Source organism: Elgaria multicarinata, chromosome 11 (assembly GCF_023053635.1).
Source record: "Elgaria multicarinata webbii isolate HBS135686 ecotype San Diego chromosome 11, rElgMul1.1.pri, whole genome shotgun sequence".
Taxonomy (NCBI): domain Eukaryota; kingdom Metazoa; phylum Chordata; class Lepidosauria; order Squamata; family Anguidae; genus Elgaria; species Elgaria multicarinata.
The window spans coordinates 24,285,603-24,428,908 of NC_086181.1; the positions used below are offsets into that span (position 1 = coordinate 24,285,603).

Below are 143,306 nucleotides of genomic sequence, written 5' to 3' on the forward strand. Positions count from 1 at the left end.
TAGATGTTAAACAGCATTGGGGATAGGATGGCACCTTGTGGTACACCATACAACAGCTCATTCCAGTTGTGGAAATGTGGAGTATGGGAAATAATGAGGCAGACACAAAGTTGGGATTTAAATAGGGCCACATTCAGTAGTTGACCTGCAGAAAGGGTAAACCTAAGTGGGCATTTTCTATTATCTGGCCTCATGCCAGTGTTTTATCGGGTGAGACGTTTATGGCCTGAGAGTGGCACCTCAACATTTGCCATCTCCCAGGCTTCCCCTTGTGGGGTAGGGAGGCCTTCTGTGTCACCTCCCTTTGTGCCGTGGTGCTCCGAGTGGGTGAGGAAGGTTGGCCTCAAAGCGAACCCTTATCACTGCCAGCTGGGCTGCGGGGCTCACAGCTGGCGAGCCTCAGGCATTACTGATCACTGCAACAGTGCCTCTGAATGCTCAGTGACCTTAACCCACACAAGATGCCCACATATACCTGCCTATCAGAAAATCTGACCAAATTGTTAACAACACCAAATCAGCCTAATTATTTCTTCCCACCTGTCTTACAGTGTGAAGCAGGCAAATAAATATATATATTTGTAACTAACGAAAGATTATGAGCAAAAAAAATCCTATTCGGCCCCCAAGGGATGACCAGCAAGCCCACACTGCCTACAGTGGAAGCCACACTTCAAAGAGGAAGAGGGGAGGGCGAGAGCCTATATATGGGCTCAGATTTCCCCCCTTCTCCAGTGGCACCATGGGGCGGCTGCTGTTGGCATGCCTCCCAGACTCACCTCCCACCCCCACCCACAATAGCTTTTCTAGGCCCAGGCTGCGCTCGGCGTGGTCATAAGGCATTTCTGGTTGCAGATGGATTAGATAGAGAGAGATATTATATTTCATTTATTTACAAATATGCCATTGGCACATACAGTAGACTTGACTCAGTTGAAGTTTGAAATGGAATTAGAAGTATTCAAGAAGCTTTGCAGATCCTCACATCCCTAATAATGATCTTCAAGCATTTTGTTCCTTCAATACCTGTTCTCATTTTTACTGGGTAAGCAAACAAATGCTACAGAAGAGAAAATGATAACTCCTTACATGACTTCCTTGTTCAACCGGGGAGCGGGACGTTGGTTGAATTCAGTGGCGATGCGCAGGAGGAAGAACATGGAAGTGATCTCCCCAATGACAAGATCTCCTGGCTGAGAAAATTCATGTAAAACAGGAAAGGAATCACTTCGCCTGCAATTGGTGGAATGTGTATCCATATTAGGAGAAGTTGAATGGGTTTCTGTGATGACATGAGGCAGAAGACCAAGCATCAAAAGCAGCAGCAACACCATTTTGAGGAGAAAACCTTCATTCCAGCCGCAATTTTTACTGTTTTCTTCAACTGCATTGAACCTCTTTGCATTATCCTGGTTACGGCTAGCTTTGAATGAGAGCTGGCCCCATTGCTTCGTAGCTCAGCTGGTATTCCTGCATGAGTGTCCTCCTCCTCTAATTTACATTTTCTTAAAATAAAATAATTAGAATTTTATTTTATGCATCTCAAAATTCCAATGAAAGTCTGTACATTTCCCATATACCTATATATCAGAAATGGAGACTTAATAGGAATGACACAAAGCTACTCACGATGTCAAGATATGATTTCTCTGGTCAAAATCACAGGTCATTCATCAAGTGCAGACATACCCTAGAATTATTTGATTCATAACAACTGAGCCTTCATTGCCCTTGCCCAACACTGAGAATTAGAGAAGGTTCTTATAATCAGTTCCTGACCATCTTGTTTCCATCCCATGAGGTTTAGTGAGCAGGAGAATTATAGGTTGATAATTACAGGGGAGGGAATTACTTCCCTGTCTGCTGACAGGCTTTGGCATGAAATTCAGCAAAACATCAGGGAAAGCACAGGTGCTGAAAGACCTGTTACAACCACCCTTCTTTTACACAGGAGTAGATCCCCTTATTTCCTGCTGTAATTGGTTCAATAGGATTTCCAGGGAGACTTATACAGCTGAGTTTGGTTCAGTAGAATGCATCTATAGAACTTTTCCAAATGTATGTAGGTTCAGGGTGGATTTGCCACTGAGATGCTATCTCCACTAGTCACATTAATTTAGTCCCCCAGTACTGTCTAATAATGACACAAAGATGTTAATGAGGTATTAAGAGATGAAGAAGAGACATGCAGGAAGCACCAGGCTCATTAAATGTCTTACAGTGTTTAGTTTTGTGTAGCAGAAAGTAGGGCTGTGCACGGACCCCCCCCCCCCAATCAATTTCAGAGCCTGATTCAGACCTTCCAAATTGGGCTCAATCCATCTTGGACTGGTCCAGACCCTTGACCCACCTCGGACCCAGACCCGAATTGTGATTCAGATTACACATTTTCCCTATAGCCATTCATTGGGAGAAATAAATGGCTATAACTTTTTATTTTTCAGGAAATAAACATGAAACTTATTGAGCTTACAGATGGTGTCATGGTTGTGATGTGTGTAAATTTTCAAAAAGTTCTGTCCAGCAGTTTGGTTGCAATAAATTTTTTAAAATGTGATTTTTCAAGGAAACAGCAGCCACTCACAAAGAGGAATTTCAGAAACTGTCTTATCTAATTAATGATCAGCACACACTGTTCCTTGTGTGTTTTGAATTGCTAATCTCCCCTACTTGAGTCTTTTGAAGTTAACTCAAGCGTTTCCCATTAAGTTAAGAACCAATTGTGAATTGACTGTAATACACATGACCAGGCTGGGAGCAATATGGGGAGAGTAATATTAAGGGGAAAATCTTTTTAAAAATTCCTACAAATCATGGGATGAACTGATATGCCTCACACTTGACATGCCTAAAGCCCTGTTTAGAAGCTGTCGTTATGCTAAGTGTCCTCTCTTTATATTTAAAAATGACAGAGACAAATTCATTTTTGTAAATGGGGAGAGTAATATTGAGAGGAAAATATTTTAAAAAATTCTAAAGATCAAGAGATGAACCAATGTGCTTCACACTTGGCATGCCTAAAGCCCTACTTAGGACCTATAATGTTGCCAAATTACATGTCTTTACCTTTAAAAATTACAGTGTATTTTAAAAATAATAATTTTAAAACCTCAAATATTAAAAAATTCCTAAAAATCAGGGGATGAACTGATACACTTCAAACTTGGCATGCCTAAAGCCCTACTTAGTACCTATCATGGTGCTGAGCTTCCTCTCTTTAGCTTTAAAAATCACAGCATATTTTGAAAAACTTAATTTTAAAACCTCAAATTTTAAAAAATTCCTAAAAATCAGGGAATAAACTGATATGCTTCAACCTTGGCAGAGATGAAGTCCTACTGATGCCCTATCATGGTGCCAATTTTCATTTCTCTGTATGTTTGGGAAAGGGTCCGAATCTTTAAATTGGTCTAAATCAATTATTCACATTGTGTTACATCCAGTAAAATTTATGGGACAAGCATTTATTGTAATCATACTGTTAAATGCTTGGAGATAAATGATGAAGTTCTTTGCCCAGTGTCTGTGTAAGGTCAGGCTGATATAATTATTAATTAGACCACATTAATGGGGATGGGGAAGTTCATACTTGTTCTATTGTTGTCATGCATCTTAAGTTGTTAATTTCAGTAAGTTCACAGAAGGAAACTTTCTCATATCCCCTCACAACCATCTGCACCCCTGGAAAGCAACTGTGCAGAGTTGGGAGGTCAAGAGCAATGTGGGATGAGACAATTGGGAGGGGCTTCTGGGGGAAGGCAGAATTACCCAAAGTTAGGTTTGGATGCTGAGAAAAGTTTGTGGAAGGAAAGTTTCCCCATTTCCCATCCTCTTGGCCAATAGCCCATCATCAGCCAAGTGAGACATCCTACCAATAATATGAACAATTGTGTCTGAAAACCTTTCAAACTGTGCCATGGACTCATTGGTACCCTTAGGCATAGTGTCATTATTCCTGCCACAGATACCTAAAGCAGGTTTCCCCATAACTTTAAAAACTGTTCCCAAAAAACTGGCCAGTTTCGATTATCAGCTCTTACAATGGGCAGGGTTGAAAATAAATCATAGCAACAAAAGAAAACAAAATGGGAGAGAATTTTCTGAGCAAAGTGGGGGTTGGGGAGTGGGCTTGAGTACTTACTGCATACAACTGTGGAGTACACAAGATGTGGAGTGTAAATGTGGCTCCAATAGATAAGTAGATCAGTAAAATAAAGGTTCCATAAGGTTAAATGGAAATCAGGGTGGGTGGGTGGATTGTTCAAACCTTACTAAAATTGAAAGGTTTTTACTAATCATCCTGAAAATATCATATGCCAGGAAAAAGTGTCTAATTTACATAACCTGAAACTTCCTGGAAGATTGGTTAAAGAGTGAAGGAGACAGAGCAGTTCACAGAATAAAGGAAAAAAAAAGTCATCATGCAAAAGTCTTCCAGAAAACATGTTGGCAAACTTTTATGACCATGATTTGAAAAAAGACAGTAGGTTCCATATTTTAAACATTGATTTTTTTTTAAGTCCCTTTCTATTGTAGTTGGTGGGATGTAAATTCTTACTTTTATTAAATCATGTTTTTAAATATGAAACACTAAGGGATTTCATAACTCAGCATTTAGAATGTTGAGGGAGGAGGAGAATAGCTGTCATGTGGAGTAAAAGCAGCAGCAGTGACTTTCTGGACCTCTGTGTGTGTGCGTGTGTGTGTGTGTGCGTGTGTGTGTATGTCCGATGAGGTGATGTTTGCCCTGTCCTGGATGGGGTTGCACTCTCCCTAAAGGATTGAGTCCGTAGTTTGGAGGTGCTCTTGGATCCAGAACTGTCACTTGATGCACAGGTGAACTCAGTGGCAAAGAGCACCTTTTATCAGCTTAGGTCAATATACCAACTACGCCCTTATCTGGACAGAGATAGCCTAGCTACAGTTATCCATGCTCTGATAACCTCTCGTTTGGATTACTGCAATGCGTTATACGTGGGGATGCTTTTGAAAATGGTCCGGAAACTTCAGCTGGTACAAAACAGGACAGCCCATTTACTAACAGGGACTGGCCGGCGAGACCACATTACATCAGTCCTTTTACAACTTCATTGGCTGCCAGTCCAGGTCTGGGCCTGATTCAAAGTGCTGGTAATAACATTCAAAGCCCTAAACGGTTTGGGGCCAGGTTATTTGAAGGAACGCCTCCTCTCCGTGAGCCTCTGCCAAAGGAAGTGAGGCTGGTGGTTACTAGGAGAAGGGCTTTCTCCGCTGTGGCACCCCAGTTGTGGAATGAGCTCCCCAGAGAGGTCCACCTGGCGCCTACACTGTACTCCTTTCATCGCCAGCTGAAGATCTTTTTATTGTCTCAGTATTTTAACACTTAATTTTAACTTAAATTTAAATTTTACTGTTTTAATTCTGTATTTCAATCTTACGTCAATTTGTGCTGCATTTTTTATCTAGGTTATGCTTTTTATACTGTATTTTGTATTTGTGTTTTTAGACTGTTGGTTGTTTTATTATGGTTTTAATTTTTGTGAATGGCGTTATAAAAATGTAATAAATAAATAAATAAATAAATAAATATGCAGACAAGCAGTGCCATTTTCCTTCTTCTGCTCCCCCCTCTACCAATTCTTCTAGCAACACAGTAAGGCTCAGATGCTTCATAATGCAATACAGGATCAGGACAATGTGGAGCATCTTTGCTGATCCCAGGCATTCCATCCTTCCAATCTGGATTTGGGACTGAAAGACCCAGGGAATGTGTGGTACATCGAGGATGCATAATTTGTTACATTGCACAACATCATGCCTGAACATGGGGCCCATCAAATAAGGCATCAGACTTAGCTTGCCGTTTCCTGGCTTCATGGAATTTGGACCAACATGAGATAGCCTTATCTTCTGGTCCTTGAAATCATTAAAGAAATGAGGTAGTTGAGGGGCCTTAGTGTTTATAATTTAAACTTTAAAATAATTCTGTGCGAATCTTCTGACCCTTTGCAGATTTTCCTCCAAACTCCACCCCAGCTTCCTGTACTTCCTGGAGTGCCCATTACCAAATGACATCCTCTGATGGACATTCCAGAAAGTGCAGAAAGCTGGGCAAAAGTTCCTTCAAAGCTCCTGAGTGTCAAGTAATATTGATTGAGTCAAAATATTTTCCTTTTAATTTAACAAAACAAAACAAAACCTGCTTCTCACTCACTCAAAAGGAGTCCCCCCCTTGTTGCCATGGGACTTATTATTATTATTATTTTTATTATTATTATTTAAAAAACTACCCTGCAGTGCCCATGGAAGGATATCATGATGTAACATTCTCCCATGTGCATTTCAGGGAGGGAAGGGGAACCTGTAAATGCCAGAGTCTGGCATGAATATGGTTGGTTTTAAGTTAAAGAAAGACCCTCCCCCCTCAAACATCTCATAATTTAAAAAAGAAAAGTGGTAAAACTCCGTACCTCTCCAAAAAACACCAAACACAAATATAAAATAAAAAAACAAAGAAATCCACCCACTCCAACCCCATGAAAGAGGCAGCATAGTGTTTGCCTCTTTTGCATTCAGGGGGCAGATAATTGCCCAAAAATTTTAAGTGGTTTTAGCATAACATTTTAAAACTCTAGCATTTCACTTGGGTAGTAAAGAAAATGAATACATTTATTTCTGGTATATCTCAGTTTCACATGTTTTCAACAAGAAGTCCACTACATGCTATTTTCTGTGATTGTTTTTGTAGAAGTTGAATACTTTGCATTGAAATTGTACATTTAAATATTCAACATTCCTTCTGTTTCATGCAGAGTAGTTGCATTTTGTTGGTGACTATGAAGAGACTATATAGTGCAGTGTAAACTATGGATGTTTACATGTAAGGAAACCCCACAGCATTCCAGTGGGTATGGAATCACTTGAATATATTTAGATTTTTTCTCAGGATTAGTTGCTCTTTGTTGTTCAAGTCAGGCCGGAACACAATGATATAGCATTTAGGGGAAAAGATGCAAAGCAGTAAGCCTGCACTAGAGGTTATGATAGAGAAGATCTCCACAGCCACCATGTATTTACCTTTTGTGCTCAGGTAGGTTGGGACAAAGGAAAGCCAAACACTGCAAAAGACCAACATGCTGAAGGTGATAAATTTGGTTTCATTGAAACCGTCAGGTAACTTCCTAGCAAAATATGCCACAGTGAAGCTGATAGCAGCAAGGAAGCCCATATAGCCCAAGACACAGTAAAACATGGAACCCTCATTACATTCCACTATAATTTTCCCATTCAGCGAGTGCATGTCTGTATCTGGGAATGGAGGAGATGTACTGAGCCAAAGAGCACAAATTCCAGCTTGAATGAAGGAGCAGGAAAGGACAATAGAATTTGCCAGCCTTATCCCCACCCATTTCCTCATCCTGGATCCTGGTTTGGTAGCCATAAATGCCACAATTACAGTTATTGTTTTTGACAGCAAACTGGAAAGAGCCACAGAAAAGATGATTCCAAAAGTGGTTTGTCGGAGAAGGCAGATCACCCTTTCAGGACATCCAATAAAAAGGAGGGAGCAGAGGAAGCAAAGAAGGAGAGAGCTGAGAAGGACATAAGTGAGGCTTCGGTTGTTGGCTTTCACTACGGGAGTGTCATGGTTCTTCATAAATGTTTTTATCACTGCAGCTGTGATCAGAGTAAAAGCAAGAGAAAATGAAGCTAAAATGATCCCCAAAGGTTCTTGATAAGATAGGTAGCTTATAACTTTGGGAATGCATTGATTCTTGCCCATGTTTGAATAGTGATCTTCTGAACATTCAGTGCAAGCATCCATATCTAAAATAAAATAAAAGAAGTTTTTTAGAGTTAGTGTGTTTGCTGTGAGTCAGGATGTCACTACACCAAGCATGATATTCCACTATGAAAGTGGTATGGAAGCGATATATAAAGGCAGGAGCCACACTACTGCTTTATAGCAGTATTGAAGTGCACTGACAACTGTTGGGGCCCATGACACCTACCATGTACTGCTTCATACCACTTACATACTGCTATATCCTGCTTGGTGTGGCTCCTGCCTTTTATATACCACTTTCATACCATTTTCATATTGCAATATCCTGTTTGGTGTAGATGCGGCCATAGACACTGCATTCCCCTCTCAATCCCACACCTCCACTTTCTTCTTATATTCAAGAATTGTCAGTTTTAATAGTGCTCTTCCTCAGTTTTCCACCCAGATGTGACTCACCTCCCTGGCAAATTCAAGGTGGATAATGTCATGTTGGCTACATGTTGCTTAGGTTATTGGAGGTTATATGCAACTTAAGTCATAAAAAGGGTTCTGATGCAACTTGATGTTTTGTTCTCTTTGTTGCCTAGTGAAACTCCATGGACCCCTTTTTGTGAAGACTCCTGATGTGGCATGCAGAAAGAGTCCACCTCTTGGGTAAGATATGTGAACTAAGTTAACCTGTTAAATGCAACACTTTATTTCTTTTTATGATGTTTCAATCAGTATTAAGGAAAGGTATTATTATTATTGACACTAAATAAGCCCTGCCTGGCATGCCATACTCTGAAATGCTTACACACATACACACACACACTGCCCTGCTCTCACAAAGTAGCTTTGAAATCCTTCTAGCCACAAAACTAGGAAAGTATCAAAGTGATGACCAGTTAGTTGGAAGTAAAATGTCAGAGCCTCCTTGCCTCCCCGTCCCCGAAAAGGAAAAGGATATGAGCACATGCTATCTTGTTACATAAACCTATTATCATTCAGATGCAGCCTCCATCTGCACATTTTATTTTATTTATTTATTACATTTATAGCACGTCTTTTTTCCTGCAAGGAACCCAAGGAGGTATAAATAATCCTCCTCCTCTTATCCAGTGGGTTTCCATGGCCTATTGGGGAGTAGAACCCGGATCTCCCGACTCCCAGTCCAACACTTTAGCCACTACGCCGCACTGGCTCTTGAAGTATCACCTAATGCTACATCAATCTACTAGCACAAAAAAGTCATTGGAGTTTACTCTTCACCAAACAAGGGAGATGCCTTTTTGATCATGGCAGCTGGAAGACCCTCTCAAATAAGAAGTACCTGTCACCAGTCCTGTTATGTTTTAGGTGCCAGATAAAACCGTTCAAGTATATGCCTCTTGTTTTATAGCCCACTGTTATTTTACTTTATTTTAATTTTTGTAAGCTTCCTTTAAATCATTGCAATGAAAGGCAATGATTGTGTTTGTTCTTTGTTATAAAATATTTGCTTTCCTTTTAGAGATTGGATCATTTGGAATATGGGAGCGATGCTTGCCAAGGGGTTCAGAAGTTCACAGAAAGTATGATGGATCAGCCCAGGATACTGAAATGCCAGTTAATAACTTGCACAGGGGTCCAGTGTCTCACTATCAGGCATGACAAACACTCTTTAGTGCAGTAAGTCAGTGACACAAATAGGAACCAGGTGGGCTGAGCAAAGGAGGGTTTCCCCTCCCAGTAATAGACTTATTGTACCCAGAAACCTTTGTGTCCTCTTATAAGCAGAGGTGGGGTAGATAGATCTCCTTGTCTGTCCACCTGTTCCTTCAAGAAAACTTCATCTGTAATCATTATTATTATTATTTATTTATTTATATAGCACCATCAGTGTACATGGTGCTGTACAGAGTAAAACAGTAAATAGCAAGACCCTGCCGCATAGGCTTACAATCTAATGAACTATGACTAATTTGGTGGCTCTCCTCTATTCTCTTTCGATGCCTTTGTTGCCAAGGAGACAGGCCCGAACCCTTGTTTCTCATCTCAGGCCAAATCTACACCAAGCAGGATAGTACACTATGAAAGTGGTATGAAAGCAGTACAAAAGGCTAGGAGCCAGAGTACTGCTTTATAGCAGTATGGTCCCATTGACACATACCATATACCGCTTTCAAACCGCTATATCCTGCTTAGTGTGGCTCCTGCCTTTTATATACTGCTTTCATACTGCTTTCATAGTGCAATATCCTTCATGGTGTAGATTAGACTATAGTCTCCCCTCACTGCTCAATTCCCACAGAAAGACTCTCAGCCCTCTGCACTTTAAATGCTTCTTCTAAGGATGATTCTTGGAGGGTCCCTCCTCTGGATTGTTCCCCACTAGGAAGAAAGTTAGAAAGGACTCCCCATGCTACTATCATCCCCTCCACTTCTGAGTTGGAATCTTCCTCCAGCACCAGAGATGGGGGCAGCCATGGCACTCACAAGAGTGTTTTGCAGTAACAAATTGAATAAATTATTGATGTACCACTGCCTCTATTAGTAATGGATTTTATCCCATTTTGTGTAAATCCTTGCTCTGGCAGTAATTTCTGATATCAAAACATAACAAGCTCAACATATGGATAAAGCATAGTGGCTTAGTTTGTTGCAGTTGTGGCATATCATTAATTTGGAAAGGGATGTGGTTGGTATGTTGGTTGAATGGTACCCAAGGTAATGGGTGTGGAGTTCTTGGAACATTTAATGTTAAGTCCTGGATATGATTTTAATTTCCCTCATGATCATAATCACTTCAGTCTTGCTGGATATGGTAAAATGCTTGATCAACTTGATAGACTATGAGAATGGTGTCTCCTACCCATTTTGCTTGAAATCTCTCCCTCTGGACATGGAACACAATCATAACAGCAAAATTGCTCCCCTTCTTTCTTTTTCTTTCTATAACCAGGATGGCAGTTGTCATTACATGTAGAAACAGGTAGGATCTATAGACATCAACATAATAGATTTAGACAGTATAAAAATGGTGATTTCATTTGTTGGCATAAAGAAGAACAGTGCTCTAAATGGAGTGGATTTTGATGTGCACATTTTGCTTTCCCTGTGTGGTTTTTGTTTGGCCCTGTTCTTGAGGAGGCCCTGTTATACAGCTAGGTGCTTTCGGGCTAGAGATGATGAGGGAAGGAAGTTCTAAGCATTCCATCACCCAATATGGAATATTTAGGTTAGGACCTTCTCTGCTATCCCAGGGGATGTAAGTGTGTTCATTTCTATATGTGAATTTCCATGAAATATGAAATGTGTTGATGGCAATGAAAGCTGTCGGATAACTCCGTGTGTGTGTGTGTGTGTGTGTGTGTGTGTGTGTGCTGTACTTCTCAGAAAGTTGCAGAATTCAAAATCAAACCCTGATATGTCAATATCCTATTTTCAATTGCTCCTTTAAGAGAACCAAGGGTAAAATACACAGTTTAATCATCTAATTAATATTAAAGTCATACACAGGTGATAAACACCATTTCAAGTGCTGTGGGATGAATGAGTTACAGTTCTTTTTGTCACACCTGGTTAAATGTTGAATGCCAAACTATGCGTTCATCCTGAATTGTTAACTCGTTTCCTGGAGGACCCCGAGGATCCATCCTTCCAACTTTTACTCGAAGAAAAGATTGATTTGGGAAGATTACCCAGTTTGTAACATCAAATCCTGCAATTAATTCTTGGTTTTCATCAAAATGTACTGTCTCTCCAGCACTATTGTTGAATGTGATACTCCTTAGAAAGGGATGGAGCTATGTTCAGAGAGAGAGAGAGAATGAGAGAGAGGGAGGAGAAAAGGATTGATAGTAGGGGTGTGCACGGACCCCCCGCTCCGCTTCACTTGCAGATCCGCCATTTTTCGGAGCGGGTCGCTCCGCCCCGCCCCCGCTCCGCCCACTTCCGCTCCGCTCCGCTCGGAGCTCCGGATCGGATCCGGAGCTCCGTTTTTGCCCCCCCATAGGCTTGCATTGAAAGCTAAAAAAGTAAACAACTTTTTTTCCGTTGAAGTTAGAAACCTCACGTTTGGCACCATGACACCTCATGGGCGTATACACACACACGCCAAGTTTCAAGGCAATCCCATCATCCCCTGATTTTTGGCGAATTTTTGAAAATCGGGCACCCCATTCACACCCCTTGGGATAGCTCCGTCAATTTGCATGTTACAAACCTCAAACTCGGCACCAGGGCAGCTTATCCATGTGTCCACATGCACGCCAAGTTGCAAGCAAATCCCATCATCCCCTGATTTTTGGCGCGGCTCTACCCTCTAACGCACCTCCCATAACCCTAATTCACACCCCTTTAGATAGCTCCGTCAATTTGCACGTTAGAAACCTCAAACTCAGCACCATGATAGCTTATCCACGTGTCCACATGCACGCCAAGTTTCAAGGCAATCCCATCATCCCCTGATTTTTGGGGAATTTATGAAAATCGGGCACCCCATTCACACCCCTTGGGATAGCTCCGTCAATTTGCATGTTAGAAACCTCAAACTCGGCACCAGGAGAGCTTATCCATGTGTCCACATGCACGCCAAGTTGCAAGCAAATCCCATCATCCCCTGATTTTTGGCATGGCTTAACTCACCCCAAATTGTCCCATTCTACAACTACGTCAATTTGCACGTTAGAAACCTCAAACTCAGCACCATGATAGCTTATCCACGTGTCCACATGCACGCCAAGTTTCAAGGCAATCCCATCATCCCCTGATTTTTGGGGAATTTATGAAAATCGGGCACCCCATTCACACCCCTTGGGATAGCTCCGTCAATTTGCATGTTAGAAACCTCAAACTCGGCACCATGAGAGCTTATCCATGTGTCCACATGCACGCCAAGTTGCAAGCAAATCCCATCATCCCCTGATTTTTGGCGCGGCTTAAACTTTTTAACTCACCCCAAATCAAGTCCCATTCTACAACTACGTCAATTTGCACGTTAGAAACCTATCCTTTGGTCCCATGACAGCTTACCCATGTGTCCCCATGGACACCAAGTTTCAAGGCAATCCCATCATCCCCTGATGTTAGGGGAACTTTTGAAATTTGAACACTCCAGTATGTCAGGGATTTAAAGTTGCAATTGCAGACAGCTCAATGGGGCCAGTTCCAAGGCAATCCCAACATGCCACGAGATAACCCTAAATCTTCTGGCACATTTGAAAAAGGGATTATTGAATTTGATAAAGTCTAAGTGAGCGCAGGAAGGACTTCTCCCCTTAGTCAAAGCAAGACACATACACCATCGCTGCAAGGCGGGAAGGGGAGAATTATTATTATTATTATTATTATTTATTTATATAGCACCATCAATGGAAAGCAGGCAGGCAGCATGCATTGTAGTGCCGCAAGGATGGCTTGAGCACTAACGCATAGCAAACCAACCCATAAGTGGGCGCAAAGTGAGGCAAAGATGGCTGGTTGTTTCTTTCTAAGCCAGCAGTTACGCCTTGAGGGGCACAGAGGAGGACGATTGGGAGCAAACCAGGCACCAGGCGGGCAGAGAGGCAGGCAGAGTAGGCGAGGAGTCAGTCCTGGCAGATGCCCCACCACAGCAGCACCCCGGGGGAGGCGGGCAGGCAGGCAGGCAGGCTGCGGGCATTTCTGGGGGCACAAGGAAGTGATGGCTGGTTTCTAAGCCAGCATTGCAGTTAGTCACGCATTGCAAACGCAAACCATCCCAGCGAGTCGGTCACCGAGGAGGACAGGCTAGCAGAGGGGCAGGCAGAGTGACATGTCATAGATCTAGTATTGGGGAGGAGTCAGTCCCGGCAGATGCCCCAACACAGTAGCACCCTGGGTGGGCATTGGAAAACGCCATCTTGTGGGTCAATACTTCCCCCACCCCATGTCCTGCAGGGTTGCCTGCCTAACCCTTGTGGGGATGGGAGATGGAGAGCTTAGAGTGGCAGTGCCAGCAGCAGCCTTCGGCTTTCCCCTGGAACCAGTCGCCTTGCCCGCCTCTTTCCCCAGCAAGATCGCCTGGTGCTGCCTATGAAGATGCATCTTCATGCTGCTGGTTCCATAATGCCCTGTCGATGAACCCCTGCTTAGGCTGAGTTTGCAGTGGCGACAGACAGCAAAGCGGGGATCCGCTCCCAACTCAAAGTGGTCCCACACGATGCTTGTCTTTCGTTTCTGTGGTGACACCACCAATTGCCCGCCTGAGCTCTCTGGTGTTGCCACAGAAACAGGGGTGTGGGATGAGACTGGGGAGAGAGCCTCGGCCTGCTGCTGCTCCTCCTCAGCCCCCACATCCTGGAGGCCCACCGCCTCCTCCTCCTCCCCCCCCTCCACTGTGCTGAGGACCTCGTCTAGGTCCATCAGCGGGCTCGTGGGCTGAAAGGAGAATGAAGGAGTTGGGGATACTCCTCCTCCTCTAATGGCACTGCTGCCACGTGCCTCTTGCAAACGGGCACTTTTCCCATTCCCACCCTCAAAAAGAGAACGCCGGGCACAAGTTGCAGAAGAGAGTGGCTCTGCCTGCTGCTTGTCCTGCTTCTGTTTTGGAGCAGTCAGCCAAGGAGTTGCCCGTTTGAGTTTCACAGGAGGAGAGGAAGCCCTGCTGGCAGACTGAGCCTTGCTGCTTTCAGCACGCCTGCTTTCTCTTTTCATGATGACTAACAAAATATTAATACTACTAATACTATGTATAAGGTACTACTAAGAATATGTATAAGAAGAATATAATATGTTTAAATGTAGGGAAATGGGACAAGAACAATAAAATATACTACTACTAATATGTATGAGAATATACTACTAAGAATATCTACAAGAATATAATAATATGTTTTAGAATATTACTAATAAATGTAGGGAAATGGGACAAGAAATGGGACAACCACTACTATAAGAAGAACAAAATATGAATACTACTACTAATATGTATGAGAATGTATACTAATAGACTACTAAGACTATGTCAAAGAATATAATAATAATATGTTTAAGAATAGGGAAATGGTGTGCGTATGCTTTCCCCAAAATGCTCAATCTGTGGCTGCCTGTTGAACTTGACAAAAGCAGCCCACTCCGTCGAAGTTACACAGAGAAGAAAAAGAGAATCCAATTTTTTTGGTATATTTGGTATATAGAAGATAGAAGGAAACACAATCAGGATTTAAGAGAGGGGAGGGGGAAAAAGAACCAACCACTACTATAAGAAGAACAAAATATGAATACTAATATAATATGTATGAGAATATATACTAATGGACTATGTGAAAGAATATAATAAAATATGTTTAAGAATATAAATGTAGGGAAATGGGACAAAAAGTGTGTGTATGCTTTCAAAAGAAAGCTTTCACAAAAGCAGAACAGTCAGGCTTTAATACAGGGAAGGGGGGGGCAACCAACCCAACCACACACTCCAAAATTCAAAAATAAAGTTTATATTAAATCAAAGTAAGGGGAAAACACAGGGCAAACTAAGCTACAAGTCAGAAAGAAGCAAACAAACACACACACGCGCCAAACTAAACCTATATTAAATTAATCTATCTCCAAAGCAGGAGCACTAGCTAAGTAAGTGTTCCCTCCACGAACGCCAACCCACAAAGAGACACAAAACAGAAAGTTCTCAGGGTGGGTCTGCCTTAGTCCCCCCTCCAACGCTGGGATTGGAGGAGGATGCTTTCTGAGGAGATGAATTCTCATCAGGATTGGGAGTTGAATGTGCCTGTCATCGCTTCCAAAAAAATAATAATAATAATAAAAAAAAACCCAAACCCCGATTTTTAAAAAAATATTGCACGTGAACCACAGCACGCAGAAAGTTGAGAGTGGTCTCAAAATGACCCCCATCCACGACTCTCTGTGCACAAGAATTTTCAGAACGATAGCTTAACCCCCCCCCAGTTATCCCCGATTCTTTCCCTCAATGCAATCCTATGGGCGAAAAGCCGAAACGCCGTTTGAGCCCTGCGGTTGACCCGATTTTTAAAAAAATATTGCACGTGAACCACAGCACGCAGAAAGTTGAGAGTGGTCTCAAAATGACCCCCATCCACGACTCTCTGTGCACAAGAATTTTCAGAACGATAGCTTAAACCCCCCCCCAGTTATCCCCGATTCTTTCCCTCAATGCAATCCTATGGGCGAAAAGCCGAAACGCAGTTTGAGCCCCGCGGTTGACCCGATTTTTAAAAAAATATTGCACGTGAACCACAGCACGCAGAGAGGTGAGAGTGGTCTCAAAATGACCCCCATCCACGACTCTCTGTGCACAAGAATTTCCAGAACGATAGCTTCAAAAACAACGTAGTTATGCGCGATTATTTGCCGCAATGCAATCCTATGGCGAAATGTTTTCAAGATGGCGACCGGAGCGCTCCGACTGAACTCGGAGCTCCGAAAAATGGTCGCTTCTCTTCGCCTTGCTTCTAGGGGGTCCGCGGTCCGCTCCTACTCCGCCTCTGGGTAAGGCGGAGCAGGCCAATCCGCTACTGCTTCTACGCTCCTAATCGGAGCGGAGCACATCCCTAATTGATAGTTAAAAGCTTCTGAATCCCTCTGGGTTCATATTATTTCAAGTATGATTTGATCCATCTTTATCTAGGAGGTTTGTGTGAGCATTTTCACCATGGAATTTTCTTCAAAAAATGAAGAGCTAAGCTGAAAGAGGGGGGGAGAAAAAGGAAATGCCTCTTTGGAGAGCGATCAAAAATGATATATCAAGAGCTTCCTTTTTTTCCTTTAACAAAATATGCTTTCAATGCTTGAAGCTATAATGGACCTTCAATCAGTAGTCTAGCAGCATTCAAATTTCACAGAAATTGGCCAAATGCATATATGGTAGGGTGACCATATGAAAAGGAGGACAGGGCTCCTGTATCTTTAAGAGTTGTGTTGAAATTGTGTCAGTTAAAGCTGCAGGAACTATACTAGAGTAACCAGGAACAAAAGAGTGCAGGGCTCCTTCAGCTTTAACTGTTGTGATGAAGAGGAAATTTCACCAGGTGCTATATCCCTACAAATGACACCCACTGAAATTCCCTTTTTAATACTACTGCTAAAGATAAAGGAGCCCTATCCTCCATTGAAAAGCTGTGTCAATGCCAAGTTTGGTTTATTCCAGTTGCTTGCAGGCTGTGGGCCTGCTGGGCTAAGAACAAGCTAGACTCTTGCACCATCACTTTCCCCTCTTGCAGGCCTCATCTACACCAAACAGAATATTGCACTATGAAAGTGGTATATAAAAGGCAGGGGCCACACTATTACTTTATAGCGGTACTGAAGTACACTGTCAACTGTTGGGGCCTATTGACATATACCATATACCGCTTTCATACCGGTATATCCTGCTTGTTGTGGCTCCTGCCTTTTATATACCGCTTTCATAGTGCAATATCCTGCATGGTGTAGATGAGGTCCATATGTTTAATAAATGTGGCCCATGTTTTCCCCACTCTTTTGCTTACCTTTACCCCCAATTTCTCTTGTAAATGTAGGTGTGAAAACATTCACACAATTAGAAGGCTCTCATATTCTAGCATACACCAAACAGAAAACTCTGCTTTGATTGAAATTACCTCCCATGAGCGCAAATTCCAGGGTGCCAGCTTCTCTCTAACCACCCGTAATCTGTGTTTGGATCTGGCTTCATACATGGCATGCAGAGCATGTGCCACAGCATGGGCAGCATTGTAGACAGCATAGCTGTGGCCAGTCATGCTCATTTCAAAGAAAATTCCTGGAAGACTCTCCAGATTCTCATCCCCAGTACAGGCTTCCTTGGTCTCCTCATGCTCAGTGATATTTTTCAAATAACAATTGAAAACCTTCTCCCAGAAATCCTGCATATACTGATTTTCTTTTGCCCATGATGAAGGTCTTACATTTTGAAGAAAGTTCTTGAATCCCAATGGTTCATTGGAGTGAACTGACAACGACATGGCACCATGAAAAGATTGTATGTGCCAGCCCCTTTGCTGGGTGTTTCCTTTGAAACCCCAGTGTATTGTCACAATCCACACCTTTCCTATAGGCGAATGCAAGAACGTCATGTTAAGATACCTGTACAAAGCTTCCATTGCTAAAGAACCTGCATAGACAAGAAAGACATTGGCTTTGCTTTCTAAGACATCTGAAATTTTATTCACTTCTGTATTGGATAATTGTAATATTCCATCAACGTATTTCCATTTTGGAATTTTTACTATAAAAGCAATACAGATGTGTTGTTGAAAAAGTAGGGGTGCAAATATTTGCAAAAATGTTTCTCCACTGATGGAATTCAGAGTAAATAGCCCAATCCATGTCCATCCAAAGTGCTTAAGTAGCTGGACAATCCCATTATACTCTTGGATTTTATGTGGGACCATCTGGTACAGGGAAGGGAACAGAGTTTTCTCAGTCACCATTACATCAAGGGGGCCTGTGGTGAACTAAAAGAAAATACAGAGATATGTTACGAATTAAGCAAAAAAATGTGCATGTCATGTGTGTACAATGCCTCACTTGTTAACATGCAATGCTTTTGCCCAGATATCTGTATGGCCATGGCTATACCAGGCCTATATCCTGGGATCATCCCTGGATCATCCCTGTGTATCCAAATGACACACAGGGGATCCTGGGAGGAGGCAGGGATGACCCCTCCATTTGCCTGGGATAATCCTTAGGTCTAGCTACGGCCTTTGTTACAATTATGGTGTTTTTAAGAAGACAAACATTGATTTCAGAGAAGTGATACATAGTAGGATATGCCTAGATTAATTCTTCTCAAAAAGAATCAAACGGTTGAATTTAAACTAAGCTGGTTTTGATTAGTTCCAGCTGAAATAATTTCCCCTGTCCCATCAGAATGAAGACACAAGAGAGTTACTCTGGTCAAGGGGTACAGCTTTATTAACTACCAATAATTATCTTCAGCAAATATAACCAAACCTACAGCAGTGATGTGCAAAACATCAAAACTCAAACCCATCAAAGTTCTCAAAGTTCCTCAAAGTATGTTCTGGCTCATTATTTATTTATTTATTTATTTATTTATTACATTTTTATACCGCCCAATAGCTGAAGTTCTCTGGGTGGCTCATGTCACTGTCTGCTTGAGAGGTTTCCTTTCCTTTTCACATTAAAATTAATGCATATATGCATGCACATTTTTCCAAATGTAGGCATCAATTGTGCATGTTTTTAAAATTTACTGATTTTGTCCCATTGATAAAAGCCTGTTTGTGAGCATTTTTTAGAACTACAGATTTTTCATTTGCATTTATTAAATTTATGCATTGTTGAATGTTTTTCTATAATTTGTGGTGAGTATTTAGAGGTGATCTCATTGAGCAGTATCCAACAGTATTGCTCTGCTTACACTGTTGAGATATTGCTACTATAAGAAATAGTATACCAATAGCATAAGCTGACATGATGGGTTTCCTATTGCTCCAGCTTCTGTCATTGGCATACAAATAGAGGTCACTTACTCTAGAAGTATTTCAATAGCATAAGTGGAGCAGCAGCATTGAATACTGCCTGTTGTCTCGTTTTGAGTGATACCATCCTGACTCAATATGCCAGATATTGCTGTGCCTTTCAGTGCCTGCCCACCATAAAGTTGAGCTATGGGAACCTTGATTATTACATCACCACTCCTCATTAGATAGTATTTGTTGGTATGAAGCCTTAAAATCCAAGGGCTGGTCTCTTCCAAAACCTTCTCAAGTCAAGGAAGCAATGAGATGTTAGTTGTGTAAGGCCATAGCTAGACCTAAGGTTTATCCCTGGATCATCCAGGGGTCAAACCTGTTCATCTAGGTGACATACAGGCGATCCAGTGCTCACGCAGGGGCGAACCCTGGATGATCCCAGGATAAACCTTAAGTCTAGCTGTGGCCTAAGGCTTTATCCTCTAGCTATCACTGGGATAGCTAGAGGATAAATTGGCAATTTTACTTACTTTTTTGGCTAGACAACCTGCCAATTTTGATGAGGGGTGATAAATTTAAACCATTTAATCAAAGACAAACTTATAAGGTGAACAGTATGAAGTAGGTAAGAAAAGTGTCCCCAATTGTCAATCAGAGAATACCCCCAAGTCTACTCACATCTACAAGAACAACAGGCTTATCCCATTCTGTCATTTTGGGGCATGCACATACATACACATACACACCACCACAACCATCCAAACACAAACTATTCTCCAAAGAAGAACTTAATTTTGTATGACAGTTGTAACATTTCATTGCTAGCCTCCAAATTATCTACCTGTGGAATTTTGTAGGTGTTCATAATTGTGGCTATGTTCTGGGAAATCCCAGAGATCATTCCCCCAATCACAGTTATCAAATTGTTCTGAATATCGCACTTGTAGTTTGGAACAAACCTAATCTGAGAAGAAAGCAGATCCAGTGACATCTTGTAAGTCATCTCAGTATTGTGGTAGCTGTCGTAGATGTGAAAGCCTAGAGTGACATTTGGTAAGATTCTGTGATTTTGGTTGATCTCCTTTACAGCAAATACCAAGGCCAAGATATCCTGGTAATCCTTTGGCACCATGCTGCAACAGAATTTACATTTTGCACAATAAAATGGCAAAAAGAACAGAAGCACCATTGAGAAATATTCTTTCTTGCACTCTTCTTTATATCCAATCAAATATTGTTGGACCTTCTTAATTATATTCCACACTGCATGAAATAACATTCTTATGCTTAAAGGTCAGAATAGCCTTGAAGTTCTTTGGCCCATAGTGCAATAGAAGATTTTTCTAAAGAAAGTACAATAAAAAAAGAAAAAGAAAAAAGTCCATAGACAAATATTCTTTCTCACATTATTTGTTCTGTAGAATTAAAGATTAACTGTTCTCCTCAATTATGTAAAACAATAATTCCAGCTCTACTCTTTTTCTAATAATTTCTGCAATACAGCAGTGTGGAAATATTGTTAGAAGGGGTTTTGAATGCACATTTTTTCAAAGGAGTGCTGTTACATGGTCGTCACTATCCTGAATGATGATAAGGTATTGGAACCCAGTTCTGGTTGTAGATGGATTAGACAGAGAGAGATATTATATTTCATTTACTTACAAATATGCCATTGGCACATACAGTAGATTTGACTCAAATAAGGTTTTAAATGGAATTAGAATTATTCAAGAAGCTTCTGAGTTGCTGATTGTCACATCCCTAGTAATACCCTTCAAGCATTTTGTTGCTGCAATACCTGTTTTCATGAATAAGCACTGAATAAGCAAATGAATGTTACAGAGGAGAAAAAGATAACTCCTTACATGACTTCCTTGTTCAAACGGGGAGCAGGAGGTTGGTTGAATTTAGTGGCGATGCGCAGGAGGAAGAACATGGAAGCGATCTCCCCAATGACAAGATCTCCTGGCTGAGCAAATTCATGTAAAACAGGAAAGGAATCACTTCGTCTGCAACTAGTGGAATGGGTATCCATACTAGGAGGAGTGGAATGGGTTTCATTTATGACATGAGGCAGAAGACCAAGCATCAAAAGCAGTAGCAACACCATTTTGAGGAGAAAAAATTCATTCCAGCCACATACTTCACTGTTTTCTTCAACTGCATTGAACTTCTTTGCATTAACCTGGTTACGGCTGGATTTGAATGAGAGCTGGCCCCATTGCTTCATTGTTCCAGTGAAAGTTTGTACATTTCTTCTGTACCTATATATCCAGGGATGGATTGTTTATTTTACAGAAGTAAAGATGTAGTAGGAATTATGTGAAGATTGCTTAAGCCACTCACAAAGTCAAGATATCTCTCTCTGATCAAGATCATTCATCTATTGCAGACATATCCTAAAACTGTTTGACTCAAGAGTCCTCATTGACCCTGCCCAATGCTGAGAATTACAGGAGGTTCTTATAATCAGTTCCTGACAATCTTGTTTCCATCCCATGAGGCTTGGATAGCAGGACAATTATAGGTTGATAATTACAGGGGAGAGAATTGCTTCAATGTCTGCTGACAGGCTTTGGCATGAAATTCAGCAAAACATCAGGGAAAGCACAGGTGCTGAAAGACCTGTTACAACCACCCTTCTTTTACACAGGAGTAGAGCCCTTTGTTTCCTGCTGTAATTGGTTCAATTTCCAATGAGACTTATACAGCTGAGTTTGGAGAGGTTCCATAGATACCTTCTACTGAACCTGTGTAGGTTCAGGATGGGTCCACCACCAAGATGCTATCTCCTCTAGACACATTAATTTAGTGTCTAATAATGATATGTAGAAGTTAATGAGGAGTTAAGAGATGCAGAAGAGACATATAGGAAGTACCAGGTTCATTAAAATCTCTTATGGTGTTTAGTTTTGTGTAGCAGAAAGTGCAGTATAACTAGAACCACTGGATTATTATCTCTGGTATGACATACTGCGAAGAGTGAATAATTGCTGGGAATGCATAATGTCTATCATTAACACTTAACCAGGCTGAACAAGTATTCAGAGAAACAAAAGCCATCCCACAGAAAAGACCCGTTCCATATTGAATACTGCAAAGCACTCACCTGCTGACCATATGAAAAGGAGGACAGGGCTCCTGTATCTTTAACAGTTGTATTGAAAAGGGAATTTCAGCGGGTGTCATTTGTATATATGGAGAACATGGTGAAATTTCCTCTTTATCACAACAGTTAAAGCTGCAGGTGCCCTGCCCTCTTTTAAATCTGGTCACTCTAGTATAGCTTCTGTAGCTTTAACTGCTGTGATGAAGAGAGAATTTCACCAGGTTCTCCATATATACAATCGATACCTTATGAAATTCCCTTTTCTATGCAATTGTTAAAGATACAGGAACCCTGTCCTCCTTTTCATATGGTCACCCTAGCTTACAAGGTGTTCATATGACCCTCCCCCCCATTTTGGATGGAATGGGGACACAAGCATAGCATCCTCACTTCCTGAGATGGCATCGCTTGGCTCTGATGTGATCCTACTTAAGGCAGCCCCACCTTGTCTTTCTATCCTGATTGTCTTTCCATCTAGAGTAGCTGAAGAATGAGTATCCTTCTAATGCAGTCCTCTCCATCTTGTAAAATACCTAAAGTAGTCCCTCCCTTATTGCAATTTTGAGGGAAAGTCCTGCTTGTATGAGTTGATGATTCATGAATATCCCTCCTTTCCACAACCATTCTTAGCCAAAAAACACAAAACAAAACAAACAAAACAAGTACTAACTAACTAACCAACCCATCTCTATGCATTTGCCTCATTATGTCATCTCAGGACTACTGATTTTGTGCCTGATACACATAAACAGTTAACCTAGAATACCTGGAGAATAGTTCTGGTCTTTCCCCAAAACGTTTGGGATTCTGCATACGAACAGTTCAGTTGTGATTTGAACATCTCATTCTATCTTAGGTTAGCATAGCCAGTCTACAATGTTTTGGAGAGGAGAACATAATAAATTACATTATTAACTTAGACCTTCATAAACTGAGGAAAATAAAAAGCAGTTGGTTGTGAAGAGAGAAATGAACATGGTGGAGGAGCATGCCCAAAGGAAAGTAATGTGTTCACCTAATTCATACCCAGGCTTTAGGTTTAATTTGTTAACAAAACCTTTCTTGGCCTTGCCAGAGAGAGAGAGAGAGGGAGAGGGAGAGGGAGAGGGGGGAGGGGCTGATTGGAATGGGGGACTTTGCATGATCACAGAGGAAAAATGAGCCATGATGGCTTATTTTCCCTCCCCATGCATGCTGGTTGTGAGCCACCTTATTAGAATAATTACCAAGTCAGCGAGGGTGGCTGGCTGGGGAGGGTTCCAAACCACCCTGAAACCCATGGCTTGTTTTAGTGCTTCTGGGTGAATTCTAAACCACCCCAACCAGCCACCTTTGTCAGGTTTGGACGTCACGATAACCCATGGCAGGTGAGCGCTTCAGCTCTTGAGCAGTATAGAAATGTAATAAATAAACAAAACCCCGTCAATATTTTCATCTTCCCTTATGTTTCTGTTAATTTTTCTTAATTATCTGGCCCTTGCTATTCATCTCAGGTCTAATGAGTATTATATAACCTTTTGGGAAGAAGATACAATCCAGTAATCCAGCACTAGATGCCAAAATGGAGAAGATCTCCACAGACACTGTATATTTTTCTTCGTTGCTCAGGTAAGTTGGAGCAAAGGACACCCAAATGCTGCAAAACACCAACATGCTGAAAGTGATAAATTTAGCTTCATTGAAAGTGCAAGCCACAATGTCGTCTACAAGCACCCAACAAAGGAGCGACCAGCTGCTCATCCCTCAGTGAACTGCCATTTCTCTGCAAAATGGCAGCTCATGTTTTTCCATAAATTTAATGTTGCATAAATGGCGGCCATAAAGGGGCCATTTATACAACATTTCAAGTCTTTACTCAACCCCCCTTTTGTATCCAACATGAACCTACCCATACACTACATTCAACATCTAAAGTCCTCCTCTGGGTGCCTACTCTGAGGGAAGCTCAGAGGACAGCAACAAGGGAGAGGGACTTTTCTGTGGGGGTCCCCCAATTATGGAATGATCTCCTCAATGAGGCCCACCTGGCATCAACATAGTTATCTTTTCTAGGGTGACCATATGAAAAGGAGGACAGGGCTCCTTTATCTTTAACAGTAATGTAGAAAAGGGAATTTCAGCAGGTGTCAATAGAAGAAGGTGAAATTCCCTCTTCATCACAACAGTTAAAGCTGCAGAAGCCCTGCCCTCTTTTGTATCTGGCCACTCTACCATAGCTAGTATAGCTTTAACTGTTGTGATGAAGAGGGAATTTTACCCACTTCATTTGACACCTGCTGAAATTCCCTTTCCTATATTACTGGTAAAGATACAGGAGCCCTGTCCTCCTTTTCATATGGTCACCCTATCTTTTCAGCACCAGGTTAAGACTTTCCTTTTCTCCCAGGCATTTAACAGTATATGTTGAGTTTTAACTGACTCCAAAGTGAGCTTTGACCTGGCTGAGTGTTTAAAAATTGTTTTAAATGTCAGCTGTTTTATGTTTTTGTTTTTAAATTTTGTATATTAATTTTTTAATGTTCTGTCATTTTAATCTAATCTTTTAAATCTTTGTAAACCACCCAGAGGGACAGAATATAAATATAATAAATAATAATAAAATAATAGTAATATCTGGTCAGGGCAGTGATAAAGAGGGAATTTCACCAGATGCTGCATGCATTCAAATGACATCTGCTGAAATTCCCTTTTCTATGCAACTGTCCTCCTTTTCATATGGTCACCCAAGATCTAGATTATCTAGTACATTCAGAAAAACCTGAATTTGAGAGGGCACCTTACACTTCAACACCTTGCTAAAAAATATAATGTTACAACCAGCTGGAATTTATCCAATATGGTGAGCTTTAGGGAAGGCTTTTTTTCAATTACAGCCTTAGAAGTTCTCTACATTGAACCAATGGGCTTCTTTTTCCAGAATCTTTGCAGGATTATGATCAGTATAATACAAACACTACCTCCCCCCCCCACTTTTTTGCAAATATGTTCCATTAATACAGCCAATATGTTCTATTGATACATTGATGGTGCTGTGATATAGTGAGATTCTGGAAATACACTACCATTTTGTGTGTATGTATGTGTGTGTGTGTGTGTGTGTGTGTGTATATATATATATATATTATCTTCATTTTTTGGAAATTTAAAAAAATGGCAGAATACAACTTAAAAAGGCACTGGAGGTTGATGATGTCATGAAAAGGTCCCACAAACTTCTGTGACTGACTATGAGTGCACAATAAAAGCCTCATGTGAAGAGGGCCTTTGTGACCAGGGAACTACAACTTGCTATAAGGAGGTCATTGCCACTGCAACTAACCAGTTTTTTTCTTGCTCCTTTCCTATCCTTTCCTTTTTTTTTTTTTTTGGCTTAGCATCCATCTTGAACAAGATCACTTGAGAGTTTTAATACTTTGTGTCCCTACTATTTTATTCAGTTTATAATTTACATCAATCTGGAAACATACTCAGTATATTTCAGCAAAACAGCAGTGACAGCAACAACAACAGAGAAATACATATGGACCATAATTAATTAAATGATATTACAATGTATGCACATTAATGCTTAAATCTAACTCTGAAAAATGTATGTTTATGTGTGTCTAGTAGTGGTAGACAGATGGAAAGGAACTTAGATTCAAATTTGAATTCAGTTGTCTAATGAAATGAAGAGATCAATCTATATCCCTAGACAGCACAGGATTGACCCTAAATGTGCAACAGTCTTGAAATGTGACATCCATTTATATAAATGTTTTCTTCACCATCTGAAACTGTAAACGCTCATCTTCCATGCTAACTGTACTAGATGCACTTATTTCTTGATGCATTATATAACATACATCGTGTTTTTACAAATGATGGGCAAAAAAGGTTGCCAACACGTTTTCTGGAGCAGTTTCGTATGACCAAGGACTTTTTTTCTGTTAACTGTCCTTTCTCCATCAATCTTTAATCAATATGTCTGAAATTTTAGGGTTATTTATTTATTACATTTATATACCGCCCCATAGCCAAAGCTCTCTGGGTGGTTTATTTATTTATTTACAATATTTACACACTGCTCCCCATTCAAAATTTCAGATACAGGATAAAATAAAATAAAAACAGAATAAAACACTTTAAAATAGATTTTAAAAGAAGAAAATGGACATTCTGAAAGGAATACAAAGTTGGTGCCTGCCTTACCACCAGAGGCAGGGAATTCCATAGGAGGGGGGCTACCAAGCTGAAGGCTTTTCTCCTGGTGGACTCCAGCAGTATATGGTATGTGTCATGGGCCCCAACAGCTGCCAGTGCACTTCAATAACACTATAAAGCAGTAGTGCAGCTCCTGCCTTTTATATACTACTTCCATATTGCTTTCATAGTGGAATATCCTGCTTGGTGTAGACTAGCCCTAAGTGTTTGTGGAATTATTGCAGTAGGTAAAATAAAATATCAATAAAATATCCTTCAAGATAAATGACTCCTTTCCCCCCAGCATATTGTTTGAAGTCTTTAAATATTTATCTTTTTTTCCCCAGATATGGATGCCTGTTTCAACTGTCCAGAAAATCAGTATCCCAACAAAAAAACAAATTCAATGCATTTCCCGAGCTCTGAGCTACTTGTCTTACAAAGAAACGTTAGGAATCATCTTTATTATGTTGGCTCTTTCTTTCTCTTTGATTACAACTGCAGTGCTTGGAATGTTTATCAAGCACAAGGATACCCCCATAGTCAAAGCTAATAATAGGAATCTCAGCTACATCCTCCTCATTTCCCTACTTCTTGGCTTCCTCTCGTCCCTGCTGTTCATTGGACGGCCTGAAAAGATTATCTGCCTTCTCCGACAAACAGCTTTTGGCACCGTCTTCTCTGTGGCCCTTTCCTCTGTGTTGGCAAAGACCATCACTGTGGTTCTGGCATTCATGGCAACCAAACCAGGATCCAGAATGAGGAAATGGGTGGGGAAAAGACTTGCAAGTTCTCTTGTCCTTTCTGGCACCTGTATCCAAGCAGGCATTTGTACAATTTGGCTAAGTACTTCTCCTCCATTCCCAGATATGGACATGCACTCACTGAAGGACAAAATCATAGTGGAATGTAATGAAGGCTCAGCTGTCATGTTTTCCTGCGTCTTGGGTTACATGGGCTTCCTGGCCATTGCCAGCTTCACTGTGGCTTTTCTGGCCAGGAAGTTGCCAGATACTTTCAGTGAAGTCAAATTTATCACTTTCAGCATGTTGATCTTTTGCAGTGTTTGGTTCTCCTTTGTTCCAACATACCTGAGCTCCATGGGAAAATATATGGTAGCTGTGGAGGTCTTCTCTATCTTAACCTCTAGTGCTGGCTTACTGTGTTTGATTTTTTGCCCTAAATGCTACATCATCATTCACAGGCCACAGCTAAATCATAGGCAACATTTGACAAGGAGAGAAAAGTACACGACATAGGCTTGTCTTGGTATTCTGCTCTAATACATACTTCATTCAATATAATTACAACCCTGAACAGCTTGGATTCCTAAAGTTCCCTTGCTGAAGCTAGTATGATTAAACTGTCTTAGAAATGGTTTAAATTTGTCAAGAGTATTCTCCTAACATACACTGTGTCAGAACTTTAATCATTTAAACTACGCTATAAAGAGTTCCCACAAATATATTTCAGTGTGTTTTGCCTTTGTTCTTGGATTAAGGGAAAGCCTCACTAAACCTGATGCAGCACCAATCATGGGCAACTGACTTTATCAACAACTCTGCTTGTTTCATTAATGAATATATAGAATGGGAAACTGGAATTGAATCAATTCCTTTGCCTAGTCTGATGGCTGTCTTCACCAGTGTCCCCTAGTGATTTATAGAAACATGCTATCCTCTTTCTTAAATGGTATCAATGGGTCTATACTTCAGCCATGAGGGGCTGCCTTTGAAAATGGCCCAGAAATTTCAGCTGGTCCAAAGGAAGGCAATGAGATTATTAATGGGGACTGGCCAATATGGATCATATTATGCCAGTAGTTTTCCATCTGCATTGGCTGTCATTCCCATGTCTGGGCCCAATTCAAAATGCTGGTATATACGTCCAAAGCCCCAAATAGCTTGGGGCCAGATTGCCTGAAGGATCATCTCCACCCATATTCACCTGCGTGGACCCTAAGAGGAACTTCAGCGATCCTTCTGTGGGACCCCTGATAAAGGAAGTGAGATGGGTGGCTACTAAGGAGAAGGCCTTTTCTTTTATGGTGGCCTAGGTGGAATAAGCTTCCCAGAGAAGTTTGCCTGCCACTTAGGTTCTAATCTTTCCAGTGCCTTATTTTGAAGGCCTTATTTTGCCTGTCCTTTCTGTTTCTGCCTTAAACACATTACTGTATTTTAAATCTTTGTATTGCTGCTATGTTATATTTCATCCTCTGGTTTTAAATGTTTACAGTGCATCTTATGTTGCATTTTTCAGTTTTAACCATTGTGAACATCCCAGACAGCTTTGGCTATTGAGCATTATAAAACAGTAATGTAATGTCATGAATAATAAATAAATAAATAAATAAATACACAAACCTGTCCACATGGGCTGCCTATGGGCTATTAAAAATACATGAGAGGAGGTGCTGCTGCTCCCTCTCAAAATTATAGACCAAGGGCATCCTATTACATGGAGATGTAGGCATGGTGGCTCAACATGGCTTGCTAACACGAACAGTTACAGCAAACAAGACATTTTGAATATCACTCTTTCTAGGTGGGTAAGTATACAGATTTTGCCCATGGGTATTATTGCCCTACCTACACACTATTTCAGGTCTAGGGGACCAGGGGGTGAAATTACCCCCCAAGGCCTCACCAGTGGCCCCACCCCCACCCCCACCCTTTGAAATTCATCATTCAGTGGCAAATTCAGTGGCACTGTACTGCTGATGATTGGAGGCCACAAAAATCCACGGGAGCTGCATTTCACTTGTGAGTGTTATCTTGCCTACTACTGCACTATATAAAGGCCCTTAAATGAATCCTAATTTTGTCCATACGGGAAAGCCAGTCAAATGCACTCTCTCACACGATGGATCAAGAAAAAGTATGTCTGTTGCTTAGAGACAGTGCCCTGCAGCACAGTGTAAAATGACCTCCATATGGTTAGATACATGAGCCATGGTAACAAACCAGTTCCCCAATAGCTTGGTGGAAAAACAGCAACAGAGCAACTAGGGACAGTATATATCTGGAGTAAGACTATGGAAAATGGCATAAGATTTGGTTGTAACAACATAATGTTTTTTCCACTTGCTTCTTGACAAAGCTCCAAATTAGTAAGAACAATATCACTGGTTATAAGCTTTATTTTACAGTGCCTCAAATACAACATCCTCCGTAGTTCCCAAGGGATTCTGGATCCTTGGTAAGGCCTTGTCAGTACAGTTCAGAGAGATCCTGGACTTTCAGAAAATGCTCCGTAGCATCCTTATAGCCGAATTACTGGGAATTTACTTAGGCCAGGTCTACACCAAGCAGGATATAGCACTATGAAAACGGTATGAAAGGGTATGAAAATAATATATGGTACGTGTCAATGGGCCCCAACAGTTGACAGTGCACTTCCATACTACTATAAAGCCGTAGTGTGGTTCCTGCCTCTTATATACTGCTTTCATACCGCTTTCATAGTGCTATATCTTGCTTGGTGTAGATCTGGCATAGTCAGGGTTTTTTTCCTAATGGGGTGGGGGGTGCTATAGAAGCATTTACTCTTAAGGAAAAACCCTCAGAGCCCTTGCCTCACACTTTGACCATAGCTAGACCAGGGGTCAAACCTGTTCATCTAGGTGACACACAGGGGATCGAGTACTCAGGCAGGGGCAAACCCTGGATGATCCCAGGATAAACCTTAGTCTAGCTGTGGCCTTTAACTCAGAGTGTGTAGGATCTTCACACCCTTCCAGTAGGGTTAAGAAGCCTGGCTTGTCAATGATACTTTCCTGCAGCAGTTTTTAGCAACTCAACACCTGGATATATCCCCCCCTGCACTTCAACTGTGCACCCATTTTAAAGGGATAGATACATGAGGACTCAGAAGCCCTGGGAACTACAATTCCCCATAACTCTAGGGCAGCTTTTCATGTTCCCGTTCCTCAGTAAACTTGAGATAAAGGGAAGGAGTAGAGGAAGGCTCAAAAGGGAATTACGGAGGCCTTGAAGTTCTATCATGCACTTCAGCTTTAGGGGGAAGGGGGGATCTTCAGGACTCCTATAATAAAACTCAAAACAGAAAATAAGCCTAATAATATATATTTCTAGCCATTTCCCATGTGTAATGCCATGAAAATACTGAGACATTGAGGGAATGTTTATCTCCCCGGACATTCTCAAGATTACTGTATACTTTCTTCATGGTACTGAATAAATTTAAATTTCACAGCGACACTAACAAGATCAACAATAATTACATGTTAATGCTGCTATATAAATATGTGGTTCAAATCATGTTCTAGTGATAGACAGGTATCTCTCCTTCATAGGGAAGGAGAGAGGCAGTTGTGGCTACTCTGATATTTTGGTGAAATATTTAAGAAAGCAATTCTTATTTGCAAAAGATCAAGAGGAAACACTGACTTTGAAATTGCAACAAAGGGAAACTTTTCTAAATGTATGTCAGAGACAGTGAAACTGCAATATCCTTATGGGACATGGTTTACATCAGTGTGTCAACAGCATCACAAGCCATTTGTGTAAGGATGCAACAAAACTGATGCTATCCAGATAATGTTGTAGAAAGAAGCATGAAGTCCTAAATCCTGATGGGAACTGTTGTCATTAAAATGGTCAGCATTAAGATGGTGATGTTAGAAGTTTTGCTTCTTCTTTTAGTGTTTGATACTGTATGCAAGGCACACTCTATTAACTGTACCATTGCTAATGATCCACTCCCTCTTCCTCATGAGTTTTATCAGCCAGGCAACTTAATCATAGGTGCAATTGCCTCTCAAGTCTTCTTCTTCCACAACAGCCCTTCTTTCATAGAACAGCCCACACAGACGTTGATCGATGAACCTGTGTAAGGATTCCTTTTCTTTTCTTTCTCTAACATATAAAAATCATATTAAATGGAAATGGATAATTAAACAAGAGATGACTTATGTATCATGAATTTCTTTCCAGAATGAGTAAAGTAGCATTTTAGAACATATGGTGGGTTGTCAGTTCTTATGTTTGCCTTTTGAATGATGCTCTCGACTATAATGCACTATGAGAATGTCCTGCATGAGAAACAGTGAAATGAGAATTGTATTGAAGAAGTATAAGGTGGAAGTGCTGAGAATTCATTTTCAACACTTAATTCACTTTCACCTTTTGTCTCATCTTGGTCTATGGATGGCAAGAATTTCATTTGGTCATCCTTTTTAATTGAACCAAACAAATTTGGACTTCCTGGACTAACAAAAGGATTGCAACAGCATTATCCTTGGGATTAAACATTTCTCTGAAATTTGTGCAGCAATTCTTTAGTAAAAAAATGCACAACAGATGCGTATATTAGGAGTAAATACATAATAATTTCAAATGTCAAATAACGTTGACATAACCTGTTCACACTTGCTTTAATGCATTTCATTTTATTGTATATTTATTGTTTGATTCAAGTTCTTAAGAGATTTTAAGTGGAAAGCAATAATCATATAAAATGTCAAATAACAAAAAAAAAGATATGGAAAAGAGAGACTCATGGTACATTTCTTGTTTCTTTATGGCTTATTATTTTTAAAAAGTTTGTTGTAGCACTTTTCATAAAAATAACCTGTTTTTATACTATGTAGTTTCTCTATGTAAACATATTTCTTCAAGTTGGTGGAGAATGCAGTTTATTAAGCACAACACCAATAACAACCACTTAATAATAATATTCAAGGTGCTGGTTTTAACCTATAAAGCCTTAGGCCTTAGCTAGACCTAAGTTTTATCCCAGGATCATCCCGGAGTCATCCCTGCCTGCTCCCGGGATCCCCTGTGTGTCATTTACATGATCAGGGATGACCCCAGGACAATCCTGGGATAAATCTTAGGTCTAGCTAAGGCCTCAGACAGCTTGGGACCACAATACCCAATTGGAATGCCTCTCCCGACATGAACCTACCCATACATTATGCTCAACATCTAAGGTTGTCCTCTGGGTGCCTACTCTGAGCGAAGCTTGGAGGATGGCAACAAAGGAGAGGGCCTTCTCAGTGGTGGCCCCCCAATTATGGAACGATCTCCCCAACAAGGCTCACCTGGCACCAACATTGTTATCTTTTCAGCACTAGGTCAAAACATTTCTGTTCTCTCAGGCATTTAGAGCGTATGCTAATTTTTATTTTAAAACTGACTCCAGAATAGTTGTTTTAAATGGATATTGTCTGTTTTTATGCCTTTTATGGTTTAAAATTTTGTATTTTTTTTAATGTTCACTGTTTTAATCTTTGTGAACTGCCCAGAGAGCTTCAGCTATAGGGGAGTATATTAATGTAATAAATAAATAAATAAATAAATAAAGTACTAACCCTTTCCTTCCTTCCCAATTCATGCACAAAAAACTGATAATTGTTTATACCCTGCAATAACTTCACTCTATGGTTTTTATGGTTTTTAATTTTGTATATCAATTTTAACGTTTAATGTTTTAATCTTTCTTTAACCCCCCAGAGAGTTTTGGCTAGGGGGCGGTATCGAAATAATCTTCTTCTTCTTCTTCTTCTTCTTCTTCTTCTTCTTCTTCTTCTTCTTCTTCTTCTTCTTCTTCTTCTTCTTCTTCTTCCTCTTCTTCTTCTTCTTCTTCTTCTTCTTCTTCTTCTTCTTCTTCTTCTTCTTCTTCTTCTTCTTCTTCTTCTTCGCTTTAATCTTTACCTCAGCCTTAAAAGCCTGTTGACATATGATGGTGAAAAGTTCATGTGCACATTCTGTTATTTAATTAATCTGGCAACTCTCATTACAGTTCCATGCCAAAGATGTACCAGCACATCCTTGCCTTGTCATTTGCTACAAAAGAGATCAATGAGAATCAAAAAATCTTACCAAACATCTCTCTGGGTTTCCATATTCTTAATGGCTACTACATTGCAAGGATGACCTATAAGGCCACCTTGAGTCTACTTTGCACACACCAGCGATTTGTTCCCAACTTCATGTGTGATGCCCAGAAAAAAATTACTGCTGTCATTGGAGGACTTGTGACTGAAGCCTCTTCCATTATGGCCAACATCATTGGCATCTACAAGATTCCACAGGTAGGTCATTTGCATGAGGTTCTGGAAATTCCATTGCATAAGCAGTAACATTTTCTTTTAATCCATGTGAAGATGACTTTTACATTTTATTTCAGATCAGTTATGGATCATTTTCTCCAGTACATGGTGACAAAACATTATTCCCGTTTTTGTACCAGATGGTCCCAAATGAATCACATCAGTACTTGGGGGTTGTCCGGTTACTTCAGCATTTTGGTTGGACATGGGTTGGGCTCTTGGCTGTGGATGATGATTATGGGGACAAGTTTTTACAGACAGTGGTACCACTATTTTCCCAGAATAATATCTGCTATGCATACATATTTCGATTACCAAAACGGACTTATGTGGATGAGTATACAGACTTGCTTTTAAACATTATAGAGAAATATTCAGTTCTCATGGAAAGAAAATCTAGTGCATGTTTTGTACACGGAGAACCTCCATCTTGGCAGAATTTGAGAATAATTATGTTCTTAGCACCACTTGTTTCATTGCCACCCCTAGGTAAAGTGTGGATTGCAACATCCCAATGGGATTTTGAATCCCTGTCTATTCAAAAGTTGTGGGATATGCAGAATTTCCATGGTGCCATATCCTTTACAATTCACTCAAACCAGCCACTTGGATTCCAGGAATTTGTTCACACTGTAAAGCCTAACTGGACAAAAGGAGACAATTTTATTCAGAATTTCTGGGAGCAGGCTTTTAGCTGTCCATTAAAAATTTCCAGTGTGAATGTGGAGGGCAAGGAATTCTGCTCCGGGGATGAAAAGTTGGAAAGCCTTCCTAGTACTTTCTTTGAGATGGACCTGACTGGCCACAGTTACAATGTCTACAATGCTGTCTATGCTGTGGCACATACTTTGCATGCCATCTATGAATCCAGAAGAAGATACGTAGGGGGAGGGAGAGTAACATTTCCAAATGTGCAGCCATGGCAGGTGATTATAGGTAAAAGACAAACATTTTTTGGCCGCTCAAATTAGGCATTTGCTGCAACAACCTCTCATTTCCAAGAATGCTTCGTTGAACAATGCTACTTAATAATCATCTGTAGTTCAGTATGGCTGCTCTGCTGATGGCTGCCTTGTTTCCCCTTGACATAGTGGTGAAGTTTTCTTCCTCGAAAAATGAGAAACCCTCAGCCACCTCTTCAATAACTGTGACAGCCACACATTTCAACATTCTGAGAATTGATTCACCACTATGATGAACCCAACTCTGAGGGCCATTTCTCTCCCATGCACCACCAAATCATTTGGCCAAATGCTTCAGACCAACATTACTCTACAATCCTTTTGGTGTAGCACATGATTTGAATATAATAACTCTTCATTTGTTTAAAGCAAGTTAGCATAAGATTTAGAAGTAGAGCAAACCACACCCTCTAAGGCCATTGCTAGATGAGGACTTAGTGTGGTGTGAGGCCCGGTCTCCCTCCTGTGCATCCAGATGACGCACAGGGGATCCCGGGGTCAGGCCGGGCTAAGTCCTTCTTAACCCGGGATAACTGGATTCGCTTATGGCCCAGCTTTTCCGCAGCCCCGGCTTGAGGCTGGGGCTGCAGAAAGTCTAGCAGGGTCCGTGGCTTTTCCTGGCTGCTCACTTATGCAAGTAGCCCAGAGAAGCCACGGACTGGGCACAGTGCTCATAGGAGCGCTGTGCCCATCGGGCCGGGGGGGATCATGGGGGGGAGATGGGGGCCGGGGGAAAGACCGGACCCGGCAGGAGAGGGGGGGAGAAGAATGGGGACGGGAGGGAAAGAAGGATGGGGGACAGGGCATCAGGGATGGGGGGCAAGAAGGACGGGGGACAGGGCATTGGGGATGGGAGGAAAGAAGGACGGGGGATAGGGCATGACGAGCGGTGACGGGGGACAGGGCCTGGCGAGCGGGGACAAGCCATGGTGAATGGGGAGGGGGGAGAAGAATGGGGACGGGGGACAAGGCATGGCGGACGGGGGGAGGATGGTTGAGCGAGCAGGTAGGGGGCATCAGGCATTGTGGGGGAGCAGGGGGCCCTTTATTTTTTTTAAAAAAACCCTACCTTTTCCGGCAGTGCGCTCCTGCACACATGGCTCTTTAAAATGCAAAAAAAATGGCGGACGTGACGGGGCTTTCCCCTGCCCCATCGCGTGTTACGTGTGGAAAAGGGCGATGGCGCATACTAACTGTAGCGTGCCGTCACCACGACTCCCGGCCGGATTATCTGGTAGGTCTAGCAAGGCCCTAAATCTGAATGTGAAAACATCCTTCAAAACGGACATCTCAAAACCCAGTGGATAGGAATTAGTTAAAGGAAGGAGGCTGGGATTTTAGGCTGTGCACCATGGCAGATGATTACATCTTCAAGATGAAGTTCTATTTTTCAAAGCAGTGTTATCATCCAGAGATGGAAATAATTGTGTGTGTTCCTCCCAGATATAAGTAATCTTCCTGCACCTTTGTGCATACTTATGGTTAAATAACTTAATGAATGGGATATTTGTTGTTGCTTGACCATACTTTGTCATAAATCTAGAATCAGAAGAAATTAGAAGGCAAAACAGCAAAATCAACAAGAATAATGAAGACCATCTCAGGACATCACACTACATGAGAGTGAACAAATGACTTCCTCCTCCTTCCCTGTTTCTGAATGTTTCATCACCTGTGGCAGCACAGGTGATCTCACCCATGAATGCTGCACTCTGAGGTAGTGCTGTGCAGACTCCTGTCCGCTATTTTTGGGAACTTTTTCTTTTCTTGCAAACAAGAGGGAGGGGGAGGGTTTTTTCCTTTGGGATGGGAACATAATTTCTACTAGGGGTGTGATCCGCTCCGATTAGGAGCGTAGAAGCAGTAGCGGATTGGCCTGCTCCGCCTTACCCAGAGGCGGAGTAGGAGCGGACCGTGGACCCCTAGAAGCAAAGTGAAGAGAAGCAGCCATTTTCGGAGTGCTTCTCTTTCTGCGGAGCGCTCCGATCGCCATCTTGAAAACATTTCGCCATAGGATTGCATTGCGGCAAATAATCGCGGATAACTACGTTCTTTTTGAAGCTATCGTTCTGGAAATTCTTGTGCTCAGAGAGTCGTGGATGGGGGTCATTTTGAGACCACTCTCACCTCTCTGCGTCGTGCGGGTCGCGTGTTATATTTTTTTGAAAATCGGGTCAACCGCGCGGCTCAAACGGCGTTTTCGGCTTTTCGCCCATAGGATTGCATGGCGGGAAAGACTCGGGCATAACTGGGTTGGTTTTTAAGCTATTGTTCTGAAAATTCTTGTGCACAGAGAGTCATGGATGGGGGTCATTTTGAGACTACTCTCACCTCTCTGCGTCGTGCGGGTCGCGTGCTAGAATTTTTGGAAAAAACGGCGGGAAAAATACCTTTTTCAAAGGGCTGAGGGGCAGAGTCAGCTCCCGGTCATGATCACATGATCCCAAAGTTAGAGGAGGGCATAGGCAAAATGGGTAACTTGGGATTCTGGGAAACTTCTCTTTCTTCATCTGAACGGACTTTTCCCAGTGTTTTTTAACACAGTAGCCCCACCAAATGCACAAACACAACCTGAAATCATATACTAAGCCAAGAATAAGAGATAGAAACACAGCACTGCTACCCACCCTAACTTTGGGGAACAACTGAAAAGATGTGGTGCAAGGGGATGAGCTCCCCTAGGGCATCTCATCGTGGACGTGCCCCCACTCTCACCTGCACTGGAAGGCCATTAGAGCCTTCCAAAGAGAGTAAAACGGTGGAGCAATGCCTATCGTGAGTCGAAGTGAGCGTTTACTTCTTAGTGGTGGAGCGATGCCTATTATGAGTTGAAGTGAGCGTTTACTTCTCAAGCTCAGAGCTGTTGGTGAAGCAATGGCTGTCTTGAGTTGAACTGACAGCTACTTCCCCCTCCCCCGGGCACGTCCCCCTATTGCTGGTAAAAGACAGATATAGCCTTTTTAAAAAAATTCTTCTTGCTGTTTATTGAGCAACACTGCTGTTTTTAATTCCACCCCTCCTTTGTTTATTTATTTATTTATTCCATTTTATATGCATTACTGGCTTATCCTTGGCTCACTTCCTTATGCCCCCAGAAATGCCAGCTGCATGCCTGCCTGCCTTCCCTCCCTCCTCCCCTGCCCACCTCGCAGGGATGTTGTGTGTGTGTGGCTTTGACTCAGGGGAGAAGTCCTTCCTGCGCTCACTTGGAGTTTTGGAAGTTCCAAATTTTGCAGGTTTAAGCCCCGCCAAAAAACAGGGGATGATGGGACTGCCTTAAGTCTCGGCGTGCGGTGTATGTATCCCTGGATAAGCTTTCATGGTGGTGAGTTTGAGGTTTTTTTTTAACGTGCAAAATTGACGGAGCTATGGAAAGGGGTGTTGGATTTTCATAAATTCCCCAAAAATCAGGGGATGATGGGACTGCCTTGAGTCTCGGCGTGCGTATGTATCCCTGGATAAGCTTTCATGGTGGCGTGTTTGAGGTTTCTAACGTGCAAATTGACGGAGCTATGGAAAGGGGTGTGAATGGGGTGCCTGATTTTCAAAAATTCCCCAAAAATCAGGGGATGATGGGATTGCTTTGAAACTTGGCGTGCGTGTGTATACCCCTATGAGGTGTCATGGTGCCAAATGTGAGGTTTCTAACTTGAACAGAAAAAAAGTTGTATAATTTTTTAGCTTTCAATGCAAGCCTATGGGGGGGAAAATGGAGCTCCGATCCGGATCCGGAGCTCCGAGCGGAGCGGAGCGGAAGTGGGCGGAGCGGGGGCGGAGCGGCCCGATCCAAAAAATGGCGGATCTGCAAGTGAAGCGGAGCGGGGGGTCCGTGCACACCCCTAATTTCTACTTACCTTTTTAAGTGAAGCTGGTTGTTGTGAGGCCTTCTTTCTGGGTTTTTTTTAAGCAAACAGAACTGGCACTTGGAGGAGCCCAGCAGTTCTTCCTGAATACCTATTTGAGACCATGTGACTTCACCCTTTCCAGTAGGCATTCAGGAAGAACTCCTGGTCTCTGCAAGTGTCAGGAAAGAATTAAAAAGAAAATACAAAGAATACCCCTCAAAAACTTGCTACAGTTAAAAAGGGTTGTGGAAACCCTGTCCCCCTCCCCAAGGAGAAAATTCTCCAAAATTCTCCCCTCTCCCAGCGTCTTTCAGCAGAGTTTTCATTTCCACCCCCATGAAATGCCAAATATAGAATAATCAATTTTTTTGGCACCGAACTACTCTGAGGGAAAGGGGTCTGAAGCACTGTAGGTGAGAATGCACATACTGGTTAAAATAATTATAAAAACTATTTTCCACTGTCATGGCAAAACTGCCACACAGGGAATCATCAGGGTAATCTCATTCACAATGCTTCATTATAAGGAACAAGGCTTTCCTCAGAGTGAGTCATGGGGTAGGTACTCCAGAAAACCCCAAAGAAGCAACATCAGCCCTTTCATGTTGTAGCAAGTGTTGCAGCCCTCCATAGCCAGTGCACAGGTAGGAAGACAACTGGCTGGCTAGCGAAATCGTGGTGGCAGCAAGGAGGGACATACAATTCTCCATCCTTCCCAACCCATCATTTAAGGCATGCCACTTACCATGTCATATAACAAGGCCAGACCAAAACTCAATATGGCCATAGATGAATCATTTCTCTGTAAAGCTCCTTGTAGATATTTCAACAAATTGTTATAACTTTATTTATTTTATTTAAAACATTTCTTGGCTTCCTTTTGGGGCAGAAGCCCTCACAAGGTGGCTTACAACAATAAACAATATCTTTGTTTCATTTTTATTCCTTTCTCAACCTAGTTCCATCATTTTCTAAGGACGATATTGTTCAACAACAGTGCTGGAGATATAGTGACTTTTGATGAAAATAGAGAATTAGTAGCTGGTTTTGATGTTACAAACTTGGTAACATTCCCAAATAACTCTTTTGTTAGAGTAAAAGTTGGAAGACTGGAACCACAGGGTCCACCAGGGGAGGAGTTGACCCTTGATGATGATCAAATTGTGTGGCACAGAAGTTTTAACCAGGTGAGACAAAGATACGGTTCCACAAATGAGGAAAGTTTCATTTTGGGCAGATCTGAGTTCTGGAGCCCTTCAGGTGCTGTCTTGTGATATAGTGTGTGTGTGTGTGTGTGTGTGTGTGTGTGTGTGTGTGTGTGTGTTACTTCTGTTTGGAAATATGTTGAGATTAAACCAGTGTAGTTCACTTGAACATTGCCATTATTCTGGGGAAGTTAACACTCTCTCTTTTTTTAACTTCAATATTTGGTATCAAGTTTAACTACCAATTTAATCCTTTCTTTGTTATGACCAGATTTATTTCTTTGTTTTTTTCAAGAAATACATTTAAATGCTATCTGCTCAGAAAGCAATATACAAAAGCAATGAGACAAGGTTGAATAGACTGTCAGCTATCTATCTATAACACAATACTTGAAAAGGAAGCTGTGCTCTGGAAATGCTAGATCTTCAGAGGCCTTAGCTAGACTTAAGGTTTATCCCGGGATCATCCTGGGGTCATCCCTATTCATGTAAATGACTCATAGGGGATCCCGGGAGCAGGCAGGGATGTCCCCGGGATAAACCTTAAGTCTAGCTAAGGCCATAGTCTTAATTAAAGGTATCGTTGAAAAGGCCAATCAGAATGCAAGGACTGAATAAGTTTGGCATAAGCCCATTGGAAGGCAGTTCCACAGTGTTGAGGCCACCTGTATCTAGTATGTGCCACCACAGCCTGTCATCAAGATGGATCCTGGAGAAGAACTCCTGGGTAGAAATAAATGGGTAAAGATTATTATTCAGATAACCTAGTCTTTAGTTCATTAACTCTGAACTGGCCGTGGAAACTCATGTTTACTCAATGCTGAATGTAAGACGTGCTTAGATATTCCACCCAACCCCATTAATATGGACAGCTGCAATTTACACCATCTATAGCTTTCAAATCAACTTCAGAGACAACCCTACATTTCAGTAATATCTTTTGGAAGTAATAGGACATTGGTTATTGATTCCAGTTTTTTGAATGAAATTGGTCTGCTCCTGGTGTATACCACCTGTGCAACTTCAGACATGGTCAATTCCAGGTGAGTCATCCTCAGAACACATTTTCGGAATGCTAATCTCTTCTTTATGTTTGTTTACAGGTGTTGCCCCTTTCTGTCTGCAATGACAACTGCTATCCTGGCTATAGCAGAAAAAAGAAAGAAGGAGAGAAATTTTGTTGCTATAATTGCATTCCCTGTCCAGAAGGGATGATCACAGACAAGAAGGGTAGGAGACATAATGTACATTACATTGGCCAGTTTGTTGTCACTTACCACACTGTCTGACCTATCCCCAATATTATTATCCTTCCTATACAGATCTTCTGTATATATTGCCACTTTTTCTTGATCTCTTCTGTTTCTGTTAGGTCCTTGCCATCTTTGTTTGCGAGTGAAGGAGGACACATGAAAGAAGACACAGACACCAGAGCATTGGGTATAACTAGGGCCTCTTTATTGAATAATTTGGTTAATCCACCCTCCCTGGATCTGAGCGTGACAGTGCGGGAATCACTATTCAACTCAGGCCTACTGCCTGTCAAAGGGCGAGCCACTCATCAAAGCAAGAAGCCGTTTTACCGGCTTCCTGCTTATGCGACACTCTGAGAGTGTGGGGAGACCATCCCACTGCACCCCCGCCCGCTGCCATAAGGGACAGCGGGTAGATGCAGCCAGGATGGTCTCCAACTGCACACCATAGCCTGACTCGCGAGCCGCACAACCCCGAGGAGCAGGTCCTCTGGATATGCAGCTCACCGCCAAGGGTGCCAGTGAGCTCACCGTCCCTGTCCTATTTTTACATTCCCGCACCTTCCTGCCAACGAATTAACCTACTTAAAACCCAGACCACCCTAACGTCCCTAGTATGAAGTAGGCGAAAACCACTGTGTGGGAAAATTCCTACTTAGCCCTCCTTCCAAAAGAAGCAGCTGGCTAATCCCACACTAGGAACGGGCGGGAGGGAGGGAGCCGAAAACGAAAGAGGCCGAGCCTCGGGCGGTGCGGCTTATAGCCGCAGCCCCGCCCCTGGCACACGAGGCTCAGCAACAGAGCCACGTGAGTCCATCTCTTTCTTGCTCCTCCCCACTCGCAACCGTTGCCTTCCCGCTCAAACTTAGGTTGGGCGGGGAAGCCTATTTTTGATCATACCCATTTTTGCCTGGAATTTACCTCCGATGTTTCAAATTTTCTGGAAGAGGTCTCTTGTCCTTCCTATTCTATTGTCTTCTTCCACCTCTTGGACAATGTTGCAAACTTCTGTCCATAGTTCTTCCGGGACCCTATCTACTAAACCTAGTCCCTTAAATCTATTCTTCACTTCCACTGCATTCTTCACTTCCACTTCCATTGCATTGGCCAGTAGGCCGAACATAAAAATAAAAATTAGCCTATCCTGCTTTTTATTCCTGTTTGGAATCTTATGGCCTGGAGAGCTAAAGCCAACACTTACCAACTGCTGTAGAACAAATTAGTTATACACAATGTAATGACCTTGCCCCGCATCCTGGTACATGGCTGCGGGGAGGCTATTGCGGGCGTGGGAGAGAAGAGATGTGCTTGCCCACCATTGGTGGGCGTTTGGTGCCAGTAGCTGTGGAAGGGCATAGTTTCCCCTTGCAGAACTTTAATAAATGTGGCCTGAATTTTATACCACATACAGTTGTCTCATCTCATTATTTCCTCCTTCTTTGCTCACAATAGGTCACTCTACAAAAGAGGGCAGGGCTCCTTCAGCTTTAACTGTTGTGATGAAGATGAAATTTCACTAGTTGCTGCATGCATACAAATAACACCTGCTGAAATTCCCTTTTCTATAGAACTGTTAAAGATACAGGAACCCTGTCCTCCTTTCATATGGTCACCCAATTATACAGTCACTATTACATGTGTTGATATAAAGAAAAACTTCAAATACTTCCCAAACTGTTCAATAACAAATATATATATATATATATATATATATATATATATATATATATATATTAGGGGTGTGCACAGACCCCCCGCTCCGCTTCACTTGCAGATCCGCCATTTTCCGGATCGGGAAGCTCCGCCCCGCCCCCGCTCCGCCCACTTCCGCTCCGCTCCGCCCGGAGCTCCGGATCCGGATCCGGAGCTCCGTTTCCCCCCCCCATAGGCTTGCATTGAAAGCTAAAAAATTATACAACTTTTTTTCTGTTCAAGTTAGAAACCTCATGTTTGGCACCATGACACCTCATGGGGATATACACACGCACGCCAAGTTTCAAAGCAATCCCATCATCCCCTGATTTTTGGCGAATTTTTGAAAATCGGGCACCCCACACACAACATCCCTGCGAGGTGGGCAGGGGAGGAGGGAGGGAAGGCAGGCAGGCATGCAGCTGGCATTTCTGGGGGCATAAGGAAGTGAGCCAAGGATAAGCCAGTAATGCATATAAAATGGAATAAATCAATCAATAAACAAAGGAGGGGTGGAATGAAAAGCAGCAGTGTTGCTCAATAAACAACAAGAAGAACTTTTTTTAAAAGGCTATATCTGTCTTTTACCAGCAATAGGGGGACGTGCCCGGGGGAGGGGGAAGTAGCTGCCAGTTCAAGACACTGACAGCCACAGCTCTGAGAAGAAGTAAAACGCTCACTTCGACTCAGAACAGGCATTGCTCCACCACTGAAAAGTGACCATTCACTTCAACTCATGATAGGCATTGCTCCACCGTTTTACTCTCTTTGGAAGGCTCTAATGGCCTTCCAGTGCAGGAGAGAGTGGGGGCACGTCCACGATGAGATGCCCTAGGGGAGCTCATCCCCTTGCACCACATCGATTCAGTTGTTCCCCAAGGTTAGGGTGGGGAGCAGTGCTGTGTTTCTATCTCTTATTCTTGGCTTAGTATATGATTTCAGGTTGTGTTTGTGCATTTGGTGGGGCTACTGTGTTAAAAAACACGGGGAAAAGCCCGTTCAGATGAAGAAAGAGAAGTTTCCCAGAATCCCAAGTTACCTGTTTTGCCTATGCCCTCCTCCAACTTTGGGATCATCATGACCGGGAGCTGACTCTGCCCCTCAGCCCTTTGAAAAAGGTATTTTTCCCGCCGATTTTTTAAAAACGTCTAGCCCGCGACCCGTACGATGCAGAAAGTTGAGAGTGGTCTCAAAATGACCCCCATCCACGACTCTCTGTGCACAAGAATTTTCAGAACGATAGCTTAAACCCCCCCCAGTTATCCCCGATTCTTTCCCTCAATGCAATCCTATGGGCGAAAAGCCGAAAACGCAGTTTGAGCCGCGCGGTTGACCCGATTTTCACAAAAATATAGCCCGCGACCCGTACGATGCAGAAAGTTGAGAGTGGTCTCAAAATGACCCCCATCCACGACTCTCTGTGCACAAGAATTTCCAGAACGATAGCTTAAACCCTCCCCCCAGTTATCCCCGATTCTTTCCCTCAATGCAATCCTATGGGCGAAAAGCCGAAAACGCCGTTTGAGCCGCGCGGTTGACCCGATTTTCACAAAAATATAGCACGCGACCCAGACAACGCAGAAAGTTGAGAGTGGTCTCAAAATGACCCCCATCCATGACTCTCTGTGCACAAGAATTTCCAGAATGATAGCTTCAAAAACAACATAGTTATGCGCGATTATTTGCCGCAATGCAATCCTATGGCGAAATGTTTTCAAGATGGCGACCGGAGCGCTCCGCCTGAACTCGGAGCTCCGAAAAATGGTCGCTTCTCTTCGCCTTGCTTCTAGGGGGTCTGCGGTCCGCTCCTACTCCGCCTCTGGGTAAGGCGGAGCAGGCCAATCCGCTACTGCTTCTACGCTCCTAATCGGAGTGGAGCACATCCCTAATATATATATATATATATATATATATATATATATATATATATATATATTGTTTGTGGAAACTGTGAGTTTCAGAGTTTGGATGGGAACACCCATTATTCTTTGGTACCTTAGCACAGCAAGATCAGTATCAGTGCCAATTTAAACCCCATTTGGATCATATTATCTTGATATAAATAGTAAAAAAGAAAACGTTATAACATGAGAGGTATCAGCTATAAGCATTTCCCTGCCTACAGAGATTAGCTACTAGAGACACTTAAATGGAAAGACTTTCCTTTAGGTCTAGCTTTACTTTCTTTTACGTTTTTTAGGGGCTGGTAGTTTTATCCAGGCAAGAACTGAAAGAAGTTTTTAGTGAGCTTTATTAAAGTTCTAAACCCATGTTTCACTGAGTGTTTATAGGCTTGTTGCCATAGGAGATCCTTCAGCAATATCTCCTTCAGGATATGTAACTTCTTTCCCCTAACACATTGCTTAAAATATTTAAACAAGACTTCTTATTTTTTCCAGATATGGATGCCTGTATCAAATGTCCAGAAGATCAATATCCCAACAAGAACCAAACTCAATGCATTTCCCGTGCTCTGAGCTACTTGTCTTACAAAGATCCTTTAGGAATCATCTTTATTATGTTGGCTCTTTCTTTCTCTTTGATTACAACTGCAGTGCTTGGAATGTTTAGGAAGCACAAGGATACCCCCATAGTCAAAGCCAACAATCGGAACCTCAGCTACATCCTACTCATCTCCCTCCTTCTTTGCTTCCTCTCGTCCCTGCTGTTCATTGGACGGCCTGAAAAGATTACCTGCCTTCTACGACAAACGGCTTTTGGCACCGTCTTCTCTGTGGCCCTTTCCTCTGTGTTGGCAAAGACCATCACTGTGGTCCTAGCATTCAAGGCAACCAAGCCAGGTTCTAGAATGAGGAAATGGATGGGGAAAAGACTGGCAAGTTCTATTGTCCTTTCGGGCACCTTTATCCAAGTAGGCATTTGTACAATTTGGTTAAGTATGTCACCTCCATTTCCAGATATGGACATGAACTCATTGAAGGACAAAATCATAGTGGAATGTAATGAGGGTTCAGCTGTCATGTTTTGCTGTGTCTTGGGCTACATGGGCTTCCTGGCTGTTGCCAGCTTCACTGTGGCTTTTCTAGCCAGGAAGTTGCCAGATACTTTCAATGAAGCCAAATTTATCACTTTCAGCATGCTGATCTTTTGCAGTGTTTGGTTCTCCTTTGTTCCAACATACCTGAGCTCCAAAGGAAAATACATGGTAGCTGTGGAGATCTTCTCTATCTTAACCTCCAGTGCTGGCTTACTGGGTTTGATTTTTTCCCCTAAATGCTTTGTCATCATTTTGAAGCCTCAGCTAAACTACAAGAAACATTTGACAAGGAGAGAAAAGTACACAACATAGACTTGTCTCTGTATTCTGCTCTAATACATAGTACATTGGACATGTCAACTGAGTGGAGATGTAATTCCTAAAGTTCCCTTGTTGAAGCTAGTATGATTAAACTCACTTAGAAATATTTTAATGTTGTCTCGTCTTCTGTAAAATTGAGCTTGTCATCATTTAAACTGTGCTACATAGCATTCCCACAAATATATTTCAGTGTTCTTTCCTTGTTCTGGAATTGTGGGTAAATCTGTCTAACACTGATACAGCTCCAGTCATGGGCCAGTGACTTTCTCAAAATCTCTTTGCTTGGTCCTTCTATTAATATATTGATTAACTTCTCTTAACTAGTCTGAGAATTGTTTTCACCCATGTGCTGTACAACTTCATAGAAACATGCTAACCTGTTTTTTATTGAGTGTCAAAGACACACTGACAGTGATACTTCTCTGCATGTAAGAACCATAAGCATGTCTTCTCACATGGGCTGCCTAATGGATGCAGACAAACAGCATTGTCTTGCCTGTCATGAGGCTGAGGATGCAGATATGCTAATTTGTCATGGCTTGCTAACTACCTGTTACAGCAAACTGTACTTTCTTCATATCATTTGTTCTAGGTTGGCAAGGAGCATGGCAGTACCTCTCTATATGATAGATTTGGCCATTTGGGTTTTCTTGCCCTACCTACACATGACAGGTCTGTTCAGGAAACACACTAAGCCATGGTAAGGCCACTAACCCTTTTACAGCAAATGGTTAGTGAGCATTTTGAAACTGCGGGTATGCCTAAGCCATAATGTTTAGCTCAAAATGCTTAATTACCATGGCTTAGCATGTTGTCTGAACAGGGTCTATATCAGGGAAGGTTCCTTCTCAGGAAAAGGGGTCACCGGGGGGGGGGGATCTACACTACTGCTTTTAAAGCGCTTTAAAGCACTTTGAAAACGTTTTGAAAACTGTATATGCAGTGTGTCCTGGGCCCCAACAGTTGTCAAAACTGTTATAAAGTGCTTTAAAGTGCTTTAAAGTGCTTTAAAGCAGTAGTGTAGATCCTGCCCAGGGCTACTCCCCTGCACCGCCACCTTCAAATTCATCAGCAAATTCAGTGACGCAGTACTGGTGATGGTTGGAGGCCATAAATATCCAGGGGGGTTGCATTCGGCCCCAGAGCTTTATCTTGCCTTCCTAGAAGTGTAGACTTGCACTGCCTAGAAGTCTCTTGCACTGCTTAGAAGTGTAGACTCATCACTGCTCTAATACATACTTCATTAGATTTGTCAATTGAATGGAGATGTAATTACAACCTTGGAAAATTTATATTCCTAAAGTATCCTGTTGAAGTTAGTATGTTTAAACTGACTTAGAAATTTTAAAATTCATCCTGTTCTTCTTTGAAATAAAGCATTGCTATGCAGAATTCCACCAAAAACATTTCAGCATGTTTTACATTTGTTCTAGAATTTTTAATTGTCTCTCTAACTGAGGCTTTTCCATACTCTGAGCTAACAGTGACTGACCAAGAAAGAGATCTGAGTTTGATAAAAATGCCAACCTAGTGTGTGGTGGCTGTAAAGATGGCAAACTCCACATTGAGAGCCAGTGTGGTGTAGTGGCTAGAGTGTTGGACTACTAGTTGGGAGATCCAGGATCTAGTACCCACTCGATAATAACTGGCAAATGACAGACAAACACAAGAAATGTAGTTTTATTCAATCTTTTGCTTCCTGCCCATCTCTTCCCCCCTGTGGTCAAGTGGATAAGACATGGGATCAGGACAACAGAGCTCAATTCATAAGAATTGGGCTCTATTGTCTAGAAAATGCACAGTGGCATTCTGGGTAGCAAGATTACTGGGAATCACCATTCTCATTTTTTCTCCCATGGCGGGGGGGGGGGGTTATAGAAGGTTTAACTCCCTCCCTCCCTCCCTCCCCCTCTCTCTCTCTCTGTGTGCATGCGTGTGTTGGTTCTTTTCGCCCATGCACCAGGGTTAAGAAGCCTGGCTGTTTAATAGGACTTCCCTACAGCAATTTTAAACCACTTTAAAACTTTGATACACCCCTTCCCTTTCAACTGCACAGTCATATTTAATGGATTCTATGTCTTACATGTGGATCTAGAAACTACAATTCCCAACAACCCTAAGGCTTGTACCCATTCCACTGTAAATGTGGGTTAAAAGCAAGGAATAGATGGGGGTTCAGGACTAGTTTTGGGAAGTCTTCAGGCTTTTTCCTGCAATCCTATGATGAAGGGGGGCACAGTAGATCTTTAGGTCTCATGTGCTATGTTTCTCAGCTCCCTTTTGGGGTTCAAGTGCTGGGAACTTTGCTTCACTAGAGGGGTTGTTTTTCCCTGAGGGCAGAATGTATTTGCTGCTTAGAGCCTAAGGCAGGATCTACACTACTGTCTTTAAAATGATTTCTAACAGTAGTTACAACTGTTGGTGGCACCGAGGAAACACTCCATGTACAATTCTCAAAAGATTTTCAAAGTTTTATATCTTGTTTGGTGCAGATCTGGCCTATGATGCAGACAGTCATGCTGAGAATGCTGAGGTCAAGTTATAGATCAATGGACCAGTATGAGAAGACGTTGCAATGTTCATTTCTCCTCATGGCTAGCCATTCCTTGAGTTCAAAATGTTCTCATATATGGCCTAAGGTAACATCAGCAGCCTAAAACTATGAAAATGACTGTTTTGGCAGGGATTTGCCCATCCAATATGTCTTTCACCAATCCAGAACAAAATTTCTTGTTGACAACTGGAGAGAAGGCAGAATAAAAGCCAGTCACATGGGAAGAAAGTTTACAGGAGTCAGTGAACCAAAAAGTGACTTAACTTTAGGAAGAAGACTTCAGTTCAGTTTTTTTCTGTTGTTCTGTTTTGCATAGCTCCATGATTTGTTAACAGAGTTTGGCTAGTTTGAGGGCCTTTTCAACCTTAGTTTGCATTAGGGCTGTGCTTCGCTTCTCTTCTGGTTGGAGAAGCAATAGCGAGGTGGCCTGATTCGCCTCTGGAAAAGGTGGAGGAGAAGCGAGTTGGGGGGGCTGCGGATCGAGGCGAAGAGGATCGCCTCAATCCTAAGCTCCAGATGCAGGTAAGTGGGGGGAGGGGGACTAATCTGGCGCTGCTGCCACCGCAGTCCCTGCGGCGATGGCGATGGAGCCAGGTAAGGGGGCAGGGCAGAGGGAGGCTTACCTGTGTCCATCGTGGTCCATCACGGGCTTCAATTGGGGCCCCAGCTTCAAGTGGAAGAGGCCGTGGCCTTCTCTTCTGCTTGAAGCTGGGGCCTCAATTGAAGCCTGCGATGGACTGTGACAGACGCAGGTAAGGAGGGGGGGTTGGTCTACCTGGCACTGCCGTTGTCACTGTCCATGCAGCGGTGGAGCCAGGTAAGGGGGCAGGGCGGAGGGAGGCTTACCTGTGTCCATCGTGGTCCATCGTGGGCTTCAGTTGAGGCCCCAGCTTCAAGTGGAAGAGGCAGTGGCCTTCTCTTCCGGCTTCAAGCTGGGGCCTTAATTGAATCCCGCGATGACGGACACAGGTAAGGGGGTGGGGTGTGTGTCTTACCTGGCACCGGTGCTGCTGCCATCCATGTGGCAACGGCGGTGGAGCTGGATCTCGCTCCACGGAGTGGAGCGGGGGACGGGCAGATCGGCCCGAAGAGGATGGGGCCCAATCCAGAAGTTCTGGATTGGGCCACGAAGCAGATCGGGGGTCTGTGCAAAGCCCTAGTTTGCATTCCTTTTAGTTTTCAACGTTTTCAAAGGCTGCAGCCAGCCTCTGTTTCTCAACCAACTTTTGGGGGCTAGATGCCTAGCCCCTAGGCTGCTTATATCTGTTCTTTTACTCACTGGTGAGGCTCAGACTTTACTGCCTTTTCTATTTTAAAACATTTCATTTTAAAACATTTCTACCCAGATTAATTTTCCTGTCTAGACTTCCCTGAGTTCGACAACTGAGGTCTCTCTCAACTTTCCTCAGAGTCTGCAAAAGCCTGTTTTTTGGATCTCTGCCTGGGACAGGCAGCTATACCTTTATTTTAATTCTCCCCTTTTTCCTTCCTTCCTTTCTTGAAAAGTTGGGACCATAGTTGCAAGCTACAAAAATTGCATTTAACCAATTTAGACTGGTGGACGTTTAAGTGGAGCAAATTAACAATTCAATTGCTGCTAGTTGGGCCTAGTATTCTCTTCCCATTGTTTTCTAACAGGCCCTAACAAGAGTTAAACTGACATTTATTTTTCATAGTGTACACATATACTTTTTGTAGTCGTCAAATGTTTTATTTATTTTATTCGTTTATTTATTGCATTTTTATACCGCGCAATAGCCGAAGCTCCCTGGGCAGTTCACAAATGTTTTACATTTTACTTCTGTAAGTGATATTCCTTTGCATTTAGTTCTTTTTATAAACTATTCATAATTTAGGATAGGGTGACCACATGACAAGGAGTACACAGGGCTTGTGTATGAAGAGGGAATTTCACCAGGTGCTACATGCATACAAATGACACCTGCTGAAATTCCCTTTTCTAGACAACTGTTAAAGATACAGGAGCCCGGTCCTCCTTTTCATATGGTCACCCTACTGAAGACTTCCTATGTGTCAAGTTTCATTTGTTTAACTGGTTGAAGAGTATTCACTGTTACCCATGTGTGATACCATAGCAAATAACAAGACCCTAGGGAGACATCTTTATCTGTCTTGTCATTGTCAAAATTACCGGTTTTATGTTTTTGTGCTACTGAATGAATTTGAATTCCAAAGGGTTACTTATGAGACCCCCAGTAATCATAAATTCTGTGCTGCATAAATACATGGTTCAATACATTATGTAGTGATAGGAAGGTCTAAGTCTTTCATAGGGAAGGGGAGAGACAGATATGTATAATCTAAACTTTTGAACAAATATTTAGAAAAGCAGTTCATATTTGTACATGCTGCAGAGGGAATACATTATTCAGAGACACTGATGGTGAAATTTCAACAAAGGGAAACTTTACGAGCTGTATGGCAGAAGCAATGATACTGAGATATCTTATGGAACAAGATTTACATCAGTGTGTCGACAGCATCACAAGCCTTGTTTGTAAGAATGCAAGAAAACTGATTCTCTTCAGATAATGCTGCAGGAAGAAGCAGGAAGTCCCAAATCTTGGTGGGAGATGTTGGCGTTGTGATGGTTGACTTCAAGATGGTGATGCTAGTGATTTTGCTGCTTCTTTTAGTGTTTCATATTGTATGCGAGACACATTCTATTAATTGCACCATATCTAATGATCCACTTCCTCTACCGCATGAATTTTATCAGCCAGGCAACTTTGTCATAGGTGCAATTGCCTCTCAAGTCTTCTTCTTTCACAACAACCCCTCTTTCATACTGCAGCCTGCGCAGATGTTCATTGATGAATCTGTGTAAGGATGTTTTTCCTTTTCTTTTGGTAATGTCATAATAAATGGCAACAGATAATTAAACATGTATCATGACTTACTTTTCAGAATGAGAAAAGTAGCATTGTAGAACACATGGGGGTTTGTCAGTTATTTTGTTTGCCCTGCCTGTGGAATGTGGCGGTAGTTCATTCTCAACACTTCATTCACTTTTACCTATTGTCTCAACTCTGTTTAGGGATGAGGAGAATTTCATTTGGTCATCCTGTTAAGGGAACCAAACAAATTTGGGTTTGCTGGAATAATATATGAATTGGAACACCATTATCCTTTCGATGGCTCACTTATTTTACATATTTTATGGAAATCTGCAGACAAAAGCTCTATTTTATGCCAGAAATTCATATAATTAAATTTGAATGATCAGAGATTTTTTTTTTAAAAAACTCAAATATAATGGACTAATCATTGTTACAGACAATACTAATATTATCTGGTATATCCCTCCTATCTCTGTCATCTATTCACATCCATTCTTCCAAGTTAAATTCAATTAATTCATATTATTACATTTTACAAGCATTACCATGTTTTATGTTGTTTTTATAGTTCACTTTTATAGTGTTCCGTGGTTGGCTCTGCGTCCTGATGCACACTATACCAATAACTTTTCTCTAAGCGCTGTATAGATTTAAGCAGCACTTTAACCTTAAAAACATGTTGCCATAAGATGATGTAAGGTTCAAATGCACTTCCTGTTACTTCACTGATCTGGCAACTCTCATTACAGTTCTGTTCCAAAGTTCTACCAGCACATCTTGGCCTTGTCATTTGCTGTAAAACAGATCAATGAGAATCCAAAATTTTTACCAAACATCACCCTGGGTTTCCACATTCTCAATGGCTACTTCATTGCAAGGATGACCTATAAGGTCACAATAAGTCTGCTTTGCACTCACCAGAGATTTGTTCCCAACTTCATCTGTGATGTGCAGAAAAAAATTACAGCTATCATTGGAGGACTTGTGACTGAAGCCTCTTCCATTATGGCCAACATCATTGGCATCTACAAGATTCCACAGGTAGGTCATTTGCATGAGGTTCTGGAAATTCCATTGCATAAGCTGTAACATTTTCTTTTAATCCATCTGAAGATGACTTTTGCATTTTTTCCAGCTCAGTTATGGGTCATTTTTCCCAGCACATGGTGACAAAACACTATTCCCATTTATGTACCAGATGGTCCCAAATGAATCACGTCAGTACTTGGGGGTTGTCCGGTTACTTCAGCACTTTGGGTGGACATGGGTTGGACTCTTGGCTGTGGATGATGATTATGGGGACAAGTTTTTGCAGACAGTGGTACCACTCCTTTCTCAGAATAGTATCTGCTATGCATACATACTTCGATTACCAAAACGGACTTATGTGGATGATTATACAGACTTGCTTTTAAACCTGCTACAACATTATTCAGTTCTCATGGGGAAAAAATCCAGTGCATGTTTTGTACATGGAGAACCTCCATCTTGGCAGAATTTGAGAATAATGCTCTTCTTAGCACCACTTTTTTCATTGCCGCCCCTGGGTAAAGTGTGGATTGCAACATCCCAATGGGAGTTTCAAGCCCTGTCTATTCAAAAATTGTGGGATATGCAGAATTTCCATGGTGCCATAGCCTTCATGGTTCACTCAAACCAGCCACATGGATTCCAGGAATTTCTTCACACTGTAAAGCCTAACTGGACAAAAGGAGACAATTTTATTCAGAATTTCTGGGAGCAGGCTTTTAGCTGTCCATTAAAAATCCCCAGTGTGAATGTAGAGGACAAGGAATTCTGCTCTGGGGATGAAAAGTTGGAGAGCCTTCCTAGTACTTTCTTTGAAATGAACATGACTGGCCATAGTTATAACATCTACAATGCTGTCTATGCTGTTGCACATGCTTTGCATGCCATCTATGAATCCAGAAGAAGACGGGTGGAGAGAAGGAGATGGGCAATTCAGAATGTACAACCATGGCAGGTGATTATGTCCTAAAGACACAGATCTATTTTTGGTCTTGAGTCCAGCCATCTACAGCACCACACCTCCAATAATGCTCCTCAGAGTGATGCTACATCATAATATTCTGAGCATTCTGTCTCTAAACCATATTAGGAGAGTCCACATGAAATAGTGGTGAAGTTTCTTCCTAAAAAAAAAAAAAAAAGAGGAGAAAAATGAGAAAACTTCAGCTATCTCATTAGTATTACTAAGAACACACACACACACACACACACACACACACACACACACACACACACCAACATTCAGAGAATTCTCCTGTAACAATTATTAACCCAACTTTGAGGGCTACTTCTCTCTCATTTGAATTGCATCAGTCCAACAGTAGCATTCTAAGTTTTTGCTTTGGCAGAAACTTTTCATGCCTTGCACATATCGATATCCAAACATAAGAGGTTGCTGGAAGGAGAGAGACTGGCAATTGAAAATAGGCAGCTATGTCTGATTATTACACCTCCATGATAGCATGTGATTTAGATGTAGGGCAAACTACGCCCTCTAAATTGGGGGGGACGGGACGAAATTCTTCATATCTGTGGTCTCAAACCCTACTGGATAAGCATTTGTTAAATGTGAAATACTGGAATTTTGGAACATGCAGCCATGGCAGATAACTACATCTTTAAGATCCCATTATATTTTTCAAAGCAGGGCAATATCATCCAGAGATGGAAAAACTTGTCAAGTTCTCCCAGCTATACATAATGGTTCACTCCACTTTTTGCATACATTTGGTCAACTAGCCCAATGAAGACAATAGTTAATGTTGTTGGGTGTTTCTGTTTTGTGTTTTATTTTTAACATACTTGGGCATGCCGTGGATGTATGTTGAGCCACAAAAAGCCTGGATTGCCCAACGATGGACATCACTACATAAGGAAGAAGGACCTCCTCTTCCATCACCACCACCTCTTCCTTCTCTTCTCCACTCCTGCTATTTCTCCATTTTTACATGTTTCTTTAGCAGGTGATCTCACCCATGAATGCTGCATTCCAAGCAAGTGATTTCTCTCAGAGTGAAGCACAGTGAATGAGGTGGCACATTCTGATTAAAAAATTACTATAAATGCTGTTTGCTAGCATCATGGCAATGCTATCACACAGATGATCTTCATAATGCCTCATTATGAAGAAGGAGCCTTTCCTTGGTGAGAGTCATGGGCAAGGTGCTGGAGCAACATTGACCCTTTCAGGCTGTGGCAAATGCTCCAGCAGCAAGTGGCAGAATTCCACAGTGGACAGATAGGAGCCATGTGGTGTACATGCCATCTTCCACTCCTTCCAATCCATCATCAGAGACATGTCACTCAGCATGTCATATGACAAGGCCAGTCCTAATCACAATACATTTTAGATGAATCCGATCTTTGTAAAGCTCCTTGTAGATATTTCAACACCTTGTTGTACCTTTTTTCTTTTTCTTTTTTTTCTGTCTCAACCTAGTTCCATCATTTTCTAAGGAGCAACTTGTTCAACAACAGTGCTGGAGATACTGTGACTTTTGATGAGAATGGGGAATTAGTAGCTGGTTTCGATGTTACGAACTTGGTTACATTCCCAAATAACTCTTTTGTTAGAGTAAAAGTTGGAAGACTTGAACCTTGGGGTCCTCCAGGGAAAGAGTTGAACCTTGATGACAATCAAATTCAGTGGCATAGAAACTTTAACCAGGTGAGACACAGATACAGTTCTACAAAGCGGTAGTACTGAAATATATGAAATAATTCAAGAATGCTTCATATTGGGCAGACTTAAATTCAGGAGCTGTATTGTGGTGGGTAGGAGATTTATATATATATATGTTCCCCCCAGAATTCCTGAGTAGAAAAGAGATAGTGCTGTATGTATTGTTGACATCAAAGCCCAATTCTCCAGGTGGCATCTCTCAGTGGCTTCATATAGATGTTAAAATGCCCATGGGACAAGATGCAACACTGAAACATCTGAGCAGCCAAAATGGGAGAGAATTCCACAAGAATTAGATTTTAAAACCAACCACCCAGGAATGGCGAAAACTACTGTAAAATCTAGGTGAGAAAGTTAAGATGGAGAATTCAATGGTACAAGGTGAATATGTAAATTTCATTTTCTTCTGCATTCAAATTTATATCAGGCTTTCTGATTTAAATATCAAGAAATCAACAAATTTAGGAACTTAGATAATTCTTATAAAAACAATCTGAACTGAAATTCTCATCTATGCTCAAAACTAATTCAGCATGGATGTGATTGTATACAGAGGGATTCAAATCCACTATTTAAGAGCTAAGCAAACAAAGTCCTGGGCCTGAATGGACAAATGTGTCCATTTAAGTTTTTTCCATATTCATTATTTGATATTCTCAGGTTTTCACACATCCCTAACCAATGGTGTCAAATGCATCTGAGAAACCTAGGAGAACCAACTGCTTTGCATTTCCAACATATAGTCCTTGGTGTATGTCATCCACCAGGGCCTCTGTCACATACTGGCAATACCCTGTTCCATAAGTGGAAGGGGAGAACAGGCAAAATATAGTGCCCCTCACATGTGGTAGTTGACTCATCAATTAAAGATCATGAACATTAAGTTACAGTTAAAAAAGTTTAAGCTTTTAGTGAAGAAAAATATTAACAAGAAAATGTTTTAAATTCCAACTGGATACATATCAGCATTGGCTGATATGGCAGCTGCACCCCTTCCTAGAGTTAGAAGACTGAAAGATAGTAGTGCACATGCTGGTAACTTTGAGGCTCGACTTCTGCAATGTTCTCTACATAGGGCTACCTTTGTGTCTAGTCTGGAAACATCAACTAGTTCAAAATATGGCAGCCAGGTTGGTCACTGGTACATCTAGGGGTGACCACATTACACCATTCTTAAAATTAGGGCTGTGCACGGACCCCTGAATCTGCTTCAAATCTGGATGTGGACCTTCCAAATCATGCCCGATCTGTCTCGGACCGATTCAGACATCCCCCAATCCACCTCGGAGCTGGATCCGAGGCAAGATTCAGACCTCAGAAACGCGATTCGGATGTGTTTCTGCATAGAGTTCCATTGGGAGAAATAAATGCCTATAACTTTTTCATTTTTCAAGATAGCAACATGACATTTTCTAAGCTTATAGATGGGTTTATGGTTGTCATCTGTGGAAATTTTGAGAATGATCTGTTCACAGGGTTTGTTGTAATTAATTTTTAAAAATTGAATTTTTCAAAGGAACAGTTCAAGCAGTCTCCCTTAGCAAAGAGAGAAGGTCTGTGTATTCAAGAGAAGATCAGACACTATCCATTGAAGTGCAAATCTCCCCTTCACAGTGTTCTCTTTGTTTTGTGTTGTAAAAGCTGGGCTAGCAGAGCCTGAGGGTGTTCCCATTCAGACTCTAATTAGCTGTGAAGGACTGTAAGTTAGGGACTAGGTAGGTACAGCACAAAGAATGTGGCAGAAGAACATAATACTGGACAGACTGCCTACTAGTGCTGCTGGGCACAGCAGTCACACCTAGCCCCCTGCCTTGCGCTGCCTGAATGTGTCTGCTGCTGCCTTTCATTGTACAATAAAGAGGTTTAAATTTATATAATATATGTGTGTGTGCTGCTTTGCCAAGACAAATTATGTGCTTGTGTACAACACAGCCTGCTTTACAGTAACATAGGCAGACTATTAACATCACACACACACACACACACACACACACACACACACACACACACATAGAATTATTTATATATATTTTTAACGTTTTTTTAACAAACAAAACTGACTGAACACACACACACACAAACACACACACAGAGACAGAGACAGGATAAGACAAACACAAAAGGCACTTGGATGGAACAAGGGGGAGGGGGGAAGGGAAGAAAACAAATACACACGGAACAGAACAAACAAACTAAAGTTTATATAATAAAGAGCAGAATAAAATTAAATTCTAAAGAGAGAGAGAGAGAGAACAGGGAAAGTTAAAGAAAGACCTAACCAAAAATTCAACAAACACCTCCTAAACGTGACAACAGCACACAGAGCTCCAAAAAACCCCACTCTTTCTCCTTCTAAGTCTCTACCCACAAAGACACAAGGATGAAAAATCTCTGCTGATCTCTCCCTCATTAAGCCCACCTTCACCACTGTGATTGGTGGCTGCTGGACACTTGAGCAGGATTGGGGGATATAGTGGTGGTGTGCTCACTAATCTGCACGATTGGGAGATGAAGCTTTCAACCACCACCACTACCCCGGCAATCTCCTTCTCTATCACTCCCTTTTTAAAGTTTTTTTTAAAAATAATTACAATAAAACCACTGAATATATTTGTCTGAAAATTTACACACATGACATACATGAAGAAATCTCTAAGTTCCCAAAGTTTCATGTTTTTATCTTTAAAAATAAAAAAGTTATACACGTTTATAAATCACAATGAAACCCTAAGGGAAAAAAGCGGTTTGACCTAAAAAGACGTCCGAATCTCCAAATTGATCCAAATAGATTCGGAAAGGTCCGCTCTGCTCTGGACTGATCCAGAGACCCTCCTGAACCACCTCAGATTGGTGATTTGGAAGTCTGAATCACCCCGATCCACTTTGGATTTGGGGTTCAGATCCGAGGCAGTGCACAGCCCTACTTAAAATCTCTTCTCTAGCTACCAATTAGTTTCTGGGTGAAGTATAAAGTGTTGGTTATCACCTTTAAAGCCCTACATGGTTTGGGTCCAGGCTACCTGTTGAATCGCCTTCTCCTCTACAATCCGCCCCACACACTCAGGTCCTCTGGGAAGAATTTACTTCAGTCAGCAAAGACTAGGCTGACAAACATTACCCAGAGGACCTTCTTTTCTGCTGCTCCCATACTGTGGAATAGCCATATACATATTTAGTGATGATGAATTTTCCCATTTTCAGCTGCATGCCAGAGGAGACTCATCAGCTTGACAGTCTGATCTCTTCCTGCAGGCCTATCCAGTGGAATTTTAGGATGCTTTTAGTATGTTTTTAGGATGGTTTTTAACAGTGTATACTATGTTTTTAATCAGTATTTTATGTATTTTATGCTTGCTGTTGTTCCCGCCTTGACCCAATCAGAGAGGCAGGTAAGAATTATTATTATTATTATTATTATTATTATTATTATTATTATTATTATTATTATACACATCATAGATGAAAAATAATATAGGAACAGGGGCATAAAACAAAGAAATTTTAAGAGATTTCACGGGAATTCCCTATTTGGACCATCATGCCTGAAATCTTGCATAAATGGATGTTTTGCAGCTGTCATTTGTGTAAAAAACCTTTTATGTAATGTGCCATCATTTTTGTGCAAAATGGTGGTTCACTGAGGAGTCAGGTGGCTGCATGCTACTCCCATGGAACCTGTGGGCCACCCAGCTGAAAATGGGAAAGTTCATCATCACTAAATATGGACAGTATATGCCTAAATGATGCCTTACCCCAGGGATCACCCAGGAGTCATCCCTGTGCATCCACATGATGCACAGGGGATCCCAGGGGCATGGAGGGATGATCCCTCCAGTTCCCTGGGATAACCAGCGCCAGTTGTATCCTGATTTTTCATCCCAAGACTGGTGGAGGTGTGGCTGTCCATTTCAGTTTTGTCCCGGCTCCTTGTGAGTAAACATGAGGAGCCAGGTGCCAGGCATTGGGCAAGGAGCTCTTCAAGCACTCCGTGCCCATGAAGGGTGGGGACAGGAGCAGAATCTTTTGTTTTTTATATATACCTTTTTATTTTCGCTGGAAATTTTAAAAATGGCCATTTTGATGGGCAAGATTCCCGGGATGTCGCACGGCCCATGTGGACTGACGGGGAGGATCTTGATATCAGAATACTGTGAGATTCTCCCCCCTCCCTCCTAGAATGCTGAGAAGTTTAGACATGCCCCAAGTTGAAGAAGAGGGGGTAGTAAAGACTCGATTTCCACAATTACGACAGAACATATGCAATCCACAAAGAATCTCGAAGACACTTGTAGCACTTTAAACCAAATGAGGAAACAACTAATAAATCTTGAGTTCCTTCGATTTGGTGCTTGGTTGAAAGCTGTATACCATCTGTGGGATGATGATGATGATGATGATGATGATGATGATGATGATGATGATGATGATACATGAGGAATATGATTTCTGTCAAATAAGCAGGCTTGGTGTTTTCCTCAGGATCTCCTCTGTCATCTGACTAATTACAAGTACTTGTAAGCAAAGCATTTGTTCTGGGCACTATTCAGGACCAGTGAATTTATCACAGTTGCAATGGTGGGTGTTTTTTTTTTTACAATATTTGTTCAAAGAAGTGCAAACTGCCTACTACAAAAAGGAGAACATGGTAAACCCAGCAAAGTCATCATTCCATATCAAAAGCCACTCCCTAGAGATGGGTCATTGTCAACATACATCTCCCTAATGCTAATCTCCCCCTTTACATTTCTGGGCAGGTGCTGCCCCTTTCTGTGTGCAATGATAACTGCTATCCAGGCTACAGCAGAAAAAAGAAGGAAGGAGAGACATTTTGCTGCTATGATTGCATTCCCTGTCCAGAAGGGATGATCTCAGACAAGAAAGGTACAGGACATAATGTGCAGTAAGTTGGCCAATGGGCCTAAAATAAAATCCAGAATAGCCTTTTTATTGTTCTTTGTTATAGAGAAATCAGCACTATAGGGTATTATTGCAGTAGGTGGACTTTCAATAATATTTATTTCATGAAGTATGACTTCTTTCCCCAACATATTGGTTGAAATCTTGAATTGCTGAAACTGCACTTCATTTTTCAGATATGGATGCCTGTATCAAATGTCCAGAAGATCAATATCCTAATAAGAACCAAAATCAATGCATTTCCCGTGCTCTGAGCTACTTATCTTACAACGAAACTTTAGGGATCATATTTAATATATTGGCTATTTCTTTCTCTTTGATTACAACTGCAGTGCTTGGAATGTTTATCAAGCACAAGGATACCCCCATAGTCAAAGCCAACAACCAGAACCTCAGCTACGTCCTCCTCATCTCCCTCCTTCTTTGTTTCCTCTCATCCCTGCTGTTCATTGGACGGCCTGAAAAGATTACCTGCCTTCTACGACAAACAGCTTTTGGCACCGTCTTCTCTGTGGCCCTTTCCTCTGTGTTGGCAAAGACCATCACTGTGGTTCTGGCATTCATGACAACCAAGCCAGGTTCTAGAATGAGGAAATGGATGGGGAAAAGACTGGCAAGTTCTCTTGTCCTTTCTGGCACCTTTATCCAAGCAGGCATTTGTACAATTTGGCTAAGTACTTCTCCTCCATTCCCAGATCTGGACATGCACTCACTGAAGGGCAAAATCATAGTGGAATGTAATGAAGGCTCAGCTGTCATGTTTTCCTGTGTCTTGGGTTACATGGGCTTCCTGGCCATTGCCAGCTTCACCGTGGCTTTTCTGGCCAGGAAGTTGCCAGATACTTTCAATGAAGCCAAGTTTATCACTTTCAGCATGTTGATCTTTTGCAGTGTTTGGTTCTCCTTTGTTCCAACATACCTGAGCTCGAAAGGAAAATACATGGTAGCTGTGGAAGTCTTCTCTATCTTAACCTCCAGTGCTGGCTTACTGGGTTCTATTTTTTCCCCTAAATGCTTTGTCATCATACTGTGGCCTCAGCTAAACCAGAAGGAACATTTGACAAGGAGACAAAAGTAAAAAATGTAGACTTGTCTCTAAACTAAGCTATCCAGAATTCCCTCCAAAAAACATTTCAGCATGTTTTACCTTTGTCCTAGGATTTTTGAACACTTTCTCTAACTGAGTATTTCCATACTTTGAGATAGCATTGACTGACCAAGAAAGAGATCTCATCTTGATAAAAACATCAACAGTGTGTGGCTGCTGTAAGAAGGCAAACTCCATGTTGAAAGCCAGTGTGTAGTAGTGGTTAGAGTATTGGACTGGGAGTCAGGAGATCTGGGTTCTTGTCCCCCACTCAGTAATGAAAACTCACTGGGTGACTTTGGGCAAATCACAGACTCTCAGCCCAACCTACTTCACAGGGTTATTGTTGTGAGGATAAAAATGGAGAGGGGGAGGATCATGTAGGCCGCCTTGGGTTCCTTGGAGGAAAAAAAACCAGGATAAAAATGTAATAAATAAATACATAAGTATGTTATTCTTTATTAGAAGAGGAATTGAGAATAAATATGCAGTATCATATTACCTTCATACAAATCTATGGTGCAACCACATTTAGAATACTGTGTATAGTTCTGGTTAACACACACACACACACACACTGGGGCCCTGTGCCTCAGATCACATATCTTATGCACATGACCATAGATGGGTGGAGATGGGCAGGAGGAGAATAACTGAATGAAGTTCTGTTTGTTTACATACCAGTACATTTCTTGCTTTTACCAGTCATTTGCCAGTTATTACAGGCTCCAGGCTAAAAGATCCCTTTTGTGCCCATAGAGATACAACTAGATATAACTGCAAAGTTGATATATCAATAAAAGTTTAATATTTGAAGATCCTCTATTCACATGCACATAACATAATGATGAAGAATTTATATACACCTTAGGTTTATCCATGTATTTCACTTTTGCCTGAAGTGCGATCAAATTAAAACATTCTGTTCCAGGCTAGTGACCTGGAGATTCTTCTGTCAGAAGAAAAGGACAGAAGTGTTGGCAGCATGATTGTCTCTTCTGAGTATTGGAATAAATATGGAAAAGCAGCCATCTTGTCTCCTGGCTCCTTTAGTGGACCTGGTAGAAGGATACAGTCAGGTCTAGAAGTTGGCACTGAAGCAATTGCAGAGCAAGATGGGCACTGGAATTTCCTAAATCTTGAAGTGATATGTCTTTTTCTTCCTGTGGCATTTTGATACCATGAAATCTCTCAGCTCCTCTCAGAAATCTCTCAGCTCAGAGCTTACTTATACACCTAAAAAGAATTTTATTTCTTTAAAATGGGATGTCACTTGAGAGAAAAACTATTGTGTTTGAAGAAATCTGACCCCTGATGACTGTTGAGTTTGGGCATCTGTCTGAGAGGGGATAGTATGTGGAAACGTGACTGCACAAATGAGTGGAAGCCATACGCCCAAGTATCTTACATTTCTTGTATTCCCCCCCCACTAGTAACAGTGAATATCTGGAGTAATATTATGGAAATCAGCACAATACTTTGTTGTACTTCCCAAGGGAAATGTAGTTCAGATGGAGCTTGACATTCCAGAAAATCCTGGGTAGCAGGTTTACTAGGAATTGCCATTCTCAAATTTTCTCCCGCTTGGGGGGTGGGGTTATAGAAGGTTTTACTTTTAAGGAAACCCCCTCTGAACCCATGTCCCACTCTTTAACTCTGTGTGTATGTGTGTATGTGTTGGTTCTTCTCACCGATCCACCATGGTTAAGAAGACAGGCAGTTTAATAGGACTGCTGTGCAGCAATTTTAACTCACTTTTAAACCTCGATATACCCCCTTCTCCTTCAACTGTACAGTCATGGATCCTATGTCTTACTTGTTGATCCATAGGCCCTGGGAAACTACAATTCACCCAGTGTGGTGTAGTGGCTAAAGTGTCAGACTGGGAGTCAGGAGATCTGGGTTCTAGTTCTCACTTAGCCATGGAAACCCACTGGGTGACTTTGGGCCAGTCGATTCATAGGAAGTAGGGAGGAGGCTGCAGAGACGGAGCTCCAAACATAGCCTCCCAAAGATAAGAGTGTTTAACTTTAATTTTTTTTTAATACTATTTTTATTGATTTTCAAGTAAGGACAAATACAATAAATACACAGACTAAAAGAAAACACTCAACAACAATATAGATGTTCCCATAGCACCACTATAAAAAAACCATGGGTGTTCATTCCTTCAATAAGCACTTGGTACAGAAAAAGATGCAGGTTAAGTTAGAACCTCTGACCAAAAGGATTCCTGAGTCATTGGGGGTCTAGGTTCGCCAGGATTCATATTAATAAATGTGAAAAAGTCCAACCAGTTTTCCACAAATGTGTCTGATGTTATTTCTCCTCTTGCTAACCTGCTATGTTGTGTCAATTTATCATTGAAAGCTAGTTTCCAAATCTTATCAAACCAGCGTTGATGGTCAAAAGGTCTGTCGCTTTTCCAGAATTGGGCAATTTCCCACCTGGCTGCAACCAGCAAATGGGTGACCAAGGCTTTGGGAATAATGTTTCTATTGGCATTCCTTTCTATCTCATTTACTATCAAACTGGGAATCTGTTTTGCACTTATGTGTGCGTGTTTTTTGGGAAGCAAACTGAAACGCTGCTCTCAAGGTTGGTGGTTTGTCAAGGCTTGAGAAGCCTTTCTCTTTTATTTTTTAGACTTTTTAAAGAAGCCTATCTACTCCCATTTTACTCTGGATATCATCAGTCATTTTTTTAAAACCTTTTTAACTTTTGACACTTATCTTTTAAATTTTAATTGCAATTTGTACCTGTGTGCTTCATGGGTCAGACAGCTGCACCATAGAGGACCACAGAGATACGGATAATTAATCATAAAAGAAAGAAAGGAAAGGAAAGAAAAAGAAAAGTTGCAGGGCAAGGAATGAACAATTGTGAGAAGGTCCGGATGATGTGAAGAAGCAAAGAACCAAAGACCATAAGATCTGAGGGGTGTCATTTTTGATTGCGTCAATAAAACAGGAGACAGCCCTTTAATCATTAGGTTGCTGGTCGGCTAGCTGCCAATAACCAGTAGGACAGACAAAATGGAGGACAATTAAGATAATCACAGTAAACAGCACTGACTGATGAGCGAATCATTGAACTACTGAAGGGAGTAACTTAGCAAGACAAAATAGCTGACTGCGTGAACAAAAATATAGCAGTTAATTACTGGAAAACCATGTTAAGAAAGAAACGAAGGGTCTCCTAACTGCCTCAACAGCCTCCCAGTGTTACACCCTACTTCTACAAAAGCTAGCACCAGCACGTGTCTGAACATTTGATAACCAAAAGGGGAGTGTGGAGGAGGAAGTTTGAACAAGGCAGCAGAGCCTGTAAAGTCACACAGTGTATAACAGAATGGTTTTAACTAGAGGAGAGTACAAAAAACAGGGTATCGTTCCAATGACAGGGGAATATGTCCCCCGTAGGAGGAAACATAAACACAATCAATCCAAGATAACCAGCTTTTTTTCCAGTTAACTCAGAGGGAATTAAAACAACAAATAAAGACAGTAGGCACTCCAACACCACCACAACAAATGAGATCTTGGATTGGTCATTGGGTCCAAACATGTTAATGATGCCACCAGAACCCAAATTCCCAAAAGAAAGCAGACGTAGTTTGGCATCCGAATTTTCTACAGTTGGGGAGGGTCTAATGGGTAATAGACAACCCCATTGTATATCTCAAGACAACACAGTAGAGATAACGACTATACTTCCTATGAACAAACAAATATCAGTGGGTAGTATATCCCCTTCGCAACCCAACTTATCTTTCCCCCAATTAAACAATACAAATTCTCCATCGAACAGGAATAGCGATCCCCAGGTGTGGTCCAGCCTGCTTAGATCCCAGCACGAGATGATTAAAGCTCTATTTGGATGCTGGGCAGAGGATATAACATTAATAAAGAACTACTTATCTGAAAGTAAGGACCTAATAATCACCCTCACTAACTTTGTATTGGCCAAAAACATAAAGGAAGTCAAGAGTGGTCAAGCAAAAGAGGACAAGCTGGAACATAAACGAATTAAACCAAATTATAAAGCCAGTGATTCGAACACAACCGTGACAGATATATCAGAGACAGCCTACCCCAGCGGAGAGGAGACCAGCCAAGCTAACAGGAGAAAGAAAGACAACATCCCACCTTCCAATCATAGGGGCCTGAAATCAAAAAAATTAAAGGCTATAAACCATAAAGGGAGAAAGAAAACAGAAAATATAAGACAACCATCCAAGTATAAAAACAAGCCTGAAATGAATTATAATAAACTATTCCAAATACTGGATGCCCAAGACAAGAACTGAGCAGCACAGCCATTGATCCCAAAGAAGGAAAGGACCACGCAGATAACCGATCCGGGAGAGAGGAAACTGATACTCGAAAACCAGGGTATCTACTCCAACATAGTAAATATAACTGAAATTCAGGACCCGTGGGCATAACTTGGCCATGAAGCCCAAACAAAAAAAAATCCTTCGGTTGAGAAGGAAAGAACATCAGCACCAACGCTCCTATCTGAGGGGAAATCCTCATGGAATTTGCATTTAATGAACTGTACCTTGGTATTTTCCAACTACCCCAAACCAGGGGCGTTCTAATGCAACAAGAGCGAAAATTGCATTTCCTACAGTTGATATCAATCTGGGATGCAAACCCACTTGGGCAAAATATGGAAACAATCCAAAAAATTGAATATCTCTACTATAACTACAAAACAGCATGAGCCCAGGTTACCTTCGCTTCTTCGGATTTGGCGGCTAAGATATATAGAAACAAAGAAGAATACCTAAGACGGGGATTGACAGTGAATAGATATTTCAAAGATATCTCCCCAATGTCTTCATTGGGATCCTCCAGCAACACGAATGTTCATATTCCTAACATGCCTCAATCGGATCCCAGGATTGGTGATTAGAGGATACTTAGAGGATACAGCCTCAACAATCGTTTCTGATTATTTGCCCAAGACTTCCATAACACTATGCAACCACGGCGAAGTCAGAGAAACAGGACCCATAAGGCTGGGGGACCTGGGGGATCTTTTTGACGCACTTCAACCAGAAATCAATCAGTCCAAAAGTCCTTTAACACTTCCCGGAAACAAAGAAGAGAGAGACATGAGACTTTTTGAGACGGAGGATAGTAGTGGCTTCTTGGAACAACTTTATCCAGAAGAGATAAAGCTCATAGAGAGTTTTGATGCCTTACCTAGCATATATCAACATAAAACCCTTTCTAGACTAAGAGCTCTGTTGGAAATACTTAAACCTCAAAAATCCCAACATATGGTGAAATCACAGGTTGAAACCCCGCGAATCAAAAAAGAAAGGGCTGCTGGCAAAGATAGGCTTAATAAACAAGACCTACAACCCCTAAAGAAGACAAGTGAGGCGGATGGCGGAGTGAATACTTCAGCCCCCGATATTCCCATACACCCCCCTAAGGAAAGTCGACCTAAAACGGGTCATATCCCCAATGGTCAGAGGTGTAATATAGCTCTAACCAGCCCTATTAGAGACCAGGTCATGCCTTTAAATCCAACAGACAATACAGGTCTACTATACCCGAACATTAGTGTGATCAAAAGGGCACTTGATGGCCACCCATTGATACACTCAGATAATCCAACTGTAGCACCTGGGGCCGAGATAAGACAATATGATATTACAGTCAATGATAATGGGGATCAAGAGGGGGAATGCACCAAGATGAACACTAACCCTGCAGTCTATACAGGGAAGCTATCATTGAGTCCAATAACAGAAACATCCATGGCGAAAGTTGCGGCGGCTAATCCATCTTGTCCTTTAAAGCCTAGGCCTCCCAGTGACTGACAAAGAACCACTAGAAGTAAAATGAATAAAGTGCTCCTCCTATCTCTTTGGAAAAGCCCACACAGATCCACCCTCAGCCCCACTGAGGTTTTTGTTGTGGAATATCTCAGGATGGGATAATAAACTGATGGACATAGGATTCAAACAATATCCATCCAAATTTCATATAATGGGGCTACAAGAAACATGGATACAAAAAACCCTAGAGCTTCCAGGCTATCAATTTTTCATTAAACCCGCCAGAAAGATTGCTAAGAAAGGAAGGAGTTGTGGTGGATTAGCCCTGAGTGTTTGTGTGTATTTACAATAATTGTTCAAAGAAGTGCAAACTGCCTACTCCATACAAGGAGCACAGAGTAAAAACAGTAAAGTCATCATTCCATATGAACAGCCACTCCCTAGCGATAATTCATCGTCAGTATACATTTTCTTAATGCTAATCTCCCGCTTTATCATAGATCATAGAATAGCAGAGCTGGAAGGCCTACAAGGCCATCAAGTCCAACCCCCTGCTCAATGCAGGAATCCACCCTAAAGCATCCCAGCCCTAGTGAAGCTGGGATGGGCCGCAACGGACACAGGTAAGACTCCCCTCCCCCTTACCAGGCTCTGCCACCGTCGCTGCATGGGTGGCGGCGGCGGCAGGGCCAGGTAAACCCCCCTCCCTTACCTGCGTCCATCCGCGGTCCTGCGGCTGCTTCAATTGAGCCCGAGGACTCAACCAGGAAGACTCCCTTGTGGATTCCCTTAATGGAATAATTGGTCCGTCCTCCTAGGGGAATGACCCCAGTTTTTGGGCAACACTTACGAGGTAGGCACATGCTTTGGAGCAATTAGCTCCTTGTGTCTCTTTATTCTGCAGAATAAACGTTGTTTGACCCATACTTAATCTCCTCTCCTCCTTGTGTGCTGTATTGGACTTGGTATACCAGGGAATGAGCTATTTTTACAACACCATCATGCCTGGAGCAGTCGTCTAAACTTCAAAAAAATAAATAAAAGATATGCAAACCTAAGAATATGTTTTCAAAATATACTCAGCATTGCCCAGATATCAGAATAACATACAGTAGGGAAGCAGATCTCAGTGACTTGGGCCTTTTATCTGACATACCTGTGCTCTGAAGACACACCATGGCACTATATATATATATATATATATATATATATATATATATATATATATGTTAAATGATCAACCCACCACCTTATGGTGCTGGTAGCATTATGCCAGTGCTATGGAGCCACATACAGAATAAAGCAATTTTCAATATCTCCTGCTGAAGAAATTTTGTGGAATGTCCTGAAGGAATAATAGCAATTTGTACTTGACATGACCATGAGTCATAGTTTGGTGGCAAGAGAAGACTCTTGGGAGTTCCACCCAAGGCATGCTGGGAGTTATAAGCACAACTCTCAGATTTTTATTAAATTCTTTAAAAAATATTTTAAACCCAAAATTTCATGTTTTTAGATTTTTCTGGTACATTGTACAGCCAGACCTATCAGTGTGACAAATTTCAATTTCTACCCAGCGTTGACTGGGCCCTCTAGGATATATGTCTGTGAGGTAATGATCTTAAAGTAGCAGGCCAGTGCTAGACCTGTGAGTTAACCTTTAAACAAATGAAATTCATTTCTTTCCCCCCCACTCTTACCCCCATGACAACCCTGCAAGGTAGGCCAGTACTAGGCTTGTGAGGTAACTTTAAAACAAATTAAATTAATTTCTTTTCTCTCTCCAGGCACTCTCCCTTCAGGCCCAGGATGGCCAGCCATTTCCAGGTGATGGCTGCCAAAGACTGATAAAACTTCTCTCCCACTCAAAGCATGCTGGGAGTTGTAGGCATAAGCCTAGGTCCCTGAATAATGTGTTAAACTTTCAACACCATCTGAAGTGTGGTGGAAGACAACTGGAGAACAGGCCATCTTAGTTGTGGCACTCTGCTTATGGATTTCTTTTCCCCAGGCTGTTTTGACTAGTGGCTGTATTAATGGCTTTTAAGTGCCAAGTTATTATTTTTTTTAAAAAAATAATAATTTCCAAGGCCTTTTCACTTGATGAGATTTTTTATGCTGAGTTTTTTCTGTGTTATAACTAAACCACAACATTCCAACACAGATGCAAGAATTACTGAATAAAGTTTATGATTTTTATGTAAAAAGCCTGACTGTTCTATTGAAACAGAAGAGTGAATGGAGGAATGACTGATAGCTAAGGCTAGAATGGAATGGTGGGTGGGGTGAGTGGCAGTTTGGAAAAGACAGAAGGAGAACCAAGACAGCTAGTGAGAGCTCAGGAAAGTGGGGGCTGAGTTAGGACTGAGAGATAGTGACATGCCAGTACTACACCTCCCAGCATGCCTTTGTCAGCCCTCAGCTGTCCATTTCCTCTGAGTAGCGCTTTCCTCCTCTTGTTGCCAATGCTGCTCCTTGACAGAGTGCAGAGGAGTAGCATCGCCGAGGAGGTAAGAGGCTATCAGTGGACACGCACAACTCTGACCAAGTCCTGCTGGGACTGCCTCAGCTCACACTTCTCACCCATGAAGTGCTCTATCAGGAGCCTGTACTGAAGAGCTGGGACTGGGCTGGGCACTCTCCCCTTTTAATCAAGCTTGTTTCTGGGCATGCACAGAGTGCTTCCCTTTCCTCCTCCCCTTCCTCCCTCTTAAGGGTGAAGGCTGCGCATGTGCTTCCCTCAGTTTCTGAGAAAACAGCGACATCAGGATGAGGTGCCTTTGAGCATGTCCAGAGTTCAGCCTCACAAAGACACACTGTTGTATCAAGTTATGATTTTAAAACCACACATTGCAGGTGGGAGGAGGAACATCAAATTGCTGCAGCCCATTTATGTGGGTTGTTTCCTTCTACGTCGAATTGGGTTGACTGACTATAGGAATCAAAATGGCCACCAAAAGCCAGTAAGTCTGGCCTCCCGCCAAAGACATGCTGGGAGTTCTGCTCAAAGCATGGTGGGAGTTGTAGGTGTAAACCTAGGTTTTTATTACATTATTTAAAAATACTTAAAACCCCAAAATTAATGGGGGGTTTTAGGGTTTTTTTTTTCTGATCCATGTACATGAAGACCTGTCTGGGTGAACAGCATTAAGGCAGTACCATATGTAGAAGTGGGTAAACATTTCACGACATACATGACACACACACATACTTTCCACTTTATAGGTAGAGATTCATATCTTAAAACTTCCTATGTGGCATGTTTCGTTTGTTTAACAGCTTGAAGAGTATTCACTTTTTCCTGCTTATGTGTTCAATATATTTTCAAACATATTGAATTTTTAAATACCCTTAAGTCAGCTCTGGTTACACTCTCTTGCCCATTGGGGCAAAGTTCAATCTCATTTTCATGTTACAACTCAAAGAAGAAAATAAGCATTATAATATATATTGCCAGCTATTTCCCATGTGTGATGCTATATCAAATAACAAGAGACTCGGGGGACATTTTTATCCCTGCTGTCATTGTCAGAATTACTGGTTTTATGTCTTTGTGCTACTGATTAAATTTTAATTCCAAAGGGATACTAATGAGATGGCCAATAATCATATATTAACTCTTCCCTATAAAGATATGGTTCGAAATATGATCTTGTGATAGGAAAGTCTATGTCTTTCATAGGGAAGGAGAGAGACAGATATGCCTAATCTAAACTTTTGAACAAATATTTAGAAAAGCAGTTCATATTTGTACATGCTGCAGAGGGAATACATTGTTCAGAGACACTGATGGTGAAATTGCAACAAAGGGAAACTTTACTAAATGAATGGCAGAGACATTGATCCTGAGATAGCCTTATGGGAAAAGTTTTACATCAGTGTGTCAACAACATCTCAATCAGTTTTTGTAAGAATGCAAGGAAACTGATGCTATTCAGATAATGCTGCAGAAAGAAGCATGAAGTCCTAAATCCTCATGGGAGATATTGGCATTATGATGGTTAACTTCAAGATTTTGATGCTAGTCATTATGCTACTTCTTTTAATGTTTCGTATTATATGCAAGACCCATTCTATTAATTGCAGCATATCTAATGATCCACTTCCTCTACCCCATGAATTTTATCAGCCAGGCAATTTTATCATAGGTGCAATTGCCGCTCAAGTCTTCTTCTTTCACGACAGCCCCTCTTTCATAGAGCAGCCCACACAGATGTTGATTGATGAAGCTGTGTAAGGATGTTTTCTTTCCTTCTTTAATATGTCAAGATCATTGTAAATGGAAACAGATAATTAAACATGTATCATGATTTATGTATTATGAGTTATTTTTCGGAATGAGAAAAGTAGGATTCTAGAATGCCTGGAGCTTATCAGTTATTTTGTTTGTGCTGCCTGTGGAATGCGGTGTTTGTTCATTCTCAACACTTCATTCACTTTCACCTATTGTCTCATCTTTGTTTAGAGATGGAGAGAATTTCATTTGGTCATCCTGTTAAGTGAACCAAACACAATTGGGTTTGCTGGAATAATATATGAATTGGAACACCATTATCCTTTTGATGATTCACTTATTTTACATATTTTATGGAAATCTGCAGACAAAAATCTCTATTTTATGCCAGAAATTCATATCTTTTAAAGGTGAATTATCACAGTTCTTTAAAAACAAACAAAACAAAACAAAACAAAAATCAGATAGAACAGACTAATCATTGATACAGACAATACTTAAACTGACATCAACTGGTCCATCACTCCTATCGCTGTCATCTATTCACATCCATTCTTTCAAATTAAATCCTGTTATTTCGTATTATTATACTTCTCAAGAATTACCATGTTCTATGCTGTTTTTACAATTCACTGTTATAGTGTTCTATTTATGGCTGAGTGCCCTTATACACATTATATAAAGTCAAATCTGACTGTTGTGTTGATTATGTACTTGACCAGGGAGCACTCGGATCCTGATTTCCTAATACACTTTGGTATACACTGAGGTTTGTTAATAGAAGTTTATCCCTACTTTTTCTCCAAGTTTATAAATTCAATATGATGTGTGAATTGGCAGTGAGGCACTGTGTCTTAGTCAAATATTTCTACTTTTCCATTTATGGAAGGCTTTTTTCCTCAACCAGCTTCATAGAGCTCTAGGAAAAGTAGACATACTTGCTTGAACATGCTTCAGTTTATCTTATATTTATTTTTTGATTTAAGTTTTTCATACAGAAATTTTAAGTGGAAAGCAATATTCATATAAAATATCAAATTGCAAGAAGAAAAAGATGTGGAAATAGAGTATCAGGGTAAATTTCTTGTCCCTTTAGATCCTATTTTTCCAAAGGCTTTTTATACAACATACAAATGAACTATTTGTTTTTGGCTGTGTAGTTTCTATATTAAAAGGTATTTATTCCAGTGGATATGGAAATCAGTTTATTAAGCACAATGACAGCAATTTATGAGGATTTAGAGTTTCCTTAATATATGATTTCATTCCTTTCTTCCTTTCCTTTCTTTTCTTTACCTTCCATGCTTTTCCTTTCCTTACTTTCTACTTCACCCACAAAAAAACTGAAAATAGCTGCTACCCTACTTTATCTTCTGTTAAAGTTTCTAAATGGCACTATGCTGTACCTCAAAAACATGTTGAGATATGATGATGAAAAGTTCAAATGAACTTCCTGTTATTTCATTAAACTGTCAACTCTCATTACAGTTCCGTTCCAAAGATGTACCAGCACATCCTGGCCTTGTCATTTGCTGTAAAAGAGATAAATGAGAATCACAAAATCTTACCAAACATCACTCTGGGTTTCCACATTCTCAATGGCTACTACAATGCAAGGTTGACCTATAAGGCCACAATGAGTCTACTTTGCACGCACCAGCAATTTGTTCCCAACTTCATGTGTGATGAACAGAAAAAAATTACAGCTGTCATTGGAGGACTTCTGAGTGAAGCATCTGCTGTTATGGCCCAAATCATTGGCATCTACAAGATTCCACAGGTAGGACATTTGCATGAGGTTCTTGAAATTCAATGGTACTGAATGTAACATTCTCTTTGTATCAACCTGAATATCACTTAGACATTTTATTTTATTTCAGCTCAGTTATGGGTCATTTTCCACAGCACACGGTGACAAAACACTATTCCCATTTTTGTACAAGATGGTGCCAAATGAATCACATCAGTACTTGGGGGTTGTCCGGTTACTTCAGCATTTTGGATGGACATGGGTTGGGCTCTTGGCTGTGGATGATGATTACGGGGACAAGTTCTTGCAGACAGTGGTACCACTGTTTTCCCAGAATAGTATCTGCTATGCATTCATACTTCGATTACCAAAAAGGACTTACCAGGACGAGTATACAGACTTGCTTTTAAACATGATAGAGAAATATTCAGTTCTCATGGGAAAGAAATCCAGTGCATGTTTTGTACATGGAGAACCTCCATCTTGGCAGAATTTGAGAACAATGCTGTTCTTAGCACCACTTTTTTCATTGCCACCCCTGGGTAAAGTGTGGATTGCAACATCTCAATGGGATTTTGAAGCTGTGTATGTACAAAAGTTGTGGGATATGCAGAATTTCCATGGAGCCATAGCCTTCACGGTTTACTCAAACCAGCCACTTGGATTCCAGGAATTTCTTCACACTGTAAAGCCTAACTGGACAAAAGCAGACAATTTTATTCAGAATTTCTGGGAACAGGCATTTAGCTGTCCATTAAAAATTCCCAATATGAATGCGGAGGGTGAGGAATTCTGCTCTGGGGATGAAGAGTTGGAGAGCCTTCCTAGTACTTTCTTTGAAATGAACATGACTGGTCACAGTTATAATGTCTACAATGCTGTCTATGTTGTGGCACATGCTTTGCATGCCATCTATGAATCCAGAAGAAGACGGGTAGAGAGAGGGCCACCAGCAGTTCAGAATGTACAACCATGGCAGGTGATCATATTCCAAAGACTCTTCTTCTTCTTCTTCTTCTTCTGCTGCTGCTTCTGCTTCTGCTTCTTCTTCTTCTGCTGCTGCTGCTGCTGGTGCTGCTGGTGCTGTTTCTGCTTCTGCTTTTTCTCCTCCTCCTCCTCCTCCTCCTCCCTTCGTTCACTCATGGTGTTTTTTCTAGACAGACAAGTCAGACTTTGCTGCATTTTACGGATTTTTGTTGTTGTTGTTATGGTATTGATGATGATGATGATGATGATTTCTTGCATTTCTATACCACCCAAAAGCCAAAGATTTCTGGGCAGTTTACAAAAGATTAAAACATTAAACATTAAAAATCAATCTACAAAGATTAAAACCACGAAAATGTAAAACAGAAAGGGTACAAAAACTACATTCATTTAAAAACAATTTGGAACACTCAGCAAAACTGAAAGATAGATCTGGGATTGATTAAAAACTCAATATATGCTGCTAATGCCTGTAAGAATAGAAAAGCTTTGACCCAGCTTTTTGCATACATTTGGTCAATTTTCTCTCTCTCTCTCTCTCTCTATAGAGAGAGAGAGAGGGGGGGCGTTAATGTTGTTAAGTGTTCTTGTATGTGTGTGTGTGTGTTTGTGTGTATGTGTGTGTGTGTGTTTGTGTGTATGTGTGTGTTTTAACATACAGTGTCACCCTATCTGGAAAAAAAGGAAGAAGTTGACAAATTAGCAAAATCAAAGCATAATATATGCAATTTGAAACATGAATAATCAATATCATGTCAAGACATAACACATTGCACAAATTACTGGTGTAAATTGTGTTATTTGCTTAAATTATTGCCATAAATAGCATAATTTGATCAAATTAGTGCAATAAATTCTATCGTTTTTGCAAATTAAAGCCACAATATGAGCAAGTTAAGCAATTTTCAGCCACAATTTTCAGCTGCAATTTGCAGAAAACTCTGTTTGTGGAAATTACAGCTGAGACCCATATAATATGTAAAAGGTCCCTGGAACTTGAGGAAACCACATAATGCAGCTCACAAAAGCAAGCTGAGGCCACAGCTAGACCTAAGGTTTATCCTGGGATCATCCAGGGTTCGCCTCTGCCTGAGCACTGGATCCCCTGTGTGTCACCTAGATGAACAGATTTGACCCCTGGACGATCCAGGGATAAACCTTAGGTCTAGCTATGGCCTCTGTCAGGCATGCCATGGAAGGATGTTGAACCCAAAATAGGCTGGATTGCACAACAATGGACATCCCTACATGAGGCAGGAATACCTGCTCCCCCCTGCTCATTTACCTCCTCCTCCTCCACTCTTCCTTTCCCCCACTTTTTAAATTTCCATTAGCTGTGGCAGCACAAGTTATCTCACCCATGAATACTGCACTTGAGGAAGGGATCTTTTCCCACAGTGAAGCACGGTGAGCGAGGTGGCACATATTGTTCAAATTGACTATATACACTGTTTTCCACCTTTGAGGTAAAGTTGCCACACAGAGGGTCTTTAAGGTCATCTCATTCACTATGTCTCATTATGAAGAAGGAGCCTTTCCTCAGTGTGAGTCATGGGATAGGTGCTGGAGCAACATCAGCCCTTTTGTCCAGTGGCATTTAGAAGCTCTCCACAGCCAGAGGACAGGAAGGAAGGAAACTGGCTGGTTGGGAAACAGTGGTGGCAGCAGGAGCCCTGAGGGGTACATGACATCCTCCAATCCTCCCAATTCATAATCAGAGGCATGTCATAAGACAAAACCAGTCCAAATCACAATATAGTTTTAAACGAATCCATTCTTTGTTAAGCTCCTTGGAGATATTTCAACAGCTTGTTGTACCTTGGTTTCTTTTTCCCTTTTTCTTTTTCAACCTAGTTCCATCACTTTCTAAAGAGCATCTTGTTCAACAACAGTGCTGGAGATACTGTGACTTTTGATGAAAATGAAGAATTTACAGCTGGTTTTGATGTCACAAACTTGATTACATTCCCAAATAACTCTTTTGTTAGAGTAAAAGTTGGAAAAGTTGAACCTCGGGCTCCTCCAGGGAAAGAGTTGAGCCTTGATGATAATCAAATTCAGTGGCACCGAAGTTTTAACCAGGTGAGACAAAGATACAGTTCTACTAGCCCATCTCCTTTCTTGAACTACACTAGTGTGCTTGGGGGAACCACACAATGTCACTCCCGCCCGGTGCTGCACAACTTCAAAGAGGTGAGACAGAGAGGTCCCTAAGGGCAAGACATCCCACACAGCCCATCAAGCCTCAGAAAGTGCCAAATACCATGAGATGCCAACGACTGGTCACCAAACCTCTTCTGATAAATTTGTAATTTTGCATTGCTGCTGTTTTTATCTGGTTGAGCTTTTATATTGTATTTTATATTATGGTTTTATACTGTTGTTTTATATGTTGAATGGTTTTAATTTTTGTGAACCGCCCAGAGAGCTCCGGCTATTGGGCAGTATAGAAATGTAATAAATAAAATAAATAAATAAAATAAAATAAAGATTCCTACACAAACCTGCCCATTCCAAGCAACCTATTTACCCACCCCCAACTACATTAAATACCAGTATGGAGTAGGCAAAAACCCTGTACACCAGAGCTGATTGGTGGCAAGCACAATTTGTCATTCACCAGGGCCACTGTCACAGAGGGGTAATACCCTTTTCCATTAGTGGAAGGGGAGAACAGGCAACATATAGTGCCCCTCACATTATTATTATTATTATTATTATTATTATTATTATTATTATTATTATTATTATTATTATTATTTTATATAGCACCATCAATGTACATGGTGCTGTACAGAGTAGAACAGTAAATAGCAAGACCCTGCCGCATAGGCTTACATTCTAATAAAATCATAATGAAACAATAAGGAGGGGAAGAGAATGCAAACAGGCACAGGGTAGGGTAAACAGGCACTGGGTAGGGTTGACTCCCCAAACAGAGATCACAAAAATAAGTTACTATTTTAAAAGTTTAAAGTTTTAGTGAAGACAAATGTTAACAGGATTTTTTAAAAAATTCAACTGGTTACAAAAACATGGCAGACAAAAATAATAATATGAGCAACATGGCCATAGAGGTTTAAGGGATGTCACAGGAGTTCCTTTTTTGGACCATCATGCCTGGAATCTTGCATAAATGGCCACTTTATAATGGATATTTGCGTAAATGGCCATTTAATGTTTTATTTATTTATTACATATGTATACTGCCCAACAGCCAAGGCTCTCTGGACAGTTTACGATTAAAACCATAATATACAAAAATCAAGATTTAAAACTTTAAAAATTTGAAAGTGTCATATAAATCCAGAATGAGTTATAGTCCAGGGAAACCTTGTCTAAAAAGATGTGTTTTCAGGAGGCATTTGAAGGATGTTATATTTTCTGCCTCCTAAACCACATGAGGGAGGGTTTTCCAGAGGGTGGGTTCACTACAGAGAAGGCCCACTGTCGAAGTTCTTCGTGATGATATTCTGTTCATCTTGAAATGACAAGCAGGACCCCCTCTGATGATTGTAAATGTTGTCTGGGTGTATATAAGGGAAGGCAGTCTGCTAAGTATCCTGTTCCCAAGTTGTTTAGGGCTTTACAAGATAATAACATAACCTTGTACATGGCTTGGTAGCTAACAGGCAGCAAGTGCAATTCTTTTAACATAGGTTTTATATATTAGCAGAGCTAGGTGTTCAGGGCTTTGCTAGACCAGGCCTTAGCGCGCCTTCCAACCCGGTTTCCCTGCTGTGTGTCCAGATGACGCACAGGGGAATCCGGCGGCAGGCCGCAGTGAGGCCTGGTCTAGCGCGCCATAAGCAAAATCGCTTATGGCGCGCTTTTTTCCTAGCTCCGGCCTCAGGCCGGGGCTGGGGGAAGTGTGGAGACTTCCGCGGCTTTTTGCGGCTCCTCGCTTACTCACGAGGAGCCGCGAAAAGCCGCAGACCGGCCTGGCACAGCGCTCGTATGAGCGCTGTGCCCATCGGCCCGGGGGCGGGGGGGGAAGGAGAGGGGATGGGGAAGGATGGCAGGGTGGGTGGCAAGGGGGGCGGCAGGTGACAGAGGGAGCGTGGCGGCGGCGGCGCTCGGCGCTCCCTCTGTCACCCGCCGCCCCCCCTTGCCACCCCCCGCCATCCTTCCCCCCCCCCGGTTTTTTTAAAAAACACCCTTACGTTCCAGGAGTCTTCGGGCCACCCGCGGCCCCTTTAAACAACAACAACAACAAAATGGCGGATGCCGCAGGGCTTGCATCCTCCCTGCGGCTCCGCCGTCTGGAAGCGTGGGGGAGGTGTGCTAACGTTAGCGCGCCTCGGCCCCGCCTCCCTGCCGGCGTAAGCCGGCAGGTCTAGGAAGGCCCCTAGTGAGCACTCTGCTGCGGTCTGCACAAGCTGCAGCTTCCGAAACACACATACTGGTAGCCCCACATATAGCACATTACAGTAATCTAATTGTGAGGTTGCCAGTGCATAATTGACCATGGCTAGGGTTTCCTATCCAGGAACAGGTATAGCTGCTGTACCAACCAAAGTTGATAATGGGCACTCCAGACCACTGAGGCCACCTGGGTCTCCAGTAACAAAGACAGATACAGGAGCACCCCCAAACTACCCATGTAAAATAGAGACATCATTTTTGTGCAAAAGGCAGTTCACTGAGGAGTTAGATGGTTGAATGCTGCTCCTCTGGTGCTTGTGGATCACCTAGCTGAAAATGGGAAAACTCATCACCAATACATGCCACCATTGGAGGACACCAAGTTGGAGAAGGGTGTTCTAGGTATCACTTTTCCAGAATTAGGACAGAACATATGCAATCCTCCAAGAAACTAAAAAGCACTTGTGACACTTTAAAGGGCAAACTGCCTATTCCATACAAGGAGCACAGAGTAAACCAAATAAAGTCATCATTCCATATAAACAGCCACTCCATAGAGATTATTCATCCTCAATATACACTTTCTTAATGCTATTCTCCCCTGTTTCTGGACAGGTGCTGCCCCTTTCTGCATGCAATGACAACTGCTATCCTGGTTATAGCAGAAAGAAGAAGGAAGGAGAGAAATTCTGCTGCTATGATTGCATTCCCTGTCCAGGAGGGATGATCTCAGATGAAAAAGGTAGGGGACATAATGGGCAGTAAGTTGGCCAATTGTCCCAAAAGTAAGTCTAAAATAGCCTATTATTTATTATTGTTGTTTGATATAGATAGTTCAGCAAGTAAAGCACTTTATGGCATAATTGCAGGAAGTGGACATTTAATAATATCTCTTTCAGGATGTGTGATTGTTGAAACTGTATTTTTCAGATATGGATGCCTGTATCAAATGTCCAGAAGATCAGTATCCCAACAAGAATCAAAATCAATGCATTTCCCGTGCTCTGAGCTACTTGTCTTACAAAGAAACATTAGGAATCATCTTTATTATGTTTGCTCTTTCTTTCTCTTTAATTACAACTGCAGTGCTTGCAATGTTTAGAAAGCACAAGGATACCCCCATAGTCAAAGCCAACAATCGGAACCTCAGCTACATCTTACTCATCTCCCTCCTTCTTTGCTTCCTCTCGTCCCTGCTGTTTATTGGACGGCCTGAAAAGATTACCTGCCTCCTCCGACAAATGGCTTTTGGCACCGTCTTCTCTGTGGCCCTTTCCTCTGTGTTGGCAAAGACCATCACTGTGGTTCTAGCATTCATGGCAACCAAACCAGGATCTAGAATGAGGAAATGGGTGGGGAAAAGACTGGCAAATTCTATTGTCCTTTCTGGCACCTGTATCCAAGCAGGCATTTGTATAATTTGGCTAAGTACTTCTCCTCCATTCCCAGATATGGACATGCACTCACTGAATGACAAAATCATAGTGGAATGTAATGAAGGCTCATCTGTCATGTTTTACTGTGTCTTGGGTTACATGGGCTTCCTGGCCATTGCCAGCTTCACCATGGCTTTTCTGGCCAGGAAGTTGCCAGATACTTTCAATGAAGCCAAGTTTATCACTTTCAGCATGTTGATCTTTTGCAGTGTTTGGTTCTCCTTTGTTCCAACATACCTGAGCTCGAAAGGAAAATACATGGTAGCTGTGGAGATTTTCTCTATCTTAACCTCCAGTGCTGGCTTACTGGGTTCGATTTTTCCCCCTAAATGCTTTGTCATTCTATTGAAGCCTCAGCTAAACCAAAAGGAATATTTGACAAGGAGAGAAAAGTACACAACATAGGTTTGTCTTGGTATTCTGCTCTGATACATAGTTCTTTGGACATGTCAACTGAGTGGAGATGTAATTCCTAAAGTTCCCTTGTTGAAGCTAGTATGATTAAACTGATTTAGAAATATTTAAAAAAAAATTAAATTTTTATTTTCTACAATACTTAAACATACAACATACAATTAAAAAGAAAACAACATACTACATAAATGTTGAATAAATGTTGAATACATAATATCATATCTAAATAACATAATCAAACTTAACATATAAGTGCACCCCCCACCTCGGGATCTCATTCCTGATTCCAAAATCTCATACTTTCTTCTGCTGGCGGTTTCCCACTTCCCTTAGAAAACACAAATATTAGGAACTGTTTCCAAATTCCTTCAAAATCATTTGTTTTAGCTATACCTGTTCTCCATTTAATATTGCAAGTCAATTTGTCATTTATAGCTATGTCCCATACTTCTTTATACCATTCTTCAATAGAATATTCCCCTTGAATCTTCCAGTTCCTAGCTACAATCAATCTTGCTGCCGTCAGCAAATTCGTTATCAATTCCTTACTTTCTTTTTTACATTTTAAATCTTCAAATAGTGACAGTAATGCAACTTTTGGTGTTCTTTCTATCTTCATTCCCACAATTTCTTCCATCTCCGAAAACACCATCTTCCACAATTTTTGTACATATTTGCATTCCCACCACATATGTAAATACGTTCCTTTCCCCCCACATCCTCTCCAACAATTTGCTGAATGCTGATTATTTATCTTGTTTAATCTAACCGGGGTTAGGTACCACCTCCATATAATTTTAAAATAATTCTCTTTTATTCTTACTGACATATTTCTCAACGCTCTTTGTCTCCATAGTCCCTCCCAACTCTGTTGTCCTATTTGTATGTTTAAATCTGTCTCCCAAACCATTTTACCTGAACTATCCATCAACCATTTCTCCACCAATATTCTATAAATTTCACTCATTAACCCTTTTGACACTATTCTTTTCCCCCTATCCTTTTCTTTCTTAACTATTAATTCCTCAAACTTCGTCAATTCTCTACAATCTCCATTTTCTGTTATCCACTTTTTAGTCCACTGTTCTAATTGCCAATAATTTAACCAAGTTAATTTTTTATCTTTTAAAACCTCTTCTATTTTCTCTCTTGTATTCATTCCTCTTAACCATTCCCTTAATTTCATTTTATTTTTTTCTATTAAAACTTTACTTAATCTACTCTTTAATTCCTCCAGGAAATTTTTTAACATTATTACCGGTAACAAAGGGGAGCTGTTCGGAAGCAGCTCCCCTTTATATTTACTCCAAATTTCCCAGTGAAACCTTAAAAGCGGGTTACCTATACTTTCCACCCATTTCTTTTTCCCTTCCCTAAAAAATACATTTTCCAAAATTCTTATCTTCTGTAAAATTGAGCTTGTAATCATTTCAACTAGGGCTGTGCTCTGCTCCACTTCACTTCGGAGAAGCAATAGCGGAGCGGCCTGATTCGCCTGCAACAAAGGCAGAGACGAATTGGGTTGGGGGCTGGGGATCGAGGCAAAATGGTTTCCCTTGATCTGGAGCTCTGGATGCATGTAAGTGGGAGGGAGGGGGACTCACCTGGCGCTGCCACTGCTGCCGCAGTCCATGCGGTGACAGCTAAGGGGCAGGGGGAGGGGAGCTTACCTGCCTCCATTATGGGCTTCAACTGAGGGCCAGGCCTCAAAGCGGAAGTGAGCTGCCTGCTTCCACTTTGAAACTTGGCCCTCAGTTGAATCCTGCGATGGAGGCAGGTAAGGGGGTGGGGGTTTGCTTACCTGGCTCTGCCGCCAGCACAGTCCATGCAGCAGCAGTGGCGGAGCCAGGTAAGGGGCAGGAGAAGGGGGCTTACCTGTGTCCATCATGGGCTTCAATTGAGGCCCTGTCTTGAAGCCAGAAGAGAAGGCCTCTTCTGGCTTCAAGCCAGGGCCTCAATTTAAGCCCGCAACAGACACAGGTAAGGGGATGGTGGTTTGGCTTACCTGGCACTGCTGCCGCCATCCATGCGGCGAAGGCAGCAGAGCCATGTAAGGGGGCAGGGGGGAGGGGTGCTTACCTTCCTCCATCGCCGTCTGTCGCGGGCTTTAACTGAGGCCCCTGCTTGAAGCTGGAAGAGGCCGTGGCCTTCTCTTCTGGCTTCAATCGGAGCCTCAATTTAAGCCTGCGATGGACCACAATGGACACAGGTAAGGGGGCGGGGGGGGTTGGCTTACCTCGCGCTGCTGCCGCCACTCATGCAGTGACGATGGCGGAGCCGGATCTTGCTCCGCAGAGCGGGGGATGGGTGGATTGGCCTGAAGTGGTTCGGGCCCAATCTGGAAGTTCCAGATCGGTCCATGTAGCGGTTCGGGGGGGGGGGGGTCCATGCACAGCCCTAATTTAAACTGTGCTACATAGCATTCCCACAAATATAGCATTCCCAGAGAGGTCCGCCTGGCGCCTACACTGTACTGCTTTCGTCGCCAGCTGAAGACCTTTTTATTCACTCAGTATTTTAACACTTAATTTTAACTTAAATTTAAATTTTACTGTTTTAACTCTGTATTTTAATCTTATATCAACTTTGCTGTGTGGTTTTATCCTGGTTGCGCTTTTTATACTGTATTTCGTAATTGTGTTTTTAACCTGTCGGGTGTGTTATTGTGGTTTTAATTTTTGTGAACCGCCCAGAGAGCTTCGGCTATTGGGCGGTATAAAAATGTAACAAATAAATAAATAAATAAATATGTTTCAGTGTTCTGTCCTTGTTCTAGAATTGTGGGTAAATCTGTTTAACACTGATGTAGCTGCAGTCATGGGGAAGTGACTTTCTCAACATCTCTCTGCTTGGTTCTTCAATTAACTTAAATTGATTAAAGAATTTTAAACTGATTAAATTCTCTTAACTAGTCTGAGAATTGTTTACACCCATGTGCCGTACAACTTCATAGAAACATGCTAACCTGGTTTTTATAGAGTGTCAAGGACACACTGACATTGATACTTCTCTGCATGTAAGAACCATAACCATATCTTCTCACATGGGCTGCCTAATGGATGCAGACAAACAGCATTGTCTTGCCTGTCATGAGGCTGAAGATGCAGACATGCTGGTTTGTCATGGCTTGCTATCAAGATCTCTTACCACAAACAACACTTTGTCCATATTACTCTTCCTAGGTTTGTAAGTAGAAGCATGGCAGTGCCTCTCAGAAAGATAGATTTGGCCAAACAGGTTTTATTGTCCTACCTATAGACTACATCACAGGCAGGCAACTTCTCGGAGAGCAGGGTGTGACACTGCCCCCAGACCTCATTAGGGGCCACACCCCTGCTCCCATAACCTTGAAATTTCTCAGTGAATTCCACAGTGTGGTACTGGCAATGATGGTACTGGTGTTGGTTTAATTATTTTATTAGATCAGGGAATAGGGATTCAGCTTGTGTTGGATGGGGTTACACTCCCCCTGAAGACGCAGGTCCGCAGCTTGGGTGTACTTCTGGATTCAGGCCTGAGCCTGGATGCCCAGGTTTCGGCGGTGGCCAGGAGTTCATTTGCACAGTTAAAGCTAGTGCGCCAGCTGCGCCCGTTCCTAGAAATGTTGGACCTGGCCACGGTGACACATGCCTTAGTTACATCCCGATTGGATTACTGTAACGCGCTCTATGTGGGGCTGCCTTTGGAGAGTGTTCGGAAACTCCAGCTGGTTCAAAGAGCTGCAGCCAGATTGGTTACAGGGAGCATACCACTCCCCTGTTAAAACAGTTACACTGGCTTCCAGTCTGTTTCCGGGCACAATTCAAAGTGCTGGTTATGACCTATAAAGCTCTATATGGTTCGGGTCCAGGTTATTTGAAAGAACGTATTCTCCCTTATGAGCCTGCCCATGCTTTGAGATCTTCTGGAGAAGCCCTTCTTTCAGTCTCACCATCTTCACGGGCACGCTTGGTGGGAACATGGGGGAGGGCCTTCTTGGTGGCTGCTCCGGTGCTCCGGAACTCTCTTCCTGGGGAAGCTAGGCTGGCTCCCTCCTTGATGGGCTTTCGGAAGCAGGCTAAAACTTTTTTGTTCAAGCAGGCCTTTGGAGAATAATCCAGCCCTCCATCTATGTTAATGTCTTATAATTTTGTTGTGTATTTTTTAATTGTTTATGGTTTTGTTTCCATCCCCCCCCATGTATATTTTAAACTTTGTAAGGCCGCCTTGAGGCCCAGCATTGGGCAAAAGGCGGGATACAAATAAATATAATAATAATAATAATAATAATAATAATAATAATAATAATAATAATATTTGCTTAGTGTGAGGGTTGGCTTCACCCGATACAAACATGCTAACCTTTTTTTTTTAAGAATGTAAAGGAAGCACTGAACCAGGGGTCTCTACTTCTTGATTTTTAATCCATCTTTTAAAACAACAACAACAACAATGGAATGTGTCACAATCTCCTGCTATGCACAGGAAAAGCGCCACAATAAAATCAGCCTCTGAATGGGCCACATGGTCTTTGTTTACTTTGGTTCCAACCTATGTGTATGTGAAGACTGCCTGTTCTTGGCATTTAACACTAACTCCCAGTGAAGCATCTCCCCATATTGGCTTTGTTTTATAATTTATGCTTGTCAGAAAATGCAGCTCTTCTTCAAACAGGATGATTGGAGTGCAATGTGGACTCTGAGGACCAGAAGAGACAATGACCTTATTTTCAAGGCCTGATCTGTACCATCAATAAAGCTGTTCAAGGCTGTTCTGTCAACAAAGCTGTTCAAGGTTTTGAAGGCTTTTTGAGTAGCATTAGCTGAAAACTGTGTTTACCTGGACATTGTCATTGTCACCAAGTGCCAATTCTTAAAAGGGCTTCCCTCAAAAGCACAAACCAAGCCAAGTCCCCCCAATTAGGTCTAATCATCATAGATCCGGCAATTAGAGCCTATATCCTGCAGCTGATTATCAGGTAGGGGTGTGTGCAAGCAGAAAGAGTAGCTCTCCATCCTTTGCTGCTGTGTCTCACACACTTCAGATTAATAATACAAACAAGTAAACAGGACTGAGGAAAAGAAATGTTCAGGCAGAGGTTGTCAATGCAACAACAACAACAATGTTTTTTTTTATTTACCTGCACAAACATCCTTCCCATACAAAGTATCACAATGAAAAACTGTTAGCACAAACACTCACACCTGTCTATTAATGTGGTGCTGCCTTTGGAAATTGTTCAGAAGCTTCAGTTGGTCTTAATATTTTTATTTACAAAGAAGAAGCTTCAATTGGTCCAGCTGTGTGTCCAAATGGTTGACCAAGGCCAGTTATGCGGAGTGTGTCACTCCACTCAACTTCCTCAACGGTTGGCACATTTCAATTTCAAACAGCTCAGGGCCATGTTGTGGAAGGACCACCTTATCTCAGATAGCCCTAGCTTGGTTTTAAGATATTCAAATTATACACTTTGGAAGAGACCTCTCAGCTGCTGCACCTATGCTTTGGAATTCCCTTCAGAGGAAGCCCAGCCTAGTTCCCTCTGTGCTAGCCTTTCATTCAATGGGTAGAAACCAATTTGCTTAGAAAGACCTTTGACCTGTTAAACCAGGAGGGGGTAACTTGTGGCCCTCCAGATTTTTGCCTATAATCTTCATCAGCCCTACTCTGTAGAGCCAAAAATGATGGATAATTGGAGATATTGGGCAATAGTCGATTTTCTACTGATGTTTCTCAATTGGCTGCTGTTTGATTCTGTTCTTCTCTGCTCATGTTTTTGATACATTATTCTTTCAATGAGGTTTCATTCACTTGTAATATTTCTTTTTAATGTTTTTATTCTATCTGCATATTGCTTTTGCTCTTGGTAGTTGCACTAGTATGGGTACTAATCATAATCATGCTGTTTATTTACTACCTCCAGGATGAGGGACACATGGGAGAGGGCTGGTGCCAATGCTGACTTTATTCTGGCGCAAAGTAAAAACGTGGCTTTTTAACAAAGCCTTTAATGGTTAAATTCATCGAGCTCACACATTGTTTTAACTGTTTAAATTGTTTTTTTTATTGCTTTTAAATTCTATACTGGTTTTAGCTTGATTAATGGTTTAATTTGTTTTTAGCTATGTGTATTTATTGTTTTATATTGTATGATTTTATCTGTACACTGCCCTGAGATCCTAGTGATATAGGGCAGGATACAAATGATTTAAATAAAATAAAATAAAATAAATGCTACTCAATACCTAGAACTCTGGGGCAACACCAGGAAAGTAATGCTGCCTTCATGTTCTACTGATGTCTTTCCCATATGCATCCGATTCATCACTGTGGGAAACAGGATACCTGACTATATAACCCTGTGGTCTGTTCCAGTACAGCTTCCTTTATCTTAGGGCCTTGCTAGACCCAGCCGGATAAGCCGGCAGGGAGGCGGGGCGACAGCACGCTAACTTTAGCGCGCGCCCCCGCCTCCTAGACGGCCGACGTGCAGGGACTATGGAAGCCCTGCAGCGTCGGCCATTTTTTTTGTTAAAGGGGCCACGTGCGCCCCAAAGACTCTGGACAAGGTAAGGTTTTTTTTTTTACTTAACCCCCCCATCCACCCCCGCCCCCTCGCTGTCCCGTGTGTCGCCCTCCGCCCCCTCGCTGTCCCGTGTGTCACCCTTCACCCCCCTCGCTGTCCCGTATGTCGCCCTCTGCCCCCTTGCTGTCCCGTGTGTCGCCCTCCCGTGTGTCGCCCTCCGCCCCCCCTCGCTGTCCCGTGTGTCGCCCTCCGCCCCCCCCTCACTGTCCCGTGTATCGCCCTCTGCCATCCCCCTCTCCTGCCAGTCCGGCCTTCCCCCCCATCTCCCCCCCGGGATCCCCCCAGCACGATGGGCACAGCGCTCACAGTGACCAGTCCGTGGCTTTTCCTGGCTACTCGCGAGTAAGCGAGTAGCCGCAAAAAGCCACGTACCTTGGTAGACCTTCTATTTAAAAAATAACTTTCAGTGTTATATCCTGCTTAGTGTAGATGTGTCATGGGCCCCAACAGTTGTAAGTGCACTGCATCACCACTATAAAGCAGTAGTGTAGATCCTGCAGTGTCTCCATATTTTTAAATGTCTCATATACACTGCTTTTTACCAACCTATAATAGATAGATAGATAGATAGATACAATGTCTAGAGCAGGGTTTTTGAAAGGGTTTTTTTTTTTTTTGACAAAACACCAGACATAAGAAATGAATCTATCCATTTAATTTGAAACAGGGTATCTGTCAGGATAAAAATGATGGCATGATTTTGGTGGTTACTATTTTGTGAATTTCATTTTTTTCAGATATTGATGATTGCTTCAAATGCTCAGAAGATCAATTTCCAAACAGCAACCAAGTCTTCTGCATTCCCAAGATCCTAAATTTCCTCTCTTTCTCAGAACCTTTGGGGGTGACCTTAGCTTTCTTGTCATTCTCTTTTTTTCTGGTCACAGCTTTGGTACTAGCGACTTTCATCAAGAACCAGAACACTCCCATTGTCAAAGCCAACAATCGGGACCTCACATACACCCTGCTCATCTCCCTATTGCTCTGCTTCCTCTGCCCTTTGCTATTCATTGGGCAGCCTCAGATAGTGACCTGCTATTTACGACAAACTGCTTTTGGTGTCGTCTTCTCAGTGGCTGTTTCTTGTGTGTTGGCAAAAACCATTACTGTGGTTCTAGCTTTCTTGGCTACCAAACCCGGATCCAGGATGAGGAAATGGGTGGGGAAAACTCTGGCTAACTCTATTGTGCTAGGGTGCTCCCTTGTTCAAGCCAACATTTGTGCTTTATGGCTATGTGCTACTCCTCCATTCCCATATTTGGATATGAAATCTCTGTCTAGAGAAATCATAGCAAAATGCAATGAAGGATCAATCACAATGTTTTATTGTGTCCTGGGCTACCTGGGATTTCTGGCTATTGTCAGTTTCACTGTGGCTTTCTTAGCCAGAAAATTGCCAGATAGTTTCAATGAAGCTAAGTTCATCACATTCAGCATGTTGGTGTTTTGCAGTGTTTGGATTTCCTTTGTTCCATCATACCTGAGCACGAAGGGAAAGTACATGGTGGCTGTGGAGATCTTCTCCATTTTAACTTCTAGTGCTGTGTTGCTGGGATGTATCTTTTCCCCCAAATGCTACATTATTGTGTTGAGGCCTGGTCTGAACAGCAAAGATCAGCTTATTAGGGGAAAAATAAGAATATAATTGTTTTCCCATTTTTATTTTGCATTATTCAAAAACAATGGAGCTCTTTCAACGTAAATCAAAGATCATACACAGGGCCTTGCTAGACCTATCTGCAAATCCATGCGGGAGGAGTTGCCAGCCTGTGCTAGAAGTAGCGCAGGCTGTCACTCCTTTCCACACATTAGACATGACGGGCTGCATGGAAGCCCCATCCTGCCTGCCATTTTAGTTTAGTTTTTAAAGGGATAGAGCACACCAGCAATTAAGGTAAGGTGTTTTTTTTAAAAGGGTTCCCTGCTCCCCTTGGCTCTGATTCCCCCCTTGGCTCTTATTTCTGTCCCCCCAGCTCTGATCCCTTCCCCCATCTCTCTCCCGGCTCTGATCTCTCCCCCCTGATCTCCCCACGCCAGCTCCAATCTACCCCCCCAATCTCTCCACCCTGGCTCTGATGTGCCCAGTGATCCTGAGGTGTGTTGCGCCCCGTGCACAGCTTCTCCCAGCTACGTGCAAGTAACCCACTTAGCCGAGTAAAGCCGTGGAACATGCTAGACCTTCCGTGGTCCCAGCCTCAACCCGGGACTGTGGAAATACAGGGCTACAAGCGGAGCCTGTTACTGCGGGGCAAGGGAAGGTTGACCTGTGCCTGACCCTGGGATCCCCTGTGCATCATCTGGATGCACAGGAGCGAGCCCAGCTGTCAGCCCGGCCTAACCCGTGGTCTAGCAACGACCTAAGAAACTCCTCTTTCCATTCCAATTATTGCTCTTTCACATTCAGTACTCTCTTAACTTTCCAGTTTATTGAAGCTTGTGAAATAGTATGCTTTATGATTCATTCATCTTAAGAATGACTGGTTGGGAAATTTCATAGGAAGTGATATTTTAGCTAATGGTGTTAAAGATGGATGACATTTTAGTGTTGAAATCCTTGCAAAATAAAATTCATAGTTTATAAACTAACATGGATACTAGTAGAAGAGTCTCTAAGAGATAATCTGGTAGAATTAAACAGATCCAAGATTGTTACTGAGAGTATAACTCTTACCCACCTTGGTTTATGCTGTAAGAACCACCACCACCACCACCACAATGTTTCAAATACGGACAATGTAGCATCACAACAGACAATTCCATAGCACCCATAGCAATCCACTGCCACACAACAACTACAGAACACAACCGCAATGGTACTCCAAGGAACAGATGAAAGCAATACATGGTGGCTGTGGAGATCTTCTCCATTTTAGCTTCTAGTGCTGGGTTGCTTGGATTTATCTTTCCCCCCAAATGCTACATTACTGTGTTGAGGCCTGGTCTGAACAGCAAAGATCAGGTTCTTGGAAAATGAATTTAAGAATATAATTGTTTTCCCTTTTTATTTTGCATTGGGAGAAAATCAAAGATCCTACTAAGGGACTCCTCTTTCCATTCCAATTATGAACTGGTAGAAGTAAACAGATTCAAGCTTGTTACTGAGAGTGTAACTCTTACCCATCTTGGTTATGCTATGAAAAAATCCTAAACATTTCAAATATATATAGTCAATGTGGCATTACAACTGACAGTTCCATAGCATCCATTGCAAACCACTGCCACACAACAACCTCAGCACTCCACCACAATGGTATTCCAAGGAACAGAGGAAAGCAATCCCAGATAGCAATGGCAGAACATCTCCATGATGCCACCTTGCTGATGCACATGGATATGAGTCGGAACAATCCTTGAGCTGGAATTCAGAGAAATTCAGAGGGCTAAAGTTTTGCTAGTTTGCATATTCCTAGTTTTAGTTTAAACTATTAGCATTAGAAATGCATGAGCTAAATAAGAACAATTACAGGGAAGTTCTGAAGCTTTTTACTTAGTTATAATGAACAACTTTTTAAATATGATCATTATCTAAAATGGTTTATAGATGGGTGAATACAGGTGATTTGGAAGTTGAGGGTAATGGAAAATTAATGAGAACACCAAGTTACTGATACACTTTTTGTATGTAGATTTTTTTAAAAAAATTAAGGTAGTTAAGACTATGCAATCACCTTTGGTGATCACTAGTCCAACTTTTAGCCAATACTCATTGTGAGTCTGTCAAGGTCCTTGTAACATCACCAGACCCTACACTAGGCCCATCACATAAACCCTTCTCTGGCCAAGCGCCACCACTTGAAAACCTGAGGGAGGGTTAAATAAAACCTTTCCCATAGCTTTGAGGGAAACAGGTTTAATATTGGATCACTCTGAATATACTGTGGGTATAATCTGCTATAGGTGTTTAATAACTGTAAGGCAGGTAAATAATGCCAAGCTGACAGGCGGTATTTGGTAGCTAAGAAAATAATCCTAAATTTATTGTTATTTAAAAGGTTTAAATAAAAATATAATACTTTCAATCCTGCCTAATCTAAACTCTACACACACCAAACACCTCACTGTCTTCACAACAATCCCAAGTCCCTAGAATTCAAACACCTCAATGAACAACTCTCACTCACTCACTCCTCAAATTTACCCCCCCACACAAACTCTGAACACTCTACTTGTATACTCCTTTCCCCACTCCTTTTACATAATAAACAACACCCACTCAGTTCTAACATTCCATACTTACCAGACATACTTATCTAGGCATATACAAGAAACTCAATTGGGGGGTAACGCCACAGTCCTAAGGGAGGAATATTGGTTGAAGAAACAAGGGCAAACCCATATTTCTGGGCTAAATTCTTTGACAGTTCTATAACAGAAAAAGATCTTCGGTATAAAACACCTACCTCGTATGGAGGCTATATATTTTTAAACTTACATCTAGCTTCTTTATATACGTGGACCAAAGAAAGAACTACAAATGATCTAATTTAGAAACAAATGGGTGGGTTGAGTATGTGTGAACAGAATAAACTTGTTTGATATAATGGAAGTTTGTGAAGAAGTAGAGTTTTGAATAGTCTAGAAAGTGCTCTTTCATTCAAATATTAGATGTGCTATCCTTGTGACTAGGGCTGTGCACCGCCTTGGATCCTTGAACCCTGAATCAGAAGCAGATTGGGTTGATTTGGACTTCCAAATCACTGATCTGAGGCGATTCAGGCAAAGGCCGAGGTCTCCTGAAGCTGAAGCCAATTGGTTCTGAAGCTTCAGGCCGCCTCAGTTCTTCGGAGCCAGCCCCACCCCCCACCAGTCTTCTTACCTGCTGCCTCCGTCATTGTCACCACCACCATCTTGGTTCTGGTGGCTTCTGGTGCCACCACCATAAATGAAAGGGCGTAGGCTGTGTGATTTTAAGAGATCGCGCGGCCTCTGCTGTGGTTAGTACCTCTATGACTACTGTAGTTTGTGGCCATAGTGGTACTAAACAGTTAGTACCTCTATGGTCACAAACTATGGTGGCCATAGAGGTACTAATCAGCAGAGGCCACGTGATAACTTAAAATCATGTGGCCTACTTCCAACCATTTCTGCCAGTGGCACCAGAAACCGCTAGAAGAAGATGGTGGCGGCGATGGAGGCAGCAGGTAAGGTGACTTGGTAGTGGTGGTGGGTGCTTTTTCTGGGCAGCCAGAAAAGTCTGAGTTGCCTCGGAGGGCCCAAATCTCACCTTGGCTTAGGCACCAGGTGGGTTGGGTAACTTTCGAGGCAGCCAAGAGGCAGATCGTGGCTGCTTCAGGGGCTCCAGATTGGCCTCCGAGGTGGATCGGGGGGTGGCTGCACAGGCCTACTTGTGACTAAGGTGCTGTTGTCACTTTCTCCTTTTATTTTCAAACAAATGAATGGCTGTTACTAATTTTGCAACAACTTTGCTCATTGTTTTACCATAACCCAAAATATATTTTCTTTCTGTTTGAGTGTCTGTGATGTGTTAGCATGTGAAGTGCAAAATCTCAATATTAAATTAGAAGCCTTTTACTTAATTATAACCTCTTTGATTTATAAAATTTTCTAAAATAAAAATAATAATGCATGCAGGCTTTTTGTAGGTCAATCAAAAATTAATGGAGAAAACTTTGAACAAATTTAGTTATATTTTGTTTCCTTGTTTGTTTCTTAATTCCATTAATATTTTGTGATTACCCTTGGAAGTCTCTACCCCCCACCCCAAGTTAGCTTCAGACCTCCCTGCCTGATGTTAGCTACTACTCAACTGTGACTTTTGCAGAAGGCTTAGAAAGTGAAACTGGTAGTACCTGCAATTCTATGTTTGCGAGGTAAAGTCCCCCTTACAGGAATGGGATCATCAGTGCAGAGCACATTATTTTTTAAAGGTTTCAAAATATTAAGAATATGAACCTTTGAATAAAATTTAAAACAAAAGCTTAGTGTTTATCATTCTTTCCAAAAGCCTTTACAGACTGCAGTAAAATGACCACCACCACTCCATTATATATATTTGTGGTGCATAATATATATTCTGTGGCACCCCGGTTGTGGAACGAGCTCCCCAGAGAGGTCCGCCTGGCGCCTACACTGTACTCCTTTCGTCGCCAGCTGAAGACCCTTTTATTCACTCAGCATTTTAACACTTAATTTTAACTTAAATTTAAATTTTACTGTTCTAACTCTGTATTTTAATCTTATATCAATTTTGCTGTGTGGTTTTATCCTGGTTGCGCTTTTTATACTGTATTTCGTAGTTGTGTTTTTAACCTGTTGGGTGTTTTATTGTGGTTTTAATTTTTGTGAACCGCTCAGAGAGCTTCGGCTATTGGGCGGTATAAAAATCTAATAAATAAATAAATAAATAAATAAAATAACGATATGAGACTAGAATAGCTGGGTTTAAACAGTGCCACATTATTAACTATCTGCAAATAGGTAGGAATCCTTTTGGGCATCCAGTATGGCCTGGTTACAGGCCCCTCAAGTTGGGCGAGCCATTCATGGCCCAAGGGGAGATGCTGCACCATTCATCTTCCCACGGGCCTGGCCCTTGTGGCGTAGGGAGACCTTCCTTTGTCATCCCCAAATCAGGCTGCAAGTCTCAGGCCGTTGCTAGATGAGGAGTTAGCCTGGTGTGAGGCTTGGGCTCCCTACTGTGCACCCAGATGATGCACAGGGGATCCCGGGGTCACGCTAGGCTAAATCCTCCCTTGACCTGGGATAAGCAGATCCGCTTATGGCCCGGCTTTTCCGCAGCCCTGGGCTTAGGCCGGGGCTGCAGAAGATCTAGCGACTTCCGTGGCTTTTCCCAGCTGCTAGCTTACTTGCGAGTAGCCGGGAGAAGCCACGCACTGGGCACAGCATTCCATAGGAGCGCTGTGCCCATCGGGCTGGGGGGGGAATCACAGGGGGGAGATGGGGGCCGGGGGAAAGAGCAGACCCGGCAGGAGAGATGGGGGGAGAAGAACGGGGACAGGCATGGCGGACGGGGACAGGGCATGGCAGACGGGGGACGGGCATGGCGAGTGGGGATGGGCATGGCAGACGGGGACAGGCATGGCGAACGGGGGGGAGAAGAACGGGGACAGGCATGGCGGACGGGGACAGGGCATGGCAAGCGGGGACGGGGATGGGCATGGCAGATGGGGGAGAACAACAGGGACAGGCATGGTGGACAGGGACAGGGCATGGCGAGTGGGGATGGGGGACGGGCATGGTGAGCGGGGACGGGGGATGGGCGAGGTGAGTGGGGACGGGCATGGTGGACGGGGACAGGGCATGGCGGACAGGGACAGGGCATGGTGGACGTGGGGGAGAAGAACAGGGATGGGCATGGTGGATGGGGACAAGGCATGGTAGACGGGGGGAAGAAGAATGGGGATGGGCATGGCGGACGGGGGAAGGGCATGGTGAGTGGGGATGGGGACAGGCATGGTGAGTGGGGGGAGGATGGGCAAGCGAGCGGGCAGGGGAGCATCAGGCATTGTGGGGGGGAATCAGGGGCAGGGGGAGTGGGGAACCCTTTATTTTTTTAAAAAAAACCTTACTGTTCCGTTGGTGCACTCCTGCACACATGGCCCTTTAAGGAAAAAAATGGAGGACGCAAGGGGCTTCCCTCGGCCCCATTGCATCTTACATGTGGATGGGGCCTGCAGGCCGTGCTACTTCTAGCGCGGCCTGGCCCCTCCTCCCACACAGATTATCAGGTAGGTCTAGCAAGGCCCTCAGAGTGGGTGAGTAGGGTTGGCTCCAAAAGGAAGTGTTATCTCCCCTCAGGCCTCATCTACACCAAGCAGGATATTGCAGTATGAAAGTAGTATTTAAAAGGCAGGAGCCACACTACAGCTTAATAGTGATATTGAAGTGCCCTGACAACTGTTGGAGCCCATCGACACATAACATATCCAGCTTTCATACCACGATATCCTGCTTGGTGTGGCTCCTGCCTTTTATATACTGCTTTCATAGTGCAATATCCTACTTGGTGTAGATGAGGACTCAGATCTTATCATGGCCGGTGCTACCATAGAGGCCACTCAGGTGGCCGCCTAGAGCGCCAAGCTAAGAGGGGCGCCGGGCACAGCACAACACTCATGCACGTTTGCTGTGAGCCAGCCCGGCCCGAGGATTCAGCTGGGCCTGGGTGGGCGAGATGGCGCCCCACACCCGCCCAGCTGAAGCGAAGCCAGAGACACTGGGGTGGGGGTGGGGTGGCTCCACGTTCGGACTTCCGGAATGTGCCCGGAAGAAAAGAGAGAGAGAGAGAGAGAGAGAGAGAGAGAGAGAGAGAGAGAATGTTAGGGTGAATGGGGTGCATGGGGTCTTTGAGTGAATGCATGTGTTCATGCATGTGTTTGTTTGGAGTGAGTGATGCTGAGTGTGTGTGTGCGCATGTGTGTGAGTTGGGGGGGGGATGATTTGGAGGTGATATTCCTATTAAATAATGCATTTTAGACCCATAGGCGTTCCTTTCCAATTTGTTTGCTATAATTGGCATGATGTATTTCTTGCACTTTAAAATAAATTTAGCAGTTTCAAGTGTTGTGCTTCTTATTTTTTCCAGGAAACATATGTTCTTAAAAATCAAAGTTAGGATTTTTTTTGGGTGGGGTGGGGTGAAAGTAGCTCACCTTGCCTAGGAAGCAAAATAGTCTGGCCCTGACCCTGGATCTTATCAGTCACACTGAACAGTGTCTGTGAGTGCTCACCAATTCCCAATCCCATTCTGGATGTCCGTACCTGGGACCAAAATGAAATGTGACCAAACTGAATAAACAAGTTAACCTATTTTAATACTCCCAAGCTGTCTTACAGTGTGAAGTAGGCGATAAAACCTCAAGCACAATTCAGTACAAGAGTGAACCGCCCAGAGAGCTTCGGCTATTGGGTGGTATAAAAATGTAATAAATAAATAAATAAATAATTCCTACTCGCCTCCCTAATAGCAACCAGCAAGCCCACACTGCATACAGGGAGGGAGGGAGTGCACAGCAGAGGTGACACTAGGAGGGGTGAGTCTTCATTTATGGACTCCACAGTCCCCTCCTAGCCCTGGGGCACCATGATGAGCCCAGCCAATAGTTGGCGGGCACATCTCGTCCTCTCCCCTGCCCACAAAAGCTTCACCATGCCCAGGCTAAGCCGGGCATGGCAGAATGGTGTGTGTGTGTGTGCACGCACACACACACACACACACACACACACATTCCTTTATTGGGTGTACATTTGCAGATATATTCGTTATGTTTGCTCACTGGCTCATTTAAGCAAGTCTCATTGAGCAAGCCTCTCAGAACTTCTGAGACTGAAATATCTCAGGTGGGATCCTTCTATGATGTGGAATGTCTGTTACTTCACACTCTGCCTGAGTCTGATGTTCTGATCATTTGGCACAGGGATAGTGTAATGAAGTTGACAGAGTGAGTAATTCTAGGGTAATCATATTTGGGAAACCAAAAGAAGGACACCCAGTGGGGCAGGGGTGGTGGAGCGGGGGTGGGAAAGCACGCTTTCCAGGGTCTCCATAAAGTGTGTCATTCCCCCCCCCCACCGCCATGCTAATTGTGGCTGCAGTTAGCAAAGGGGGGAATGACACATCTTCTGGAAGTCCCAGAAAGTGTGCTTTCCCCTCCTAAGCTCCAACTGGGACCTTAAAGGTCCTGATTGGAGAGGAGGAGGGGAAAGAATGACATTCCTACCACACTGCTCCTATCAGGTCCTTTTCTATAATGTCTGGGAATGACACACTTGCCCTTTTAAGGCCACTATTAGAGTAGTGGGGGTGGGGGGAATGACATCCTTCCAGAGTGTGTCATTCCCACTGCCATGCTAATGGAAGCCTTAAAGGGGGAAACATGTCATTTCTGGACATTATAGAAAAGTCCCAAAAATCCCACCTGACAACAGGACAGAACAAAAACCCAGACAAATCCAGGGAAATCCTGACAGTTGGTCACCTAATAATAATTATATATATATATATTATTTTCAGAAGTGCAGCAATTTTTATATGTGATTAATTCCATGATGTGACATGCAATTGTAAGACTTTGGAAAGAGTAATACATATTTTAAACTATAAACAAAACAAAGAATGTTGTTTTCCTTTACAATGTATGTTGTTTATTTCTTTATTCCCTCTTCCCCAATCCACACACACCAATTTTGGGTGCATGTGCACAATCCTATCTGGAAGATGCTAAGCTACCTTGTAGCACGTATAGTAAGGTGGGTATTGGTCTTAAAGACAAGCTGGCTTCCTCTCACTGGTCATAATAGAAAATGAAAGTGTGTAACCTAGTTGTTGCTATGCCCCTCTCATCTCTTTTTCACACAGATTCCTGAGAGGGAGAATTGCTGCACTTAGGCCTCATCTACAACACACAGGATATTGCACTATGAAAGAGGTATATAAAAGGCAGGAGCCACACCAAGCAGGATACAACACTATGAAAGTGGTATGAAAACAGTATATGGTATGTTCAAATGGGCTCCAACAGTTGTCAGTGCAGTTCAATACCACTGTAAAGCAGTAGTGTGGCTCCTGCCTTTTATATAACACTTTCGTACTACTTTCACAATGCAATATCCTGCTTGGTGTAGATGAGGCCAGAGTAACATACTATCCATCTTAAAGAATTGAATAGTGGACTTCCTGTTTTATATACTGCTATGTTCTCTATCACAATATACTAGCCCTTGGTTCATTTCCTTCCAATATGCTCACATAAAGAGACAAGCAAGCTTCTCTTATGTTAGCTGGAACTTTGGAACAAGGAACAAGACTAGATCCATGAGGAACCCATACGGTTCTCTGATCCTTTCCCATAAGGCAAAGATCATATTGAGCCAATATTATCTCCATTAAGACTGCAATCCTATGCACACTTATCTTGCTGTAACTTAGCCCCATGGAGCATAGTGGGACGTCTTCGCAAGTAAGCATTCATATGTTTCTGCTGTTACAATGTGTTATGACAAACATGTTTTCTTTTGCTCTTCTGCTGAAACAGTTGTCTTGCTAAACACAATGCTCTAGGGATATGACCATGAACTCTGTAATTTCTTCAAGTTGCTAGGATTTATCTTCCATCTCCCCCAAACCCCAAAGAGGGTATTCTAGGGCTGCAATCAGTAAGGCCGTCAGAAAGGTTATATAACAAAGCTGTATGTTATTAAAAACTGAGGAGATGTAGGAAAAGCTGTATCTTTGGTAGTTGTTTTGTTATCCAAAGATTCTTGATTAACCAAAGAAAGAGTGTTGCATCAAAGTTGGTGGTGGATGATGGGCAGAGACTGCATCTTCTGAATTGAAATTTGCCACAGATGGCAGGGCTATTTTTTTTGCTGCTGCTCTTTCTATGGCTGCAGATGCCACCAAGTCAGTGCAAGGCACACTCGCTTCTGTGCACCATGACTGATCCCTTCCAGCTCCCACACAAGTATTATCAAATGGAAGATCTACAAATTGGAGCAATTACAACTCAGTTTGGTTATATACTTCATATGGAATCTTTCGATACATTCCCAAGATCAATGATTGAGGGTCACATTACGTAAGGATACCATTTTTTATCATCAGAAGATGCAGAAAAGCAGGAAATACAAATATATCAAATATATATAGCACCTGCATATTCAGAAAACAGTGTGCATTTACTTTTTTCCTATTCTTATTCTTATTATATACATCTCTGAGTCTCTATTTTAGCCGTAGGGACTATTGCTTCCTCCCATATATAGTTCAAGATGCACATGATCCATCCTAAGCTAAGCATTCTTTAAAACTATTGATTTCAATGGGAAAGAGATACACAAATTGTAACCAGCAGGATTAGCATGTTTTTAACTTTGGCTGAAACAGAACTGGCATATATTTGACATTCCTTACCTATTAGGGTCTACTAAATAAACTTTGGAAGAACAATAGCCTAGATATCAATCATATCCATATGCACAAAACCTAGGAAAGATGGCAGTACCCTATATTATTTATCAGTAGTTTGCGCTTTTGTTTTCTATTGCATTCCAAATATATTTATTTATGTCTTGAAAATTGGTGTACCTATAATGTAGCTGACTGTAGCATACTCTCTCATGCAAGCTTTAGGAAGAGTTGCATATCTGTCTTATATGTAATGTAATTCTTTTAGTCAAACACCAAAGAACTACCAGCATGTCCTGACCTTGGAATTTGCTCTGAAGCAGATCAATGAGAACCCCAATATCTTACCAAATGTGAGCCTGGGGTTCCACATCTATGACAGTTATAGGAATGCAAGGATGACCCATCAGAACATTCTGCAACTTCTCTCTACCTGGGAAAAGATTGTTCCCAACTTCAAATGCGACACAAAAAAGAATATGATAGCCATCATTGGAGGACTTGACTCTGAAATCTCCTTTCACATGGCTACAATCTTAGCCACCTACAAGATTCCACAGGTAAAATGAATCTACAGGCTGGAAGAAAATAAACATGTTCTGAATTTCTGACACTTGGGCAGGGTCTCCACTACTGCTTTAAAATGGTTTATAATGGTAGTGACAACTGTTGGGGCACAGGACACACTCCATATTCAGTTTTCAAATCGTTTTAAAAGTGTCATATCCTGCTTGTTGTAGATCTGGCCTTGGTATGAAATTTACAGATATTATCCACCCCTGACAAAAAGCCAAGAAGTGTTCATTAGAGTAGCACTTTGACTCCATAAGAATACTAGAACAGAAGAAGTGCTGTGACTGATCAAATCAAAGGTTCATCTAGTCTGGCATCCTGTTCACACAGTGGACAACCAGCTGCCAGTGAGAAGCCCACAAATAAGACATGTGTGCAATAGCACCCTCCCATTCATGTTCCCCAGCAACTGGTGTGCATAGGCATACCACCCCTGATACTAAAGGAAGCAAAGAGCCATCTGAACTAGTAGCCGTTGGAACCTTCTCACCCATAAATTTGTCTAAACCTCTTTTAAAGCCATTCAGATTGGTGGTCATAACTTCATCTTGTGGTAATGCATCTAATTATTTAACTATGTGCTCATAAAGAAGTCAAAAAGAAATATGTCCCAAAATGTTCCACAGTGTCTAACAAATCCAACCATTGCTTTCTACACCACCATTTCATGCATGCATTGAGACACCTCCACTTTGCTTGTTGAGTTGACTCTGCCCTTGGAACAAATAGCATTTCAGAGAAAGCCATCTTTCTGATCCTCTATTACAATTTCCTACATTGCAACCTATGTAGGAGGTTGTAATACATTTACATTTTCTGAGCCTTCATTTTGGCTTCAGCTGATGATTAATGTGTTTTAAATGATTACCTGAGAGATTTTAATAAATAACTTAGTAAATAGCACTTACCTACTTTTTGAACGAGTGCTTAACTTGCTTTGTCCCAGAAACTGAGATGCTTCTTCACTGAGGCTCCTTGAACTCAGTGAGTTCCCCCCAAATGCACACCACGACAAAGTGTATGAAAGAACACTTTGTTTGAAAGAAGAGAAGCATGCAGAGTTCCATGCAATGAAACAATGCATCCAACATAGTCACCACCTAGAAAATTCTTTAAATTTTTCCAAAATGTATAATTGAATCATAGATCCCTCCCTGATCCTGGGATCTCCTGTGCGTCATGTGGATGCACAGGGACGATCCCAGGGTTTGCCCCATGATAAAGCCTGGTCTAGCTAAGGTTTAAGAAAGTCGTATGAAAGCGGTATATGGTATGTGTCAATGGGCCCCAACAGTTGGCAGCACACTTCAATACCACTATAAAGCAATAGTGTGGCTCTTGCCTATTATATACCATTTTCATACCACTTTCATACCAATATCCTGCTTGGTGTAGATGATCCCTGAGATGCTTCTTCACTGGGGCTCCTTGAACTCAGTGAGTTCCTCCCAAATGTACACCATGACAAAGTGTATGAAAGAAGAAAAGCATACATGCAATAAATCAATGCAACCAACACAATCACCACCTAGAAAATTGTTGAACCATACATCTATGTCAAGCTTTTCCATCTCAGCAGATATTTGAGATAAATCATTAAATTTGTTCTGAAAGAAATGTATTTATTTATTCTTAGATTGCCTACTGTATATTATCTTCAGCAAGAAATATTAGAACGCAACTCCCTTCTTTCTATCGGGTGGTTCCCAACGAAGACTACCAGTTCAAAGGCATTGTCCAACTACTTCAACATTTTCAGTGGACATGGGTCGGGATCATTGTCTCTGATGATGGCAATGGAGAAAGTTTTGTGGAGACCTTAACACCATTGCTTTCCCAGCATGGAATTTGTACTGCGCTCAGTGAAAGAACACCAGCCCTATCGCAAGTTGTAGAGATAGTGCAGATAATAGAAGCTATCAGAGCCAAGGCTATTTCTCTCACCAACTCCAAAATTAAAGTATTTGTTGTAAATGCAGAGCTTCAGACCACGGAATGGTTGAAGTGGCTTATGCACTTCCATTCAGTATTTGAAGATAATACAGAGGTCTCTTTTGGGAAAGTGTGGGTTATGACAGCCCAGTGGCAATTCTCTTCAGAAATGATACAACAATATTTTGATGTACAGCACCTGTATGGTACGTTGTCATTTGCCATTCACTCAAACGAAGTCCCGGAGTTTCCAAAATTCCTTCAGATGCTACATCCTAGTCCAGGAAAAGGCAGTGATTTTTTCAAGATCTTCTGGGAAGAGGCATTTGGCTGCTCATTTACCAATTCTAATGAGAGCATCGGGAACAATGATAAATGCAGTGGACAAGAGAAGCTAGAAAGTCTCCCTGGGGCTCTTTTTGAAATGAGCATGACAGGTCAAAGCTACAGCATCTACAATGCAGTTCAAGCAATAGCACATGCTTTGCACAAGTTGTTATCATCCAAGCCCAAGCTCAGAGCAACTGTGGGCAAACATGGATTTGAAGATCTGCAACCCTGGCAGGTAATGTTGCACAAAGCATGGCTAATTTCATATTTGTTAGTACTGACTTCACAGTGTATATCATCAGTTCCAAATCTGCACACAATCTCTACCTATAAAGTGGAAATTATGTGTTTGTCATGTATGCCCAGAAATGTTTATCCACTTCCATATGAGTTAGAAACTTGAAATTTAACAAGGTGATAGGTCTGGCTGTACAATGTACAGGTTAATAAAAACCTAGGTTTATGCCTACAACTCCCAGCATGCCTTGGGCAGTAGGCCAGACTTACTGGCATCTGGCAGCCATTGTGATTCATAAGATGAGTCTCAAATTGTCAACCTAACTCCACATAAAAGGAAACAACCCATGTAAATGGACTGCATCCATTTGTGGTGCCTTCTTCCTCCTGCCATGTTAGGTTTTTAAATTGTAACTAGATACAACAGTGTGACTTTTAGAGGCTGATCTCTGGACATGTCAAAGGCACCCCATCCTGATATCCCTTTTTTCTCAGAAACTGGGGAAGTGCACGTGCAGCCTTCACCCTTAAGAGGGAGGGACAAAGATGAAGCACTCTGTGCATGCCAAGAAATAGGCCCAACAAAGGGGGGCAAGTAGGTGGGCTGGCCCTGACCCTTCAGTACAGGCTCCTGATGGAGCACTTCATGGGCAAGAAGTGTAGGCTGAGGCAGCCCCAGCAGGGGCCTGTCTACACAGAGTCTTCGGGGCACCTGGAGTGCACATGCAGTGCGCCCAGAAATCGATGATGTTGACAGTACCTTAAGCGTTCCAAGAAGAGGAGGAGGAGGCGGCCCCGCATTGCCCCTCACGGGGACGGGGTGAAGAGTTGCTGGGCCCGGCGGCTTCGCTGGGGAATCAGCTGCGTCCTTGGCGCCGCCCACCTGCCCGCCGGCCTCCTGTTGCCGGCAAAAGAGCCACCCGGGTCATAGAGCTCGGTGGAAGAAGCCACCGCCGGCTTCTTCTGCCGAGCTCTCCGACCTGGGTGGGCCTGGGTGGCTCTTTCGCCGGCAACAGGAGGCCGGCGGGCAGGTGGGCAGCGCCAAGGACGCAGCTGATTCTTACCTAAGCAGGAGCATTCCTGAGTCTGGCCCTTTTTAAAAAATAAAAAAATGGCAGACGCAATGGGGCTTTGCTTTCCCCTGTCGCGTCCACGTCTAGCAAGGCGCGACAGCCTGTGCTACTTGTAGCATGGGCTCGCTGCTCCTCCTGCACCGATTAGGCAGTAGGTCCCTCTTGCACATTTATACCTCATAGGTCACACAGTCCCATTTGTTGCAGTGTTTTGGATAATGTGGAATAAAATGCAGGAAATAAAACTATGAAAGTGGTATATAGACTGCACAATGTAGCAGACACCAGCGCCGTTATAATACTGCTATAAAGCAGTAGTGTAGATCTAGTCCAAGTAAGCATTCCATATGATTTACAAAACAGCAACCTACTGTTGACTATTTTAATACTATTTAATACTAACATGCTAGCTTCTCCTCTTCAATCTAGCTTCACCCTTTCCTGATGAGCATCTCATTCAACAACACAGTGGGCGACTTGGTGACATTTGATGAGAATGGTGAACTAGCTGATGGATTTGATATTATAAACTGGGTTACTTTTGCGAACCAGTCCTTCTTGAGAATGAAAGTAGGCAGTATTTTTCCAGACCAAAAGTTCACCCTTAACGAGGAGGCCATATCATGGCACAGAACATTTAATCAGGTGGGACTGAATTATAGATTGCAATATGTGAAACTTAATGGGAAAGTGTTCTAGTATTAACCCTAGATTCTCCCACACATCCTATTAGAGGTATTCCTTAATGTAGCACTCACAATGAACTTAGGGCTTCTTTGTCAACATAAGTAAAAGGTAAGTTAAAGTTTTGCCTTCAACCAAGGCACCTTGTTGCATTGCATCGGCAATTGTGAAATAGCTTCACCATCTCATTAAACACCAAGAAAAGAAAATACAGAGCTGTATTATCCTGACTCTTCTTTAGTAGCAACATACCTTGCGTATAGCTGCTGGAGACCTCGTGGAATTTGCCCTGCAAATTCCTTGATGCCTGCTTGTCCAACCCTATTCTGAGGAACCAGGCTGGATGAGCGCTCAGTGAAGCACTGTTTCTGGGGCCTCTGGCTGGGGGAATTGTGCAGTTTCCAGAGGACCTGTAAATTACACTTTGCCTTTCCCCACATCCCATGCCAATATGGGCCTTAAAGGCCCTCTTAATGCAAGGTTTTAAGAGGACCTTTAAGGCCACGATTGCATGGTGATGGGGAATGTGATTTCCTGAAAGCTGAGTAAATTGCATACCCCTCCCTCCACGCTAATGGCGGTTTTTAAGGCTCCCATCGGTGCAGGGTGAGGGAGAGGCTGTGGAATTTGCACATTTTCTCCCTCTACTCTGGCATTAGAGTGAATGGAGAAAATACACATTTTCCCAGCCTTGGGGAAATTGTGTAGTTCCGTTCGCTGCGTTAATGGTGGCCACTCCTATACTGGAGGCCTCTGCTGCTGACTTAGTTGAGCATGACCTGGTAACATTGAGGGTTTTAGTCTCTTACACTTGGAGCTTTGCTAGACCTACCTGTGAATCTGGGCGTGTGGAGGGGCCAGCTTGCGCTGCAGCTAGTGCGTACTGTCACTCCTAGCTAGACGTCAGATGCGACGGGGTTAAGGAAGCCCCTCTGCATCCACCATTTTTTTTTTAATGTTTTAAAGGTACTGGAGCGCAGGAACGCTCAGGTAAGTGGTGTTGGGTTTTTTTTGGTTTTTTTTAAAGTTTTCCCCGCTCCCCGCCTGCCCTCAGTCTCCCCCCCAACCAGCCGTGATCTCCCTCCCCCCCGCCTGCAATCTCCCCACCCTGGCTCTGCTCTTTCCCCCATCTCTCCCGCTGGCTCCGCTCTTTCCCCCCTTACCCTGATCTCTCCCCCCGCCCGCCCATGGGAAATCTCTGATCCCCCCATCGCCCCTGGGCCGCGATTCCCCTCAATGTCCCCTGGCTCCACTCTTCCCCCATCTCTCCCACCGGGTTTGCTCTTCCCCGCCTGGCCCCCATATAACCCCCCACTATTCCCCACCTGGCCCCGATCGCCCTCCCCCTGTGATTCCCCCCCCCAGCCCAATGGGCACAGCGCTCCCTTTTGGATGGAGGTTGGTAGAGATCTTCTACACCAGGGTTGGAAAGTGTGTGGCTCTCCAGATACTATTGGACTCCCCTTAGCCCCAGCCAGCATTGTCAGTGATCAGGAACAATGGGAATTTGAGCCTAACAACATCTATAGGGCCACATGTTCCCCACCCTGTTCTATATGAAACCACAATGCAAGATGAACTAAATGAATGAACTAGGGTTTATTGATAAAAGTCTGAAAAAAGGGAAAAAGACAATGGCCCTTTTCAGAAGACAAGGTGTAAAGGGTCTTCTGAACAGAGCCAATATTAGGGTGACCATATGAAAAGGAGGACAGGGGTCTTGTATTTTTTACGGTTGCATAGAAAAGGTAATTTCAGCAGGTGTAATTTGTATTTATTTATTTATTTATTACATTTTTATACCATCCAATAGCCAAAGCTCTTTGGGTGGTTCACAAAAATTAAAACCATGAAAAGCATAAAAACAACCAACAATTTAAAAACATGAGTACAAAGTACAATATAAAAAGCATAACCAGGATTAAAACCACAGAGCAAAAATTGATATAGGTTAAAATATGGAATTAAAACAGCAAAGTTTAAATTTAAGTTAAATTAAGTGTTAAAATGCTGAGAAAATAAAAAGGTCTTCAGCTGGAGTACATTGTAGGTGAATCATTCTGGCGAGCTCATTGCAGCACCTTATGAGATTCACTCTTCATCCCAACAGTTAAAGTTGCAGGAGCTATACTAGATTGACCAGATACAAAAGAGGACAGGGCTCCTGCAGTCAATAACTGTTGTGATGAAGAGGGAATCTCACCAGATGCTGGATGCATACAAATAACACCTGCTGAAATCCCCTTTTCTACACAATTGACAAAGATACAGGAGCCCTATCTTTCTTTTCATACAGTCACCCTAGCCAATATAAGGTTTACCTGCGTAACAACATAATGCATTCATTCCTTTCTCCATCTCTTGTCACTCTCACACTGACAGGAGGGAGAGGGAAAATTGAGCTTTAAAACACAGTTGATGTACAGCTTCCTAAACTGTAACCCTGTGACTTCCTGCAATTAGAAGTTCCATGCAATTTCTTCTCTCTCTTTATGGACAGGTGGTGCCCATCGCATGGTGTAATGACAACTGCCATCCAGGTTACAGTAGAAAAAAGAAGGAAGGGGAGCCGTTTTGTTGCTATGATTGTGTTCCATGTCCAGAAGGAAAGATTTCAGATGAGAAGGGTAGGAAAGTTGCAAACAAATCTGTTTAATATATTACAGTCTTTTAGCACCAGTTGAGTATTCAAAAATGATGATGATGCCAAAAAGTAATGCGCCAGATCCCTGACACGTAAACATATAATACCATTATTTTTTTAAAAAAGAAGAATTTCAGATTCTTTCTTCATTACCATCATTTCCTGATGGTAAGAATTTACAAAGGTGTGCTAGTAAATATCCAAACCAACCCTCTTGACTATTCAATCCTGATATTAAGTGAAAAGAACAAGACCTATCAAGTCACTTTTAGGACTGACCAAATTTCAGAATTGTTTTCATTCCTTCCAGATAAAGGACAACATTGTCCAACTGTTAGATCATCATCATCTTCATCATCAATGACAACAACATCCTCATTGTGATTTATATACTACTGTCCATATTTTTCCACATGAGGCTTTTAACCCTTATGTTATTGAGGCTTCAGCTTCTGGTATATTTTTGGATTAAGAGCAATTTCTTCACGTGCTTTCCCCTGGGGGTTTTCTTTCTCAGCCTTTCTCTATGTTCCATTGTGATATAGTTTCATTCCAACATTCAAAGAAATACCAGATTTTCCTCATTATGGAAGAACACACACACACACACACATGGTTGCAAAGCACAGGAGAGGCCCTGAATGATGACAATGTCATATAAAATATCTGCAAAGTACATGAGTGAAGAATCACAAGCGCACAATAAATGTCTCATTTAAAAAGGCTCTACATCATGCATTAAAATACAATTAAAATACATGAGAGTTGCAAAACATGTATATAAAACATTAAGCATTAAAACCACTACAGTACATAATTACAAACAAACAGATTTACAAAGCATGACACTGGGCAGGCACACTCACTCAGGGAAGGCCTTGGTAACGAAATGGCTCTTCTGCTTAGCAGATACATCCTCTACTCAAAAAAGAAAAGCTATCCAGACATTGACTGTTTAGCAAACTGTGTATGTGGGCATACATATTTATGGCTCATGTACTTATATAGACATTTCCACACACCTTCCAACCATGGCGGTGGTAGGGAGATGTCCACCATTTATAGCTGAATAATGAAATATGGCAGCCACTACATCACCTTTCCAAAAGTTTGTGTTCTTCCATCACAATTTTCTGTATTTAGACTATAGCAACGTTTCAAATAAAAGTAGTCTAGGGCCCTTGCTAGACCTGCCGGCTTATGCCGGCAGGGAGGCGGGGCCGAGGCGCACTGACGTTGGCGCGCCTCCCCCAGGCTACCAGACGGCGGACGCGTAGCGACGTCGCGTCCCTGCCGGCGTCCGCCATTTTTTTTATTATTTTAAAGGGGCCGGGTGCGGCCCGAAGACGGCGGACAAGGTAAGTGGGTTTTTTTGGTTTTTTTTACGGGGGGGGGGGGGGGGGGCGAAGGATCACAGGGTGGGTGGCAGGGTGGGTGGCACGGGGGGAGGCCGGGTGCGATTGCGCTGTGCGCCGCCCGAGCCCGGGCAATGCCTGGCATGGGGCGGCATTGCCCAGGCGGCGCGCGGCGCGATCGCACCCGCCCTCCCCCTGTGCCACCCACCCTGCCACCCACTCTGTGATCCTTCGCCCCCCCGCCAATGTGCCCGGTCCACGCTGTGCCCGGTCCGCGGCTTTTCGCGGCTCCTAAGCGAGGAGCCGCGGAACTCTCCACACTTCCCCCAGCCCCGGCCTGAGGCCGGAGCTGGGGAAAAGGCGCGCCATAAGCGACTTCGCTTATGCCGCATAAGACCAGGCCTCAGCGCGGCCTGTCTCCGGATTCCCCTGTGCGTCATCTGGACGCACAGCAGGGAAGCCGGGTCAGAATGCGCACTAAGGCCTCGTCTAGGAAGGCCCTAGGAGTCTTACACCAGACTTTGGAGATGAACCATTGGAGAAAGATGGATTAATCTCAAAAGAACATTGGTGGCACAATTGAAGAATTAACGCATCACCTGTTCCATTCTTTTCAGATTTGGATGACTGTTTCAAATGCCAAGAAGGTCAGTATCCAAATAAGAACCGAGATCAATGCCTTCCCAAGCTTAAAAACTTTCTCTCTTTCTCAGAACCTCTAGGGATGATTTTATCATTTTTGCCTCTGTCTTTTTCTCTGATCACAGCTTCAGTTGTAGGAGTTTTCATCAAGCACAATAACACCCCCATCGTCAAAGCCAACAATCGGGACCTCGCATATTCTCTGCTCATTTCACTATTGCTCTGCTTCCTCTGCTCTTTGCTGTTCATTGGTTTGCCTCAAAGAGTCACCTGCTGTTTACGACAAACTGCTTTTGCCATCATCTTCTCAGTGGCTGTTTCATGCATCCTGGCAAAAACCATCACTGTGGTTCTGGCTTTCATGGCCACCAAGCCAGGGTCCAGGATGAGGAATTGGGTGGGCAAACAGCTGGCCAACTCTATCCTTCTTGCTTGTTCCTTTATTCAAGCCAGTATTTGTGCTCTCTGGCTATGTACTGCTCCTCCTTTTCCAGATCTTGACATGCACTCTCTGGCTGAAGAAATCATACTGGAATGCAATGAAGGGTCGTTTATGATGTTTTATTGTGTTCTGGGCTACCTGGGATTTCTGGCTATTGTTAGCTTCATTGTGGCTTTCTTTGCCAGAAAATTGCCCAGCACTTTTAATGAAGCCAAGTTCATCACTTTCAGCATGTTGGTGTTTTGCAGCGTTTGGTTGTCCTTTGTTCCTGCTTACTTAAGCACTAAGGGAAAATACATGGTAGCTGTGGAGATCTTCTCCATCTTGGCTTCTAGTGCTGGACTACTGGGTTGTATCTTTTCCCCCAAATGCTATATAATTATTCTGAGACCTGAGTTGAACATCAAGGGTCAACTAATTCGTAAAAACTACTAAGGCCCGGCGCTGAGATTTCATACACATTTACCTGGGAGCAAATCCAATGAAACATAGTCAGGCTAATTTCTGAGCAGACATATATAAATTTGCACTGTTAGAGTTTCATAATAATACCATTGAATTTATTAATCAATAATGACATGTATGTTGCACAAAAACCAAAGATATGTCTTAATGATTTCCTAGCCAATATTTTGGTTAGTAAGCCATTTTACCCTCCCTCTACATAACTGTTTCTCAGTTGTATTGTGTATGTTGATTATTTATTTCCTTACAAAGGTCTGATATTAATATAGCTGATTTAGACATACCCATGACTACTGCTTTCAAATGAACTACTCTTTTCTTACCCTATGCACATTTGAACTTTGCATGAAAATGTGATAGATGATCTATAGCTCTTTCATTTCATGGCTGTTCCTCTTCTTTATCTGACAAAGTGGAATCAAGTTAACAATTTTATATGTTAATAAATTTGTTGTTTGTCTAAGAATATGTTCTATTTCTTGTCTGTACTTTCTTTTGTTTGTTTGTTACCCATGAACCATAGAACCAAGAGGCAAGACAATATAATGGCCACAAAGTTATTAATAAAGGGTTTTCAGTGACTTAACTTTTATCTGTTTAATTCTTAACATCCGATGCCCAGAAACAGTATTGCTGTAGGTCTGGCAAGGTTGAAGCAAATTCAATACCTGTGCCCTGTTCTGAATTACAGAACATTGGATCCCAGCACTGGACCAGTGTAAGAAGAACTCCTCCCAGTAATGAAACACTGGTGTCTAGGGAAGGACCCTTTTCCCTCCCCTCCTAGTGTGGCCTTCCCAACCCTTTTCAATCACACATCCTAAGATGCATTGGAAAGGGCTACAACAGTCCACCAGTCACCATACCACAGCATTCACTGAGGTTTTGGAAGTGTCAAAAAGATTGAGGTTCTCTGCTCCTAAAAAGGCTGAAAAGCCCTGAAATACACCTTAACACTTCTAGTCCAACACAGGATCTACACTTCTGCTTTAAAATGGCTTGTAACAGTAGGGACAATTGTTGGGGCACAGAACACACTCCATATACAGTATTTAAAACTTTTTCAAAGTGTCATATCTTGCTTGTTGTAGATCTGGCCCAAGTGATGTCTCAGGGTATTTATCAGATCTCTGGCCTCTTAGTCCTTGTTTTTCACACACTGTTCCTGCCAGTTGTGACTTCCTGTATTCCCAAATCATCTACCTTGCTCAGGCCTATATGAGGTTGTTCATCAAGCATTGCAGAATGAAGAAAGTAAGAAAAGTGTGGGTAGGGCCATTGCTAGACCAGGGTTTAGCTCTTGGTGAACCCCAGGCTTGCCCCTGTGCATCCAGATGACTCACAGGGGGTCCTTGGCTCAGGTAGGGGTCAACCCTCCTTTGCCCCGGGGCAACGGGCACTACTTTTGGCCCAGTATTTCCCACGGCCTCAGGCTGAGCCTAAGACCATGAGCCTAAGACCATCCACCACTTTTTCAGGCTACTGCAATTACTCGTGAGTAGCTGGGAAAAGCAGTGGATGGTACGCAGTGCTCCGCAGGAGTGCTGCAGCCATCAGGGCAGGGTGGGGAGATTGGGGGCGGGGGAGACCGGAACCAGGGGGAGATCGGGGAAGGGGCGGAGATTGGGGAGGGGGGAGATGCGGGCAGGGGGAGTGGGGAGAACGATTTTTTAAAAACAACAACAACACTTACCTAAGTGCATGAGTGTTTGTGCGCATCCGTCCCTTTAATTGAAAAAAAAAGGCAGACGCAACGGGGCTTTCCTGTAGCCCGTCGCATCTGACGTGTGGATTAGAGAGATAGCCCACGCTACTTCTAGCGTGGGTTGGCCGCTCCTCACCACCGGATTATGAGGTAGGTCTAGCAATTGCCTGTGATGAAGTGGATACTACCTAGCCATTTCAACAAATACCTAATCTCATAGTGCAAACTTTGGCTGCCTTTCAAGTGGATCATCGAGACAGGGACTGCTGTAAGTTTGAGGGCTGGGCAAAGTTCTTTCTCGTGGGCTGATATTCACCGGTGGATGTCCTCCTCTGTCACTGAGTACTTGTCAGCATATCTTTTCTACCTCATGGCAGCAGGCAGCAACACTCAGGTCCACCAGCAGTTCTTACCATCTGACTCTGAGAGGGTATTGGTCCCACCCTCAACAGCTCACTGTGATAGCTTTGCACAACATTGAATACAAAATTGCTCATATTCAGCGTGACTTGGACTGCTGTATTCATATGGCTTTTCACACCATTGCCCACGGTATCCTTCCAACTGCTCCTAGCTGGGCCTAATATTCTCTTAACATAGTTTTCTAACAGGTCTTAACAAGAGTTTAACTGATGTTTATTTTGCATAGTGTATACATGTACTTTTGTAATCATCACATGTTTCACATTTTACTTCCGTAAGTGATACTCCTTTGCATTTTACTTCTTCTTATAAACTGTTAATACCTTATGACTTCATGTGTGGCATGTTTCTTTTGTTTAACTGGTTGAAGAGTATTCACTGTTTTCCTGCTTAAGTGTTAAACGTATTTTCAAACAGACTGAATTTTAAATAGCAATTCAGCTCTTTTTGCACTCACTTGCCCATTGGGGAAATTTTCCACCTTATTTTCATGTTACTACTCAAAGCAGAAAATAAGCATTATAATATATATTGTCAGCTGTTTCCCATGCGTGATGCCATAGCAAATAGCAAGACATGTTTATCTGTCTTGTCATTGTCAAAATTACTGGTTTTACGTGCTTCTTGTTTTATGAATTCCAAAGGGATACTAATGAGATCTCTAGTAACCATAAATTCTGTGCTATATAAATACATGGTTCAAAATATGATCTATTGATAGGCAGGTCTATGTCATTCATAAGAAAGGAGAGAGAGAGAGATGTCTAATTTAACTTTTGAAGAAATATTTAGAAAAGTAGTTCATATTTGCACATGATGCAGAGGGAAGACATTGTTTAGAGACACTGATGGTGAAACTGCAACAGAGGGAAGCTATACTAACTGTATGGCAAAGACAGTGATCCTGAGATATCTTGTGGAAGAAGTTTTACATCAGTGTGTCAACAGCATCACAAGCCATTAGTGTAAGGATGAAACAAAATTGATGCTACTCTGATAATGCTATGGAAAGAAGCATGAAGTCCTAAATCTTGATGGGAGATATTGGTGTTCAAAATGTTTGACCTTAAGATGGTGATGCTAGTGGTTTTGCTGCTTCTTTCAGTATTTCATGTTGTTTGCAAGACACATTCTATTAATTGCAGCATAACTAATGATCCACTTCCTCTACCCCATGAATTTTATCAGCCAGGCAACTTTATCATAGGTGCAATTGCCTCTCAACTCTTCTTCTTTCAGGACAGCCCTTCTTTCATACAGCAGCCCTCACAGACGTTGATTGATGAACCTGTGTAAGGATGTTTTCCTTCTTTCTCTAACATGTAAAGATTTTTTTTTGGATTTTTTTAAAATTTTACTTTTATTTAAAGTGATACAAAAATAATGATTGAATATAAACTATCCGCTAACAATTAATATCAACCCAACGGTTATGTGAATATGTATAATATACCAAAAGGAAATAAATAAATAAAAGTTGATTGATACAACTTCTAGGGGAAGGTAGCTTAAACAAAATAGAGAGAGAGAAAAATAAAGGAAGAAAGGAGGCAAAAAAAGGAAAAGAGAAAAAAGAAAGAAAGAAACCCCCAAATCATAAATATGCATTATTCCTTCATTTGTTGTTACAATGTCCATATATTCAGAGCTGAAGCAGGCATACATGGTTGTACATTCAGATGTGATGCATATTGACAAATCTCCCCCATATGACATTGAACGATGTTGATTCTGATTTCCCTTGAATTTGAAAGAAATCATAAGTTATTTTTTCTGATATTGACACAGACCATATATTTCAATACCATGCAGATAAATTCAAATTGTCCATTTTTTTCCACTGCTGCATGATTGTTTGACGGGCAGTTGTCAACAGGAATAATATTAAGTCTTTACATTTCAATCCAGTATTAAGTCCTTTATATATTGATAATAAAAATAATTCTAGATCATATACAATTGTTTCTCTAGTAATAACCATTTATGTACTGATCTCCAGAATCCCTGTATTTATGAGCAAGACCACCATGAATGAAAGTAAGTGCCTGTTATCTTGCAGACTCTCCAAAAGAGGGGACTTCAAGTTTTAATGATGTGTGCTAGTTGTACTGGTGTTCGATACCATCTATGCAATATTTTCAAAGCATTTTCTCGAATAGAAACTGATATTGATCTAAATGGTCTGTTGTTCCATACTTTGTTCCATCTAGCTTCTTCTATTTCTCTTTCAAAATCTCCTCCCCACACTTTTGTCAAGCTCTCAATTGTGCCCATCTGGGCATCTATTACTATAGCATACACTAAAGATACTATTCCATTCCCCTACCATTAACAATGCTCGTTCAAATGCTGTTAAAGTTCTGAGTGTGTGTATCTTTGTGATGGGGCCTTGCTAGACCTAACATTTATCCCTGGATCATCCAGGGGTCAAACCTGTTCATCTAGGTGACACACAGGGGATCCAGTGCTCAGGCAGGGGCGAACCCTGGATGATCCCAGGATAAACCTTAGGTCTAGCTGTGGCCTTAGCGTCCCTAAGGAGATGGGATAATTGAGCTTCTTGTAGCCATCCCAGGCCTAAATCTCCTATATCAACTCTAAATTGTTCTATTGCTTTGGGTTTATCCTGGGCATAGAAATCTTCCAGTTGAAAATATGCCTTCTTTTCCCATTCAGAAACTTTAGTAGCAACAGTTGCATTTAACTTACCTGGATAAGATTGTAATGGGGTAAGAGGAGACCACATTGGGGACACCTTAGACTGCCACTTTTTCCAAATTGTAAAAATAGTATTGGTGTATGGGTTTTGAATATTGTTTAATTCCTTCATTTTTGTAGATTGAAAAGGTAATGCCCATAAAGGGCCTTTACTCAACATTTTTTCTTCCAAGCATATCCAATTTTTATTTGCCTTCATAATAATAAAATGAAGCTGTCGTAACTGGAAGCCTTCATCATATAATGCAAGATTTTGGAAGTCTCCAGCCTCCATTACCTCATTTTTTATAATATAATTTTAAAGCCTTGTGGGGTGCTTTTGCTTGAAAAATGAATGTGTTAATTTGTTTTTGCCAAGACTTCAGTATTTTTGACTGAAGGAGAATGGGAAGAACCTGAAAAAAGAATAAAAACATGGGAATTAAAGTCATTTGTATCGCTGCAATTCTCCCTAGAATTGACAAATTCAATTCATTCTACTTCTTCAAATCAATGATCATATTTTTAATAAGGGGGCCATGGTTCATTTTAAATAATTTGTTAATTTTTCTAGGAATACGTATTCCCAGATATCTAAAAGAAGTTTAGTAATAGTAGTAGTAATAATGGGTTTTTACATGCTGGCCAAGAATTTTATATTATTCTTTAATTGATGATATTTCATTGTTTATTTGTAAACTCCAGGCATTTATTCCTGCTTGGATGAAATTGATCAACACCTTTGGTGATCTTTCCAGCTACTCAATTAATTGGTCAAAGTCAGAGTTGATGCCAATTGGAGATAATATATTTCCTAGTGTGTTGGCTAATGGTCAATTTTGGTGGTGCCTCAATTTTATTACCTATCTGGGAATACTCATTCCAAGAGATATATCTCAATTGATCAAAATAAATTTAAATAAACTGATTAGTGAGATTACACAAAATATAGATAGATGGGCAGGGCACTGCTACAGTTGAGCCTATGGGGTGAAGTCAACACACTTAAGATGACTCTTATACCTTGAATTCTTTATGTTATGCATGGGATTCCTTTACTTATACCTGGCAAATATTTTCAACAACTTAATGCATTATTTCATATTTTTTCTGGGGTATTTAATAGCAGCAAGTAAATATGATACCCTCAGTTTAAGACTAGATTGGAATAGAAAATTGGAGTGCCCTATCTTGCCTAACCAATCGATGGTTGCTCTAGCAACTGTATCTGAATCTGCTATGGATCTCAGGTTATGTCTTATTCAGCAAAAGAAAAAAAAACTGATAGTAATTGCAACCCTACCTTAAATTCAGTAGAAGCTTCTGAATAGCATTAAGCTGTATCACAAAGGGCTTTGCTAGACCTACCGGGTGTTCTGTCGTTGAGGAGCGGTGAAAGCAGATTTCCCCGTTCAGCCGTGACGCCTCATGATCCACACCTTCCTTAGATTTGTGGCGGAAGTTTGCGCCGGTTGTGCTGCTGCCGCCTTGAGCACGGTTGCGCAGCCACACCGGCCTGATTTCCACGGGTTTTTTCCACTCGCCGCACGGTTTGCGCATGTCCGAAAGACCGCAAACAGTGTAGATCGCTTGCACAGCCTTCAGCGATGCTGCCACGGCACTGGCGGCGGCGGCGGTGGTGGCACCGGCAGTGGCAGTGCCAGCTGTAGTGCTGTTGCTGCTGGTGGTGCTGCTGCTGCGTACCAGCCCCCTCAGGCACCAGCGAGTGCCGGTGTTGAGGGTCAACATTGATGCGGTCACTTCCTGATGGGGGTCGTGGCGGGTGTAATATGACCCGAGGTCAGTTGTAGGCACAGAGTGCCCATGCAGACATCTCCCATCATGCCTCTGAAGTGTCGGTGGCGATGACCGCCTCTGTGCCCTCCCCCCCATCCCATGGACCCAACCCACATCTGGGCGTAGGCATGGCAGCAGTCCAGAAACAGCTCTGCCCTCTTCCAGCCGCGTACCCACACCAACAGGCACACAGCCCTTCATGCCTGCACGTCCCCCTCAGTCCCTGCTAGCCTTTACATCTTCAGCGCAGCGTACAGCACCGCCATTATGCGGCCGCTGTGGCTGCCCACCGCGAGGAGTCACCAACTTCCCATGACTGTGGGATGCCCGTCTTTCTGAAAAGTGACACACGCAGAGCTTGAAGTAGAAAAAACAGGCACACATCCCCCACCCATCCCCCACCCATCCCCAGCAGCACACCAGCCACATTTCCAGTCCTCCGTTCCTGCGCAAACTGTCACTGTGGGAATAATAAAAAAAGCCGCTCAGCTGCGTTGCCCCAGCTGCGGACTGGGCGCAAATGGCGGAGGTGGCTTGACCGAAGCCGCCGGCCACTCCCCTTAGCACGCCTTTTCCTGACCAGTGCGGACCGCAGTGACCTCACATCCTCCCACACCTACTCCGAATTAGCATGGGCCGGCAGGAAAAGGCGCACTAGAACTCACTTTTTTAAAGACGGGATAAAGACGCTTCACCGCAGGATAATGACGGATCCTGGTGAACGTCATCTGGAAGCCTCAACATGACTGCGGAAGGTAATGCGCGCTACAGCCTCGTCTAGTAACGCCCAAAGACATGTCATATGATAATGAAAGGTTCAAATGCACTTCCTGTTATGTCATTAATCTGTCCACTCTCATTGCAGTTCTGCTCCAAAGTTGTACCAACACATTCTGGCCTTGTCATTTGCTGTAGAAGAGATAAATGAGAATCACAAAATCTTACCAAACATCACTCTGGGGTTCCACATTCTCGATGGCTACTACAATGCAAGGATCACCTATAAGGCCACAATGAGTCTACTATGCACACACCAGAGATTTGTTCCCAACTTCATCTGTGATGCACAAAAAAAAATTACTGCTATCATTGGAGGACTTGTAACTGAAGCCTCTTCCGTTATGGCCAACATCATTGCTATCTTCAAGATTCCACAGGTAGGCCATTTGTATGAGGCAGATAACATAACATTCCTTGGCAGATAACATAACATTCTCTTTTAATCAACCTGAATACTATTATACATTTTATTCCAGCTCAGTTATGGGTCATTTTCCCCAGCACATGGTGACAAAACACTATTCCCATTTCTGTACAAGATGGTGCCAAATGAACCACATCAGTACATGGGCGTAGTCCGGTTACTTCACCATTTTGGATGGACATGGGTTGGGCTCATGGCTGTGGATGATGATTATGGGGAAAAGTTTTTGCAGACAGTGCTACCACTGTTTTCCAAGAACAGTATCTGCTATGCATACATAGTTCGATTACCAAAACTGACTTTTGTGGATGATTATACAGAGTTGCTTTTAAACCTGCTAGAATATTATTCAGTTCTCATGGGAAAGAAATCCAGTGCATGTTTTGTACATGGAGAACCTCCATCTTGGCAGAATTTGAGAACAATGCTGTTCTTAGCACCACTTTTTTCATTGCCACCCCTGGGTAAAGTGTGGATTGCAACATCTCAATGGGATTTTGAAGCTGTGTCTGTTCAAAAGTTGTGGGATATGCAGAATTTCCATGGTGCCATAGCCTTCATGGTTCATTCAAACCAGCCATTTGGATTCCAGGCATTTGTTCACACTATAAAGCCTAACTGGAGAAAAGGAGACAATTTTATTCAGAATTTCTGGGAGCAGGCATTTAGCTGTTCATTAAAAATTCCCAGTGTGAATGTGGAGGGCAAGGAATTCTGCTCTGGGGATGAAAAGTTGGAGAGCCTTCCTAGTACTTTCTTTGAAATGAATATGACTGGCCACAGTTACAATGTCTACAATGCTGTCTATGCTATTGCACATGCTTTGCATGCCATCTATGAATCCAGAAGAAGTTGGGTAGAGCGACGGAGACCAGCTGTTCATCGTGTGCAACCATGGCAGGTGATTATTATTATTATTATTATTGTTGTTGTTGTTCACTTGTGGCTGATTTTCTAATTGGACATGACAAGCTTTGCCAAGTCCAGCTGTCTTTTACTGTATTATTATTATTATTATTATTATTATTATTATTATTATTATTATTATTATTATTATTATCCTTTCTATACCACACCATAGCTGCTTTACAAAAGATCAAACATTAAAAATTGATATACAAGATTTAAAACCATTAGGGCCTTCTCTGCTGTGGCACCCCGGCTGTGGAATGAGCTCCCTAAGGAGGTTCGCGTGGCACCTACATTATATGCTTTTAGATGCCAGGTGAAGACCTTTATATTCTTCCAGAATTTTAACAGTCAATAAATAAATTTTAACTTGGTGTTTTAAATTTGTAATTTTGCATTGCTGCTGTTTTTATCTGGTTGAGCTTTTATATTATTTTATATTATGGTATTTTATATTATGGTTGAATGAATGAATGAATGAATTTTATTTACGGTCACAAGACCAGCAAAATATTATGGTTTTATACTGTTGTTTTATACTTTGAATGTTTCTATTTTTTGTGAACCGCCCAGAGAGCTCCGGCTATTGGGCGGTATAGAAATGTAATAAATAAATAAATAAATAAATGAAAACATAAAACAGACAGCATACAGCATACATTTAAAAACAACTTTGAGCTCTCAGCCAAACGTAAAGATACATCTGGGATTGATTAAAACTAAACATATGCTGCTAAATAGGGCTGTGCACCCGCTACCCGAACAGCTTCAGGTTGATCTGAACCTCCCCTAATCTGCTTCAGAACCAGATCCGGAGCGAGATCCGGAGGTCTGGATCGATAATCAGCCCCATTTTGCACCCTTCCCCACTTACTTGCCTCTGTGGCGGGCAGCGGAGGCAGGTAAGTGGGGAAAGGGGGACAAAATGGGGGCCGAATAAGCCCCCCTCCCGCTTACATGGTCTGCCGTCCACCGCCACATGGATCATGGTGGTGGCGAACGGTGGAGCCAGATAAGCCCCCCCACTTACCTGGCTCCGTCTTCTGTTGTGGTCCAGGTGGCGGCTTCAACTGAGGCCTGAGCCTCAGTTGAAGCTACTGCCCAGACCACGACAGAGCCAAGTAAGCCCGCTCCCCCTCCCCTTACCTGACTCCACTGCTGTCACCACACGGACTGCACCACCATCACTGCAAATAAGCCCCCCTCCCTTCCTACTTACCTGGTTCCGTTGTGGTTTGGGTGGTGGCTTCAACTGCAGCCCAGGCTTCGGGCAGAAACAGCCTGTTTCCGCCCGAAGCCTGGGCTGCAGTTGAAGCCGCCGCCCAGACCACAACGGAGCCAGGTAAGCCTCCCTCCCCCTCCCCCTTATCTGTCTCCCCTGCTGTCGCTGCACGGACTGCAGCAGTGCCAGCAGTGCCAGGGAAGCCCACCTCCCCACTTACCTGGCTCTGCTGCCATTGCCACATGGACTGCAGTGGCAGCGGATGGTGGAGCCAGGTGAGCTCCCCTCCCCACTTAACTTGCTCTGAAGCATTAGAATGGTCCAAATAGCTTCAGACCATTCCGAACAGCTTCGAGCTGATCCGGACTTCCCCCAATTCGCTCTGGAACTGGGCTTCGGAGGTCTGGATTGGCCCACTCTGCTTTGGATCCTGGGATTCGTAAGGGAGCGGAGCACACCTGTACTGCTAAATGCCTGGGAGAAGAGAAAAGTCTTGGCCTGGTGGCCAAAAGATAATAGAATCATAGAATAGCAGAGTTGGAAGGGGCCTACAAGGCCATCGAGTCCAACCCCCTGCTCAATGCAGGAATCCACCCTAAAGCATCCCTGACAGATGCTTGTCCAGCTGCCTCTTGAATGCCTCTAGTGTGGGAGAGCCCACAACCTCCCTAGGTAACTGATTCCATTGTCGTACTGCTCTAACAGTCAGGAAGTTTTTCCTGATGTCCAGCTGGAATCTGGCTTCCTTTAACTTGAACCCGTTATTCCGTGTCCTGCACTCTGGGAGGATCGAGAAGAGATCCTGGCCCTCCTCTGTGTGACAACCTTTTAAGTATTTGAAGAGTGCTATCATGTCTCCCCTCAATCTTCTCTTCTCCAGGCTAAACATGCCCAGTTCTTTCAGTCTCTCTTCATAGGGCTTTGTTTCCAGATAACAACGTTGGCTCCAGCAAGACCTCATCAAGGAAGTAATTCCATAATTGGGGGGGGGGGGGGGCTACTTCTGTGAAGTACCTTCCCTTGTTGCTGTCCTCCAATTTTCCCTCAGAGTAGGTATCCAGAGTAGAAGGACCTTAGATTAGATGTTGGTTAGGAGGACCTTAGGTATCTATTTTTTTACATCTAGGCCAGCAATCTCCCTCATTTCACCTCCTCAGAATGATGCTACATTGTAACATATTATTTTTTTTATGAAGCATTCTGTGTCTGACCCAAATTAGAAGAGCACACATGAAGAAGTGGTGAAGTATTGCCTCTGAAAAAAGAGGAGAAAAATGAGAAATCCTCAGCTACTAAGTCATATCAGTAATACTAAGACTCCCCCCAAATATTATAAAATACGAAAATATTATTTTCGTATTTTATAATATTTTTGAATTTTATGTTGCTCCTCGCCTCGATCCAGAGGGAGAGGCAAGTAAGAAATAAATTATTATTATTATTATTATTATTATTATTATTATTATTATTATTATTATTATTATTATTTCTCCCTCATGCCTCCAAAATTCATTTTGCCAATTGCTTCAGTCCAACAGTACTCTTCCATGCTTCTGCTTTGGCAAAAACTTTGCATGTCTTGTACATATCCAGCTCCAAACATAGCTGTTGCTGGATGGAGAGAGACTGACATTTTAAAATGGGCAGCTATGTCTGATTATTACACTTCCACGATAATGTAGTAGAGCAAACTATGCCCTCTAAGACTGTTTGGGGGTGGGGTTTTTCCTCCATAACTGTGGTCTCAAACTCCACTGGATAAGCATTAGTTGAAGGATGGACACTGGAATTTTGGAACATGCAGCAATGGCAGATAACTACATCTTCAAGATACCATTATATTTTTCAATGCAGGGCAGTATATTATCCAGAGATGGAGAGACTTATGTCTAGTTCTCCGACATATATGTAATCTTCACTGTGCTTTTTGCATACATTTGGTCAACTAGCCCAATGAATACAATAGTTAATGTTGTTGGGTGTTTTTATTTAGTTTTTGTTTTTTCTAACATACTTTAGCCTCATCTACACCAAGCAGGATATTGCATTATGAAAGTGGTATGAAAGCGGTATATAAAAGACAGGAGCCACACTTCTGCTTTATAGCAGTATTGAAGTGCACTGACAACTGTCGGGCCCCGGTAACATATAACATACACCGCTTTCATACGGCTACATCCTGCTTGGTGTGGCTCCTGCCTTTTATATACCACTTTCATACAGCTTGCATAGTGCATAGTGCATTTCATAGTGCATAGTGCATAACGCATAGTGCATTTTTTGTGAACCGCCCAGAGAGCTCCGGCTATTGAGCGGTATAGAAATGTAATAAATAAATAAATAAATAAATAAATAGAGCAATATCGTTCTTGGTGTAAATGAGGCCTTTGCCACCCTATATGGAATACAAGGAAGAAGTGGACAAATTAGCAAAATCAAAATAATTACATATGCAATCTGAAACATGAATTATCAATACCATATCAAGACGTCACACTACATGATGCTAGGTATGTCAGAAGAATCTGGCTATGGAATGTTACTTGACACACTTTCATTGGCTCAGCCCTCATACTTCATTCCATTTTTCATCAGTTGGCCCAACAAGTCAGGCCAACTCACAAAATTCCCTTAAATAATAATAATAATAATAATAATAATAATAATAATAATAATAATAATAATAATAATAATAGTATTTTGTGTAAGATGACATTTTCAAAAACAAGGGCCATAAATTGTATGGTTTGTGCAAATGTCAGATGTAAATTATGTAAATTGCACAAATTACTGGTGCAAATTGTATTATTTGTTTAAATTATTGCCATAAATTTTGTAACTTGATAAAATTAGTACCATAAATCATAGGATTTTTTCCCCAAATTTGTATGTAACTTATACAAAGAGAGCTTCGGCTATTGGGCGGTATAAAAATGTAATAAATAAATAAATAAATAAATAAATAAATGTAAACTTTGCATATTACTGATGTAAATTGTGTAATTTGTGCAAATTACAGCCATAAGTTAGGCACACAGTTATGACCACACAGACGGTCTTAAGGATCATCTCATTCACACTGCCTCATTATGAGGCAGGAGCGTTCCTCAGTACAAGTCATGGGGTAGGTGCTGGAACAACACCAATCAACCCATTCAACCAGTGGCAATTGGCAGCTCTCCACAGCCAGGGGACAGGAAGTGAAGAAATTGGCTGGCTGGGAAACAGTGGTGGCAGTGGGAGCCCTGCTGGGTACATGCCACCCTCCACTCCTTCCAATACATCATCTGAGAAGGCCAGTGCTAATCACAATAGTTTTAGATGAATCCATTTTTTGTAAAGCTCCTTGTAGGTATTTCAACAGCTTGTTGTACCTTTATATCTTTGTTTCTTTTTCTTTCTAGTTCCATCATTTTCTAAGGAGAATCTTGTTCAACAACAGTGCTGGAGATACAGTGACTTTTGATGAAAATGGAGAATTAGTAGCTGGTTTTGATGTTACAAACTTGGTAACATTCCCCAATAACTCTTTTGTTCGAGTAAAAATTGGAAGACTGGAACCTTGGGCTCCTTCAGGGGAAGAGTTGAGCCTTGATGATGATCAAATTGTGTGGCACAGAAGTTTTAACCAGGCGAGACAAAGATATGGTTCTACAAAGTGGCCGTACTTAAATATATGAAATAATTCAAGAATGTTTCAGTTGGGCAGATTTGAGTTCAAAAGCTGTGTTGTGGTGGGTAGGAGTTTATTTTATTTTTTTATTCCCCCCACCCCCGGAATACCTAAGTAGAAAAGAGATAGTGCTGTATGTATTGTTGACAGCAAAGCCCAATTGTCCAGATGGCATCTCTCAGTGGCTTCATATATGTAGATGCTGAAATGCCCAAGGGAGGATGCAGTACTGAGGCATCTCAGCAGCCAAAAGCCAAAGCGTAAGTGAATTCTCCAAGCACTAGCTTTTGAGAGCAACTATCCAGGAATGGCCAAAACTACTGTAAAATCTTCCATCTAGATGTAGATGAGATAGTTAGGACAGGCTCCTTTATTGAGCTACACTTGTGTGCTTGTGGGGACTACCCCATGTCACGCCCACCCAGTGCCACACAACTTCAAATAGGTGAGACAGAGACGTCCCCAAATACAAGACATATATTCTGAGTCATAAGCTTCACAGCCCATCAATGACCATTACTTATAACTTGCCAATCACCCAAAGATGCCAATGACTGGTCACCAAACATCTTCTGATGGCCTCAGATTTCTGCAAAACCCACCATTGGAGGGTACCAAGCAGGAAAATATCCTGCAGGAAAATATCATTACCTGCATTGGAAAAGCAAGTCGATCTGCCCTAAAGGTTCCCATCTGGATAGCATTTTTTGGGGGGGTGGCAGTTCACAAGTCCTTGCCAATCCTCAGAGACAGGCAAATTCCTATTGACTTTCATCATTGCCCTATTTAAACCAAAGGCTTCCCCACCCTCAGGCTTCTGGCACTGAGGGCCTTGCTAGACCTACCTTAAAATCCGGGCGTGTGGAGGGGCCAGCCCATGCTAGAAGTAGCACGTGCTGTCACTCCTATCCACACATCGATGTGACAGGGTACAGGAAAGCCCCGTCATGTTGGCCATTTTATTTTATATCTTAAAGGGGCCATGTGTGCAGGAACACACCAATGATAAAAGTAGGGTTGTGGGTTTTTTTTTTTAAAAAAGGGTTCCCTGCTCCCCCCTGCACCCCTGATTTTCCCCCTGGCCGTAATCCCCCCGCCCGCCTGCAATCTCCGATCCCCCCATCCCCTCTGGCTCCGTTTCCCCCACACCCCCTAGCTCCATTCCCCCCATCTCCCCACCTTGCCCTGATGGCTGCAGCGCTCCTGCAGAGCACTGCACTCCATTTGCTGCTTTTTCCGGCTACTCGCGAGTAAATGCAGTAGCCGGGAAAAGTGGTGGAACAGGTTCAGCCCGAGACCGTGGGAAATACCGGGCCACAACTGGTGCCGGTTATCCAGGGCCAAGGGAGGGTTTCCCCTGCCTGAGCCCGAGATCCCCTCTGCGTCATCTGGATGCACAGGGACCAGCCCGGGGCTCACACCAGGCTACCTCATCATCTAGCAAGGCCCTGAGAGAGCAAGTTTGATCACACAGGACAAATATCTAGCCATTCAGATATCCTTGAGGTGTGCCCTAGCCTGTAAGGTTCGGGACTTCCACTCCAGGAACCCTGTTCCCCACCAGGTGGACACCACACCTGTGATGGGGCAAAACCAACCAAACTGGACTGTTTATGGAGGAGACGCCACCACAGCATGCCTTCCCTGCCACCCCACTGGATGGAGGCCAACTGAATGAGCCCAAACTGCATGCCAGCAGTTGCTTGTGTTGCTCTATGGCTGGCACAGAAGCTACTCCATGTGTGCATGTTAGCACCCTCACAGGCTGTGGTCTCCTCCACCCATTTGTCAAAGGAGCACAATAATTAACATTGAATGAAAAGTAACTACACCCATCTGCCTTTCAGAATATATGCTTATGCATGTGCAAGACTGCCATCTCTTTATAGCCTAGATTTTGGCATCTCCCAGCCCTACTGAAGCAGCAGTGGCCCAATTCTGATTCGGTGTCCAATTTGAACATTTCTATAGGCCCAATGACTGAAAGGTCTTCTCAGCTACCAACAAAATGTTACCAGATAATGGGTAGCCCCTTCCTTGATAAAATAGCAACCCATATTCTTGCTCCTGTAGGGTGAAGTAGGGTCAAAACTGCAAATGGGCATATACCCTCGCTTAAGACTGCCGTGAGCGATACCGTGGCACCTCTAGCTGGGTTCCATATGCCTGATGTCTGAAGGGGCTTCTTGGCTACTGTATAAATGGCAACTTCTCAACCCCCTTAAGTTGGTTCAAAATGCAAGGTTTCAGGCAGATTTCAGGCTCTCCAAGGTTTCAGGCAGATTCCTTTCCTCACTGTACCCACAGGAGCCAAGGAACAAACCTGGAACCTTCCACATGCAAAGCATGGGCTCTATCTTGCAAAGCCACCTTCTTCCCCTTTGACCCTAGGTTTGTGAGGCACAAAACGGCCCTCAAGTGGACCACTGCCCTACCCTGTGTAGGTCAGGGTGGACTTGGAGATGCCAGGAATCAAACCAGGGACCATCAGCACGCAAAGCAGATGCTCAACTCACTGAGCATAGGCTCTCAATGATTTAGCCCCCAAACCAGGCTGAGTCTAGAACAACTGCTCAAGACTGTCCAAATTGTGTAGACAGGGCTAACCGCAATAGGGTGGCACTTCCGAACACCAGTCTACTCCACATTGTGCCCCCCAAAAAACACTGGCCATGGGTGGGGAGGTGGGGAGATTAGGCTGTATGCTTTTGATGGCTCCAAGCAGATTCACTTCCCAGCCCTCTTGCTTGATAGGCCCACCAGCCATGCCCAAGGCTGATCAGGTGGCTGGGCTGCCACCCAACAACTGTATTGCCAATGGGGCACTGGCCAATTAAGCAACTCTCTATGAACTGACAGGTGGGGGCATGTCAATAATTGAGAGACCTAAAGGCCTAGATTGCAAAGGGGTGGGGCCCATCCAGGGAGCCAAGGCGCCACGGAAGCCCAGCACTGGAGCCTAGCCAGCCTTCCTGAGCCAAGGAAGGAGCCTGGAGGTGCGCACAAGAGGCAGCCATGTGAGCGGCGTGAGAAGGAGCCACCCTATGTGCTCGATCAGGGCAAGGCTGGAACCCTACCTGCCCAATTTTAAGACATATCTAAATCCTTTCCCCCAAACTTTGTGCCTTCCAGATGCTTTGGATCTCAATTCCCAGCAGCCCCAGCCAGCACGCTCAATAGCCAGAGTTTCTGAGAGCTGTTGACCAAAACATCTGGAGGGTGGGAAAGGACAACTTCGTTGTTATACTTCAGGAGCCATACATATTTCTCCCCATTTTTATTGATAGGTGCAGCCCTTTGCCATGTGCAATGACAACTGCCACCCAGGCTACAGCAAAAAGAAGAAGGAGGGGGAGCCATTTTGTTGTTATGATTGTGCTCCATGTCCAGATGGGATGATTTCAGACCGGAAGGGTAGGAAACTAAATGTCCAGTGCTGTGAATGATACCTCGCATAATACCTTACATCAATTTGAAATGATCATCTATTCAGTTCTCCAAAGACAACAGTTATGGTGACAGCTCAAGCATGAACAGGTCTGAATACATCATACAAATGCAATAACAAGTTCAGGTCTTAAATAGATCAATTCATTGCCATTAATTTCTAGTAAAGAATATACTAGAAAAATAGAAAAAAAGTAAGCATTGTGACACAACAGCTTCTGATATTTACTAGTAATTTGAAGGTGAGTGTGACCTCGCCCTGAGTTGGAAGCAGTGTGCAGCCTCTATCTTTCCCCTACCCTACATGGGGCCAGCTGCAACATTCCACTCACCTTAGTTCCATAGAAGACAAAATCCAACTTTACTCCTACACAAAGTAGACCCATTGAAATGAATGGAACTTAAGTATGTCATTATTACAAGTCTCAGCCCATTAAATCAAGCACATTGTACCTGCATTTAAGAAATTGCTTAGAAAAGAGCATTGTATACAGTATTTGCAGAAGAATGCGTATAAAAGCCCCCATATGAAAGAGCCAGTGAGGTATAGTGGCTTGAGAGTGTTGGACTGTGAGTCAGGAGATCCAGGTTCTAGTCCTCACTCAGCCATGGAAGCTCACTGGGCTACTTTGGGCCAGTCACAGACCCTCAGCCCAACCTACCCCACATGGTTGTTCTTGTGAGGATGAAATGGAGAGGAGGAGGATTATGTATGCCCCGTTTGGTTCTTTAGAAGAAATAAGGTGGGACATAAATGAAATAAATGATTTTTTTTCTGTAGTCCAGTGATATAAGAGAGATGATTCTGTCACTCTGGTTGAGGTAAATCACCTAAACTGGCTGCTTTGCCTCAGTATGCTTATTTTTTAATTAAGGACAGCAAGCATAACAGTCTGCTGCTTCTCTCCTCCATCCATGACTGGTTGTTTGATGTTCCTTACACTGTATGCATATCTTTAACTGTCTTGTATAATTTACTGCTTTTTACCTACCTATATAAAGTAATACTTTTTTAATGATGAAATGGCTGGAGTAGGTGTTTTTAAAGGCACTTTCTTGACAGAAGACCAGACATAAGGAATGAATCTTTCCATGTAATTTGAAAAAGGTATCTGTCAGGATAAAAATAATGGTATGATTGTGGTGACTGATATATTGCGAATTTCATTTTTTTTTTTTTTTTTAGATATAGATGATTGCTTCAGATGCTCAGAAGATCAATTTCCAAACAGGAACCAAGACATCTGCATTTCCAAGGTCCTAAATTTCCTCTCTTTCTCAGAACCTTTGGGGGTGACTTTAGCTTTTTTGTCATTCTCTTTTTTTCTGGTCACAGCTTTGGTACTAGCGACTTTCATCAAGAACCAGAACACTCCCATTGTCAAAGCCAACAATCGGGACCTCACATACACCCTGCTCATCTCCCTATTGCTCTGCTTCCTCTGCTCTTTGCTATTCATTGGGCAGCCTCAGATAGTGACTTGCTATTTACGACAAACTGCTTTTGGTGTCGTCTTCTCAGTGGCTGTTTCTTGTGTGTTGGCAAAAACCTTTACTGTGGTTCTAGCTTTCATGGCTACCAAACCCGGATCCAGGATGAGGAAATGGGTGGGGAAAACTCTGGCTAACTCTTTTGTGCTAGGGTGCTCCCTTGTTCAAGCCAACATTTGTGCTTTATGGCTATGTGCTACTCCTCCATTCCCATATTTGGATATGAAATCTCTGGCTACAGAAATCATAGCAGAATGCAATGAAGGATCAATCACAATGTTTTATTGTGTCCTGGGCTACCTGGGATTTCTGGCTTTTGTCAGCTTCACTGTGGCTTTCTTAGCCAGAAAATTGCCAGATAGTTTCAATGAAGCCAAGTTCATCACATTCAGCATGTTGGTGTTTTGCAGTGTTTGGTCGTCCTTTGTTCCATCATACCTGAGCACGAAGGGAAAGTACATGGTGGCTGTGGAGATCTTCTCCATTTTAGCTTCAAGTGCTGGGTTGCTGGGATGTATCTTTTTCCCCAAATGCTACATTATTGTGTTGAGGCCTGGTCTGAACAGCAAAGATCAGCTTATTAGGGGAAAAATAAGAATATAATTGTTTTCCTATTTTTATTTTGCATTATTCAAAAGTAACGGTTCTCATTGGAAGAAAATAAAGATCATACTTAGGGGCTTGCTAGACGATGGGTTAGACCGGTGCGAGGCCCGGGCTCCCCACTGTGCATCCAGATGACACACAGGGGATCCCGGGCCCAGGCAGGACTCAAACCGCCATGGTCCTGGGCTAACCTGCACCGCTTGTGGCCTGGTTTTTCCCACGGTCTCAGGCTGAGCCTGAGACCACGGGCGTGTAGCCCATTCTGCTGCTTTTCCCGGCTACCGCAATTACTTGTGAGTAGCCAGGATAAGCAGCGGATGGCACGCAGTGCTCCCCAGGAGTACTGCAGCCATCACGGCTGGGGGATGGAGATTGGGGGGGGGGGGAACGGATCCCAGGGGAGTGTTAGGGTACTTTTAGATTGAAACAGAGTGGTACAGTGGATTCACCCTTTAAACCTATGTGCCAGAACAAACTTCTTATGCTATGCTTAAGGATGAGTATCTTTACTTTTCAGATTAGCAGCATATGAAAAACTTGTATTCCTTGCATACATACAGTTCTAAGTTATGTTCTTTTCTTCTGCAAAGAGTCCTTTTTCCTTCTTTCCTTTGTAAAAGTATTTTTGAATACCTTCAGGCTGAACTTGCTTGAGGTCTTTGCTCTCGCAGCCACTGAACTAAGAGATAACAGCTTTGCAAACAAACTCCCGCAGCAGCATGTCCATTCCACCTCCTATTCACTTCCACCCACAACTCTGTTTGAGACACTCCCCTATTTATATGGTTAACAGGCTGACACTGAATGATCCAGCATGTCTTGTGCCTTAATTTTAAACACCTGCTTTTAGATTGCTACAATCTTTTGCCTATTTCATTCTTCTTCAATGAATTTATTCTTTTTTTTTGTATTAATACTTTATTAATTTTCCACACAAACAGAATACATAAGGAAAGGTAAAACAACAATACAAACTATACAAACTACATCACAACATAAACAACTACTAGTCACAAATACATAAGGCTATATTCCATTTAAAGCGATCTTCATGTCAGACGGCAAGTATCATATTTCTAGTTTACCAGATCCAGATTTCATAAGAGCAAGCAAGTATATTAATCAAATGCAAGGATACAAGTTATATATAAAATCCACATACAAATAAGTCATCCTTTTGCAGTTCTTTTATATATTCAATAAAAGGTTTCCAGTCCATTACATATGAAGCTATTGTTCTTTCTTTTACTAACGCCGTTAATTTCGCCATCTCCGCCAATTCCAACACCTTGAGGAGCCATTCTTCCGCTGATGGTACTTGTGTTTTTTTCCAATATTGCGCATATAACAATCTTGCCGCCGCTGTCATATATTGGAATAACAATCCTTTCTCTTTTAATTGATCATCCATCAGTCCAAGCAAAAACATTCCTGGTTTCATTTCTACATTTACTTTTTTTTTTTTTTTTTTTTGCATTAATGCATGTATTTTAACCCAGTATGCCTTTGCCCTTTTACAAGACCACCACATGTGGTAAAATGTTCCTTCTTACTCGTCACACTTCCAGCAGTCCCCCAAACAACCACTATACATTTTTGCTAACTTTGAGGGGGACGTATACCATCTATACATCATCTTATAAAAGTTCTCCTTTAATCTGGTACTTAGTGTATACTTTAAACCTTTTGTCCACATGTTTTTCCATAGTTCTATTGGGATTTTATGCCCCACATTGTTTTCCCATCTGACCATACAGTCCATCACTTGTTCTTTCGCTCCCTCCAACTTTAACAATAGTTTATATACTTTGGCAATAAGATGTTCTTCATTAGTACATAATACTAGGGATGTGCTCCGCTCCGATTAGGAGCGTAGAAGCAGTAGCGGATTGGCCTGCTCCGCCTTACCCAGAGGCGGAGTAGGAGCGGACCGCGGACCCCCTAGAAGCAAGGCAAAGAGAAGCGCCCATTTTTCAGAGCTCCGAGTTCAGGCGGAGCGCTCCGGTCGCCATCTTGAAAACATTTCGCCATAGGATTGCATTGCGGCAAATAATCGCGCATAACTACGTTGTTTTTGAAGCTATCGTTCTGGAAATTCTTGTGCACAGAGAGTCGTGGATGGGGGTCATTTTGAGACCACTCTCAACTTTCTGCGTTGTCTGGGTCGCGGGCTATATTTTTGTGAAAATCGGGTCAACCGCGCGGCTCAAACTGCGTTTTCGGCTTTTCGCCCATAGGATTGCATTGAGGGAAAGAATCGGGGATAACTGGGGGGGGGGGGTTAAGCTATCGTTCTGGAAATTCTTGTGCACAGAGAGTCGTGGATGGGGGTCATTTTGAGACCACTCTCAACTTTCTGCATCGTACGGGTCGCGGGCTATATTTTTGTGAAAATCGGGTCAACCGCGCGGCTCAAACTGCGTTTTCGGCTTTTCGCCCATAGGATTGCATTGAGGGAAAGAATCGGGGATAACTGGGGGGGGGTTAAGCTATCGTTCTGAAAATTCTTGTGCACAGAGAGTCGTGGATGGGGGTCATTTTGAGACCACTCTCAACTTTCTGCATCGTACGGGTCGCGGGCTAGACGTTTTTAAAAAATCGGCGGGAAAAATACCTTTTTCAAAGGGCTGAGGGGCAGAGTCAGCTCCCGGTCATGATGATCCCAAAGTTGGAGGAGGGCATAGGCAAAACAGGTAACTTGGGATTCTGGGAAACTTCTCTTTCTTCATCTGAACGGGCTTTTCCCCGTGTTTTTTAACACAGTAGCCCCACCAAATGCACAAACACAACCTGAAATCATATACTAAGCCAAGAATAAGAGATAGAAACACAGCACTGCTCCCCACCCTAACCTTGGGGAACAACTGAATCGATGTGGTGCAAGGGGATGAGCTCCCCTAGGGCATCTCATCGTGGACGTGCCCCCACTCTCTCCTGCACTGGAAGGCCATTAGAGCCTTCCAAAGAGAGTAAAACGGTGGAGCAATGCCTATCATGAGTTGAAGTGAATGGTCACTTTTCAGTGGTGGAGCAATGCCTGTTCTGAGTCGAAGTGAGCGTTTTACTTCTTCTCAGAGCTGTGGCTGTCAGTGTCTTGAACTGGCAGCTACTTCCCCCTCCCCCGGGCACGTCCCCCTATTGCTGGTAAAAGACAGATATAGCCTTTTAAAAAAAGTTCTTCTTGTTGTTTATTGAGCAACACTGCTGCTTTTAATTCCACCCCTCCTTTGTTTATTGATTGATTTATTCCATTTTATATGCATTACTGGCTTATCCTTGGCTCACTTCCTTATGCCCCCAGAAATGCCAGCTGCATGCCTGCCTGCCTTCCCTCCCTCCTCCCCTGCCCACCTCGCAGGGATGTTGTGTGTGGGGTGCCCGATTTTCAAAAATTCGCCAAAAATCAGGGGATGATGGGATTGCTTTGAAACTTGGCATGCGTGTGTATATCCCCATGAGGTGTCATGGTGCCAAACATGAGGTTTCTAACTTGAACAGAAAAAAAGTTGTATAATTTTTTAGCTTTCAATGCAAGCCTATGGGGGGGGGGAAACGGAGCTCCGGATCCGGATCCGGAGCTCCGGGCGGAGCGGAGCGGAAGTGGGCAGAGCGGGGGCGGGGCGGAGCGGCCCGATCCAGAAAATGGCGGATCTGCAAGTGAAGCGGAGCGGGGGGTCTGTGCACACCCCTACATAATACCTCTTCAAACAATGACATCAAGCCCTTGAATCCTCCCACTCTTATATCGCTCTTAAACTTCTCCTGAATCTGTAAATACGAGAACCATTGACACATGTGTCCCTCTTTTAGCAATTCTTCTCTCATTTTTAGCTTACACTCTCCTTCGGATGTCTCCAGTGAATTTATTCTTTGTAAAATTACACATTTTAATACATACAATACAAATACTAACAGGGAGATGCGGGGAAATGGAGATTGCGGTGGCGGGGGGACATGGAGTTTGCAGGGAGGGGGAATCGAGGAGTGCAGGGGGGCAATCGGAGCCAGGAGCAAGATTGGGCAGGGGGGGGGAAGCTCAGAGCTTGGGGGGAACTGGGGGTGGGGAGTGGGGGAACACTTATTTTTTAAAAACAACACACTTACCTGATCACACGAGCTTCCGTGCGCATCCTTCCCCTTTAAAATTACAACTAAAATGGTGGACGCGATAGGGCTTTCCTTTCCCCATCGCCTCTGACGTATGGAAATGAATGACGGCCTCTGCTACTTGTAGAGCAGCATCGCCCCTCCTTCTGCACGGATTCCAAGGTAGGCCTAGCAAAGCCCTAAAAAACTTCTCTTTCCATTCCAATTATAGCTCTTTCACATTCAGTACTACCTTACTTTCCCAGTTTATTGAAGCTTGTGAAATAATATGCTTTATGATTCAGTCATCTTAAGAATGACTGATGGGGAAATTGCATAAGAAGTGATATTTTAGGTAATGGTGTTAAAGATGGATGACAATTTCATGTTGAAATCCTTGCAAAATAAAATTCATAGTTTATAAACTAACATTATTATTATTATTATTATTATTATTATTATTTATTTATTTATTTATATAGCACCATCAATGTACATGGATACTAGTAGAAGAGTCTCTAAGAGATAATCTGGTAGAAGTAAACAGATTCAAGTTTGTTACTGAAAACTGTAAAAACAACAACCACAGCAGTAGCTGCAACAACAACAACAACAACAACGTTTCAAATACGGGCAATGTAGCATCACAACAGACAATTCCATAGCACCCGTAGCAATCCACTGCCACACAACAACTACAGCACACCACTGCAATGGTATTCCAAGGAACAGATGAAAGTAAGACATGGTGGCTGTGGAGAACTTCTCCATTTTAGCTTCTAGTGCTGGGTTGCTTGGATTTATCTTTCCCTCAACACAATAATGCTACATAATTGTGTTGAGGCCTGGTCTGAACAGCAAAGATCAGGTTTTTGGAAAATAAAATTAAGAATATAATTGTTTTCCGTTTTTTATTTTGCATTATTAAAAAAATAACAGAGTCCATTGGAAGAAAATCAAAGATCATATTAAGAGACTCCTCTTTCCATTCCAATTATGAACTGGTAGAAGTAAACAGATTCAAGATTGTTACTCAGAGTATAACTCTTACCCATCTTGGTTATGCTGTAAAAAAACCCACCTAAACATTTCAAATATAGTCAATGTGGCATTACAACAGACAGTTCCATAGCACCCATTGCAAACTACTGCCACACAACAACCTCAGCACTCCACCACAATGGTATTCCAAGGAACAGAAGAAAGCAATCCCAGATAGCAATGGCAGAACATCTCCATGATGCCACCTTGCTGATGCACATGGATATGAGTCAGAACAATCCTTGAGCTGGAATTCAGAGAAGTTCAGATGGCTAAAGTTTTGCTAGTTTGCATATCCCTAGTTTTAGTGTCTGTAAACTATTAGCATTAGAAATGCATGAGCTAAATAAGAACAATTACAGGGAAGTTCAGAGGCTTTTTACTTAGTTATAATGAACAACTTATTTAAATATGATAATTATCTAAAAATGGTTTATAGATGGGTGAATATAAGTGATTTGGAAGTTGAGGGTAAAGGAAAATTAATTACAACACGAAGTTACTGATATACTTTTTGTAAGTAGATTTTTTTAAAAAAAAATTAAGGAAGTTAAGACTATGCAATCAGCTTTGGTGATCACTAGTCCAACTTTTAGCCAATACTCATTGTGAATCTGTCAATGTCCTTGCGATGTCACCAGACCTTACAATAGGCCCGTCACATAAACCCTTTTCAGGCCAAGCACCACCACTTGAAAATCTGAGGGAGGGTTAAATAAAACCTTTCCCCTAGCTTTGAGGGAAACAGTTTTAATATTGGATATCTCTGAATATATTGTGGGTATAATCTGGTATAGGTGTTTAATAACTGTAAGGCAGGTAAATAATGCCAAGCTGACATGGGGTATTTGGTATCTAACATAATAATAGCAAGTTTATTGTTATTTAAAAGTTTTAAATAAAAATATAACACTTTCAATCCTGCCTAATCTAAACTCACCAAACACCTCACTGTATTCACACCAATCCTGAATCCCTAGAATCCAAACATCTCAATAAACAACTCTCTCTCGCTTACTCCTCAAACTTACCCCTCCCAACAAACTCCCAACACTCTCCTTATATACTCCTTCCCCCCACCCATTACATCATAAACCACACCCACCCAGTTTTAACATTCCATACTTGCCAGACATACTCATCTAGACATATACAAGAAACTCAATTGTGGGGTAACCACAGACCTAAGAGAGGAATATTGGTTGAATTTATTTATTTGTTTTATTTATTTATTTATTACATTTTTATACCGCCCAATAGCCGAAGCTCTCTGGGCGGTTCACAGAAATTAAAACCACAATAAAACAACCAACAGGTTAAAAGCACAATTACAAAATACAGTATAAAAAGTAGGGGTGTGCACGGACCCCCCGCTCCGCTTCACTTGCAGATCTGCCATTTTCTGGAGCGGGTCGCTCCGCTCTGCCCCCGCTCCGCCCACTTCCGCTCCGCTCCGCTCGGAGCTCCGGATCCGGATCCGGAGCTCCGTTTTTCCCCCCCATAGGGTTGCATTGAAAGCTAAAAAAGTAAACAACTTTTTTTCCGTTGAAGTTAGAAACCTCATGTTTGGCACCATGACACGTCATGGGCGTATACACACACACGCCAAGTTTCAAGGCAATCCCATCATCCCCTGATTTTTGGCGAATTTTTGAAAATCGGGCACCCCATTCACACCCCTTGGGATAGCTCCGTCAATTTGCATGTTAGAAACCTCAAACTCGGCACCATGATAGCTTATCCATGTGTCCACATGCACGCCAAGTTGCAAGCAAATCCCATCATCCCCTGATTTTTGGCATGGCTTAACTCACCCCAAATTGTCCCATTCTACAACTACGTCAATTTGCATGTTTGAAACCTCAAAGTCGGCACCATGATAGCTTATCCACGTGTCCACATGGATGCCAAGTTTCAAGGCAATCCCATCATCCCCTGATTTTTGGGGAATTTATGAAAATCGGGCACCCCATTCACACCCCTTGGGATAGCTCCGTCAATTTGCATGTTAGAAACCTCAAACTCGGCACCATGATAGCTTATCCATGTGTCCACATGGACGCCCAGACTCAAGGCAATCCCATCATCCCCTGATTTTTGGCGCGGCTTAAACTTTTTAACTCACCCCAAATCAAGTCCCATTCTACAACTACGTCAATTTGCACGTTAGAAACCTATCCTTTGGTCCCATGACAGCTTACCCATGTGTCCCCATGGACACCAAGTTTCAAGGTAATCCCATCATCCCCTGATGTTAGGGGAACTTTTGAAATTTGGACACTCCAGTATGTCAGGGATTTAAAGTTGCAATTGCAGACAGCTCAATGGGGCCAGTTCCAAGGCAATCCCAACATGCCACGAGATAACCCTAAATCTTCTGGCACATTTGAAAAAGGGATTATTGAACTTGATAAAGTCTAAGTGAGCGCAGGAAGGACTTCTCCCCTGAGTCAAAGCAAGACACATCCACCATCCCTGCAAGGTGGGAAGGGGAGAAGGGAGGGAAAGCAGGCAGGCAGGCAGGCAGGCAGCATGCATTGTAGTGCCGCAAGGATGGCTTGAGCACTAACGCATAGCAAACCAACCCGTAAGCGGGCGCAAGGAGCAAGTGAGGCAAAGATGGCTGGTTGTTTCTTTCTAAGCCAGCAGTTACGCCTTGAGGGGCACAGAGGAGGACGATTGGGAGCAAACCAGGCACCAGGCGGGCAGAGAGGCAGGCAGAGTAGGCGAGGAGTCAGTCCTGGCAGATGCCCCACCACAGCAGCACCCCGGGGGAGGCGGGCAGGCGGGCAGGCGGGCAGGCAGGCAGGCAGGCTGCGGGCATTTCTGGGGGCACAAGGAAGTGATGGCTGGTTTCTAAGCCAGCATTGCAGTTAGTCACGCATTGCAAACGCAAACCATCCCAGCGAGTCGGTCACCGAGGAGGACAGGCTAGCAGAGGGGCAGGCAGAGTGACATGTCATAGATCTAGTATTGGGGAGGAGTCAGTCCCGGCAGATGCCCCACCACAATAGCACCCTGGGTGGGCATTGGAAAACGCCATCTTGTGGGTCAATACTTCCCCCACCCCATGTCCTGCAGGGTTGCCTGCCTAACCCTTGTGGGGATGGGAGATGGAGAGCTTAGAGTGGCAGTGCCAGCAGCAGCCTTCGGCTTTCCCCTGGAACCAGTCACCTTGCCCGCCTCTTTCCCCAGCAAGATCGCCTGGTGCTGCCTATGAAGATGCATCTTCATGCTGCTGGTTCCATAATGCCCTGTCGATGAACCCCTGCTTAGGCTGAGTTTGCAGTGGCGACAGACAGCAAAGCGGGGATCCGCTCCCAACTCAAAGTGGTCCCACACGATGCTTGTCTTTCGTTTCCGTGGTGACACCACCAATTGCCCACCTGAGCTCTCTGGTGTTGCCACAGAAACAGGGGTGTGGGATGAGACTGGGGAGAGAGCCTCGGCCTGCTGCTGCTCCTCCTCAGCCCCCACATCCTGGAGGCCCACCGCCTCCTCCTCTTCCCCCCCCTCCACTGTGCTGAGGACCTCGTCTAGGTCCATCAGCGGGCTCGTGGGCTGAAAGGAGAATGAAGGAGTTGGGGATACTCCTCCTCCTCTAATGGCACTGCTGCCACGTGCCTCTTGCAAACGGGCACTTTTCCCATTCCCACCCTCAAAAAGAGAACGCCGGGCACAAGTTGCAGAAGAGAGTGGCTCTGCCTGCTGCTTGTCCTGCTTCTGTTTTGGAGCAGTCAGCCAAGGAGTTGCCCGTTTGAGTTTCACAGGAGGAGAGGCAGCCTGCTGGCAGCCTGAGCCTTGCTGCTTTCAGCACGCCTGCTTCCTCTTTTCATGATGACTAATAAAATATTAATACTACTAATACTATGTATAAGGTACTACTAAGAATATGTATAAGAAGAATATAATATGTTTAAATGTAGGGAAATGGGACAAGAAGAATAAAATATTATACTACTACTAATATGTATGAGAATATACAAATATATATATACTACTAAGAATATCTAAAAGAATATAATAATATGTTTAAGAATATTACTAATAAATGTAGGGAAATGGGACAAGAAATGGGACAACCACTACTATAAGAAGAACAAAATATGAATACTACTAATAATATGTATGAGAATATATACTAATAGACTACTAAGACTATGTAAAAGAATATAATAATAATATGTTTAAGAATAGGGAAATGGTGTGTGTATGCTTTCCCCAAAATGCTCAATCTGTGGCTGCACAAAAGCAGCCCACTCCGTCCAAGTTACACAGAGAAGAAAAAGAGAATCAATTTTTTTTGGTATATTTTGGTATATAGAAGATAGAAGGAAACACAATCAGGATTTAAGAGAGGGGAGGGGGGAAAAGAACCAACCACTACTATAAGAAGAACAAAATATGAATACTACTAATAATATGTATGAGAATGTATACTAATAGACTACTAAGACTATGTAAAAGAATATAATAATAATATGTTTAAGAATAGGGAAATGGTGTGTGTATGCTTTCCCCAAAATGCTCAATCTGTGGCTGCACAAAAGCAGCCCACTCCGTCCAAGTTACACAGAGAAGAAAAAGAGAATCAATTTTTTTTGGTATATTTTGGTATATAGAAGATAGAAGGAAACACAATCAGGATTTAAGAGAGGGGAGGGGGGAAAAGAACCAACCACTACTATAAGAAGAACAAAATATGAATACTACTAATATAATATGTATGAGAATATATACTAATAGACTATGTAAAAGAATATAATAAAATATGTTTAAGAATATAAATGTAGGGAAATGGGACAAAAAGTGTGTGTATGCTTTCAAAAGAAAGCTTTCACAAAAGCAGAACAGTCAGGCTTTAATACAGGGAAGGGGGGGGGCAACCAACCCAACCAACCCAAACACACACTCCAAAATTCAAAAATAAAGTTTATATTAAATCAAAGTAAGGGGAAAACACAGGGCAAACTAAGCTATAAGTCAGAAAGAAGCAAACAAACACACACACGCGCCAAACTAAACCTATCCTAATCTATCTCCAAAGCAGGAGCACTAACTAAGTAAGTGTTCCCTCCACGAACGCCAACCCACAAAGAGACACAAAACAGAAAGTTCTCAGGGTGGGTCTGCCTTAGTCCCCCCTCCAACGCTGGGATTGGAGGAGGATGCTTTCTGAGGAGATCAATTCTCATCAGGATTGGGAGTTGAATGTGCCTGTCATCGCTTCCAAAAAAATAAAAAAATAAATAAAAAAAAACCCAAACCCCGATTTTTAACAAAATATTGCACGTGAACCACAGCACGCAGAAAGTTGAGAGTAGTCTCAAAATGACCCCCATCCATGACTCTCTGTGCACAAGAATTTTCAGAACGATAGCTTAAACCCCCCCCCAGTTATCCCCGATTCTTTTCTGCAATGCAATCCTATGGGCGAAAAGCCGAAACGCCGTTTGAGCCGCGCGGTTGACCCGATTTTCAAAAAAATATAGCACGCGACACGGACAACGCAGAGAGGTGAGAGTGGTCTCAAAATGACCCCCATCCACGACTCTCTGAGCACAAGAATTTCCAGAACGATAGCTTCAAAAACAACCTAGTTATGCGCGATTATTTGCCGCAATGCAATCCTATGGCGAAATGTTTTCAAGATGGCGACCGGAGCGCTCCGCCTGAACTCGGAGCTCCGAAAAATGGTCGCTTCTCTTCGCCTTGCTTCTAGGGGGTCCACGGTCCGCTCCTACTCCGCCTCTGGGTAAGGCGGAGCAGGCCAATCCGCTACTGCTTCTACGCTCCTAATCGGAGCGGAGCACATCCCTAGTAAAAAGCACAACCAGGATAAAACCACGCAGCAGAAATTGATATAAGATTAAAATACAGAGTTAGAACAATAAAATTTAAATTTAAGTTAAAAATAAGTGTTAAAATACTGAGAGAATAAAAAGGTCTTCAGCTGGCGACGAAAGCAGTACAATGTAGGCGCCAGGCGGACCTCTCTGGGCAATCCCCTGTTTCTGGGCTAAATTCTTTGACATTTCTATCACAGAAAAAGTTGTTCAGTATAAAACACCTACCTCATATGGAGGCTATATATTTTTAAACTTACATCTAGCTTCTTTATATACTTGGACCAAAGAAAGAACTACAAAGGATCTAGTTTAGAAACAAATGGGTGGGTTGAGTATGTGTGAACAGAATAAACTTGTTTGATATAATGGAAGTTTGTGAAGAAGTAGAGTTTTGAATAGTCTAGAAAGTGCTCTTTCATTCAAATATTAGATGTGCTATCCTTGTGACTAACTGAATGTCTCTGTCACTTTCTCATTGCATTTTCAAACAAATGAATGACTGTTGCTAATTTTGTAATTGTTTTACCATAACCCAAAATATCGTTTTGTCATTGTTTTACCATAACCCAAAATATCTTTTTTCCCCTATTTGAGTGTCTGTGATGTGTTAGCATATGAAGTGCACAATCTCAATATTAAATTAGAAGCCTTTTACTTATTATACCCACTTTGAATTATAATCTTCTCTAAAATGAAAAAAAATGCATGCAGACTTTTTGTAAGTTAATCAAAAATTAATGGAAAAAACCCTGAACAAAGTTAGTTATATTTTGTTTCCTTGTTTGTTTCCTAATTTTATTAATATTTTGTGATGACCCTTGGAAGTCTCTACCCCCCTCAAGTTAGCCTGAGACCTCCCTGCCTGATGTTAGCTACTACTCAACTGTGACTTTTGCTTAGAAAGTGAAACTGGTAGTACCTGCAATTCTAACATCACCTCATGTTTGCAAGGTAAAGTCCTTACAGGAAGGGACCATCACTGCAGAGCACATTATTTTTAAATGTTTCAAAATATTAAGAATATGAACCTTTCAATAAAATTAAAAACAAAAGCTTAGTGTTTATCAGTCTTCCCAAAAGCCTTTACAGACTGTAGTAAAATGGCCACCACCACTCATTCATATATATATATATATATATATATATATATATATATATATATATATATATATATACACACACACACCTTTATGGGGTGTACAGTTGCAGATATATTTGTTATGTATGCTCTCTGGCTCACTTAAGCAAGTCCCATTGACCAAGTCTCTCAGAAATTCTGAGACTGAAATATCTCAAGTGGGATGCTTCTATGAAATGGAATGCCTGTTTCTTCACACACTGACTAACGGCTTGCTAGAGCTACCGGATAATCTGTCTGGAAGGAGGGTTGACGGTGTGCTACAGCTAGCGTGCGCTGTTTCCCTTTTCCAGACGTCAACACGCGACAGGGCAAGGGAAAGCCCCGTTGCGTGCTCCGCGTTTCCCCCCTTTAAAGGGCCATGTGCGCAGGAGCGCACTGCTGAAACAAGTAAGTCTTTGTAAAAAATAATAAAGGGTTCCCCGCTCCCCCTGATTCCCCCCATGATGTCTGATGCCCCCCCTGCCCACTTCCTCACCCGTCCTCCCCCGGCCACCATGGGTGTCCCCATCCCCGTTCTTCTCCCCCCTGTCCCCGATGCCCGTCCCCATTCTTCTTCCGTCCCCGTTCACCAGGCCCGTCCCCGATGCCCGTGCCCACTCACCAGGCCCGTCCCCTGTCCCCTATGCCCGTGCCCGCTCGCCAGGCTCGTCCCCTGTCCCTGATGCCTGTGCCCGTCCTTCTCCCCCCTCTCTCCTGCCGGGTCCGGTCTTTCCCCAACCCCCATCTCCTCCCCCGCCCCGTGATTCCCCCCCGGCCTGATGGGCACAGCACTCCTATGGAGTGTTGTGCCCAGTCCGTGGCTTCTCCCGGATACTCGCGAGTAAGAAAAAGCCGGGCCATAAGCGAATCCGCTTATCCTGGTTCAAGGGAGAACTTAGCCCGGCCTGACCTCAAGATCCCCTGTGCGTCATCTGGATGCACAGGAGGGAGACTGGGCCTCACACCACGCTAACTCCTTGTCTAGCAATGGCCTGAGTCTGATGAACAGATCATTCAGCACAGGGATAATGTAATTAAGTTGACAGAGAGAGTAATTCTAGGGTGATCATATTTGAGAAACCAAACAAAGGACACCCAGTGGGTGACACCCAGCATGCTTTCCAGGGCCTCCATAAAATGTGTCATCCCTCCCACCGCCATGCTAATTGTGGCTGCAATCAGCAAAGGAGGCAATGACACATGTTTTTGTGGTCCTGAAAAGTGCACTTTCACTTCCTCTGCTCCAACTGGGACCTTAAAGGTCCTGATTGGAGAGCAGGAGGGGAAAGAATGACATTCCTACCACACTGCTCCTATCAGGTCCTTTTCTATAATGTCTGGGAATGACACACTTGACCTTTTAAGGCCCCTATTACAGTAGTGGGGTTGGGGGGAATGACATCCTTCCAGAGTGTGTCATTCCCACTGCCATGCTAATGGCAGCCTTAAAGGGGGAAACATGTCATTGCTGGACATTATAGAAAAGTACAAAAAATCCCCCCTGACAACCAAGACAGAACAAAAACCCAAGCAAATCTAGGGAAATCATGACAGTTGGTCACCTAATAAAAATAAAATCTTTTCAGAAAGTGCAACAATTTTTATGTGTGTTTAGTATCATGATGTGACATTCAATTGGAAGACTTTGGAAAGAGTAATACTTATTTTAAACAATAAATAAAACAAAGAATGTTGTTTTCCTTTACAATGTATGTTGTTTATTTCTTTATTCTCTCTTCACATCAATTTTGGGTGCATGTTCACAATCCTACCTGGATGATGATAAACTACCTTGTAGCAGGTACAGTAAGGTGGGTACCAATCTTAAAGACAACCTGGCATCCACCCATTGGACATAATACAAAATGAAAGTATGTGACCTAGTTGTTGCTATGCTCCTCTCATCTCTTCTTCGCACAGATTCCTGAGAGACAGAATTGCTGCATAGAGTAACACACTATCCATCTTAAGAATTGCATAGCGGACTTCCTGTTTTATACACTGCTATGTCCTCTATCACAATATACTAGCCCTTGATTCATTTACTTCCAATATGGTCACATGAACAGGCTTCTCTCATGTTAGCTGGAACTTTGGAACAAGAAACAAGACTAGACCCATGAGGAACCCATACGGTCCTCTGATCCTTCCCCATAAGGCAGAGATCATATTGAGCCAAGCTTCATCTCCATTAAGACTGCAATGCTATGCACACTTATCTGGATGTAACTTAGCCCCATGGATCATAGTGGGATGTCTTCCAAAGTAAGCATGCATATGTTTCTGCTGTTACAGTGAGTTATGACAAACATGTTTTCCTCTGCTCTTCTGCTGCAACAGTTGTCTTGCTAAACACAATGCTCTAGGGATATAACCATAAACCCTGTAATTTCTTCAAGTTGCTAGGATTCATCCTCCATTTCCCCAAAGCCCCCAAAAGGATATTCTAGGGCTACAATCAGTAAGGCAGTCAGAAAGGTTATATAACACATCTGTACATTATTCAAAACAGAGGTGATACAGGAATACAGCTACATCTTTGGTACTTGCTTTGTCATCCAAAGATTCTTGATCAACCAAAGAAAGGGTGTTGCATCAAAGCTGGTGGTGGATGATGGGCAGAGACTGCATCTTCTGAATTGAGATTTCCCACAGATGGCGAGGCTATTTTTTTTGCTGCTGCTCTTTCAATGGCTGCAGATGCCTCCAAATGAGTGCAAGACACACTCACTTCTGTGCACCATGACTGATCCCTTCCAGCTCCCATACAACTATTATCAAATGGAAAATCTACTAATTGGAGCAATTACAACTCAGTTTGGTTATATATGTCATAAAGAATCTTTTGTTACATGCCCAAGATCAATGATCGAGGGTCACATTACGTAAGGATACCATTTTTTCCATCAGAATATGCAGTAAGCAGGAAATAATTACTATAAATATAAGCGTTCAGTGAAAAGATCATTCCACAATGTTAAGGCCGTAATTGGGGGTGGGTCGTTCTGACATTCATAAAATGGAAAATGTTTCACTATTCTTTCTGAAACGGAGACCTGCCAGAAAGAAATGCTGGTTTTACATACCCTGCATGTTTCAAGAAGATTGGTGAAATATTGAGGGCAGGATGGCAGTTCAAAGGACCAAAGTGAGAAAAGCCTCTCTGGCTCAAAATTACTCTTTCTTCTTCCGGGTGGTGACCATTTTTTTGCATACGAAAATCTCCGATTTGGGACCCTTACCTTCTAATCCATTGGTGGGATGATGTTGCACTGTCTTCTTCATAG

The 143,306-nt window shown here is 42.5% G+C and overlaps 6 protein-coding genes across 6 annotated transcripts; 5 read left to right on the top strand and 1 right to left on the bottom strand.

Moving 5' to 3' along the window:
• Nucleotides 1-6,895: 6,895 nt before the first annotated feature.
• Nucleotides 6,896-21,394, bottom strand: LOC134405514 (vomeronasal type-2 receptor 26-like). Its single transcript, XM_063136760.1, has 6 exons — nt 21,030-21,394; nt 20,006-20,297; nt 17,323-18,177; nt 11,305-11,532; nt 10,599-10,725; nt 6,896-7,806 (listed from the first exon to the last, which is right to left on the bottom strand). The coding sequence occupies exons 1-6, from the start codon at nt 21,392-21,394 to the stop codon at nt 6,896-6,898; spliced, it is 2,778 nt and encodes a 925-aa protein (XP_062992830.1).
• A 2,440-nt stretch (nt 21,395-23,834) lies between these two features.
• On the top strand, nt 23,835-52,310 carry LOC134405515 (vomeronasal type-2 receptor 26-like). The gene is made up of 7 exons (XM_063136761.1): nt 23,835-23,881; nt 33,221-33,512; nt 33,608-34,456; nt 39,297-39,524; nt 40,646-40,772; nt 44,887-45,784; nt 51,971-52,310. The coding sequence occupies exons 1-7, from the start codon at nt 23,835-23,837 to the stop codon at nt 52,308-52,310; spliced, it is 2,781 nt and encodes a 926-aa protein (XP_062992831.1).
• A 100-nt stretch (nt 52,311-52,410) lies between these two features.
• LOC134406820 (vomeronasal type-2 receptor 26-like) lies at nt 52,411-60,928 on the top strand. The gene is made up of 4 exons (XM_063138414.1): nt 52,411-53,205; nt 54,691-54,918; nt 59,688-59,814; nt 60,027-60,928. The coding sequence occupies exons 1-4, from the start codon at nt 52,411-52,413 to the stop codon at nt 60,926-60,928; spliced, it is 2,052 nt and encodes a 683-aa protein (XP_062994484.1).
• Nucleotides 60,929-72,469: 11,541 nt separating this feature from the next.
• LOC134405516 (vomeronasal type-2 receptor 26-like) lies at nt 72,470-88,130 on the top strand. Its single transcript, XM_063136762.1, has 5 exons — nt 72,470-72,748; nt 72,849-73,697; nt 75,560-75,787; nt 78,686-78,812; nt 87,223-88,130. The coding sequence occupies exons 1-5, from the start codon at nt 72,470-72,472 to the stop codon at nt 88,128-88,130; spliced, it is 2,391 nt and encodes a 796-aa protein (XP_062992832.1).
• Nucleotides 88,131-91,546: 3,416 nt separating this feature from the next.
• Nucleotides 91,547-108,719, top strand: LOC134405517 (vomeronasal type-2 receptor 26-like). The gene is made up of 6 exons (XM_063136763.1): nt 91,547-91,626; nt 98,641-98,932; nt 100,582-101,442; nt 102,947-103,162; nt 105,702-105,828; nt 107,818-108,719. The coding sequence occupies exons 1-6, from the start codon at nt 91,547-91,549 to the stop codon at nt 108,717-108,719; spliced, it is 2,478 nt and encodes an 825-aa protein (XP_062992833.1).
• A 2,057-nt stretch (nt 108,720-110,776) lies between these two features.
• Nucleotides 110,777-127,920, top strand: LOC134405518 (vomeronasal type-2 receptor 26-like). The gene is made up of 7 exons (XM_063136764.1): nt 110,777-110,884; nt 112,117-112,169; nt 116,237-116,528; nt 116,628-117,476; nt 122,111-122,338; nt 125,667-125,793; nt 127,013-127,920. Exons 1-7 carry the CDS (start codon nt 110,777-110,779, stop codon nt 127,918-127,920), a joined length of 2,565 nt encoding a protein of 854 aa, XP_062992834.1.
• Nucleotides 127,921-143,306: the final 15,386 nt, after the last annotated feature.

Excerpts from the sequence above, each read along its gene's own strand:
- LOC134405518 (XM_063136764.1), top strand. The coding sequence starts at position 110,777 with ATGTCCTCCTCTGTCACTGAGTACTTGTCAGCATATCTTTTCTACCTC. Across the intron at positions 110,885-112,116 it reads TACCATCTGACTCTGAGAGG|GACAGCCCTTCTTTCATACA; the intron begins GTATTGGTCCCA and ends TTCTTCTTTCAG. Across the intron at positions 116,529-116,627 it reads CTATCTTCAAGATTCCACAG|CTCAGTTATGGGTCATTTTC; the intron begins GTAGGCCATTTG and ends ATTTTATTCCAG.
- LOC134406820 (XM_063138414.1), top strand. The coding sequence starts at position 52,411 with ATGTACCAGATGGTCCCAAATGAATCACGTCAGTACTTGGGGGTTGTC. Across the intron at positions 53,206-54,690 it reads AGAATGTACAACCATGGCAG|TTCCATCATTTTCTAAGGAG; the intron begins GTGATTATGTCC and ends GTCTCAACCTAG. Across the intron at positions 59,815-60,026 it reads GATGATCTCAGACAAGAAAG|ATATGGATGCCTGTATCAAA; the intron begins GTACAGGACATA and ends TTCATTTTTCAG.
- LOC134405515 (XM_063136761.1), top strand. The coding sequence starts at position 23,835 with ATGGAGAAGATCTCCACAGACACTGTATATTTTTCTTCGTTGCTCAG. Across the intron at positions 23,882-33,220 it reads TATTTTTCTTCGTTGCTCAG|TTCCATGCCAAAGATGTACC; the intron begins GTAAGTTGGAGC and ends CTCTCATTACAG. Across the intron at positions 40,773-44,886 it reads GATGATCACAGACAAGAAGG|ATATGGATGCCTGTATCAAA; the intron begins GTAGGAGACATA and ends TATTTTTTCCAG.
- LOC134405514 (XM_063136760.1), bottom strand. The coding sequence starts at position 21,394 with ATGAAGCAATGGGGCCAGCTCTCATTCAAATCCAGCCGTAACCAGGTT. Across the intron at positions 20,298-21,029 it reads CGTTTGAACAAGGAAGTCAT|CATGGTGCCAAAGGATTACC; the intron begins GTAAGGAGTTAT and ends ATTCTGTTGCAG. Across the intron at positions 18,178-20,005 it reads ACACCTACAAAATTCCACAG|TTCACCACAGGCCCCCTTGA; the intron begins GTAGATAATTTG and ends ATTTTCTTTTAG.
- LOC134405517 (XM_063136763.1), top strand. The coding sequence starts at position 91,547 with ATGTGGCCTACTTCCAACCATTTCTGCCAGTGGCACCAGAAACCGCTA. Across the intron at positions 91,627-98,640 it reads GGCGGCGATGGAGGCAGCAG|TCAAACACCAAAGAACTACC; the intron begins GTAAGGTGACTT and ends TAATTCTTTTAG. Across the intron at positions 105,829-107,817 it reads AAAGATTTCAGATGAGAAGG|ATTTGGATGACTGTTTCAAA; the intron begins GTAGGAAAGTTG and ends CATTCTTTTCAG.
- LOC134405516 (XM_063136762.1), top strand. The coding sequence starts at position 72,470 with ATGTACCAGCACATCCTGGCCTTGTCATTTGCTGTAAAAGAGATAAAT. Across the intron at positions 72,749-72,848 it reads GCATCTACAAGATTCCACAG|CTCAGTTATGGGTCATTTTC; the intron begins GTAGGACATTTG and ends ATTTTATTTCAG. Across the intron at positions 75,788-78,685 it reads GGCACCGAAGTTTTAACCAG|GTGCTGCCCCTTTCTGCATG; the intron begins GTGAGACAAAGA and ends GTTTCTGGACAG.